The 144,179-nt window shown below is 41.5% G+C and overlaps 3 protein-coding genes and 3 long non-coding RNA genes across 7 annotated transcripts; 5 read left to right on the forward strand and 1 right to left on the reverse strand.

The window, feature by feature from the left end:
• The first annotated feature begins 41,855 nt into the window (after positions 1–41,855).
• On the forward strand, positions 41,856–64,401 carry LOC119721927 (carnitine O-palmitoyltransferase 2, mitochondrial-like). Its single transcript, XM_038191882.1, has 14 exons — positions 41,856–41,928; positions 45,682–45,829; positions 46,339–46,376; positions 47,913–48,121; positions 49,469–49,528; positions 50,762–50,865; positions 52,085–52,218; positions 53,215–53,417; positions 55,004–55,162; positions 57,076–57,196; positions 59,134–59,332; positions 60,978–61,151; positions 61,513–61,738; positions 63,498–64,401. Exons 2-14 carry the CDS (start codon positions 45,698–45,700, stop codon positions 63,824–63,826), a joined length of 2,088 nt encoding a protein of 695 aa, XP_038047810.1. The 5' UTR covers positions 41,856–41,928; positions 45,682–45,697; the 3' UTR covers positions 63,827–64,401.
• Positions 64,402–67,830: 3,429 nt separating this feature from the next.
• On the reverse strand, positions 67,831–70,654 carry LOC119721928 (PRA1 family protein 3-like). The gene is made up of 3 exons (XM_038191884.1): positions 70,438–70,654; positions 68,398–68,615; positions 67,831–68,090 (listed from the first exon to the last, which is right to left on the reverse strand). Exons 1-3 carry the CDS (start codon positions 70,614–70,616, stop codon positions 67,951–67,953), a joined length of 537 nt encoding a protein of 178 aa, XP_038047812.1. The 5' UTR covers positions 70,617–70,654; the 3' UTR covers positions 67,831–67,950.
• A 1,786-nt stretch (positions 70,655–72,440) lies between these two features.
• LOC119721930 lies at positions 72,441–78,657 on the forward strand. The gene is made up of 2 exons (XR_005270348.1): positions 72,441–72,704; positions 78,599–78,657. It is a non-coding gene; the product is annotated as an uncharacterized LOC119721930 (long non-coding RNA).
• Positions 78,658–80,963: 2,306 nt separating this feature from the next.
• LOC119721931 lies at positions 80,964–82,625 on the forward strand. Its single transcript, XR_005270349.1, has 2 exons — positions 80,964–81,069; positions 81,221–82,625. It is a non-coding gene; the product is annotated as an uncharacterized LOC119721931 (long non-coding RNA).
• Positions 82,626–83,234: 609 nt separating this feature from the next.
• LOC119721929 lies at positions 83,235–85,329 on the forward strand. The gene is made up of 3 exons (XR_005270347.1): positions 83,235–83,481; positions 83,677–83,811; positions 83,967–85,329. It is a non-coding gene; the product is annotated as an uncharacterized LOC119721929 (long non-coding RNA).
• A 681-nt stretch (positions 85,330–86,010) lies between these two features.
• Positions 86,011–107,447, forward strand: LOC119721932 (peroxisomal acyl-coenzyme A oxidase 1-like). 2 transcript variants are annotated; one of them, XM_038191885.1, is made up of 15 exons: positions 86,011–86,146; positions 90,306–90,526; positions 92,034–92,193; positions 92,895–93,049; positions 93,636–93,743; positions 95,325–95,444; positions 95,617–95,732; positions 97,216–97,385; positions 98,385–98,547; positions 99,307–99,497; positions 100,006–100,170; positions 101,776–101,881; positions 103,348–103,565; positions 105,462–105,597; positions 106,765–107,447. In XM_038191885.1, the coding sequence occupies exons 2-15, from the start codon at positions 90,340–90,342 to the stop codon at positions 106,825–106,827; spliced, it is 2,058 nt and encodes a 685-aa protein (XP_038047813.1). In that variant the 5' UTR covers positions 86,011–86,146; positions 90,306–90,339; the 3' UTR covers positions 106,828–107,447. The 2 variants fall into 2 exon arrangements, with proteins under 2 accessions (XP_038047813.1, XP_038047814.1); XM_038191886.1 differs by having other exon boundaries at positions 86,140–86,215.
• Positions 107,448–144,179: the final 36,732 nt, after the last annotated feature.

Here is a 144,179-nt window from a genome sequence, read left to right on the forward strand (position 1 = left end):
TTGTTGGATAGCGGATGAATAGGAATAGGCCAAAAGCTGACAAAGTTTCAAGGCTTCAGACTTGAAACTTTGGAGTGAGCTCCAGACGTAGGTACATGATGCCCCAGTTTCGTTTTTGTGCAGTAAGTCCCATAGCAAGGGCTGTCAGCTCCAGCCGACATGGCTCTCATGTGTCGAAGTCTAAAGGTACCTTAACATGGATGGATTTTGACAAACTCTAGCTTGTTGGATAGCGGATGAATAGGCCAACAAGCTGACAAAGTTTCAAGGCTTCAGACTTGAAACTTTTGGAGTGAGCCCCAGACGTAGGTACATGATGCCCCCAGTTTCGTTTTTGTGCAGTAAGTCCCATAGCAAGGGCTGTCAGCTCCCCGACATGGCTCTCATGTGTCGAAGTCTAAAGGTACCTTAACATGGATGGATTTTGACAAACTCTAGCTTGTTGGATAGCGGATGAATAGGCCAACAAGTGACTGAAAAATTTCAAGGCTTCAGACTTGAAACTTTGAGTAGCCCCAGACGTAGGTACATGATGCCCCCAGTTTCGTTTTTGTGCAGTAAGTCCCATAGCAAGGGCTGTCAGCTCCAGCCGACATGGCTCTCATGTGTCGAAGTCTAAAGGTACCTTAACATGGATGGATTTTGACAAACTCTAGCTTGTTGGATAGCGGATGAATAGGCCAACAAGCTGACAAATTTCAAGGCTTCAGACTTGAAACTTTTGGAGTAAGCCCCAGACGTAGGTACATGATGCCCCCAGTTTCGTTTTTGTGCAGTAAGTCCCATAGCAAGGGCTGTCAGCTCCAGCCGACATGGCTCTCATGTGTCGAAGTCTAAAGGTACCTTAACATGGATGGATTTTGACAAACTCTAGCTTGTTGGATAGCGGATGAATAGGCCAACAAGCTGACAAAGTTTCAAGGCTTCAGACTTGAAACTTTTGGAGTGAGCCCCAGACGTAGGTACATGATGCCCCCAGTTTCGTTTTTGTGCAGTAAGTCCCATAGCAAGGGCTGTCAGCTCCAGCCGACATGGCTCTCATGTGTCGAAGTCTAAAGGTACCTTAACATGGATGGATTTTGACAAACTCTAGCTTGTTGGATAGCGGATGAATAGGCCAACAAGCTGACAAAGTTTTCAAGGCTTCAGACTTGAAACTTTTGGAGTGAGCCCAGAGACGTAGGTACATGATGCCCCAGTTTCGTTTTTGTGCAGTAAGTCCCATAGCAAGGGCTGTCAGCTCCAGCCGACATGGCTCTCATGTGTCGAAGTCTAAAGGTACCTTAACATGGATGGATTTTGACAAACTCTAGCTTGTTGGATAGCGGATGAATAGGCCAACAAGCTGACAAAGTTTCAAGGCTTCAGACTTGAAACTTTTGGAGTGAGCTCCAGACGTAGGTACATGATGCCCCCAGTTTCGTTTTTGTGCAGTAAGTCCCATAGCAAGGGCTGTCAGCTCCAGCCGACATGGCTCTCATGTGTCGAAGTCTAAAGGTACCTTAACATGGATGGATTTTGACAAACTCTAGCTTGTTGGATAGCGGATGAATAGGCCAACAAGCTGACAAAGTTTCAAGGCTTCAGACTTGAAACTTTTGGAGTGAGCCCCAGACGTAGGTACATGATGCCCCCAGTTTCGTTTTTGTGCAGTAAGTCCCATAGCAAGGGCTGTCAGCTCCAGCCGACATGGCTCTCATGTGTCGAAGTCTAAAGGTACCTTAACATGGATGGATTTTGACAAACTCTAGCTTGTTGGATAGCGGATGAATAGGCCAACAAGCTGACAAAGTTTCAAGGCTTCAGACTTGAAACTTTTGGAGTGTGAGCCCCAGACGTAGGTACATGATGCCCCAGTTTCGTTTTTGTGCAGTAAGTCCCATAGCAAGGGCTGTCAGCTCCAGCCGACATGGCTCTCATGTGTCGAAGTCTAAAGGTACCTTAACATGGATGGATTTTGACAAACTCTAGCTTGTTGGATAGCGGATGAATAGGCCAACAAGCTGACAAAGTTCAAGGCTTCAGACTTGAAACTTTTGGAGTGAGCCCCAGACGTAGGTACATGATGCCCCAGTTTCGTTTTTGTGCAGTAAGTCCCATAGCAAGGGCTGTCAGCTCCAGCCGACATGGCTCTCATGTGTGAAGTCTAAAGGTACCTTAACATGGATGGATTTTGACAAACTCTAGCTTGTTGGATAGCGGATGAATAGGCCAACAAGCTGACAAAGTTTCAAGGCTTCAGACTTGAAACTTTTGGAGTGAGCTCCAGACGTAGGTACATGATGCCCCCAGTTTCGTTTTTGTGCAGTAAGTCCCATAGCAAGGGCTGTCAGCTCCAGCCGACATGGCTCTCATGTGTCGAAGTCTAAAGGTACCTTAACATGGATGGATTTTGACAAACTCTAGCTTGTTGGATAGCGGATGAATAGGCCAACAAGCTGACAAAGTTTCAAGGCTTCAGACTTGAAACTTTTGGAGTGAGCCCCAGACGTAGGTACATGATGCCCCCAGTTTCGTTTTTGTGCAGTAAGTCCCATAGCAAGGGCTGTCAGCTCCAGCCGACATGGCTCTCATGTGTCGAAGTCTAAAGGTACCTTAACATGGATGGATTTTGACAAACTCTAGCTTGTTGGATAGCGGATGAATAGGCCAACAAGCTGACAAAGTTTCAAGGCTTCAGACTTGAAACTTTTGGAGTGAGCCCCAGACGTAGGTACATGATGCCCCCAGTTTCGTTTTTGTGCAGTAAGTCCCATAGCAAGGGCTGTCAGCTCCAGCCGACATGGCTCTCATGTGTCGAAGTCTAAAGGTACCTTAACATGGATGGATTTTGACAAACTCTAGCTTGTTGGATAGCGGATGAATAGGCCAACAAGCTGACAAAAGTTTCAAGGCTTCAGACTTGAAACTTTTGGAGTGAGCTCCAGACGTAGGTACATGATGCCCCCAGTTTCGTTTTTGTGCAGTAAGTCCCATAGCAAGGGCTGTCAGCTCCAGCCGACATGGCTCTCATGTGTCGAAGTCTAAAGGTACCTTAACATGGATGGATTTTGACAAACTCTAGCTTGTTGGATAGCGGATGAATAGGCCAACAAGCTGACAAAGTTTCAAGGCTTCAGACTTGAAACTTTTGGAGTGAGCTCCAGACGTAGGTACATGATGCCCCCAGTTTCGTTTTTGTGCAGTAAGTCCCATAGCAAGGGCTGTCAGCTCCAGCCGACATGGCTCTCATGTGTCGAAGTCTAAAGGTACCTTAACATGGATGGATTTTGACAAACTCTAGCTTGTTGGATAGCGGATGAATAGGCCAACAAGCTGACAAAGTTTCAAGGCTTCAGACTTGAAACTTTTGGAGTGAGCCCCAGACGTAGGTACATGATGCCCCCAGTTTCGTTTTTGTGCAGTAAGTCCCATAGCAAGGGCTGTCAGCTCCAGCCGACATGGCTCTCATGTGTCGAAGTCTAAAGGTACCTTAACATGGATGGATTTTGACAAACTCTAGCTTGTTGGATAGCGGATGAATAGGCCAACAAGCTGACAAAGTTTCAAGGCTTCAGACTTGAAACTTTTGGAGTGAGCCCCAGACGTAGGTACATGATGCCCCCAGTTTCGTTTTTGTGCAGTAAGTCCCATAGCAAGGGCTGTCAGCTCCAGCCGACATGGCTCTCATGTGTCGAAGTCTAAAGGTACCTTAACATGGATGGATTTTGACAAACTCTAGCTTGTTGGATAGCGGATGAATAGGCCAACAAGCTGACAAAGTTTCAAGGCTTCAGACTTGAAACTTTTGGAGTGAGCTCCAGACGTAGGTACATGATGCCCCCAGTTTCGTTTTTGTGCAGTAAGTCCCATAGCAAGGGCTGTCAGCTCCAGCCGACATGGCTCTCATGTGTCGAAGTCTAAAGGTACCTTAACATGGATGGATTTTGACAAACTCTAGCTTGTTGGATAGCGGATGAATAGGCCAACAAGCTGACAAAGTTTCAAGGCTTCAGACTTGAAACTTTTGGAGTGAGCCCCAGACGTAGGTACATGATGCCCCCAGTTTCGTTTTTGTGCAGTAAGTCCCATAGCAAGGGCTGTCAGCTCCAGCCGACATGGCTCTCATGTGTCGAAGTCTAAAGGTACCTTAACATGGATGGATTTTGACAAACTCTAGCTTGTTGGATAGCGGATGAATAGGCCAACAAGCTGACAAAGTTTCAAGGCTTCAGACTTGAAACTTTTGGAGTGAGCTCCAGACGTAGGTACATGATGCCCCCAGTTTCGTTTTTGTGCAGTAAGTCCCATAGCAAGGGCTGTCAGCTCCAGCCGACATGGCTCTCATGTGTCGAAGTCTAAAGGTACCTTAACATGGATGGATTTTGACAAACTCTAGCTTGTTGGATAGCGGATGAATAGGCCAACAAGCTGACAAAGTTTCAAGGCTTCAGACTTGAAACTTTTGGAGTGAGCTCCAGACGTAGGTACATGATGCCCCAGTTTCGTTTTTGTGCAGTAAGTCCCATAGCAAGGGCTGTCAGCTCCAGCCGACATGGCTCTCATGTGTCGAAGTCTAAAGGTACCTTAACATGGATGGATTTTGACAAACTCTAGCTTGTTGGATAGCGGATGAATAGGCCAACAAGCTGACAAAGTTTCAAGGCTTCAGACTTGAAACTTTTGGAGTGAGCCCCAGACGTAGGTACATGATGCCCCCAGTTTCGTTTTTGTGCAGTAAGTCCCATAGCAAGGGCTGTCAGCTCCAGCCGACATGGCTCTCATGTGTCGAAGTCTAAAGGTACCTTAACATGGATGGATTTTGACAAACTCTAGCTTGTTGGATAGCGGATGAATAGGCCAACAAGCTGACAAAGTTTCAAGGCTTCAGACTTGAAACTTTTGGAGTGAGCCCAGACGTAGGTACATGATGCCCCCAGTTTCGTTTTTGTGCAGTAAGTCCCATAGCAAGGGCTGTCAGCTCCAGCCGACATGGCTCTCATGTGTCGAAGTCTAAAGGTACCTTAACATGGATGGATTTTGACAAACTCTAGCTTGTTGGATAGCGGATGAATAGGCCAACAAGCTGACAAAGTTTCAAGGCTTCAGACTTGAAACTTTTGGAGTGAGCCCAGACGTAGGTACATGATGCCCCAGTTTCGTTTTTGTGCAGTAAGTCCCATAGCAAGGGCTGTCAGCTCCAGCCGACATGGCTCTCATGTGTCGAAGTCTAAAGGTACCTTAACATGGATGGATTTTGACAAACTCTAGCTTGTTGGATAGCGGATGAATAGGCCAACAAGCTGACAAAGTTTCAAGGCTTCAGACTTGAAACTTTTGGAGTGAGCTCCAGACGTAGGTACATGATGCCCCCAGTTTCGTTTTTGTGCAGTAAGTCCCATAGCAAGGGCTGTCAGCTCCAGCCGACATGGCTCTCATGTGTCGAAGTCTAAAGGTACCTTAACATGGATGGATTTTGACAAACTCTAGCTTGTTGGATAGCGGATGAATAGGCCAACAAGCTGACAAAGTTTCAAGGCTTCAGACTTGAAACTTTTGGAGTGAGCCCAGACGTAGGTACATGATGCCCCAGTTTCGTTTTTGTGCAGTAAGTCCCATAGCAAGGGCTGTCAGCTCCAGCCGACATGGCTCTCATGTGTCGAAGTCTAAAGGTACCTTAACATGGATGGATTTTGACAAACTCTAGCTTGTTGGATAGCGGATGAATAGGCCAACAAGCTGACAAAGTTTCAAGGCTTCAGACTTGAAACTTTTGGAGTGAGCCCCAGACGTAGGTACATGATGCCCCCAGTTTCGTTTTTGTGCAGTAAGTCCCATAGCAAGGGCTGTCAGCTCCAGCCGACATGGCTCTCATGTGTCGAAGTCTAAAGGTACCTTAACATGGATGGATTTTGACAAACTCTAGCTTGTTGGATAGCGGATGAATAGGCCAACAAGCTGACAAAGTTTCAAGGCTTCAGACTTGAAACTTTGGAGTGAGCCCCAGACGTAGGTACATGATGCCCCCAGTTTCGTTTTTGTGCAGTAAGTCCCATAGCAAGGGCTGTCAGCTCCAGCCGACATGGCTCTCATGTGTCGAAGTCTAAAGGTACCTTAACATGGATGGATTTTGACAAACTCTAGCTTGTTGGATAGCGGATGAATAGGCCAACAAGCTGACAAAGTTTCAAGGCTTCAGACTTGAAACTTTTGGAGTGAGCTCCAGACGTAGGTACATGATGCCCCCAGTTTCGTTTTTGTGCAGTAAGTCCCATAGCAAGGGCTGTCAGCTCCAGCCGACATGGCTCTCATGTGTCGAAGTCTAAAGGTACCTTAACATGGATGGATTTTGACAAACTCTAGCTTGTTGGATAGCGGATGAATAGGCCAACAAGCTGACAAAGTTTCAAGGCTTCAGACTTGAAACTTTTGGAGTGAGCTCCAGACGTAGGTACATGATGCCCCCAGTTTCGTTTTTGTGCAGTAAGTCCCATAGCAAGGGCTGTCAGCTCCAGCCGACATGGCTCTCATGTGTCGAAGTCTAAAGGTACCTTAACATGGATGGATTTTGACAAACTCTAGCTTGTTGGATAGCGGATGAATAGGCCAACAAGCTGACAAAGTTTCAAGGCTTCAGACTTGAAACTTTTGGAGTGAGCTCCAGACGTAGGTACATGATGCCCCCAGTTTCGTTTTTGTGCAGTAAGTCCCATAGCAAGGGCTGTCAGCTCCAGCCGACATGGCTCTCATGTGTCGAAGTCTAAAGGTACCTTAACATGGATGGATTTTGACAAACTCTAGCTTGTGGATAGCGGATAGCATGAATAGGCCAACAAGCTGACAAAGTTTCAAGGCTTCAGACTTGAAACTTTTGGAGTGAGCCCCAGACGTAGGTACATGATGCCCCCAGTTTCGTTTTTGTGCAGTAAGTCCCATAGCAAGGGCTGTCAGCTCCAGCCGACATGGCTCTCATGTGTCGAAGTCTAAAGGTACCTTAACATGGATGGATTTTGACAAACTCTAGCTTGTTGGATAGCGGATGAATAGGCCAACAAGCTGACAAAGTTTCAAGGCTTCAGACTTGAAACTTTTGGAGTGAGCTCCAGACGTAGGTACATGATGCCCCCAGTTTCGTTTTTGTGCAGTAAGTCCCATAGCAAGGGCTGTCAGCTCCAGCCGACATGGCTCTCATGTGTCGAAGTCTAAAGGTACCTTAACATGGATGGATTTTGACAAACTCTAGCTTGTTGGATAGCGGATGAATAGGCCAACAAGCTGACAAAGTTTCAAGGCTTCAGACTTGAAACTTTTGGAGTGAGCCCAGACGTAGGTACATGATGCCCCCAGTTTCGTTTTTGTGCAGTAAGTCCCATAGCAAGGGCTGTCAGCTCCAGCCGACATGGCTCTCATGTGTCGAAGTCTAAAGGTACCTTAACATGGATGGATTTTGACAAACTCTAGCTTGTTGGATAGCGGATGAATAGGCCAACAAGCTGACAAAGTTTCAAGGCTTCAGACTTGAAACTTTTGGAGTGAGCTCCAGACGTAGGTACATGATGCCCCCAGTTTCGTTTTTGTGCAGTAAGTCCCATAGCAAGGGCTGTCAGCTCCAGCCGACATGGCTCTCATGTGTCGAAGTCTAAAGGTACCTTAACATGGATGGATTTTGACAAACTCTAGCTTGTTGGATAGCGGATGAATAGGCCAACAAGCTGACAAAGTTTCAAGGCTTCAGACTTGAAACTTTTGGAGTGAGCCCCAGACGTAGGTACATGATGCCCCAGTTTCGTTTTTGTGCAGTAAGTCCCATAGCAAGGGCTGTCAGCTCCAGCCGACATGGCTCTCATGTGTCGAAGTCTAAAGGTACCTTAACATGGATGGATTTTGACAAACTCTAGCTTGTTGGATAGCGGATGAATAGGCCAACAAGCTGACAAAGTTTCAAGGCTTCAGACTTGAAACTTTTGGAGTGAGCTCCAGACGTAGGTACATGATGCCCCCAGTTTCGTTTTTGTGCAGTAAGTCCCATAGCAAGGGCTGTCAGCTCCAGCCGACATGGCTCTCATGTGTCGAAGTCTAAAGGTACCTTAACATGGATGGATTTTGACAAACTCTAGCTTGTTGGATAGCGGATGAATAGGCCAACAAGCTGACAAAGTTTCAAGGCTTCAGACTTGAAACTTTTGGAGTGAGCTCCAGACGTAGGTACATGATGCCCCCAGTTTCGTTTTTGTGCAGTAAGTCCCATAGCAAGGGCTGTCAGCTCCAGCCGACATGGCTCTCATGTGTCGAAGTCTAAAGGTACCTTAACATGGATGGATTTTGACAAACTCTAGCTTGTTGGATAGCGGATGAATAGGCCAACAAGCTGACAAAGTTTCAAGGCTTCAGACTTGAAACTTTTGGAGTGAGCTCCAGACGTAGGTACATGATGCCCCCAGTTTCGTTTTTGTGCAGTAAGTCCCATAGCAAGGGCTGTCAGCTCCAGCCGACATGGCTCTCATGTGTCGAAGTCTAAAGGTACCTTAACATGGATGGATTTTGACAAACTCTAGCTTGTTGGATAGCGGATGAATAGGCCAACAAGCTGACAAAGTTTCAAGGCTTCAGACTTGAAACTTTTGGAGTGAGCTCCAGACGTAGGTACATGATGCCCCCAGTTTCGTTTTTGTGCAGTAAGTCCCATAGCAAGGGCTGTCAGCTCCAGCCGACATGGCTCTCATGTGTCGAAGTCTAAAGGTACCTTAACATGGATGGATTTTGACAAACTCTAGCTTGTTGGATAGCGGATGAATAGGCCAACAAGCTGACAAAGTTTCAAGGCTTCAGACTTGAAACTTTTGGAGTGAGCTCCAGACGTAGGTACATGATGCCCCCAGTTTCGTTTTTGTGCAGTAAGTCCCATAGCAAGGGCTGTCAGCTCCAGCCGACATGGCTCTCATGTGTCGAAGTCTAAAGGTACCTTAACATGGATGGATTTTGACAAACTCTAGCTTGTTGGATAGCGGATGAATAGGCCAACAAGCTGACAAAGTTTCAAGGCTTCAGACTTGAAACTTTTGGAGTGAGCTCCAGACGTAGGTACATGATGCCCCAGTTTCGTTTTTGTGCAGTAAGTCCCATAGCAAGGGCTGTCAGCTCCAGCCGACATGGCTCTCATGTGTCGAAGTCTAAAGGTACCTTAACATGGATGGATTTTGACAAACTCTAGCTTGTTGGATAGCGGATGAATAGGCCAACAAGCTGACAAAGTTTCAAGGCTTCAGACTTGAAACTTTTGGAGTGAGCCCCAGACGTAGGTACATGATGCCCCCAGTTTCGTTTTTGTGCAGTAAGTCCCATAGCAAGGGCTGTCAGCTCCAGCCGACATGGCTCTCATGTGTCGAAGTCTAAAGGTACCTTAACATGGATGGATTTTGACAAACTCTAGCTTGTTGGATAGCGGATGAATAGGCCAACAAGCTGACAAAGTTTCAAGGCTTCAGACTTGAAACTTTTGGAGTGAGCCCCAGACGTAGGTACATGATGCCCCCAGTTTCGTTTTTGTGCAGTAAGTCCCATAGCAAGGGCTGTCAGCTCCAGCCGACATGGCTCTCATGTGTCGAAGTCTAAAGGTACCTTAACATGGATGGATTTTGACAAACTCTAGCTTGTTGGATAGCGGATGAATAGGCCAACAAGCTGACAAAGTTTCAAGGCTTCAGACTTGAAACTTTTGGAGTGAGCCCCAGACGTAGGTACATGATGCCCCCAGTTTCGTTTTTGTGCAGTAAGTCCCATAGCAAGGGCTGTCAGCTCCAGCCGACATGGCTCTCATGTGTCGAAGTCTAAAGGTACCTTAACATGGATGGATTTTGACAAACTCTAGCTTGTTGGATAGCGGATGAATAGGCCAACAAGCTGACAAAGTTTCAAGGCTTCAGACTTGAAACTTTTGGAGTGAGCTCCAGACGTAGGTACATGATGCCCCCAGTTTCGTTTTTGTGCAGTAAGTCCCATAGCAAGGGCTGTCAGCTCCAGCCGACATGGCTCTCATGTGTCGAAGTCTAAAGGTACCTTAACATGGATGGATTTTGACAAACTCTAGCTTGTTGGATAGCGGATGAATAGGCCAACAAGCTGACAAAGTTTCAAGGCTTCAGACTTGAAACTTTTGGAGTGAGCCCCAGACGTAGGTACATGATGCCCCCTTTCGTTTTTGTGCAGTAAGTCCCATAGCAAGGGCTGTCAGCTCCAGCCGACATGGCTCTCATGTGTCGAAGTCTAAAGGTACCTTAACATGGATGGATTTTGACAAACTCTAGCTTGTTGGATAGCGGATGAATAGGCCAACAAGCTGACAAAGTTTCAAGGCTTCAGACTTGAAACTTTTGGAGTGAGCTCCAGACGTAGGTACATGATGCCCCCAGTTTCGTTTTTGTGCAGTAAGTCCCATAGCAAGGGCTGTCAGCTCCAGCCGACATGGCTCTCATGTGTCGAAGTCTAAAGGTACCTTAACATGGATGGATTTTGACAAACTCTAGCTTGTTGGATAGCGGATGAATAGGCCAACAAGCTGACAAAGTTTCAAGGCTTCAGACTTGAAACTTTTGGAGTGAGCTCCAGACGTAGGTACATGATGCCCCCAGTTTCGTTTTGTGCAGTAAGTCCCATAGCAAGGGCTGTCAGCTCCAGCCGACATGGCTCTCATGTGTCGAAGTCTAAAGGTACCTTAACATGGATGGATTTTGACAAACTCTAGCTTGTTGGATAGCGGATGAATAGGCCAACAAGCTGACAAATCGACAAGGCTTCAGACTTGAAACTTTTGGAGTGAGCTCCAGACGTAGGTACATGATGCCCCAGTTTCGTTTTTGTGCAGTAAGTCCCATAGCAAGGGCTGTCAGCTCCAGCCGACATGGCTCTCATGTGTCGAAGTCTAAAGGTACCTTAACATGGATGGATTTTGACAAACTCTAGCTTGTTGGATAGCGGATGAATAGGCCAACAAGCTGACAAAGTTTCAAGGCTTCAGACTTGAAACTTTTGGAGTGAGCTCCAGACGTAGGTACATGATGCCCCCAGTTTCGTTTTTGTGCAGTAAGTCCCATAGCAAGGGCTGTCAGCTCCAGCCGACATGGCTCTCATGTGTCGAAGTCTAAAGGTACCTTAACATGGATGGATTTTGACAAACTCTAGCTTGTTGGATAGCGGATGAATAGGCCAACAAGCTGACAAAGTTTCAAGGCTTCAGACTTGAAACTTTTGGAGTGAGCTCCAGACGTAGGTACATGATGCCCCCAGTTTCGTTTTTGTGCAGTAAGTCCCATAGCAAGGGCTGTCAGCTCCAGCCGACATGGCTCTCATGTGTCGAAGTCTAAAGGTACCTTAACATGGATGGATTTTGACAAACTCTAGCTTGTTGGATAGCGGATGAATAGGCCAACAAGCTGACAAAGTTTCAAGGCTTCAGACTTGAAACTTTTGGAGTGAGCTCCAGACGTAGGTACATGATGCCCCCAGTTTCGTTTTTGTGCAGTAAGTCCCATAGCAAGGGCTGTCAGCTCCAGCCGACATGGCTCTCATGTGTCGAAGTCTAAAGGTACCTTAACATGGATGGATTTTGACAAACTCTAGCTTGTTGGATAGCGGATGAATAGGCCAACAAGCTGACAAAGTTTCAAGGCTTCAGACTTGAAACTTTTGGAGTGAGCTCCAGACGTAGGTACATGATGCCCCCAGTTTCGTTTTTGTGCAGTAAGTCCCATAGCAAGGGCTGTCAGCTCCAGCCGACATGGCTCTCATGTGTCGAAGTCTAAAGGTACCTTAACATGGATGGATTTTGACAAACTCTAGCTTGTTGGATAGCGGATGAATAGGCCAACAAGCTGACAAAGTTTCAAGGCTTCAGACTTGAAACTTTTGGAGTGAGCCCCAGACGTAGGTACATGATGCCCCAGTTTCGTTTTTGTGCAGTAAGTCCCATAGCAAGGGCTGTCAGCTCCAGCCGACATGGCTCTCATGTGTCGAAGTCTAAAGGTACCTTAACATGGATGGATTTTGACAAACTCTAGCTTGTTGGATAGCGGATGAATAGGCCAACAAGCTGACAAAGTTTCAAGGCTTCAGACTTGAAACTTTTGGAGTGAGCTCCAGACGTAGGTACATGATGCCCCCAGTTTCGTTTTTGTGCAGTAAGTCCCATAGCAAGGGCTGTCAGCTCCAGCCGACATGGCTCTCATGTGTCGAAGTCTAAAGGTACCTTAACATGGATGGATTTTGACAAACTCTAGCTTGTTGGATAGCGGATGAATAGGCCAACAAGCTGACAAAGTTTCAAGGCTTCAGACTTGAAACTTTTGGAGTGAGCTCCAGACGTAGGTACATGATGCCCCCAGTTTCGTTTTTGTGCAGTAAGTCCCATAGCAAGGGCTGTCAGCTCCAGCCGACATGGCTCTCATGTGTCGAAGTCTAAAGGTACCTTAACATGGATGGATTTTGACAAACTCTAGCTTGTTGGATAGCGGATGAATAGGCCAACAAGCTGACAAAGTTTCAAGGCTTCAGACTTGAAACTTTTGGAGTGAGCTCCAGACGTAGGTACATGATGCCCCCAGTTTCGTTTTTGTGCAGTAAGTCCCATAGCAAGGGCTGTCAGCTCCAGCCGACATGGCTCTCATGTGTCGAAGTCTAAAGGTACCTTAACATGGATGGATTTTGACAAACTCTAGCTTGTTGGATAGCGGATGAATAGGCCAACAAGCTGACAAAGTTTCAAGGCTTCAGACTTGAAACTTTTGGAGTGAGCTCCAGACGTAGGTACATGATGCCCCCAGTTTCGTTTTTGTGCAGTAAGTCCCATAGCAAGGGCTGTCAGCTCCAGCCGACATGGCTCTCATGTGTCGAAGTCTAAAGGTACCTTAACATGGATGGATTTTGACAAACTCTAGCTTGTTGGATAGCGGATGAATAGGCCAACAAGCTGACAAAGTTTCAAGGCTTCAGACTTGAAACTTTTGGAGTGAGCCCCAGACGTAGGTACATGATGCCCCCAGTTTCGTTTTTGTGCAGTAAGTCCCATAGCAAGGGCTGTCAGCTCCAGCCGACATGGCTCTCATGTGTCGAAGTCTAAAGGTACCTTAACATGGATGGATTTTGACAAACTCTAGCTTGTTGGATAGCGGATGAATAGGCCAACAAGCTGACAAAGTTTCAAGGCTTCAGACTTGAAACTTTTGGAGTGAGCTCCAGACGTAGGTACATGATGCCCCAGTTTCGTTTTTGTGCAGTAAGTCCCATAGCAAGGGCTGTCAGCTCCAGCCGACATGGCTCTCATGTGTCGAAGTCTAAAGGTACCTTAACATGGATGGATTTTGACAAACTCTAGCTTGTTGGATAGCGGATGAATAGGCCAACAAGCTGACAAAGTTTCAAGGCTTCAGACTTGAAACTTTTGGAGTGAGCTCCAGACGTAGGTACATGATGCCCCCAGTTTCGTTTTTGTGCAGTAAGTCCCATAGCAAGGGCTGTCAGCTCCAGCCGACATGGCTCTCATGTGTCGAAGTCTAAAGGTACCTTAACATGGATGGATTTTGACAAACTCTAGCTTGTTGGATAGCGGATGAATAGGCCAACAAGCTGACAAAGTTTCAAGGCTTCAGACTTGAAACTTTTGGAGTGAGCCCAGACGTAGGTACATGATGCCCCCAGTTTCGTTTTTGTGCAGTAAGTCCCATAGCAAGGGCTGTCAGCTCCAGCCGACATGGCTCTCATGTGTCGAAGTCTAAAGGTACCTTAACATGGATGGATTTTGACAAACTCTAGCTTGTTGGATAGCGGATGAATAGGCCAACAAGCTGACAAAGTTTCAAGGCTTCAGACTTGAAACTTTTGGAGTGAGCTCCAGACGTAGGTACATGATGCCCCCAGTTTCGTTTTTGTGCAGTAAGTCCCATAGCAAGGGCTGTCAGCTCCAGCCGACATGGCTCTCATGTGTCGAAGTCTAAAGGTACCTTAACATGGATGGATTTTGACAAACTCTAGCTTGTTGGATAGCGGATGAATAGGCCAACAAGCTGACAAAGTTTCAAGGCTTCAGACTTGAAACTTTTGGAGTGAGCCCCAGACGTAGGTACATGATGCCCCCAGTTTCGTTTTTGTGCAGTAAGTCCCATAGCAAGGGCTGTCAGCTCCAGCCGACATGGCTCTCATGTGTCGAAGTCTAAAGGTACCTTAACATGGATGGATTTTGACAAACTCTAGCTTGTTGGATAGCGGATGAATAGGCCAACAAGCTGACAAAGTTTCAAGGCTTCAGACTTGAAACTTTTGGAGTGAGCTCCAGACGTAGGTACATGATGCCCCCAGTTTCGTTTTTGTGCAGTAAGTCCCATAGCAAGGGCTGTCAGCTCCAGCCGACATGGCTCTCATGTGTCGAAGTCTAAAGGTACCTTAACATGGATGGATTTTGACAAACTCTAGCTTGTTGGATAGCGGATGAATAGGCCAACAAGCTGACAAAGTTTCAAGGCTTCAGACTTGAAACTTTTGGAGTGAGCCCAGACGTAGGTACATGATGCCCCCAGTTTCGTTTTTGTGCAGTAAGTCCCATAGCAAGGGCTGTCAGCTCCAGCCGACATGGCTCTCATGTGTCGAAGTCTAAAGGTACCTTAACATGGATGGATTTTGACAAACTCTAGCTTGTTGGATAGCGGATGAATAGGCCAACAAGCTGACAAAGTTTCAAGGCTTCAGACTTGAAACTTTTGGAGTGAGCTCCAGACGTAGGTACATGATGCCCCCAGTTTCGTTTTTGTGCAGTAAGTCCCATAGCAAGGGCTGTCAGCTCCAGCCGACATGGCTCTCATGTGTCGAAGTCTAAAGGTACCTTAACATGGATGGATTTTGACAAACTCTAGCTTGTTGGATAGCGGATGAATAGGCCAACAAGCTGACAAAGTTTCAAGGCTTCAGACTTGAAACTTTTGGAGTGAGCTCCAGACGTAGGTACATGATGCCCCCAGTTTCGTTTTTGTGCAGTAAGTCCCATAGCAAGGGCTGTCAGCTCCAGCCGACATGGCTCTCATGTGTCGAAGTCTAAAGGTACCTTAACATGGATGGATTTTGACAAACTCTAGCTTGTTGGATAGCGGATGAATAGGCCAACAAGCTGACAAAGTTTCAAGGCTTCAGACTTGAAACTTTTGGAGTGAGCCCAGACGTAGGTACATGATGCCCCCAGTTTCGTTTTTGTGCAGTAAGTCCCATAGCAAGGGCTGTCAGCTCCAGCCGACATGGCTCTCATGTGTCGAAGTCTAAAGGTACCTTAACATGGATGGATTTTGACAAACTCTAGCTTGTTGGATAGCGGATGAATAGGCCAACAAGCTGACAAAGTTTCAAGGCTTCAGACTTGAAACTTTTGGAGTGAGCTCCAGACGTAGGTACATGATGCCCCCAGTTTCGTTTTTGTGCAGTAAGTCCCATAGCAAGGGCTGTCAGCTCCAGCCGACATGGCTCTCATGTGTCGAAGTCTAAAGGTACCTTAACATGGATGGATTTTGACAAACTCTAGCTTGTTGGATAGCGGATGAATAGGCCAACAAGCTGACAAAGTTTCAAGGCTTCAGACTTGAAACTTTTGGAGTGAGCCCCAGACGTAGGTACATGATGCCCCCAGTTTCGTTTTTGTGCAGTAAGTCCCATAGCAAGGGCTGTCAGCTCCAGCCGACATGGCTCTCATGTGTCGAAGTCTAAAGGTACCTTAACATGGATGGATTTTGACAAACTCTAGCTTGTTGGATAGCGGATGAATAGGCCAACAAGCTGACAAAGTTTCAAGGCTTCAGACTTGAAACTTTTGGAGTGAGCTCCAGACGTAGGTACATGATGCCCCCAGTTTCGTTTTTGTGCAGTAAGTCCCATAGCAAGGGCTGTCAGCTCCAGCCGACATGGCTCTCATGTGTCGAAGTCTAAAGGTACCTTAACATGGATGGATTTTGACAAACTCTAGCTTGTTGGATAGCGGATGAATAGGCCAACAAGCTGACAAAGTTTCAAGGCTTCAGACTTGAAACTTTTGGAGTGAGCTCCAGACGTAGGTACATGATGCCCCCAGTTTCGTTTTTGTGCAGTAAGTCCCATAGCAAGGGCTGTCAGCTCCAGCCGACATGGCTCTCATGTGTCGAAGTCTAAAGGTACCTTAACATGGATGGATTTTGACAAACTCTAGCTTGTTGGATAGCGGATGAATAGGCCAACAAGCTGACAAAGTTTCAAGGCTTCAGACTTGAAACTTTTGGAGTGAGCCCCAGACGTAGGTACATGATGCCCCCAGTTTCGTTTTTGTGCAGTAAGTCCCATAGCAAGGGCTGTCAGCTCCAGCCGACATGGCTCTCATGTGTCGAAGTCTAAAGGTACCTTAACATGGATGGATTTTGACAAACTCTAGCTTGTTGGATAGCGGATGAATAGGCCAACAAGCTGACAAAGTTTCAAGGCTTCAGACTTGAAACTTTTGGAGTGAGCTCCAGACGTAGGTACATGATGCCCCCAGTTTCGTTTTTGTGCAGTAAGTCCCATAGCAAGGGCTGTCAGCTCCAGCCGACATGGCTCTCATGTGTCGAAGTCTAAAGGTACCTTAACATGGATGGATTTTGACAAACTCTAGCTTGTTGGATAGCGGATGAATAGGCCAACAAGCTGACAAAGTTTCAAGGCTTCAGACTTGAAACTTTTGGAGTGAGCCCCAGACGTAGGTACATGATGCCCCCAGTTTCGTTTTTGTGCAGTAAGTCCCATAGCAAGGGCTGTCAGCTCCAGCCGACATGGCTCTCATGTGTCGAAGTCTAAAGGTACCTTAACATGGATGGATTTTGACAAACTCTAGCTTGTTGGATAGCGGATGAATAGGCCAACAAGCTGACAAAGTTTCAAGGCTTCAGACTTGAAACTTTTGGAGTGAGCTCCAGACGTAGGTACATGATGCCCCCAGTTTCGTTTTTGTGCAGTAAGTCCCATAGCAAGGGCTGTCAGCTCCAGCCGACATGGCTCTCATGTGTCGAAGTCTAAAGGTACCTTAACATGGATGGATTTTGACAAACTCTAGCTTGTTGGATAGCGGATGAATAGGCCAACAAGCTGACAAAGTTTCAAGGCTTCAGACTTGAAACTTTTGGAGTGAGCCCCAGACGTAGGTACATGATGCCCCCAGTTTCGTTTTTGTGCAGTAAGTCCCATAGCAAGGGCTGTCAGCTCCAGCCGACATGGCTCTCATGTGTCGAAGTCTAAAGGTACCTTAACATGGATGGATTTTGACAAACTCTAGCTTGTTGGATAGCGGATGAATAGGCCAACAAGCTGACAAAGTTTCAAGGCTTCAGACTTGAAACTTTTGGAGTGAGCTCCAGACGTAGGTACATGATGCCCCCAGTTTCGTTTTTGTGCAGTAAGTCCCATAGCAAGGGCTGTCAGCTCCAGCCGACATGGCTCTCATGTGTCGAAGTCTAAAGGTACCTTAACATGGATGGATTTTGACAAACTCTAGCTTGTTGGATAGCGGATGAATAGGCCAACAAGCTGACAAAGTTTCAAGGCTTCAGACTTGAAACTTTTGGAGTGAGCCCCAGACGTAGGTACATGATGCCCCCAGTTTCGTTTTTGTGCAGTAAGTCCCATAGCAAGGGCTGTCAGCTCCAGCCGACATGGCTCTCATGTGTCGAAGTCTAAAGGTACCTTAACATGGATGGATTTTGACAAACTCTAGCTTGTTGGATAGCGGATGAATAGGCCAACAAGCTGACAAAGTTTCAAGGCTTCAGACTTGAAACTTTTGGAGTGAGCTCCAGACGTAGGTACATGATGCCCCCAGTTTCGTTTTTGTGCAGTAAGTCCCATAGCAAGGGCTGTCAGCTCCAGCCGACATGGCTCTCATGTGTCGAAGTCTAAAGGTACCTTAACATGGATGGATTTTGACAAACTCTAGCTTGTTGGATAGCGGATGAATAGGCCAACAAGCTGACAAAGTTTCAAGGCTTCAGACTTGAAACTTTTGGAGTGAGCCCCAGACGTAGGTACATGATGCCCCCAGTTTCGTTTTTGTGCAGTAAGTCCCATAGCAAGGGCTGTCAGCTCCAGCCGACATGGCTCTCATGTGTCGAAGTCTAAAGGTACCTTAACATGGATGGATTTTGACAAACTCTAGCTTGTTGGATAGCGGATGAATAGGCCAACAAGCTGACAAAGTTTCAAGGCTTCAGACTTGAAACTTTTGGAGTGAGCTCCAGACGTAGGTACATGATGCCCCCAGTTTCGTTTTTGTGCAGTAAGTCCCATAGCAAGGGCTGTCAGCTCCAGCCGACATGGCTCTCATGTGTCGAAGTCTAAAGGTACCTTAACATGGATGGATTTTGACAAACTCTAGCTTGTTGGATAGCGGATGAATAGGCCAACAAGCTGACAAAGTTTCAAGGCTTCAGACTTGAAACTTTTGGAGTGAGCCCCAGACGTAGGTACATGATGCCCCCAGTTTCGTTTTTGTGCAGTAAGTCCCATAGCAAGGGCTGTCAGCTCCAGCCGACATGGCTCTCATGTGTCGAAGTCTAAAGGTACCTTAACATGGATGGATTTTGACAAACTCTAGCTTGTTGGATAGCGGATGAATAGGCCAACAAGCTGACAAAGTTTCAAGGCTTCAGACTTGAAACTTTTGGAGTGAGCTCCAGACGTAGGTACATGATGCCCCCAGTTTCGTTTTTGTGCAGTAAGTCCCATAGCAAGGGCTGTCAGCTCCAGCCGACATGGCTCTCATGTGTCGAAGTCTAAAGGTACCTTAACATGGATGGATTTTGACAAACTCTAGCTTGTTGGATAGCGGATGAATAGGCCAACAAGCTGACAAAGTTTCAAGGCTTCAGACTTGAAACTTTTGGAGTGAGCCCCAGACGTAGGTACATGATGCCCCCAGTTTCGTTTTTGTGCAGTAAGTCCCATAGCAAGGGCTGTCAGCTCCAGCCGACATGGCTCTCATGTGTCGAAGTCTAAAGGTACCTTAACATGGATGGATTTTGACAAACTCTAGCTTGTTGGATAGCGGATGAATAGGCCAACAAGCTGACAAAGTTTCAAGGCTTCAGACTTGAAACTTTTGGAGTGAGCTCCAGACGTAGGTACATGATGCCCCCAGTTTCGTTTTTGTGCAGTAAGTCCCATAGCAAGGGCTGTCAGCTCCAGCCGACATGGCTCTCATGTGTCGAAGTCTAAAGGTACCTTAACATGGATGGATTTTGACAAACTCTAGCTTGTTGGATAGCGGATGAATAGGCCAACAAGCTGACAAAGTTTCAAGGCTTCAGACTTGAAACTTTTGGAGTGAGCCCCAGACGTAGGTACATGATGCCCCCAGTTTCGTTTTTGTGCAGTAAGTCCCATAGCAAGGGCTGTCAGCTCCAGCCGACATGGCTCTCATGTGTCGAAGTCTAAAGGTACCTTAACATGGATGGATTTTGACAAACTCTAGCTTGTTGGATAGCGGATGAATAGGCCAACAAGCTGACAAAGTTTCAAGGCTTCAGACTTGAAACTTTTGGAGTGAGCCCCAGACGTAGGTACATGATGCCCCCAGTTTCGTTTTTGTGCAGTAAGTCCCATAGCAAGGGCTGTCAGCTCCAGCCGACATGGCTCTCATGTGTCGAAGTCTAAAGGTACCTTAACATGGATGGATTTTGACAAACTCTAGCTTGTTGGATAGCGGATGAATAGGCCAACAAGCTGACAAAGTTTCAAGGCTTCAGACTTGAAACTTTTGGAGTGAGCTCCAGACGTAGGTACATGATGCCCCCAGTTTCGTTTTTGTGCAGTAAGTCCCATAGCAAGGGCTGTCAGCTCCAGCCGACATGGCTCTCATGTGTCGAAGTCTAAAGGTACCTTAACATGGATGGATTTTGACAAACTCTAGCTTGTTGGATAGCGGATGAATAGGCCAACAAGCTGACAAAGTTTCAAGGCTTCAGACTTGAAACTTTTGGAGTGAGCTCCAGACGTAGGTACATGATGCCCCCAGTTTCGTTTTTGTGCAGTAAGTCCCATAGCAAGGGCTGTCAGCTCCAGCCGACATGGCTCTCATGTGTCGAAGTCTAAAGGTACCTTAACATGGATGGATTTTGACAAACTCTAGCTTGTTGGATAGCGGATGAATAGGCCAACAAGCTGACAAAGTTTCAAGGCTTCAGACTTGAAACTTTTGGAGTGAGCCCCAGACGTAGGTACATGATGCCCCCAGTTTCGTTTTTGTGCAGTAAGTCCCATAGCAAGGGCTGTCAGCTCCAGCCGACATGGCTCTCATGTGTCGAAGTCTAAAGGTACCTTAACATGGATGGATTTTGACAAACTCTAGCTTGTTGGATAGCGGATGAATAGGCCAACAAGCTGACAAAGTTTCAAGGCTTCAGACTTGAAACTTTTGGAGTGAGCTCCAGACGTAGGTACATGATGCCCCCAGTTTCGTTTTTGTGCAGTAAGTCCCATAGCAAGGGCTGTCAGCTCCAGCCGACATGGCTCTCATGTGTCGAAGTCTAAAGGTACCTTAACATGGATGGATTTTGACAAACTCTAGCTTGTTGGATAGCGGATGAATAGGCCAACAAGCTGAAAAGTTTCAAGGCTTCAGACTTGAAACTTTTGGAGTGAGCTCCAGACGTAGGTACATGATGCCCCCAGTTTCGTTTTTGTGCAGTAAGTCCCATAGCAAGGGCTGTCAGCTCCAGCCGACATGGCTCTCATGTGTCGAAGTCTAAAGGTACCTTAACATGGATGGATTTTGACAAACTCTAGCTTGTTGGATAGCGGATGAATAGGCCAACAAGCTGACAAAGTTTCAAGGCTTCAGACTTGAAACTTTTGGAGTGAGCTCCAGACGTAGGTACATGATGCCCCCAGTTTCGTTTTTGTGCAGTAAGTCCCATAGCAAGGGCTGTCAGCTCCAGCCGACATGGCTCTCATGTGTCGAAGTCTAAAGGTACCTTAACATGGATGGATTTTGACAAACTCTAGCTTGTTGGATAGCGGATGAATAGGCCAACAAGCTGACAAAGTTTCAAGGCTTCAGACTTGAAACTTTTGGAGTGAGCCCCAGACGTAGGTACATGATGCCCCCAGTTTCGTTTTTGTGCAGTAAGTCCCATAGCAAGGGCTGTCAGCTCCAGCCGACATGGCTCTCATGTGTCGAAGTCTAAAGGTACCTTAACATGGATGGATTTTGACAAACTCTAGCTTGTTGGATAGCGGATGAATAGGCCAACAAGCTGACAAAGTTTCAAGGCTTCAGACTTGAAACTTTTGGAGTGAGTCCCAGACGTAGGTACATGATGCCCCCAGTTTCGTTTTTGTGCAGTAAGTCCCATAGCAAGGGCTGTCAGCTCCAGCCGACATGGCTCTCATGTGTCGAAGTCTAAAGGTACCTTAACATGGATGGATTTTGACAAACTCTAGCTTGTTGGATAGCGGATGAATAGGCCAACAAGCTGACAAAGTTTCAAGGCTTCAGACTTGAAACTTTTGGAGTGAGCCCCAGACGTAGGTACATGATGCCCCCAGTTTCGTTTTTGTGCAGTAAGTCCCATAGCAAGGGCTGTCAGCTCCAGCCGACATGGCTCTCATGTGTCGAAGTCTAAAGGTACCTTAACATGGATGGATTTTGACAAACTCTAGCTTGTTGGATAGCGGATGAATAGGCCAACAAGCTGACAAAGTTTCAAGGCTTCAGACTTGAAACTTTTGGAGTGAGCTCCAGACGTAGGTACATGATGCCCCCAGTTTCGTTTTTGTGCAGTAAGTCCCATAGCAAGGGCTGTCAGCTCCAGCCGACATGGCTCTCATGTGTCGAAGTCTAAAGGTACCTTAACATGGATGGATTTTGACAAACTCTAGCTTGTTGGATAGCGGATGAATAGGCCAACAAGCTGACAAAGTTTCAAGGCTTCAGACTTGAAACTTTTGGAGTGAGCCCCAGACGTAGGTACATGATGCCCCCAGTTTCGTTTTTGTGCAGTAAGTCCCATAGCAAGGGCTGTCAGCTCCAGCCGACATGGCTCTCATGTGTCGAAGTCTAAAGGTACCTTAACATGGATGGATTTTGACAAACTCTAGCTTGTTGGATAGCGGATGAATAGGCCAACAAGCTGACAAAGTTTCAAGGCTTCAGACTTGAAACTTTTGGAGTGAGCCCCAGACGTAGGTACATGATGCCCCCAGTTTCGTTTTTGTGCAGTAAGTCCCATAGCAAGGGCTGTCAGCTCCAGCCGACATGGCTCTCATGTGTCGAAGTCTAAAGGTACCTTAACATGGATGGATTTTGACAAACTCTAGCTTGTTGGATAGCGGATGAATAGGCCAACAAGCTGACAAAGTTTCAAGGCTTCAGACTTGAAACTTTTGGAGTGAGCCCCAGACGTAGGTACATGATGCCCCCAGTTTCGTTTTTGTGCAGTAAGTCCCATAGCAAGGGCTGTCAGCTCCAGCCGACATGGCTCTCATGTGTCGAAGTCTAAAGGTACCTTAACATGGATGGATTTTGACAAACTCTAGCTTGTTGGATAGCGGATGAATAGGCCAACAAGCTGACAAAGTTTCAAGGCTTCAGACTTGAAACTTTTGGAGTAAGCTCCAGACGTAGGTACATGATGCCCCCAGTTTCGTTTTTGTGCAGTAAGTCCCATAGCAAGGGCTGTCAGCTCCAGCCGACATGGCTCTCATGTGTCGAAGTCTAAAGGTACCTTAACATGGATGGATTTTGACAAACTCTAGCTTGTTGGATAGCGGATGAATAGGCCAACAAGCTGACAAAGTTTCAAGGCTTCAGACTTGAAACTTTTGGAGTAAGTCCCAGACGTAGGTACATGATGCCCCCAGTTTCGTTTTTGTGCAGTAAGTCCCATAGCAAGGGCTGTCAGCTCCAGCCGACATGGCTCTCATGTGTCGAAGTCTAAAGGTACCTTAACATGGATGGATTTTGACAAACTCTAGCTTGTTGGATAGCGGATGAATAGGCCAACAAGCTGACAAAGTTTCAAGGCTTCAGACTTGAAACTTTTGGAGTGAGCCCCAGACGTAGGTACATGATGCCCCCAGTTTCGTTTTTGTGCAGTAAGTCCCATAGCAAGGGCTGTCAGCTCCAGCCGACATGGCTCTCATGTGTCGAAGTCTAAAGGTACCTTAACATGGATGGATTTTGACAAACTCTAGCTTGTTGGATAGCGGATGAATAGGCCAACAAGCTGACAAAGTTTCAAGGCTTCAGACTTGAAACTTTTGGAGTGAGCTCCAGACGTAGGTACATGATGCCCCCAGTTTCGTTTTTGTGCAGTAAGTCCCATAGCAAGGGCTGTCAGCTCCAGCCGACATGGCTCTCATGTGTCGAAGTCTAAAGGTACCTTAACATGGATGGATTTTGACAAACTCTAGCTTGTTGGATAGCGGATGAATAGGCCAACAAGCTGACAAAGTTTCAAGGCTTCAGACTTGAAACTTTTGGAGTGAGCCCCAGACGTAGGTACATGATGCCCCCAGTTTCGTTTTTGTGCAGTAAGTCCCATAGCAAGGGCTGTCAGCTCCAGCCGACATGGCTCTCATGTGTCGAAGTCTAAAGGTACCTTAACATGGATGGATTTTGACAAACTCTAGCTTGTTGGATAGCGGATGAATAGGCCAACAAGCTGACAAAGTTTCAAGGCTTCAGACTTGAAACTTTTGGAGTGAGCCCCAGACGTAGGTACATGATGCCCCCAGTTTCGTTTTTGTGCAGTAAGTCCCATAGCAAGGGCTGTCAGCTCCAGCCGACATGGCTCTCATGTGTCGAAGTCTAAGGGTACCTTAACATGGATGGATTTTGACAAACTCTAGCTTGTTGGATAGCGGATGAATAGGCCAACAAGCTGACAAAGTTTCAAGGCTTCAGACTTGAAACTTTTGGAGTAAGTCCCAGACGTAGGTACATGATGCCCCCAGTTTCGTTTTTGTGCAGTAAGTCCCATAGCAAGGGCTGTCAGCTCCAGCCGACATGGCTCTCATGTGTCGAAGTCTAAAGGTACCTTAACATGGATGGATTTTGACAAACTCTAGCTTGTTGGATAGCGGATGAATAGGCCAACAAGCTGACAAAGTTTCAAGGCTTCAGACTTGAAACTTTTGGAGTGAGCCCCAGACGTAGGTACATGATGCCCCCAGTTTCGTTTTTGTGCAGTAAGTCCCATAGCAAGGGCTGTCAGCTCCAGCCGACATGGCTCTCATGTGTCGAAGTCTAAAGGTACCTTAACATGGATGGATTTTGACAAACTCTAGCTTGTTGGATAGCGGATGAATAGGCCAACAAGCTGACAAAGTTTCAAGGCTTCAGACTTGAAACTTTTGGAGTGAGCTCCAGACGTAGGTACATGATGCCCCCAGTTTCGTTTTTGTGCAGTAAGTCCCATAGCAAGGGCTGTCAGCTCCAGCCGACATGGCTCTCATGTGTCGAAGTCTAAAGGTACCTTAACATGGATGGATTTTGACAAACTCTAGCTTGTTGGATAGCGGATGAATAGGCCAACAAGCTGACAAAGTTTCAAGGCTTCAGACTTGAAACTTTTGGAGTGAGCCCCAGACGTAGGTACATGATGCCCCCAGTTTCGTTTTTGTGCAGTAAGTCCCATAGCAAGGGCTGTCAGCTCCAGCCGACATGGCTCTCATGTGTCGAAGTCTAAAGGTACCTTAACATGGATGGATTTTGACAAACTCTAGCTTGTTGGATAGCGGATGAATAGGCCAACAAGCTGACAAAGTTTCAAGGCTTCAGACTTGAAACTTTTGGAGTGAGCCCCAGACGTAGGTACATGATGCCCCCAGTTTCGTTTTTGTGCAGTAAGTCCCATAGCAAGGGCTGTCAGCTCCAGCCGACATGGCTCTCATGTGTCGAAGTCTAAAGGTACCTTAACATGGATGGATTTTGACAAACTCTAGCTTGTTGGATAGCGGATGAATAGGCCAACAAGCTGACAAAGTTTCAAGGCTTCAGACTTGAAACTTTTGGAGTGAGCCCCAGACGTAGGTACATGATGCCCCCAGTTTCGTTTTTGTGCAGTAAGTCCCATAGCAAGGGCTGTCAGCTCCAGCCGACATGGCTCTCATGTGTCGAAGTCTAAAGGTACCTTAACATGGATGGATTTTGACAAACTCTAGCTTGTTGGATAGCGGATGAATAGGCCAACAAGCTGACAAAGTTTCAAGGCTTCAGACTTGAAACTTTTGGAGTAAGCTCCAGACGTAGGTACATGATGCCCCCAGTTTCGTTTTTGTGCAGTAAGTCCCATAGCAAGGGCTGTCAGCTCCAGCCGACATGGCTCTCATGTGTCGAAGTCTAAAGGTACCTTAACATCGATGGATTTTGACAAACTCTAGCTTGTTGGATAGCGGATGAATAGGCCAACAAGCTGACAAAGTTTCAAGGCTTCAGACTTGAAACTTTTGGAGTGAGTCCCAGACGTAGGTACATGATGCCCCCAGTTTCGTTTTTGTGCAGTAAGTCCCATAGCAAGGGCTGTCAGCTCCAGCCGACATGGCTCTCATGTGTCGAAGTCTAAAGGTACCTTAACATGGATGGATTTTGACAAACTCTAGCTTGTTGGATAGCGGATGAATAGGCCAACAAGCTGACAAAGTTTCAAGGCTTCAGACTTGAAACTTTTGGAGTGAGCCCCAGACGTAGGTACATGATGCCCCCAGTTTCGTTTTTGTGCAGTAAGTCCCATAGCAAGGGCTGTCAGCTCCAGCCGACATGGCTCTCATGTGTCGAAGTCTAAAGGTACCTTAACATAGATGGATTTTGACAAACTCTAGCTTGTTGGATAGCGGATGAATAGGCCAACAAGCTGACAAAGTTTCAAGGCTTCAGACTTGAAACTTTTGGAGTGAGCTCCAGACGTAGGTACATGATGCCCCCAGTTTCGTTTTTGTGCAGTAAGTCCCATAGCAAGGGCTGTCAGCTCCAGCCGACATGGCTCTCATGTGTCGAAGTCTAAAGGTACCTTAACATGGATGGATTTTGACAAACTCTAGCTTGTTGGATAGCGGATGAATAGGCCAACAAGCTGACAAAGTTTCAAGGCTTCAGACTTGAAACTTTTGGAGTGAGCCCCAGACGTAGGTACATGATGCCCCCAGTTTCGTTTTTGTGCAGTAAGTCCCATAGCAAGGGCTGTCAGCTCCAGCCGACATGGCTCTCATGTGTCGAAGTCTAAAGGTACCTTAACATGGATGGATTTTGACAAACTCTAGCTTGTTGGATAGCGGATGAATAGGCCAACAAGCTGACAAAGTTTCAAGGCTTCAGACTTGAAACTTTTGGAGTAAGCTCCAGACGTAGGTACATGATGCCCCCAGTTTCGTTTTTGTGCAGTAAGTCCCATAGCAAGGGCTGTCAGCTCCAGCCGACATGGCTCTCATGTGTCGAAGTCTAAAGGTACCTTAACATCGATGGATTTTGACAAACTCTAGCTTGTTGGATAGCGGATGAATAGGCCAACAAGCTGAAAAAGTTTCAAGGCTTCAGACTTGAAACTTTTGGAGTAAGTTCCAGACGTAGGTACATGATGCCCCCAGTTTCGTTTTTGTGCAGTAAGTCCCATAGCAAGGTCTGTCAGCTCCAGCCGACATGGCTCTCATGTGTCGAAGTCTAAAGGTACCTTAACATGGATGGATTTTGACAAACTCTAGCTTGTTGGAGAGCGGATGAATAGGCCAACAAGCTGACAAAGTTTCAAGGCTTCAGACTTGAAACTTTTGGAGTGAGCTCCAGACGTAGGTACATGATGCCTCCAGTTTCGTTTTTGTGCAGTAAGTCCCATAGCAAGGGCTGTCAGCTCCAGCCGACATGGCTCTCATGTGTCGAAGTCTAAAGGTACCTTAACATGGATGGATTTTGACAAACTCTAGCTTGTTGGATAGCGGATGAATAGGCCAACAAGCTGACAAAGTTTCAAGGCTTCAGACTGGATACTTTTGGAGTAAGCTCCAGACGTAGGTACATGATGCCCCCAGTTTCGTTTTTGTGCAGTAAGTCCCATAGCAAGCTCTGTCAGCTCCAGCCGACATGGCTCTCATGTGTCGAAGTCTAAAGGTACCTTAACATGGATGGATTTTGACAAACTCTAGCTTGTTGGATAGCGGATGAATAGGCCAACAAGCTGACAAAGTTTCAAGGCTTCAGACTTGAAACTTTTGGAGTGAGCCCCAGACGTAGGTACATGATGCCCCCAGTTTCGTTTTTGTGCAGTAAGTCCCATAGCAAGGGCTGTCAGCTCCAGCCGACATGGCTCTCATGTGTCGAAGTCTAAAGGTACCTTAACATGGATGGATTTTGACAAACTCTAGCTTGTTGGATAGCGGATGAATAGGCCAACAAGCTGACAAAGTTTCAAGGCTTCAGACTTGAAACTTTTGGAGTGAGCCCCAGACGTAGGTACATGATGCCCCCAGTTTCGTTTTTGTGCAGTAAGTCCCATAGCAAGGGCTGTCAGCTCCAGCCGACATGGCTCTCATGTGTCGAAGTCTAAAGGTACCTTAACATGGATGGATTTTGACAAACTCTAGCTTGTTGGATAGCGGATGAATAGGCCAACAAGCTGACAAAGTTTCAAGGCTTCAGACTTGAAACTTTTGGAGTAAGCTCCAGACGTAGGTACATGATGCCCCCAGTTTCGTTTTTGTGCAGTAAGTCCCATAGCAAGGGCTGTCAGCTCCAGCCGACATGGCTCTCATGTGTCGAAGTCTAAAGGTACCTTAACATCGATGGATTTTGACAAACTCTAGCTTGTTGGATAGCGGATGAATAGGCCAACAAGCTGAAAAAGTTTCAAGGCTTCAGACTTGAAACTTTTGGAGTGAGCTCCAGACGTAGGTACATGATGCCCCCAGTTTCGTTTTTGTGCAGTAAGTCCCATAGCAAGGGCTGTCAGCTCCAGCCGACATGGCTCTCATGTGTCGAAGTCTAAAGGTACCTTAACATGGATGGATTTTGACAAACTCTAGCTTGTTGGATAGCGGATGAATAGGCCAACAAGCTGACAAAGTTTCAAGGCTTCAGACTTGAAACTTTTGGAGTGAGCCCCAGACGTATGTACATGATGCCCCCAGTTTCGTTTTTGTGCAGTAAGTCCCATAGCAAGGGCTGTCAGCTCCAGCCGACATGGCTCTCATGTGTCGAAGTCTAAAGGTACCTTAACATGGATGGATTTTGACAAACTCTAGCTTGTTGGATAGCGGATGAAAAGGCCAACAAGCTGACAAAGTTTCAAGGCTTCAGACTTGAAACTTTTGGAGTGAGCTCCAGACGTAGGTACATTATGCCCCCAGTTTCGTTTTTGTGCAGTAAGTCCCATAGCAAGGGCTGTCAGCTCCAGCCGACATGGCTCTCATGTGTCGAAGTCTAAAGGTACCTTAACATGGATGGATTTTGACAAACTCTAGCTTGTTGGATAGCGGATGAATAGGCCAACAAGCTGACAAAGTTTCAAGGCTTCAGACTTGAAACTTTTGGAGTGAGCTCCAGACGTAGGTACATGAAACCAAATAATTGCAGTTTTAATGCTGCCTCTCAACGCTTCCAAATAGGGGAACATGAATTTAGTTTCTCTGAAAAACAGTTTGCAAACAGAAAGTGGGTCCTTCAATTTGATGAGACTTTGACATGTGTAATCGGTCTGCGATGTATAGGTGCTCATAAAGCTCGTTTTGTCAGTTGAAAATGAACAAGATATGCTCATTCAGGACAGATTGTACAAACTTAAGCAATCTAAATGACATTCTTCTTGTGTGGGTGACAACTGTGCAGGTTTAAATTGTCCCTCACCCTCCCTGCAAAAAAAAATTAATAAATGAGATTTTGCCTATACATGCATAAAACACCATGTACAAAGAGCGTCTCAAACGCCACAGGTTGATTTAGCCTAAACATGCCTATAAACTATGTACAAAAACCATCTCAAACGCTACATCAGGTAGATTTAGCCTGGACATGCATATAAACCATGTACAAAACCATCTCAAACGCCACAGGTCGATTTTGCCTGTACATGCATTAAAACATGTACAAAAAACCATCTCAAACGCCACTGGTCGATGAGCCTGAACATGCCTAAACCAAGTACAAAAACCATCTCAAACGCCACAGGTCGATTTTGCCTGTACATGCATTAAAACATGTACAAAAACCATCTCAAACTTGCATGAAATATTGATAATAATTTATGCACTTAATTCAGACGTAACTAATAATACAAATTAGAGCACGATAAATTTGGACACGTAAAACATTCCAAAATTGAAATCAGCCTGTACATAATAAAGAAAAACACACAACAAACTTTTTTTAACGAAACACCTCCAGGCTAAATTATCAACGCTAAGCCAGTGAATGACTTGATCAAGTCTAAACCAGCCTCGCACGGCGCTCTCGTGTGGGTCCACTGTACTAATTCAAGCCCCATTGAAAACAGTGTAAAATCAACAAAGTTCAGGGCCAAGTAACATGCAAGCCAACATCACTGGGGTTTCTGAAACAAAAATTAAATTATTTCTTGTCTTTCATCTTTTCATTTCTTTTCAATTTTACGTACATTAGCCAATTACATTTTTAATTATTCACACCCAAATAAAATCACCTCCCGAAAAGTGATAGTTCCCGAGCCTGCATGTAGCCATTTTACAAGTGGCACCCTTCCACTTTCACAGGCAAATAGGACCCATTTTTTCATCCGTGATTTTATCAAGCCTGCCCTCAGATGGAAGCCCCAAAACCAGGGAGTTGATCCTTGGGTATATTTAAACAATTCCACCGTTTTTAAAGCCAAACGGTCTCCGTTTTCAAAAGAAATTGTGGGGGCACTTTTTATGCTAATCAGCTGGCGTAGAAATTCTCGCTTGAATTAGTTCAGTGCACCCTATGTGGTACGAAACCCATTTTCTTTCGGATCTTTCTGCTGATGCAGCGTTCGACCGGCCTGTGGCGTTTGAGAAACCAGGCTGATCTTGGCACGAAAATCGGGCCGGATTTTCGGCTGGCCGGATTATCGGCTAGGCACTATTTTTACGGCGGCGCGCCGCCGTGAAGATTACCACTACGGTGGCCCTAAACAGTCATTGCAAATAAACCTTAGAAGAAAAAGATTTATAAAGGAAGTTCAACTTCTTATCACGGTGAATTACGTTAAATAACTGAAACTGTTGTTTATTCGACTCTAAAGTAAATCGTAATGAAAACTGTGGCAATTTATTTTCAGAATTGGGAATGTTAATGTTATAAATTTTAACGTTACTGAATAAAGGTTCTGCCTTATAGCCGATGAGAGGGCGCTATATCCGCCAGACTGCCACTTAAGTAGTGGTGCGTTGCGGGAAGGACCGGGTCCTAGGCATGAGAATCCTGTTTAAAAACAGGAATTCCTATTTTTTTTTTGCCAAAATGTCCCGGGGGTGCCTCATTTCACATTTTTCTTTCCTTTTTTTCATAAAAATTAATGCTCATACGGCCCGGCCGCGAAATTTCTTTTCCCAAACTACCTGGTTGTTTAGCGCCCTCTACGATACTTTTATGACACGTACGTACGCAGGTATTATTAAATGTAAAATGATTCTGTACCCTCCTAAATGCCAGAAATGTCCCGTTCCAATTGCATATACGGGTTAAGGGACATCCAAAGTGTATTCTATTCGCGCCCCGAATAAATCGGTAGTGAAACAGAGTCAGCCCAATTAAATTAATCCGACAATTGATAATTACGATACAAAAGACCGGTTTTTGCAAACAAAATACGGATATCCCATTTTGAAATGATTTTGTACCATCCTTAATATCCGAAATGTCCCGTTTCAATTGCATACACGGGTTGAGGGACATCCAAAGTGTATTCTATTCGCGCCCCGAATAAATCGATATTGAAACAGAGTCAGCCCAATTAAATTAATGAGACTATTGATAATTAACGTACAAAACAGCCGTTTTCCGCAAAGAATATACGGATATCCCATTTTGAAATGATTTTGTACCATCCTAAATGTCCGAAATGTCCCGTTCCAATTGCATACACGGGTTAAGGGACATCCAAAGTGTATTCTATTCGCGCCCCGAATAAATCGGTAGTGAAACAGAGTCAGCCCAATTAAATTAATCCGACAATTGATAATTACGATACAAAAGACCGGTTTTTGCAAACAAAATACGGATATCCCATTTTGAAATGATTTTGTACCATCCTTAATATCCGAAATGTCCCGTTCCAATTGCATACACGGGTTGAGGGACATCCAAGGTGTATTCTATTCGGGCCCCGAATAAATCGGTATTGAAACAGAGTCAGCCCAATTAAATTAATCCAACGATTGATAATTACGATACAAAAGACCGGTTTTTGCAAAGAAAATACGGATATCCCATTTTGAAATGATTTTGTACCATCCTAAATGTCCGAAATGTCCCGTTCCAATTGCATACACGGGTTGAGCGACATCAAAAGTGTATTCTATTCGCGCCCCGAATAAATCGGTATTGAAACAGAGTCAGCCCAATTAAATTAATCCAACGATTGATACTTAACGTACAAAACAGCCGTTTTACAACGAAAATACGGATATCCCATTTTGAAATGATTTTGTACCATCCTAAATGTCCGAAATGTCCCGTTCCAATTGCATACACGGGTTAAGGGACTCTCAAAGTGTATTCTATTCGCGCCCCGAATAAATCGGTATTGAAACAGAGTCAGCCCAATTAAATTAATCAGATAGTTGATAATAAGGATACAAAAGACCAGTTTTTGAAAAGAAAATACAGATATCCCATTTTGAAATGATTTTGTACCATCCTAAATGTCCGAAATGTCCCGTTCCAATTGCATACACGGGTTAGGGGACATCCAAAGTGTATTCTATTCGCGCCCCGAATAAATCGGTATTGAAACAGAGTCAGCCCAATTAAATTAATCCAACGATTGATAATTAACGTACAAAACAGCTGTTTTCCAAAGAAAATACAGATATCCCATTTTGAAATGATTTTGTACCATCCTTATTGTCCGAAATGTCCCGTTCCAATTGTATACACGGGTTAAGGGACTCTCAAAGTGTATTCTATTCGCGCCCCGAATAAATCGATATTGAAACATAGTCAGCCCAATTAAATTAATCCGACGATTGATAATTTACGATACAACTTGTAAGACCGGTTTTTCCAAAGAAAATACGGATATCCCATTCTGAAATGATTTTGTACCATCCTAAATGTCCGAAATGTCCCGTTCCAAAAGCCCAGCCCAATTAAATTATGAGACGGAGAGCAGGCTTTTTGCCCAAAACTCGTTGTTTGTAGTGCGGTGAAGGGAAGACCGAGTACGGCGGCCAAGGGTCCCAGGGACAGCCCAGCCGGCGCTTGCAGGCGCGGACTGCTGCGCGCCGGCCGACCGTTGAGCCCTGTCTCCCCGTGATCTATAAGGCGGACGCGGCCCACCATTGGGATAAAGTATTGACGGAAACCATATATTCAAACGATTTTGTTCCATCGTAAATGTCATAAATTTCCAGATCTAATTCGATACATCGGTTAAGTGACTTCCAAAGTCTATTTTATAAGCGACCCGAATTAGTTGGTGATGAATTAGTCTCAGCCCAATTAATTTCATACATAGGCCAAAATTCAGGCAAAAAAAACCCCACATTTTTCATCAGAAATACCGATTTCCGGCTTTGGAAGGAATTTGTTCCATCGTTAATGACAGAAATTCTATTTTTTTTAAACAATCCTTCAAAGAAATGATCAACAAAGATTTTATAAGCGCACCGAGAAAATCTGTTCGTTAAAAAGCACATGCAGCCCAATTAATTTATTTATAAGACGGAGATCAGGCTTTTTGCCATCCATTGACATTGATTGAAACGGAAAGACGTATTTTCAAACGATTTTGTTCCATCGTTAAGTACAAAAGAATTCAGATCTGAATGGATAGGAGGGTGAAATGACTTTCAAAGTTTATTTTATAAGCGCCCGAATAAATTGGTATTGAAACAGTCTCAGCCCAATTAATTTCATACCGAGGCTAAAATTCGGCTTTGGATTTAATTGGAATGAATTTGTTCCATTGTTATTTACAAAAAATCCTCTTCTGTCACCCTTTTACTTTTACCGTTTTTGCTATCCATTGTTTTAAAAATATGTAAGGGTTGGATGACCTTGAATTTATTAATCCAAGAAGCACCAGTATGGGCTCCGTGCGCGACGCAAAGAGGGCGCGTTTTTACCTCTTTTGAGAGCTCCGTGGACGGGGACACAGCGTGCGCGTACTTGTATGTACTGGTTCGTGCGCAAAGTACGCACGACTTCCTGAGTGTGCAAAAGCTATGGCTACCGTGTCTTCGCATGAGCGTCAGGCGTCGTCGGCGCGCAAATACATTCAAATTCGACTTGCAAGGGTCTCTGAGACTAATCTCCGCCTCCAATAACTTTGGAGACATTCGAAATGCGCAGTGGATGGATCGGGAACCAGTCTAGATCACCCCCAACTCTCCTTTTCTGGCCGTTAATGGGGGTACTTGTGCACGGAGCGGATAGCAAATGAAAGATACCAAATGTAATGATTAACGTGAAAGTTCCGTCATTCATCAATCGGCCTCGACCATTTGATTTTTTATAAGCTGCATCAGAAGTCAGTCGAAATATATATACCCCAGTCCAATTTCCCATCTTGTTTATCAGAACAACAAAATGCATCCCCTGCACTTTTAATAGTTGAAGAGGTTGCGCATAGTCGATAGAAATAGGGTTTGACTTCATTACAGTGTGGTTAAATCATGGACATGGACAAATTCACTCTGTGGGTAAATCCCAATAGCGGTGTATATTAGATTTCGTATTTCAATCTTACCCATAAGATCAATGAAATTACAATTATATGCCAACTTTAAAAATTGCATGTTGCTCAATATGGAAAATAAAATCACTTACATTACAGAAACATACATGTATACGCTTTTCATTATCTTGTATGTGAAATGGCATTCATCACACCATACCAAATAAACCTGACACTTTGATGAGCGTGCAGATAAAATTATCGTGCTGAAATATGTCTGAACAGTAGGGAACATTTTGGTGAATTTGCCCTTGCCTTGTTCAGCATGATTTATTAAAACATAATCAGGGACAGTTTGTGGATTTGTGTGGTATACCCTATGAAGAAAAAAACTAATACTCCGTCTGTATTGTGTTCCAAAAAAACTGTCCACCTATATTTCAGCATATAATCGCTCCATACCAGATGGCTATGCCAGACTACTTGTATATGGATTGGCTGGTGGCTGATCTATGGGCTGTTACGTACGCCTCAGCTCGAGCAGGCCATTCACACGGGAACCATTAATTTTACGACCATGTGGCTGGCAGTGGCCAGGCTGGCCGCTGGGGACTTATTTGTGAGGTCAATTATCTTATCTGCATGTTGATTGATAGAACAGTGTTTCACGGTGTGAGGTCTGCAGTGTGTCCTTATACAAGGCTGCCTAATTCCTCCAACTGCATTAGAAAAAAAAATGGGCTGGGTTTTTCAATCAACAGATTTTCTCTGGGCGCTTTATATGAAATATTTTTCGATTATCCCTTTGAAGGCAAATCATTTTAAAATGGGATATCCGTATTTTCTTTGGAAAACCGGTGTTTTTAATATATGTTAATTTCTACAATATTGTCGGGTTAATTTAATTGGGCTGACACTGTTTCAATACTTATTTATTCTGGCCGCGAATAGAATACACTTTTTAAATGTTCTTTAACCCGTGTATGCAATTGGAACGGGACTTTTCGGCCATAATCATTTAGGAAAGTACAAAATCATTTCAAAATTGGATAGCCGTATCTTCTTTTGAAAACGGCAGTTTTGTACGTTAATTATCAATCGTTGGATTAATTTAATTGGGCTGACTCTGTTTCAATACCGATTTATTCGGGGCGCGAATAGAATACACTTTGGATGTCCCTTAACCCGTGTATGCAATTGAAACCAGCTTGAAACGGGACATTTCGGACATTTAGGATGGTACACAATCATTTAAAAAAAGGATACCCGGCCGTATTTAAATTTCTTTGGGAAACGGCAGTTTTGTACGTTAATTATCAATCGTTGGATTTATTTAATTGGGCTGACTCTGTTTGAATACCGATTTATTCGGGGCGCGAATAGAATACACTTTGGATGTCCCTTAACTCGTGTATGCAATTGGAATGGGACATTTCGGACATTTAGGATGGTACAAAATCATTTCAAAATGGGATATCCGTATTTTCTTTGGAAAACGGCTGTTTTGTACGTTAATTATCAATCGTTGGATTAATTTAATTGGGCTGACTCTGTTTCAATACCGATTTATTCGGGGCGCGAATAGAATAAACTTTGGATTTCCCTTAACCCGTGTATGCAATTGGAACGGGACATTTCGGACATTTAGGATGGTACAAAATCATTTCAAAATGGGATATCTGTATTTTCTTTGGAAAACGGCTGTTTTGCACGTTAATTATCAATCGTTGGATTACTTTTATTGGGCTGACTCTGTTTCAATACCGATTTATTAGGGGCGCGAATAGAATACACTTTGGATGTCCCTTAACCTGTGTATGCAATTGGAACGGGACATTACGGACATTTAGGATGGTACAAATCATTTCAAAATGGGATATCCGTATTTTCTTTGCAAAACGGCTGTTAAGTACGTTAATTATCAATCGTTGGATTAATTTAATTGGGCTGACTCTGTTTCAATATCGATTTATTCGGGGCGCGAATAGAATACACTTTGGATGTCCCTCAACCCGTGTATGCAATTGGAACGGGACATTTCGGACATTTAGGATGGTACAAAATCATTTCAAAATGGGATCTCTGTATTTTCTTTGCTAAAACCGGTCTTTTGTATCGTAATTATCAATTGTCGGATTACTTTAATTGGGCTGACTCTGTTTCAATATCGATTTATTCGGGGCGCGAATACAATACACTTTGGATGTCCCTCAACCCATGTATGCAATTGGAACAGGACATTTCTGACATTTAGGATTGTACAAAATCATTTCAAAATGGGATATCCGTATTTTCTTTGGAAAACGGCTGTTTTGTACGTTAATTATCAATCGTTGGATTAATTTAATGGGGCTGACTCTGTTTCAATACCGATTTATTCGGGGCGCAAATAGAATACACTTTGGATGTCCCTTAACCCGTGTATGCAATTGGAACGGGACATTTCGGACATTTAGGATGGTACAAAATCATTTCAAAATGGGATATCCGTATTTTCTTTGGAAAACGGCTGTTTTGTACGTTAATTATCAATCGTTGGATTACTTTAATTGGGCTGACTCTGTTTCAATACCGATTTATTCGGGGCGCGAATAGAATACACTTTGGATGTCCTTTAACCCGTGTATGCAATTGAAACAGGACATTTCGGACATTTAGGATGGTACAAAATCATTTCAAAATGGGATATCCGTATTTTCTTTGGAAAACGGCTGTTTTGTACGTTAATTATCAATCGTTGGATTACTTTAATTGGGCTGACTCTGTTTCAATATCGATTTATTCGGGGCGCGAATAGAATACACTTTGGATGTCCCTAACCCGTGTATGCAATTGGAACGGGACATTTCGGACATTTAGGATGGTACAAAATCATTTCAAAATGGGATATCCGTATTTTCTTTGCAAAAACTGGTCTTTTGTATCCTTATTATTATTAATATATTTGTTTAATCATTTTAAAATGGTAACCGTATTTTCTTTGGCCGGTGTTTTTCAATATATCCGTAATTTCTCAATTCGGGTTAATTTAATTGGGCTGACTCTGTTTCAATACCGATTTATTAGGGGCGCGAATAGAATACACTTTGGATGTCCCTTAACCTGTGTATCCAATTGGAACAGGACATTTCGGATATTTAGGATGGTACAAAATCATTTCAAAATGGGATATCCGTATTTTCTTTGCGGAAAATGGCTGTTTTGTACGTTAATTATCAATCGTTGGATTAATTTAATTGGGCTGACTCTGTTTCAATACCGATTTATTAGGGGCGCGAATAGAATACACTTTGGATGTCCCTTAACCTGTGTATCCAATTGGAACAGGACCTTTCGGACATTTAGGATGGTACAAAATCATTTCAAAATGGGATATCCGTATTTTCTTTGCAAAAACCGGTTTTTGTACGTTAATTATCAATCGTTGGATAAATTTAATTGGGCTGACTCTGTTTCAATACCGATTTATTCGGGGCGCGAATAGAATACACTTTGGATGTCCCTTAACCCGTGTATGCAATTGGAACGGGACATTTCGGACATTTAGGATGGTACAAAATCATTTCAAAATGGGATATCCGTATTTTCTTTGCGGAAAATGGCTGTTTTGTACGTTAATTATCAATCGTTGGATTAATTTAATTGGGCTGACTCTGTTTCAATACCGATTTATTCGGGGCGCGAATAGAATAAACTTTGGATTTCCCTTAACCCGTGTATGCAATTGGAACGGGACATTTCGGACATTTAGGATGGTACAAAATCATTTCAAAATGGGATATCTGTATTTTCTTTGGAAAACGGCTGTTTTGCACGTTAATTATCAATCGTTGGATTACTTTTATTGGGCTGACTCTGTTTCAATACCGATTTATTAGGGGCGCGAATAGAATACACTTTGGATGTCCCTTAACCTGTGTATGCAATTGGAACGGGACATTACGGACATTTAGGATGGTACAAATCATTTCAAAATGGGATATCCGTATTTTCTTTGCAAAACGGCTGTTGTACGTTAATTATCAATCGTTGGATTAATTTAATTGGGCTGACCTGTTTCAATACCGATTTATTCGGGGCGCGAATAGAATACACTTTGGATGTCCCTCAACCCGTGTATGCAATTGGAACGGGACATTTCGGACATTTAGGATGGTACAAAATCATTTCAAAATGGGATCTCTGTATTTTCTTTGCTAAAACCGGTCTTTTGTATCGTAATTATCAATTGTCGGATTACTTTAATTGGGCTGACTCTGTTTCAATCGATTTATTCGGGGCGCGAATAGAATACACTTTGGATGTCCCTCAACCCATGTATGCAATTGGAACAGGACATTTCGGACATTTAGGATTGTACAAAATCATTTCAAAATGGGATATCCGTATTTTCTTTGGAAAACGGCTGTTTTGTACGTTAATTATCAATCGTTGGATTAATTTAATGGGGCTGACTCTGTTTCAATACCGATTTATTCGGGGCGCAAATAGAATACACTTTGGATGTCCCTTAACCCGTGTATGCAATTGGAACGGGACATTTCGGACATTTAGGATGGTACAAAATCATTTCAAAATGGGATATCCGTATTTTCTTTGGAAAACGGCTGTTTTGTACGTTAATTATCAATCGTTGATTACTTTAATTGGGCTGACTCTGTTTCAATACCGATTTATTCGGGGCGCGAATAGAATACACTTTGGATGTCCTTTAACCCGTGTATGCAATTGAAACAGGACATTTCGGACATTTAGGATGGTACAAAATCATTTCAAAATGGGATATCCGTATTTTCTTTGGAAAACGGCTGTTTTGTACGTTAATTATCAATCGTTGGATTACTTTAATTGGGCTGACTCTGTTTCAATATCGATTTATTCGGGGCGCGAATAGAATACACTTTGGATGTCCCCTAACCCGTGTATGCAATTGGAACGGGACATTTCGGACATTTAGGATGGTACAAAATCATTTCAAAAGGGATATCCGTATTTTCTTTGCAAAACTGGTCTTTTGTATCCTTATTATCAACTATCTGATTAATATAATTGGTCTGGCTCTGTTTCAATACCGATTTATTCGGGGCGCGAATAGAATACACTTTGAGAGTCCCTTAACCCGTGTTTGCAATTGGAACGGGACATTTCGGACATTTAGGATGGTACAAAATCATTTCAAAATGGGATATCCGTATTTTCTTTGCAAAAACCGGTCTTTTGTATCGTAATTATCAATCGTTAGATTAATTTAATTGGGCTGACTCTGTTTCAATACCGATTTATTGGGGCGCGAATAGAATACACTTTGGATGTCCCTTAACCTGTGTATCCAATTGGAACAGGACATTTCGGATATTTAGGATGGTACAAAATCATTTCAAAATGGGATATCCGTATTTTCTTTGCGGAAAATGGCTGTTTTGTACGTTAATTATCAATCGTTGGATTAATTTAATTGGGCTGACTCTATTTCAATACCGATTTATTAGGGGCGCGAATAGAATACACTTTGGATGTCCCTTAACCTGTGTATCCAATTGGAACAGGACCTTTCGGACATTTAGGATGGTACAAAATCATTTCAAAATGGGATATCCGTATTTTCTTTGCAAAAACCGGTCTTTTGTATCGTAATTATCAATCGTTAGATAAATTTAATTGGGCTGACTCTGTTTCAATACCGATATATTCGGGGCGCGAATAGAATTTACTTTGGATGTCCCTCAACCCGTGTATGCAATTGGAACGGGACATTTCGGATATTTAGGATGGTACAAAATCATTTCAAAATGGGATATCCGTATTTTCTTTGCGGAAAATGGCTGTTTTGTACGTTAATTATCAATCGTTGGATTAATTTATTTGGGCTGACTCTGTTTCAATATCGATTTATTCGGGGCGCGAATAGAATACACTTTGGATGTCCCTTAACCCGTGTATGCAATTGGAACGGGACATTTTGGACATTTAGGATGGTACAAAATCATTTCAAAATGGGATCTCTGTATTTTCTTTGGAAAACGGCTGTTTTGTACGTTAATTATCAATCGTTGGATTAATTTAATTAGGCTGACTCTGTCTCAATACCGATTTATTCGGGGCGCGAATAGAATACACTTTGGATGTCCCTCAACCCGTGTATGCAATTGGAACGGGACATTTCGGACATTTAGGATGGTACAAAATCATTTCAAAATGGGATATCCGTATTTTCTTTGCAAAAACCGGTCTTTTGTATCGTAATTATCAATCGTTAGATTAATTTAATTGGGCTGACTCTGTTTCAATACCGATTTATTCGGGGCGCGAATAGAATACATTTGGATGTCCCTTAACCCGTGTATCCAATTGGAACGGGACATTTCGGACATTTAGAATGGTACAAAATCAAATCAAAATGGGATATCCGTATTTTCTTTGCAAAAACCGGTCTTTTGTATCGTAATTATCAATCGTTAGATAAATTTAATTGGGCTGACTCTGTTTCAATACCGATTTATTCGGGGCGCGAATAGAATACACTTTGGATGTCCCTCAACTCGTGTATGCAATTGGAACGGGACATTTCGGACATTTAGGATGGTACAAAATCATTTCAAAATGGGATATCCGTATTTTCTTTGCAAAAACCGGTCTTTTGTATCGTAATTATCAATCGTTAGATTAATTTAATTGGGCTGACTCTGTTTCAATACCGATTTATTCGGGGCGCGAATAGAAATACACTTTGGATGTCCCTTAACCCGTGTATGCAATTGAAACGGGACATTTCGGACATCTAGGATGGTACAAAATCATTTCAAAATGGGATATCAGTATTTTCTTTGGAAAACGGCTGTTTTTTACGTTAATTATCAATTGTCTCATTAATTTAATTGGGCTGACTCTGTTTCAATACCGATTTATTCGGGGCGCGAATAGAATACACTTTGGATGTCCCTTAACCCGTGTATGCAATTGAAACGGGACATTTCGGACATCTAGGATAGTACAAAATCATTTCAAAATGGGATATCAGTATTTTCTTTGGAAAACGGCTTTTTTGTACGTTAATTATCAATCGTTTGATTAATTTAATTGGGCTGACTCTATTTCAATATCGATTTATTCGGGGCGCGAATAGAATACACTTTGGATGTCCCTCAACCGGTGTATGCAATTGAAACGGGACATTTCGGACATTTAGGATGGTACAAAATCATTTCAAAATGGGATATCCGTATTTTCTTTGGAAAACGGCTGTTTTGTACGTTAATTATCAATCGTTTGATTAATTTAATTGGGCTGACTCTGTTTCAATATCGATTTATTCGGGGCGCGAATAGAATACACTTTGGATGTCCCTCAACCCGTGTATGCAATTGGAACGGGACATTTCGGATATTAAGGATGGTACAAAATCATTTCAAAATGGGATATCCGTATTTTCTTTGCAAAAACTGGTCTTTTGTATCCTTATTATCAACTATCTGATTAATTTAATTTAGTTTGGGAAAAGAAAATCGCGCCCCGGCCGTATGAGCATTAATTTTTATGAAAAAAAGGAAAGAAAAATGTGAAATGAGGCACCCCCGGGACATTTTGGTAAAAAACAAATAGGAATTCCTGTTTTTAAACAGGATTCTCATGCCTAGGACCCGGTCCTTCCCGCAACGCACCACTACTTAAGTGGCAGTCTGGCGGATATAGCACCCTCTCATCGGCTATAAGGCAGAACCTTTATTCAGTAACGTTAAAATGTATAACATTAACATTCCCAATTCTGAAAATAAATTGCCACAGTTTTCATTACGATTTACTTTAGAGTCGAATAAACAACAGTTTCAGTTATTTAAGGTAATTCACCGTGATAAGAAGTTGAACTTCCTTTATAAATCTTTTTCTTCTAAGGTTTATTTGCAATGACTGTTTAGGGCCACCGTAGTGGTTATCTTCACGGCGGCGCGCCACCGTAAAAATAGTGCCTAGCCGAAAATCCGGCCAGCCGAAAATCCGGCCCAATTTTCGTGCCAAGATCAGCCTGGTTTTGAGAAATAACAAGATCAACCGAGTGGACGTGCTTCTGTCGAGTGTCATGCCTGTGATTCTGGTGGACGAAATTCTGGTAAATTTTACATTTTTGTTTGACATTTGAGCAATTTCGACCTATCCTAGAGGTACCTATCCACATCAAGATACTTGCGAAATATTGAGGCCAAAAATTTCGTGACAGGAGAGTTTGGAGGTTTGAAAAAAATGAGAATTTTCTGCTAGGGCAATGTATGTAGGGTGTAAGTAGCCCCATAAATGTGGGCTATTTATTTAGGCAGTGTAGGCCCTATATTTTGCCGGAGACGGCAAACCTTTAGTGGAGTAATTGCAGAATACCCCGCCACTCGGAAATACACCCCTAAAATCACTGGCTACGAGGTTGGAATCACTCATTTCACTGCAAAAGAAACAATTCAAGTCCATTGCCAGCTACGCGGATACTGAGTGGGGGTCCATTATTTGAGAACGAAGCAACACAAATGAATGGGAGTTGCTGAAAAAGTCCAAACCAACCACCCTGTTGGCGGCTACGAGGCTACAGAGTGGGAGTCCCCTTGAATATGCTTGAGAACGAAGCAACACAAAAGGAATGGGAGTTGCTGAAAAAAATTCTAAGTCCAAACCAACCACCCTGTTGGCGGCTACGAGGCTACCGAGTGGGAGTCCCCTTGAATATGCTTGAGAACGAAGCAACACAAAAGGAATGGGAGTTGCTGAAAAAATTCTAAGTCCAAACCAACTACCCTGTTGGCGGCTACGCGGTCACGAAGTGGGAGTGCAATGGAGCATGACGCATAGTACATACAAGTTAATCTGAGAATGTTTATTGAGGTCAATCAGCCGTGACCTCGTAGCCGGCTACGAGGTGGATAGATCGAGTGGCGGGGTATTCTGCAATTGTGCCCCTTTAGTAAACGTTAGTTTGCCGGATATGCACTGAACATGCGCAGTTACTGTTTTTTTGTACTTGCACATTTTCCGGTGACAAGTTTTAGTCTGGCTCCATGCCAAAATTATCGTTGTTACCTCGTATTCACAAGCATGACAAGATGGGATTCAGACCATTTTATAATTTCGGACTTTATTTCCCTTTTTAAAAAAATCCTCCAGAGCCACAAATCTGAAAAAGAAAATGTAATCTGCAAAAAATGTTTGAGACATGTTAAAATAATAAAAGAAGAATATTCTTATTTATTTGGGGATGAGAAAAAAAAAATTTAAAATGTGGTGCGGTCGGAATCGAATGCGAGTTGTCCCGCTTACTAGAGCCTTTGCTTAACTACTACACCGAACGTGCTCCACAACTTTTGGTGGGAATTTAATACATCTTATAATTCAGCCCTATTTTAAAGAGTACAGCGCCCTCTGTTGATATGGATTGCCGCCGGCAAACCTTTAGTAATCGGCAAAATAGGCACTATCATTTATTTACTGGACTGCCTCCGTAAACATAGGCCACACGTCCACATGTATTGTTGATGTACCCTAACGTGGCGCGGCCCCTACTTTGATTTTTCGCCTGTAGCGCCTAGCTAGAGCAAAAGTTTTAACTGAAATTTCACAGAAAGTGAACTTTCATCAAGTTATAAACACTCCCGTTCATAAATCGCGAGTTTATTTACCCGCTACAAAGTTAAAAGAAAAAATTATTTTGACGTGATTTTCCGACTTTATTTTCAAGTGCAAAGTGAACCCTTTGAAAATGCCCCGAAAAATAAGAAAATAATTTTGTGACAAACATCTGGCTGGGTATGTAAGTAGAGATAATAATGATTTATCAGAATTTATCAAGTTTTCAGAAATTCTTAAATGTTAATTTGGAATTTTCCGAGATATATTTAAGTGCGCCACGTTAGGGAACACTCCGCCAAATTGTGCCCAATTTCCGGACGCCACCGTTTTTTAATTTCGGCTTAAATTTTATGAAACTGAAATTGTTCACAGAGGTTAAACAGCAAGCATTAATAAGGTAAAAGTACCAGTATTTCACTGCATGAATTTGAGGTTTGTCAACAAAGAGGTTTGGCAACACTACACGAGGAAATTTGGGTAAGCTTCGAAGTGCGCCACGTTAGGGAACACGACTATATACATATACATAACGGGAAATTTCACTTTTCATCCGACTCGTCAGCGAACCTTAGTACATAATGTACCTCGATTTTAATCATCGATCTCTCCTTGTACTTCAGGTGGCGTATCTAGTACATGTAGTAATTTGGAGGCCTTTTTGAGGTAAATCTGATGTTTTTGTTGGCCAATGTTGTAATTGTTTTGGTCAACTGCAGTCGGCAGGATAGTGTCGCGCGACGGTTTTCTCATGGTTTCTGTAGAATCGCCGCCAAAATCATCGAAAAATTTCATATTTTTGATTTCTTTGTTCTGTTTGAAGTCGATTATTAGCTTCATGAATGTCTGCTGCATCGTATGAGGTATGAATTATGGAATCTGGGTCGGGATAATATAGGGAAAATGGACCATTTTTGTAATGCACTTGGGATACACAGTCCGGAATTTTGGGACTCTTACGACCTGGTGATTGTAACGTAGTTGTGACTCCAGCTCTAATTCGATATGCATTAGAGCTGGAGTAATTCAAGCTAGTCTTGAAACTGCCTTATGCGCCCCTGTAGGCTCTAGTGGGAATTGGAAATACAAATGGAGGTGGTTAGGTTCACATACATGTACCTTAGAGAAGAAAAAAGAAATTTCACCTTCAATTCGGAAACCGAGCCTCACCGAGCTGTCGTGCCGGTAAAAGCTATCTTGAATGTAGTCCGAGTAACTTGGACCCAACTTATCGCCTTTTTAACATTCGGACATGGTCTGGCGATAGTGGGGTCCAAGCTAAAAGTTATATGCCGAGCAACACAATTCTGTCATTGACCCAAAAACCCAACAAAAACATCAGATTTCACCATCAACGGTCTCCAAATTACTAAATACGCCACCTGAGGTACAAAGAGACATCGATAATTAAGATGGTTGTACTGAAGTTTACTTACGATCCGGATGAAAAGTGAAATTTCCCGTTCAATTCCGAGAGCTCCCCTCGTGATCGTGAACACGTTAAATTTCCGACTCGTGTTAATGTTTGAACGACACGATTTAGTCTTCATGCCCAGCGTACATTCGATGGTCCCCGTATCCCGAGTGCGATTCCGACAACCCAACGATAAAATATGAGGCTGAGGTAATTCCAGCTAGCCTGAGTTAATTCCAGCTAGCCTGAGTTAGGTGTCGCTTGTGTACCCCACAAATTGCCTTTGTTGGAGGTGGTGTGCGACATCTGATTAGGTGGTTTGTTATTGTTGAACTCCCTTGGCCCCTTTGCAGGGATTATTGTGTCGTATTGCCAAAGCTGGCTGAAGGAAAATAGGGTAGGGAACTTCTTTGTACTTCATTACATATTGGAGGGGCAACGTTAACATATTTTTTTCTGGAGGTATCCTGTATTTGATTCTGTAGTCTTTATTGGTGCATAGCTTATTGAGTGAACTTGTTAAGAAGGACATCAAATAGTTCAGGTGTTAATAAATTATTATTCTCTCTTGTTCTGAACACTTGGTGTTCTTGGCCCCCTTATTCATACTGGTATGTCTTCCCCTTAATTTGGAGTGTACATTCAACCAGTACTGGGATGGATATTTCCTTCCCAATGGATATGTTCCTTACCCCTCATGAATCTTCAGGTAGTGCCGTCCGCACGGCATGGCAACTCTTTTATAGTGATTTTGACCCTAATGGCCTTTGCACAAACATTCTATCCTTCTGATTATAGAAACAAGGTTTGGGGAATAAAATAAAGTTTGTTTCCTTTTTGTAGAGAGTCTAAAAACTGTATGGCTCGTTGGTTGACCCACTGCCATCAGGTACATGTACGTGACGTAGGCAGAAAAGCATTGGACTTATTGACTGAGGGATTGGGCAGCCGTCCTGGCGTCGCCAATACAATGCGAACTCCTTGCAACATGGTAAGTAATGACTAACTCTAGTGGATGGAGCGCAAGAACTGCGGTGTGCTCCGTACTAGCGTTTCAGTGAGGACAGTGTACTAATACAGCATTTACATGTACATTGTATAAGAAAAGTGACCTTCCCTGAAGAATATTTCCTCCAAAAATGGTTAAGAGATAGGCTTGTCAGAACATTTTAGATGTTCTGACAAGCCTATGGATCTCTTGATCTGGTCCTGCTTGCACCCAGTGTGTCCCTACAACTTGACCTTTCGAAAGTGGTCACGATTCAGCACCATGCTACATACATGTACATTGATATGATTCTAGACTTGAAACATACCAATAATACCACGCTTTTGTTTACACGTGGGCTTTCCTATGGAGCTTGGTGGCCCTTGTCTTCCACAAGAAATTGTATGCACCGTATGTAAACAAAGTCTGAATTAAATCAAACTGAAAACAATTAAAATTAAATGCTCTGATAATTCAGTGATTAAAGTACATGTACTCTGATTTCTCCCTAGAGACTTGTGAACAGACTAAGGACAAGATGGTGTTCAAGGTTAGTCAATGGATTTATTTTGTAAGCAGTGTGTTTAAAAATTGACATAAGCAGTCCAGCATGTCCAGGGAGCGTACCGCTATGTACATGTACTTAGTCACATTGGAATGACAAGAGGAAAAGTTACAGTATATGGAATCTGATATTTTGGATGACGTTTGCATTCCTACTTTTTCCTACTTTTTTCCTTGCTCCTACTTTTCACACTCTTTTCTTGACCTACTTTTTCCTAATGTTTTGTCACACGACTCGAAAAATGAAATCTCATGAAATATTTTTCATAAGAGTGATACATTTGAAATACCGGTACGCAGCGGATGGATCGGCAACCATTCTTGGTCACCCCCAACTCTCCTTTTCTGTCCGTTGATGGGGTACTTGTCATGCTTGTGCACGGAGTCCATAGATGGATTGGGCTCATAGGAAAACAGAAGTGAAAGTTGATTTGTATACTGCGTATTTCAAATGTATCCTAAGTTATTGGAGGCGGGGATTGGTCTCGGAGACCATCTCGCCGACGCGTGACGCTCACACGAAGATGCGGTGGCTATAGCTTTTGCACATTCAGGAAGTTGTGCGTACCTCGCACGCAAACCAGTACAGTACAGTACGCGCACGCTGTGTTACCCATCCACGGAGATCTCAAAAGAGGTAAAAACAAGCCCTCTTTTGTTGGCGTACGGAGCCCATACTGTGGCAGAGAGGAGACCTTGCAGAAAATGTTCAGTTTGAGTTTTGATGGTGGATAAATGGATATTAAGGCGAGAATGCGAAATTAATCAGGCAGCAACTTCAGGTTTTCATCCAGGTTTTAAGAGGGTACATTGTATCTCATACTGTCATATCATATCTTGTCTATTTTGCATGTGTCCCTAACCGCACAATCTGTGGTGTAGCGCGAAATTCATACATGTACCAGTACTTGTTCTGCCATGCTCCGCCTTATGCTTTGCCAACTGCCAATTATCAGGCCCCGTATCCCCAATTAAACATTTTTTTGTTCAAGGGCGCTAGTCAGAAGCCATAAACCTGTAGTCAGGGTTCACACCAATAAATGAATCAATGGAAATATCTGTGCACTTCCACGTACGGTATGTAACAGCGATCATGTAGTGTAGGGCCAAAAATCCACTTTTAGGTTATTGGACTTACCAAACTACTGGTAGTTAGCGACATTATAAACCAACATGTATGTCTTTAGATACAGGGCAGGTTTTAAAAATTTCATTGGAGATTTTGGGGTACTGCGACAATGAAGACGACAAAATGCATCACGAAAAAAAAGATGGCGATTAACACAACGCACAGTTAACACACAAAACCGCATTGATTAGCATGGCACCAACTGTGTAAGTGTTAAACATCGCATTTTCTACTGCAAGAAACTGTTCAAAATTACATACATGATGTAATTAGAATTAAGAGAGGTCTGTTTTAGTTTGACAAAAGTCATTTTGATAAAAAAAAAACACCTTGACTCTAAGTTGATCACAACTAAAGAGGGTCCCTACATCTATGCCTTTATTTCTCCAACAGTTCATCTGCCGCCTCAACGATGGACTACCTTCATGCTCTAAGCCCGGTTCCTACAATGATCTTTCAGCCAGCTATTCCCCAGGTGCCCATTCCATCTCTGCAGGACACTTGCCAGCGTTACCTGGCTAGCCAGTGGGCATTTCTCAACCCCAGAGAATTTGCCGAGACGAAAACCCTCGTCGGGGAATTCGAGAAGGGGGCAGGCGTTGGTGAGTTGGTAACTATAGTTTATATTTGCATCAATGATTGGGGATGAAGGTCGTTTTTGACTGATATTTCATGTACTTGCCTTTTCTCTCTCTACCCAGCGTTGACTTTAATTCAGTTTGTGAATGTGTGTACAAATGAAGTAACATTTTTATATTTTAAAGTTGAACAAAACAAATTGACTGGTATTGGGTGTGAACATATCGCTATACCCTACTTCAATCAATTTCTTTGTTCAATTATAATAATGGACCTAGTCAGTTTCCCTTTGTGGTTTATTTGAAAATTATTTTTAAACTTGTTTTCTTAATTAGATAACAATAAATCATAGCAAAGTTACATTTTTACATAGGTGACAAATCCACAGGTACCGTATTGGTGTTCAAGGTGCTACAGTATTCCAGAGTTGTAACGAGTCACTGATTTTTGTGACTCAAGTCGAGTCAAGTCATTTTAAAGAAGAGACTCGAGTCGAGCCGCGTCATTAGATCAGTTAAGAAAGTCAATTCGAGTCAAATTTTTAGCTGGAGTCAAAGTCAAATATTTAGCTCCAGTCGAGTCAAATATTTAGCTCGCTCGAGTAAATTCAAGTCACGAATATTTGAACACTATATAACAATAACAAATTGTATCACCAACAGTTTACAAGAAGTGAAACTTCGATCTTATATAGTTTACCTGGTTTGGCTTTGGGTCTAGAATTTTTTTCGTTGAGTGCTGACAACATCAAAACCAATTTGTATTATAAAAACTGTTTCTGTTTATTTAAAAGTGGGCATACATGTACATGTATATCTATTTAATTTCTAAAAGAAGGACATAAATTTAGCTGGCGTTTGAATCTGAGAGCTTTATAAGAAATAGCCCAAAGCCACTCATGAAACAACGAATTGGAAATGTGTTTAAAATCCAGTTCCTGGATAGTATTTTGTGCGTTCCAGAACCATGAGATGGGAGTCTGTGACACATTGTATGTTTGTACATGGCAAGCAGCCGCTGTGTACTGTATTCGCAAAGTGACGCACCGTGAGTTTTGCTTGGGAGGGCTCGGGGGAGGGGGGGGATCGAGTCTTATTAGCTTTTGTTCCAGTCGAGTCGAGACTTATGATGAGGAACTCGAGCAAAGTCAAGTTATTTGCTCGCAGTGACTCAAATCAGGTTAAGTAATTTACCCTTAGGGACTCAAGTCGAGCCACCAAAAATTGTGACTCTACATATACATGTACATGTAGTTGGACTTGAGTTGAGTCATTGACTCGAGTCATTACAACTCTGCAGTATTCAAAAATCTATCATGACACATTTTTCATATTTACCGATGCAATCCACATTTATACAATCTTTTCTAGATCTCAACAATGAATTGCTAGAACTGAACAAGAAAAACAGCCACACGAGCTACATTACAGGTAAGTTTATGTTCCGTTTCTCAGTCCAGTCGATCATTGTTCATCCTTGATGCTCCTGAGGTTTAATTCTTTCAATTTTTTTCATATTTATGTTTTGTGCCATAGATATGTGAGGCACTCTGGCAAAAAACCAAATGGGGTTTTATTTTTGATTTTCAGATTTATTGATATCTATAATTTTTGTGTTCCCTTAAGTTTTGGGAGACACTTAGGCTTACCAGTCCTAAATTCTGACCTTATGTCTGTACATGCATGTAAAGTTTTGAAAGAAATATATATCTGCTTCATTCTTTCATGGATGTTGGATGTAGTGACCCTTGGGTGGGAAGACACAATTGGCATGCTGATACCATCTTTATTTCAAAAATTATGGAAGTTGGAACACCAAGAGATGCAGGAAGTGATGTGATGAAGTGGCCCTATTTTGGTCTGAAGAGTCTTCAAATAAAAATTCCTGACAAAAACTCATTTAACTTGATCGCATCGCATATGCTTTCATGGATTTTGATGAAATTTGGATGCAGTTACTCTTGGGTGGGGGTTCATCGCAACTCTTCTAATATTGGAGGTCAAAGGTCATGTAGGGGTCAGTTCAGGTCGCTGCTTAAAAAGGAACAAAATTATAGGGGTCGACAATATAGGGGTCGACCGCGGAAAAAGGCGTCACATGCGGTCGTGGACCACTTGTTGATACTTCTACTAAAGAAATAGCATAAAATTGTGGAAAAAAAGTGTGTTTAAGGAAAAGTAGTTGGCATTCTTCATTTTTACGACTACAAAACTAAAAACTTGAAAGGCAATGTATTCAGTATTTCACTTTTTGACATGTTGGTAAATGTGAACTTTAAACAGCCATAACTCATCAGTGGAATGTCCGATGCAAGTGCAACAAACAGTATTGGAAGGCGAATTTTATTGTCTTCTCTAATACCCACATACCCTCATTTTGGCGATCTCAGCCCATTTCTGTCTCATTTTGCCAGAACGCCTCACAGGATGTACCATAGGCCTTCAACCTTTAAACATATCTGCATGTACCAGGTATTTTTTAATCTGGCGTACTGTACGTACAGTTAACACAAAGATGTTCCCCAGCTGTGCAGTGAACTTGGAAAAGGTTTCGGAAAGTTGAAAACTTTTAAAAAGTAAAAAGTGTTTAAAATGTTCACCAAAGGTTTGCCAAATTATGCGTGGATTCCCTTCTAACTGTGAATGCTTTTGTTTTGGATACAGATTTCTGGATGGATGTCTACCTCAGGTATAGGGACTCGGTGATTCTGAAAACCAGCCCTATGACATTTATCACCAACGATCACAGACCAGAGTATATGGATCAGGTAAAGGCCGCTTGAATTTGGCAGTAGAACAGTAACTTACATTAGAGCTAATGCTCTATATTGTTGATGTACCCTAACGTGGCGCGGCCCCCAACGTGGCGCACTTCGATTTTTCACCTGTAGCGCCTAGCTAGAGCAAAAGTTTGAACTGAAATTTCACAGAAAGTGAAATTTCATCAAGTTCTAAACACTCCCATACATAAATCGCGAGTTTATTTACCCGTTACAAAGTTAAAAGAAAAAGTTATTTTGGCTTGATTTTCCGATTTTATTTTCAAGTGCAAAGTGAACCCTTTGAAAATGCTCCGAAAAATAAGGAAAAAAAATTCTGACAAACATCTGGCTGGGCTAGAGATAATAATTGTTTATCAGAATTTATCAAGTTTACAGTAATTCTTAAATGTTAATTTGGAATTTTGCGAGATTTATTTAAGTGCGCCACGTTAGGGAACACCCCGCCAATTTGTGCCCCTCAGATTCTGCATCTTGATTGGCTGAGAGCGAGTCACATGGTATTCGCTATTTTTGCTATCTTGCTGCGCACGGGCAAAAAGACTACATGCCTAGCAACCAAAGTACTACATGGATATGCATAGCAGACAAAGTACAGTACTATATGCATGGCAACTAAAGTACATGTACTCATCGCATTGTGTGCATATGCATACGGGTGTGCGCATTGCACATATTGTTCCCAAGCTCTAGCGCTATAGTGCTTGGTTCAAACACTTTGTAAAGGAGTGGTTTTGATAAGTTCCTGTAAATTTTAAACTAATTTCGTATTGAAATAGAAGTGCAGTTTAATTGTATATTAGTCAGATGTCTCTTTAAAGAGAAGCAGAATCTGTCATGGGCAGAGAAGTCATAGGCATCGCCAGAATTTTTTCTAAGCAGGGGAGGGGGGGGGGAGCAATTGCCACTCCCCCTTACCCCATCCTAGCGGTGCCCATGGGAGAAGTGTTATAAAACAAATATTGACTGCATTAACTCGTTATGTAGTAAAAATAGCCTCCCTTGGTGATACATGGAGCATTATATATATCCTCAGCTTCGCCTGGGGAAAATAAAATGCTGATCCAAGGATCACCTCGGGATGCTAGTTTTACTACACCACCCGCAGCAGTCTATATGTGTATACTACTCGACAACAAATCCTGCTTTGATTGGCTGGATGGTTCAAATCTGATGAATTGTAATTGTTCCTCCTTGTCCTGTCTAGACGATAAGAGCAACCAATGTCATTGTTTCCTTGCTGAGATTCTTGAAGACCTTGAGAGAAGACAAACTCTTCCCGGACGTCGTTCACAAGAACCCCGCCGTCACTGATACCGAGGGTTTCTGGAGGTCGTTCAGGTGAGTCATGATCATTATATTGGGGTTCAGTACCATGTAGGTGTCTTTGTGACCATTTATGAGAGGAACTACTGTGGGACAAGTGCATCCTGGTTTGTTGACGATCACACAACTTAAACCTTACCTGCATGTTGCACAATCAGTTGCCATACCGGTACATGTAGATGTGCTTCCTGGGCAAGTGAGTTTGTCACCATTTATCATGTTTATGGTGCCCAGAGTCTAATAATCTTAGTGGAACTCATTGTGTAGTCTGAGTATCACTCGTTATCCACGGAGCCATCTCCTGTCTAACGTCTGATATGTCAAAGCATGCAGATTTATTCAAGCCACGCGCCAGCCAATCGGAGTCGACTTAACTAAATCGTGGCGTCATTTCATCCCCAAATCAGGACTAACGCCGTGATTGGCCAATTCGTATGCAACGTTTTGTAATACAACAACAGCCGGGAGCGCATTCGCGTAACATGATACCGAGCGCCGCGCGCCGTGATTGGTCAATTCGAATGCAGTGTTTTGTAATACGACAACAGCCGGGAGCACATTTGCATAACATGATACCGAGCGCCGCGCGCCGTGACATTTTTTTTTTTAATCCATGTCTATGACGTGCAACGGGTGAATGACCGAAGACCCGATAGACCTATAGAAAGCGCCTGCTGATTTGTGAAAATCTAGGAAGTCAAGTGGCAGGGGGTCTTGCCTAATTAATCAGCAAATCAGTTCGCGCATAATAGACCACGGCATTCGCCGTGGTCTATTACATAGACTACTCATTGTGAGGCATTCTGGCAAAATGAGACGGAACTGGGCACCTGCAGTAGTGGAGAAACATGCAAAAATAAACTGAATGGGGGTGAATTAAGATGACCGCAAAATGATAATGGGCTATTATTCCGTAGCTTAATGTTGCTGGATTTTTCCTTTGACATGCCATGCAAAAGTGAATATAATTTTGTTCAAAATGGATAGTAAATATTATCATTTGCACAAAAGGTCACTGTCAGCAGAAGATGCTTACCGGCATGCAGTGGACAGCAGTGTGCAGCCCTTGGACATGAGTCAGTTTACCAGGATCTTTAATGCTACACGGATACCCAGGAACAACAGGGATGAGCTGTACAAAGATGACACCAAGCGCCACTTGCTGGTGATAGCCAACAGCCACATGTATGTCCTTGATGTCTTGGACAGTGATGGTTAGTACATGTTCATTTGCCTCAATTTTTGTTTTCATTCGTTTCTGTATTATGTACAGGCCATTATCAAAAGGCTATTGTTTGACTACAATGTAGGTCATTGATTGCTGACCGATATTTTGTTAAACATTGTTTAACCCAATTTTCCTGGTACCGCTCCCCAAAGCACACTACCTATTACTTCTTACATGTATATCGCCCCAAACCATCCCGGCACTCTATGATAAAATGGATCAAGGAATGGTATTGCACGCTTGGTATTGCACGTTTAGAAATATCCTATATTAACCCTAACTCCCTTGCGTCTTTTATCAGGAATTGGACCAAGTCCATCAAAATCCATCAATCCCTGTGCGTCTAATTCAAAACTGTACATGACATAATGGAATCCACTGCTAGCACTGGTTGACATTCATGGACTTGCTACACATGGCTTAAATCACAATAGCAGTACAGCAAGCTAGGCAAAATCATTCGGACACCCCTAGCACTGCTTCAGGCCATTAGGCCCAAGTCCGACATACTCAATCAATATATACACGCTAGGCCTTCTGGACCTTCTGGATTTTGATAGAGTTGGGGTGGTTAGGGTTAAAAGATCCTACGGTCTCTGTCTGTCTGATGTCTGTGTGTCATGGAAGTAGTGGTCGCACATCCAATTTTTGTTAATTTTTTTTATGTTTTCATTTCTTGTTCCCACTGACAACTTGTTAAAACCTGCAAACGATACAAACTTACAAACTTTATGACTGCACCTTGCAGGCAGGCTAGTAAAATTTCCTCTGGAATTTCTTTTCAAGAGAAGTTAAATATTTCAGACAGTTTGCTCTCAGACTTTTTAAGAACTCTCTACAGTTCTACAAAATGTGTTCACTGTGATACAGACCTGTGAAACAGTGGAACAGATATTAGGGGGAACTTGTTTACAGAGTCTGTACATGTAGGTCACACGTACCATGCCTTTTAAAGATATAGTCCATCATTTGTAATTTGTGCATTTTGTTCGTTTGAAGCAACAAAAGTGTTCAAAATCTAATGAAGGATACTGAACAACTAACCTGATGAAGTTTCAGCTCAGCTTCAGCTGTATATTCCGAGAAAAACAGCATTCTAGGATCTCAATTTCAAATCAAAAGTTGCTGAATCATGTTTTGAATTGGGCCTGAATTCAGCGTCCGAGACGCGTTCTCACTAAGCCGATTGCAGCTGTACGTGATGTCGCGCACTGATCAGACGAATTATAGCAATCGCGCACGCGTGTGCGTCATGCCGATGCTTGCGCGTGCTTCGTCGAATAACAAAACGAACTACTAATTTAAATTTTCCTACGGTGCGTCTTAAGACGCACCGTTGGAAAGGTCTTCTTTCGTTGATTACTTCAAAATGACAGCTTGCCAGAAAGAATAATTTCACAGGGAGTTTAGTCCCCTTACTATCTTTCAACCAAGTATGTTTTTCAACAGTAATTACGCCAGTTACTTTTCGGATGGCTGCAAATGATGGACTGTAGCTTTAAATTGCTGGCACAGTCCATAGCCAAATATCCCACCATTCGAATTGTTGCTGCTTGCTGTCGTCCTCTGCAGGTAGTCTGGTTCCGTTACAAGACATCAGGGCTAATCTTCAGTACATTCTCAACCATTCCAGCTCCTTACCGCCACCAGAACACCCTGTCGGGTACTTGACCACAGATCACCGTGACACGTGGACGCGACTCCGTGAAAAGCTACTTGCAGCATGCCCAGGTCTGTATTGCAACAAAAGACATTGGAAGACATTTTGTCAAATTGCAAAGTTCTCATAAATTCTTGCTTAAAATACTCGCATAATACATGTGAATGTTAAAACCAGATTAGAAGGTCAAAATGGCGGGAAAATTGATAGATACGAGCAAGTTTGACAGGACCAAGGGTTTGACTGGAGGCTGATTCACCATTGATGCATCGATTGATGCCGCGCCCCCAATCTGCATGATGGGTGTTCCTCCATATAAACCCCCATCTCTGTAAACACAGCAAACATTTGCAACGTTTGCACAAGCAGGACCGACGGTTTGCCGCCAAAGTCGGCAACAAAGGAAAACGATCACAAAGCATTTGCTGTTATTCGCTGAATTTGCGTGGGGGTGATACGAATTCAGTATTGGGTTTTGCTCTTAACCGACGTATTTTTCAAACACTAGGCGATATGTTCAGTGTTGCTGCCGTGTGATTGTGAGAAAAACACTTTGGTGGGACATGAACCCGTAACCTCCTGCTTACTAGCGCAGACACCTCACAGCTCCGTCGACCACTGAGCTTGCTGCCTGGGTCGGCTGACTGGTTCAAATCAGAGTGTAGCAGCGGGTACTGCAAATAACTGAGACGTCTTAGTTTAGTGGGAAGAAGGGGGTATCGTGCACCCTCGGAAATCAACTTCTAATCAAGGTCTCTAGATCAGAAAAAAATGCATAGAAAATTATTTGCTATGTTAAAAAAATTCAAAAAAGGTCACACGTATTGTCTTTATGCAAAATAGTGCTGCCAATAAAAATCTATTGTTCACTATATCTCAGCCAATATTGCAGATAACTGAACGAATTAGGTGTCTTAACCCATGTTTTCAAGGTCAGATATCACAATAAAACTATTCTGGAAGTGACCACATGTGTCTTGCAAATTAGTGCCGCAAATACCGGAAAATCATGTTTTTGGCATATCTCGGCCAATGTAGCACATAACTACACAAGTAAGGTGTCAAAAACCAATGTTATGAGGGTCAAGTATGACTAGAAGACCATTCACGAAGTAACTGTGTGTCCTAGGCAGGTAAATATGTAAATTCTAAAGTGCTGATTTATCACAAATTTGAATTTTAGCCAATATCTCGGCCAATATTGAACATTACTACACAAGTAAGGTGTCTAAACCCATGTTTTGAGGGTCAGGTATCATTAGAAGACCATTCAGGAAGTAACTATATGTGTCCTTGGCATGAAAATATGCACCATACCCCCTTCTTCCCACCCAACTATCTGCGCTAGTAAGCAGGAGGTCGTGGGTTCAATTCCCACCCGAGTGATTTTTCATACAATCACTCGGGACAACACTGAGTATACAGTGTTTGTAAAATACTTCGATGAATGGCCAAACCCAATATTGAATTAATTCGCTGTTGGGCAGTTATGGTTGATTCACACACAAAACACCATGCTTCCTTTGGGCTGAAAATTGACCAATTGTACATCAAGATTAAGAGTGATTTTGTATACAACTGCCAAAATATCCACTGCTAGTCACAATTTTTGGGAAGATTTTAAAAAGCTGCTTTCCAGACATTGTCTCTCATGGCACTAGAGCGGCTTTTTGAAAACTGTTTTTTGATGACATTATAATTCCACCTGGAGTGCCACGTTCACATGGGCCTAGCTACCAATAGCAGTAAGTTTTTTGGTGACTGGAGCACGACGTTGTAGGTTTGTGCACGTTTAGATAAAAATTACATGCAGGCCACTGAGCGCACACAATTTGTCAGTTACATGTATACACCGGCTCGCGTGAGTACCGGTAGGTACATTGTAATTAAGTCTGTTGTTCCTACACAGAGTCAATACAGTTTGGTTAACATCACAACATGTATGGAATACTTGAAAATGACCGTAATAATTTATTTGTTGCAGATAATGAGGAAACTGTGAGGCTGATTGACTCTGCATTATTCTGCGTGTGTCTGGAGGATGACACAGATGATAGTAAGGAGCAGCTGGCCAGGAAAGGATTGTATGGAAATGCAGGAAACAGGTAGGATGCAGAAGGAGTGGGGGGTGGTAGGGGTTAAGGCCAAGTGTGTACGATGGCCTGAGCGCCTTTTACTCTTGAAAAAGGAATGTGCAAAATTGTGACAAAAGAAACACAAACGTCATTAAAACTTCTTTTTTTTCTCCAAATGCGTACATTATAGTCCAGTATCGAAAGACAGTTCCAGTAAAAATGTGTATTTGCTTGGTTTTTCGTGCAGTGAATCCAGCATGCAACCACGTGCTCCCTTAAAGCTAGAGTCCATCATTTGCAGCTATCCAAAAAAGTAACTGGCGTAATTATTGTTGAAAAACATACTGGTTGAAAGATAGTAAGGGGACTAAACTCCCTGTGAAATTATCCTTTCTGGCAAGCTCTCATTTTGAAGAAATCAACGAAAGAAGGCATTTCCAACGGTGCTTCTTAAGAAGCACCGTAGGAAAATTTAAATTAGTTGTTCATTTTGTTATTTGGCGCAGCGCGCACAAGCATTGGAACGACGCACAGGAGGGCGCGGTTGCTATAATTCGTCGGATCAGTGCGCGACATCGCGTAAAGCTGAATTCGAAACATGATTTAGCAACCTTTGATTTTAAATTGAGATCCTAGAATGCTGTTTTTCTCGGAATATGAAGCTGAAGCTGAGCTAAAACTTCATCAAGTAACTTGTTCAGTATCCTTCATTAGATTTTGAACACTTTTGTTGCTTCAAACGAACAAAATGCACTAATTACAAATGATGGACTATAGCTTTAATGACGCCCCTGTAAAAAAAAATGATTTGTTTTGAGAAAAACCCTATTTCAAAACATTTAATTTTTATTAATTGAATTCAAAGTCAAAGGTCTCACCATTACTCCAAAGTCATTTAAAGGAAATTTGTCAGTTAAACACAATTGTTTCAATTTTTTGACAAATTCGTGAAAGCAATTGCTTTATCCTAAAAGAATTTTTGGTAGTATCATAGGAAGGTGCCATGCGCAGAGAGTGGGCTGCAACGTCGTTCTTAATGAGGAACTTGACAGGCTAGCTCGGCGTGGCACATGGCACAGTCAACCATTGATTTAAGTATGATCTGAATAAGTACATGTAGCATTGCGGGTTGTGTTTTGTGTACATATGTGTACCATCCATGTACACATAGCATTGTTAATTACCGCTTGCACGTGATATGTACGCGCAGCAGTCCACACAGGGAATGCGATACAGTGAAATCTCGATTAGTCAAATCTCAAGGGAATACATGTAGATACAAATTTCGAGAAATTGGAAGTTTGAGTTACACAAATTTCCCAATTTTTCTATGATCACATACGTACATCTTATGCACATGAATGGCTATTACCATAACTCACTATGCCTTATTTATATTATTAACATTATTGATGTTAATGGGCTTATTTTTCAATTACAAATCATCACTTTGCTCAGATTTTATATTTTTCTTACCTAAAAGTGTCTGCTCTATGGATAAATACATGTATAATAATAAACCACTCACATTGTGTAACTTGGTGTAGCAAATCTTTGTTTCATGTTGTTTGCCGATGTCTAGTCTCTAGCGATCGTGCAATTCGTGAGCACTACACTCAGGGTTTTCCAAATGTGTGGTCAAGTAACCGGTCCTATTTCATTGATACATGTAGAAGGATTTGTTGCTGTTACTGGCTGGAGTCATCGTGTAGGCTGCAACCCAAAATAAAAAAACGAAGTGCGTTCGGCAATAATGACTCATGAACAAAGTTTTGCGATCTTTTTATGCTGTACTGGGAGGGCAGTCATGGGCGTACTTCTTGCAGCCACCATTGCGGCTGCTTTGCATCTTAGACTTTCCTGTGTGATTGGTCATGGTTCGCTAGGATCGTTGTCAGTTGCAACGCAGCTGCTGCTGCTTCAACGATACTACGGATGCTAATACCTTCTTTGTTTCTCTCTTCGAGGTGGTTTGACAAACCGTTCCAGCTGATTGTAACATCAGATGGCCAATTGATGACAAACGTTGAGCATTCGTGGGGGGACGGTGTCACCCTGAAGAGGTTATTCACGGATGCATATGAGGATGCTGTTAGCAGACCTGCAATCACACCGGGGGGAACTGCACATACTAGTAGCATAGACAGCTCAAAAAGTGTGAGCAAGGTACATATACCTTTGTACTTCTTACATTGGAGAATCAATTTTGTTATTTACAAAACGCGGCTCATTTTTAGACCAAAAAGCAAGAAAATGCCCCGCAACCATGCATATTTCCATGACAGAACACCACTCTATTAACATCAACTTACCTGGGTCACATGGAACATTCATTGACATCGGTACTGTTTTCTTTAGGTTATATATGTATTGATGCCTACAATGTATGATCCCATAATGAATTTTTGGTTTTTGCTTTTCTGTTGGGAAGTCATTATATGTGATTTAAGCAAACTGACTGGATATTTTCAGTCTTAAGCAAGACATTTCTCAAAGGCAAATCCTTTGAGCATAATGCTTTGAGCATAAGGCCTACCGATACATGGCGATAAGAATTTTTAAAATAAAAGACAATATAGTTATTTGCATAAGCTCGAGTTATCATCATGACATCATTTCTTTTTTTTTAATAATGAGAACAGTTGGCCTACGGGGTCCGAAAGTGACTCAAAATTATAAGAACAACCTACAGAGCTGCATATTACATGTGGGTCATTCTATAAATTTGGGGTCCACTTTTTTTCCCGTCCCTGTTACATCTGACATCTATGATTTTATAATTCTGATGCACTCCTTAATGCAGTCATCCTCCAAGAGTGATTATGAATAGCAAACTACCTACCCAACAAATAAACAATCATTTGAAGTCACTTTTTAATGATGCTTGAATGGCAAATTACAAAGTACCAAGGTAACAGGGACGGGAAAAATGTCACACTTTGGACCCCAAATTTATAGAATGACCCATGTACATGTACTACAGTGCAAGTCTGTTGAGGAAAAAAAAACTTTTTCTGTTGTTTCAATTGAAAATATGACTGTCCAAGAAAAAAGGGTGGATAAGCCACATTGATTATAAAAATGGCATAAAATACATGCACCACAGAGTCCATATTGTCGTCTTATCTACATTGCTCATCAATTGAGGAAGTATACGTACATCCATTTGACCATTTATAATAATAAGGGGGGGGAGAGGAGGGGGGGGGGCTAATAATCCATACTCGCAGCAGCAACTCAATGCGAAGGACACAGCTACAACATGGTCGAGCCGAAGGCATGTAAAGGTGTCTCAGGCTGCCGCCATATGACCCATGCATGTATGACCACGGAGCACAGCCAGATCGACAGTGTGGATTTTTGCGGAGGGAGGAAAACCGGAGAACCCGGAGAAAAACTCTTGTGGCACAGGAGGGGAATCAACGAACAACTCCATTCACATGTGACCCAAGATGGGAATCGAACCTGGGCCACAGTGGTGAGAGGCGAGTGCTGTACACGCTAAGCCACCCATGCACTTCATATGTTTGTTTTTTTTAACCAAATAAGAATAGGTGAAAATGCCCAAATGGAGTTATAGCAGAAATGCAGTATAGCAGAAATACAGTTTTATGTCATGATTAAAACCAGTGCATACATGTATCTCAAAAGCTGTACATTTTCATTGTTGGCAGCATATTACCCTAACTCCAAATTCCTGCGAGATTGACTCTTACATTTGTGCTGTGTAGCTGAATGGTTCTTTACAAGTATTTGTAGCCAACATTATATCAATAGCTCTGTTTTCCTTTTGTTTGAAATCCACATCTAGCTAGAGTTCAAGCTGGACTCAGCGCTCTGCCAAGGAATTAAAGAGGCCAAGGCTAACCACGCATTGGCTACCAGCCAGCTGAACGTACAGTGGATGCAGTATCCGAGATACGGCAGTTCCTTCATGAAGAAGTGCGGAGTGAGCCCAGATGCCGTGGCACAGCTGGCTTTACAGGTAAGCTGGGCTTGTGTCCAGCGGCAGTGTTGTAGTTGCGGTACATGTGATGGATCAACAACGAATCACAAGCGAAGTAGAAGTGAATCACAAGTGTATCACATGTGAATCACATGCGAGTCACAAGTGAATCACATGTGAGTCACAAGAGATTCGATTCCTCAAAAAAATGGAATCGCGATTCCGATTCCGAATTTGGAGTCAATTCTATTCGATTCCAGCATGGATTCACCCCAGCCTAATCAGGATGCCATTAAAAAAGACTTTTAATATACAAAAAACTCCAAAAACACGTAACACAAACAACAGTCACATTGTTTAAAACATGTATTGAGAATGGTGAGCGTTTTTCTAAAAACAGATGGCATACCATCGAGTCACTGGTGGCGTCGCAGCAACATACGAGTCCTGCAGCACTTCCATGTTCAAGCATGGCCGCACAGAGACCATCCGCTCAGCCACAGCAGAAACCAAGAGATGCACAGAGGCTTTCTACAAAAACTCCGGTGTCAACATGGATAAAAAGAGAAGTCTAGTACAGGCCTGCTCTGATAAACACCGACTTCTGTCCAAGGAAGCTATCCTAGGTAAGAGAAGAATGCAGAATTCAACAAGCGGTAACTTGGTGTGAAACCCCGAGTTACCCCATAAAAAGCTCATTAACCTTGTAGAACCTTGAGGTAAATGTAACCTAGATTTACCGCCTGTTTAATTTCGCATTCTAACTGATTAAATTGAGGGAAGGTATTCATGCACAGTGTCTTTCTTGTGTAGTATTTTAAAATGTATTAAAATTCTTGCCACGTCATAGGATTTCCAGGAGTTTGACATGAAGGACCTGTAAGCTTAACATAGCCTAAAGACCATTTGCATGCTTTGGGTCAAAATTTGTAGCTTTTCTAAAACATTCAATTTTCTGCTGATGGAACTGTTGTCCATTTCGCCGAGACTAATTTAAGCATAATGTACGCCCAGCAGAGTGTATCCTAGCTTCATGGGTAGAATTTGCTTAAAATATTAATGGACAATAATTTAAGTTTCCTTCAATTGATCAAATAGCACTTTTTGCACTCACAAGTCAACACAATTCGATCACTATACCAATCAGGTCATTGGGTTCTGTCCAAACTTGGCCCCAGACATGTACATCACCCTCCGATGGTTTGTTAAAACAGTCATGAAATAAAATAAACGTAAAGAATGTTGCATCCTGATGCCACTGTTTTCATCATATATTATCTCAATGAAGGTCAGTCATTATCACCCATCCAGACTCCCACCGGTCTTAAAACAGAGTGTTATAATACCTCTCGAATACACATTTATTCCCTTGATGAAACCATCTTAGGCCCCCAAAAAAGTCTCCGGTTTCTGGTATGGAGCTTGCCCCAAAAGTGGTGCGACAACGCGGGTTTTATTTTTTCCCCTACTTTTTTTTTTCTTCAAATGTCGGCTGATGTTGCAGATGGCGCTTCAATCCCCTTAAAACTCTCAAAATATCATCCTTCAAGGGTGGAGCTTGAGGTGACCTCAGTAAGGCCATAAGGCTTGAGAACTCTGCACCCACTTACGATCTCGACCGACACAAACATTCTTCTGAAAATTTGGATAGTCAAAAGAAATGTACAGCGCCATCGACATCGTGCATGTGTTGCCGGGCTGTTCATTAGTCTGCTACATATTGCGCTAATTTAAAAGTGTTTACAGCTTCCAGATACACGACCATCGCTCCCTCAGTCTGGCTTCCAGACGCACAATTACAAAATTACAATCACCGTCTGCAAATGGTGCCCGGCTAACTTTAGTGCAGAATATATGGGATCCCAGAGAGGCCACATAAAGCTTATACTCGATCGTAACCCCATCTAAAAATAGGTTAACATTGTGCAGTAGCAGGATTCCAGTCAAACAAGTGAGTTTGTCAGTTTTGAGACATCATCCTCCAATGAAAAAAAAATCGCTATGCGGCGATGCGCACGCAGACCAGAAACGGGAGACTTTTTTTTTTGGCCAAATGAAACCATCTATTATTTTTTTAATCGTTGAAAATTGTGCATGAAAAACAGAAATCCTGAATTGTGGGAATCTATGTCCATAGGTGCAGAGTGCATACATGGTGTATGTGTGATGTGTGTCCAGATTGTGAAGCTGGCCACCTCTGGTTTTGGACATTTGCCTGAAGAAATTAACAGATAATAGTGGGCTGGGTAATAGATAAATACAATGACATCCTGGTATGGAAAAGACACTGGTTCTGAAAAGGCAAAATTACCTCATGTGCTACCCCGTGGTTGAACAAAAAAGACATTGACTGTATCACAACAAACGATATTCTTTTTTGTACAGGCCAAGGCTGGGACCGCCATCTCTTTGCCCTGCGCTGCCTGGCTTCGGTCACAGGCAGACCCATGCCGGCAGTGTTCCAGGACCCGGCCTACGCCAACATCAACACCATCACGCTGTCAACAAGTACCACAGGCGTCTCCAAGAGTTCAGCCGGGGCGGCTTTCGCGCCGGTATCCCCTGGCGGGCTCGGTGTGGCTTACACTGTGACGGGAGATGGTGTGAGTTGGATGGGGACCAGCTACTCTGCCTCGCCGAGTCTGTCAGACTTTGCCAGGAGCGTCCATGAAGCATACGATGACCTGTACGAGGTTATGAGTTACAAAACGTAATTGTTTCAATCTGGGTACATTTGTACATTATGACTAACTAGAGGACCACATGTATAAGTCATTAGAGAGGATTCGCATGCAAACGGATACGTTTAGTGCGACGGATACGTCATCAGTTATGATGTCATACGCCGCTCACTTTCCGCTAAACGTGCAGACGACACGCATACATCTCTCTCGCTACACTTACGTAAAAAAACGGATACGGATAGCTAAACGTAAGTGTTAAGCGTATCCGTTCGCTTGCGAAACCTCCCTATTACTGATGGTGTTACGTACCACATTTGCACACAGGTAGTATGCACACACTCAGTGATCTTTCAACCAATAGTGTTTTCAAATCACACACATGCCTGAAATTAAAAACAGCATGTCCAACATCCATGTATCCATCATGCGTGAAACATAATGCGCATTGTGTGTGCTTTAACATCACGCTTACATACATGTACACATGGATTTTAAGAGTGCGCATCACGGATAGGCAACTGGCAAACGTACAACTCACTGCGCAAACAGACACACGGATTTTAGGCCTTAGTCTGTATTGTATTAAAGGCACATTTTTCACTGTCAACTTGTTGTGACGCTGTAAATACGACGGTTTATGGAAAAGATTTCCATATACGAAGTTCACTCAACACCCTGTGTACAAACCCTATGAGACTGGAATGGAAACATTTTAAGTGTTTTCTAAGAAAATGCTTGTATTTTCTCACTGCTCAAATTGACTTTGATGACATGAAATTGCTATCTGGGGGCTTGTTAGTCAATACAGAGGAAAATTAGTGAACTTCGTATATGGAAATCTTTCCCAGTTTATTACCATTTTTGACAACAAATAACCCTATCATGTCTTCACGTAAAACCATTGAAAGTTCTGATTGAACAATTTGTATGAAAGTTTTGATACCTCATGTTTACCAAAAAAAACCACCAATATTTGCATGATATTTTTGCAAGATTTATATATATTATTAAACTTAAATTCCTTCGGCATTAATTTTGGAATTTTTTTTTTTTTTGTGTATATTTTTTCATCAGCTATCATGTATGGATTCATAAGGTGGAATTTTGCGTTGGGGTAATGTAAATCAAATTAGGCTTTGCCCTTCACCGACGTATAAACACTGTATACTCAGTGTGTTACCTCCCGAATGAACATTGGAAAAAATCACTCAGGTGGGACTCGAACCCACGACCTCCTGCTTTCTAGTGCAGATGTCTTACCATTTGACCACCGAGCTAACGGGATCCGCTGGCTGGTTGGAATCTGATGTAAATAGCAGCGGGTACTGCATTAATTATTCATAAGGTGGAATTTTGCGTCGGGGTAATGTAAATCATGTCCATGTATGTACACAATTTGTAGTAGAATCATTACAGCAGGCAATTACAAATGGGCAATAAATCAAAACAATGTTTACATTAACAACAATGTTGTCTTTATGTAGGATTGAGAAACAGTTTATTGCAGGTTTTTGTAATTTTTTTCTTTCTTTCTACATTTAAATAAAGACAGTTAACATTGTATCTTATACATTGTTACTGTTGGTGTAAAAACTGATATTTAGATGCACATACATGTAGCAAGTAGGAATACTAAACAACTATTTTACTACTGAAATATGCCAGAAAATACATTTAAATGTACAGCTGATTTGTACTGAACTTTCTATGAATTTTATAATTAAAGTTGCCTTTTATTTAGAAATAAGCTTTGTTTTGTACATTTTCAGGCAGTTTCATATGGTGCATTTCCCTCGTATACAAACATACATTGTGCAAAGTTGTCAGTCAAAATCAATCAAGCTGGATTGACTTACTGTGACTGTTTATGTAACTTGATACAACTATGTGTTGACAGTGATTGACGAGCCAGCTGTACCTACCACTTGCCTGCTTTTGCCTGTTGACTTAATTTGACTAGTCAAAGTGCTTGCTTGAAATATGATCCGACTGTTGGTGATTAGGCCAAAAAAAAAATATTCGGTCTCTGGTCAGACCAAAGTTCCGGAATTGACACGGGGACGCGGCTTTTTTTTTTTTATTCAAGCTTGGATTGTACAGACATGGTGGGGTATTTTTTTGCTTTTTTGGTGTCCTCATGTACAGTGGTGTCCTCCATAATTTGCCTTGGTGCTCTCGATCATTTGCCTTGGTAAAATTTCCCATTCCTTGGTGCTCTTTGGTAAAAAAAAATTGAGGAGGTGCGGCAATAGAGGGCGCTGTTGGAGCTACCGCGGAACATTTTGGAAAAAAAAAAGATTGACGTGCATGATTAAAATCGACGCGCACGCTGACCAGAGACCGACTTATTTTTTTTTTTGCCCTTAGCCTGAGTAAACGGCATGGCATGTGGAAGAGGATTTTTTTTTTTTACTGTCTGTGGCTGGTCAAACAGCAGGAGGGTTAATGAAGTTATGATCACAGGATATCACTACACTTTTGCCACAAGTGTTTAACCCTTTAGTCACTGTAGCGCCCCAAAACTGCCCTGCCTTGCCTAACTAATACTTGTAGTGACTAAAACACCGTACAGTACTCTATGATTTTACTGACTCTTCAGTAAATAAACACAATGTAATACAATATAGTACAGAGGACCAATGGGTTAAATACTTGGCATAAATACATGTACAACCATGGCAATGATGACTTTTAATACATCGCAGTACTGTTACGTTTCTTCTAATTTGATTGAAAGAACCAAAAGTTTCATTTGCGAAATTTCCCTCTCAATTATAAAAAGAAATGGAAAGAATGTTGCAACCTGACGCTGCTATTTTCTTCATATATCATCTCAATGAAGGTCAGTCGTTGCAAAAATGATGATTAGACATGAATCTGGGACTGAGAAACATTTCCAATTTTGTTAGGAAATACTTAGAAAATGTTCTTGACTCTCCATAGACTTTGTACACAACTGCTGAAGTAGCGTCAGGTTGCAACATTCTTTCCAAGTAAATACATAAACAAGTAAATACTAAAAAAGTAAATACATAAACAAGAAAAATAAACAAGTAACCAAAAGACCCACTTATACTGTAAATGAAAGTTTGAAACTTAAATGTGAATATTATGCAAAGACAAAATAAATACCAAATTATTTCAGACAACACAATAAGTTAACCGATGACGCTTACAGGTTGGGCAAGACACTTGCGAAAAGGCAAGTTATGAATAATAGAAACCTACATTTAACTCGCTACTGTCCTAAAGGCAATGCACGCTTCTTTTTGATATTCATTAACATCCAGTTAGTATTCAGTAACATTCATATTCGCTTAAACGTTAAAGCCACTGACAAACCAGAGATGACCCCAAATTAGTGAAAACTTACAAAAAGAAAAACCAAATCTGAAAATAACCATGCTGTACACAAATTATACAAAACAAACAAGAGTAATGAAAGAAAATCAATATAAAATCTGGACTTGGGGAACAAAAATATGTTTACACGTACATGCACAAAGACAGGCGTAATAATCTACATGTACAAATGTACTTGAAGTTCTTTGTACATGATTTATTGTGGAAGTGTAGGACAATCGGTTGCACAATGCAACAGAAAATGCAATTGGTTGCATTTAGCAGGGCAATTGCTTGGTGCCAAGGCTGGTATGCACTGGGTTCACTGCACAATGCAAAAGAATCCACTGTTGCAATTTGTTGCATTTAGCATGGTTTCTAATTTAGCCAAGTTGCATTTTGTTGCATTTGGCAGGGTGCCTAGAGAAAACCTGTTGGGGGTTAGGGTTAAATGACTGATTAACAATCATTTCAGCAATTTTGCTACAAAACATTTATTTGAAAATGAAATGTGTCCAATTAAGCTAAAAATATTACAGAATGTTTGTACTGAATATTTGTTAAATTGGAAGGAACACAATTAGTCTATGTCCTGCTGAAGCATAAGAATCATTGGCCCTACGTAGGCAAACAGTAAGACAGTAGTGGTAACTACGTGTACAGTCTACAAGAAGTTCCAGGTTGGCACCGGGATTGCTTTAAAGTACTTTCAAACAGCCAGTAACTAATCGGCCAAGACCCTTTTGGAAATTTTGCCGCAATTTGCAGATGGGGCTTTCCTTTCTTTGGTGTGCTTTCTTTAGTTTGCCTAGTCAGGAGCGTGCTTGCTCCTCCAACCCTAGTTGGAAGAGGAGGATACCCATGGGCGTCCGCTTCAGGCCCAGCGATTCCAGCTTCTTGCCCATCTTGTTCTTGAGGTTGCGCATCCTCAGCGAGGCGTGGATGAAGATCACTGAAATCAAGATGAAAAGGAAAGCCTTGGAATGAAACAAAAATTGTCAGGATAAAAACCTCAACCTCAAAACCCTCCCAACTGATATGTACTACATAGCAGGGCCTATATGGGAAACCTTCAATGATCAACTACAGTAAACTCCGGCTAGACTCTTTAAGAAAGCACATAAGTAAACAAAGTGTGACGCCATCAGTCCAGAGGCTTATTGACAGGTGCATGGCAGACTTGCCACTGAATGAGGTTGGCTTCTGAATGATGTGGCCAGCTACTTAACAATGTTGCCAGTTCTGAAGCAACCACTCACTTGCTAGTGGGAGGGCGATGCCCCACATGAACACCAGCAGCCCACCAAACACCTTGAGCAACAAGAAGCAGCACAGCAGGATCAGGAGGAAGCAGACAAAGGGATGGCTCCGCTTGAATCTGTGCATCTCCACCCGGTTACTGGTGGTGTAGACGAAGATGGCAAAGATGACGACCATAGTGAGGAGGCCCATCAGCATGGCTTTGGGGTTCATAGTCCTGGATTGGGAGTAGAAATTTGTAATCATTGAGAAATCTTCTTTATCACACGTACATGTATGCATGATAGATTGAGGACTTGATAAATTTGGGTAAAACAGACAGATGCACACATCAGCATGTGCAATCACGCTGTTCTAGTAAAATAGGTGAAATACTCAAGCCAAGTAAAAAAAAATGTTCTTCATCTGGGCTTAAAAAAGAAGTAGGCAGCCCCTTTTTGTCTTTTTTAACCAAAATGATGGATCAATTCTTCCATTTTCTCGACTATTTTGCCGATACTTCTGCGTCCAGAAAAAAACACCACCCTTCCTACCAGTTGTTGATCTTGCATATTTTTGTCGGCAATCAATAAAAAGTGTCACCAACCAAATTCAAAATTGGAAGAAAAAAATTCTAGTGCCCCAGTTACCGAGTCTAGCAGACCGGCCCTTTTTTTCTCTCCCTCCCCCCCCCCCCCCCCCCCCCTCTGCCCTCAAGATTGTGGATTTTCCAAGACAGTGGTCTGCGTGAATGGATTCTTCAGTTCAATTTTCTCGACTATTTTGCTCATACAGAATTGAGTCCAAAGGAGCCATTTGCCTTCTCTACATAGGCTCATAGCTATACTCTTGTTGGAAACAAATAAAAAGACAAAATAGTGACCATTGATATATATGTGAGCAATAAAAACATTTTGACTCAAATTTGATCAAAACAAAACAGGGGTGATCGTGTAGTGTAGGGCTCAGTTCCTTTAAGGCCGAGGGAATGAAATTCATAGAATACCATACAAAAAAATCATTATTTACCAAGAATAATCTGCCACTACAGTTTACTTCTAATTTTATCAGAATCTGCTCCACACAATTTTTTTAACGCAGAATAGTCGTATTCTGTGTACCACATTGGCGCAAAACCCAATCTGCCCACGCGTACAGAGTACAGTGAACACGCGGTACATATATACAATACGTGCATACAATGTAAAGCGCACGGTTACCAGCACTAGCGCTGCATGATACCAACAACATTATACCTATTACCTATCAGTATGATTTTACATGATTCTGGTTAGTGCTTCAGCATAATGAATAATGACAAAAAGCCTCATTGTTTTTCAAAATCAGCAGGACGGTATTCTATGACTTTCATTCCCTCAGCCTAAGGGAATAAAAATTTTATTAAAATCCACTTTAAAATGACCGACCAAACTAGTTGGCGACATGTTTGTCATAGATATTAGAGGGCAGGGTTTTGATTTTTTTAGGGAAATTTTGGGGTAAAATGACGATGACAGCGCGGCGACAACACGCAACCTGAAAATAAAGACGGCGATCACCGCACAACCAATGCGCTGAATAACAAGGCACAAACTGCGCAGGAAACATGGGGAAATTGTGATTTCTACCCCAAATTTGTGAGTCTAATTTGATCAAAACAAAACAGGGGCCCTACACTACACAATCACCCTTGGATCCTCGAGTCACCATAATCGGCGCAGATAACGCTTGCAACGCGCGCGCCTTGACCAACGCAAATTGAATGTGAGTGCGTCGAAAACGATCCTCATCGGTTTAGATGGACGTGCAATCTTCGAAATGCACGCAGTACGCTGGTCGCTGTGAATAGCCAATCAGCGTCATTTACGTCATCATCACGGCCACGGGTTAGTGTAAGGAAAGTGCACGCGCCCATGGAGTCGAGGCTGACTGACGATAATACTAATTATAGTATAAGACTAAGACTAGAGGCTAGCTATAGGCTAGGCCAAGGCTATTTGTATTTGCTATATTTTGACATTGGACATGTCTGACAGAAATTACTTGATTGTGACACCCACCCAACTATCAGAAATACCAGTACTGCAGTCAAAAAGTAGTTGGTTTGATAGTACAAAAGGTTGTCTATAACACGGTTGGCCCATCTTGAAGGGTCGTTTATAGCAGGCGTAGAGAACCGAGCCGATTCTAGGAGAAAATCGCTGAGAGAGCGAAGAGACGGAACCTCCAAATCGTCCATTTTGTGTACGTGTGTCAATATCGACTGGTGCCATCCGCCTTTTGCGCTATTTTCTAATACCTGCAGAAGGTTTTGAGACCGGTCATTTTTCCCCCATTGCGGTGCTATTAAACTTGTACAAGTCTGTCTTCATTTTAATTTATTCTGGTTGAAACTTTATTTAAACTTTAATTTAAAGCAAGTTTCTTGGTAAACATAAAAATCGATAAAAGTGTCTACTTTTATACGAAAACCAAAAAGAAGTTGTGTATTCATTCGAACATTAAACTTTAGTCAAAGTGACATTTCTGATAATTTAATTTAGCACATGAAACACAAATATTGAGCGCTAGACTTGTGTGCAACTTTAGTTTAGTATAAAATAAACAAAAATCAGATTGCAGGTCAACTCGCCCCCTGGCCGACTCGACCCTTACCGACTCGCCCCTGACTGACTCGCCCCCTGGCCGACTCGCCCCCTGACTGACTCGCCCCTTACCGACTCGCCCCCTGGCCGACTTGCCTCCTCGCGGACTCGGCCCCTGACCTACTCGCCCCCCGACCGACTTGCCCCCTGGATCACATTGCATGCCCGGTCGTGTCGTGAATCTCAATGGAGCCAAATTATTCAAACGCCATTTCAAATGACTTCTGGGTACAATAACAATAATTATTATAATAAATGGTAATATTAACCAATAATAAAAAGGTCACACATTAAAATAAAAAATCCCTTTCCGCAAGAGAAGAGGGTAAATCACGTTCAATTTACTCAAATAAGCTTCGTTATCTGAGTTTCGGTTTTGATTCTCAAAGTTGAGCCTCAGCTCCTCCTATAACACCAAACAAAAAACTGTTTTTTTTATTTTCACAATATACATCTTTAATTCTTAAAATACTTTTTAATGAAATGCGGACTTAAAGTTGAGATTTACAAACGATGAACGCGGTACATGCCGCGCACCCGCAGTCACCATGAACGGACCGCGAATTAGACCGGCTGCTACGCGCGATAGGCCCCGGGCACTCCGCGAATACCGGTACAGCTGTGCTAATGTGTTTCCAACCCAAATTCTTCATAAAAGATCAATAGTTTCTTGCATTTGTACCGGAAATCCTTCAAAATTGGCGTTTGAATAATTTGGCTTCATTGGGTTTCATGCTACGATCGGGCAATATGTTCCCGCACTGTCATTATTATTTTTTTTTCAAGATATCCTTGTGATGAGATTATGCATGCAGTATATTCCACCAGATACAGAACCAGAATAAAATGTCCGGTTTCGAAGAGCGCTCCATTGTTTGTAAATTTGGTACCAGCCCGGCCCTCTCCCCCCATTTAATTTTACGGAGGCCAATATGTCCGGTGAAAAAAAACATGTCGACATCAAGTTCAGCACGGACGTGCCCCCCCCCAAAAAAAAACAAGCTGGATACGCTGCTACACCAACGGACGATGCCTTTTATTGAGCAAGTGCCCCGGTGATGCGACTGTAACTGGTCAGTCCAAAAATTCAACCCCAAAAGTGGGTGCAGCCCCCCAAAACCACTTTTCATTTGCATGTTTTTTAATAAGAAACATTTCGTTTTCGTCCTTCACAAATGTATTTAAACAGGCAACTGTTTTCAACTCATTAAGTTGATCAGTATGAAACTGTGCCACCCCTCTAAGTAAGTCTCGTGACCAAAATGTAATCGCCCATCGGGATTACGTCATTAGCATTCTATCCGACTCTCATTTATAACCCAGGCTTGTGCTGAATGACATTATGCAAATAATGTTTAGAAGATTTCCACTCAGACTCCAGCCCTATTGTTACATTCATGCCTCGCTGATCACCATGGTACAGCGACCAAGCGTGCACGGGCTTTATCTTAAGCTGTTGTTTCGGTGCTGGGCTAGGCCTTCATTACTGTCGTTGTGCTCCTCACGCTCACTGCATGCAACTCATTACACTGTTCAAAATTATCATTTTGGCTCGGTATAAAATTGTTTATTCTAATTGAACGTGCACATTGTGTCCAATTTATATGTATTAACAAAGACATCGTTACCATTTACTCCAAGATCAACATAAAGAGGGGCAATGTCTTCAAGAGTAGAAAGAGGTACGTTACATGTCTCTGATTAATGTACATGTGTATAAATAGCCTAAGGTTCTCCTACCAAAATCTAGGGCCACTTTAAAGCTATAGTCCATCATTTGCAGCCATCCGAAAAGTAACTGGCGTAATTACTGTTGAAAAACAAACTTGGTTGAAAGATAGTAAGGGAACTAAACTCCCTGTGAAATTATTCTTTCTGGGAAGCTGTCATTTTGAAGTAATCAACGAAAGAAGGCCTTTCCAACGGTGCTTCTTAAGAAGCACCGTAGGAAAATTTAAATTAGTAGTTCGTTTTGTTTTTCAGCGCAGCGCGCACAAGTATTGAAACCACGCACACGCGCGCGCAGTTGTTATAATTCGTCGGATCAGTGCGCGACGCCGCGTATAGCTGCAATTCAAAACATGATTCAGTAACTTTTGATTTGAAATTGAGATCTTAGAATGCTGCTTTTCTCGGAATATACAGCTGAAGCTGAGCTGAAACTTCATCAGGTTAGTTGCTCAGTATCCGTCTGAACACTTTTGTTGCTTCAAACAAAAAAAATGCACTAATTACAAATGATGGACTATGGCTTTAAGTAAGTGTAAGGCCTTTATTTGTGTATAAATTATAACTTGGGGACGCGCTGCCGATCTAGTCTTTTTATTCTATATCTATGCATAGAAATTCGAAAGACGCGTGTAGTAATTGCGTTCGCACGTTTGTAAATACAATGGGGCGTGGCTATAGGCTCCGTTAATCCGAAGCAGTTTAGATATAAAGTTTGAGACTGCAAGAAGCCACTGGCCGGCCAGGAATTGTTTTCTGGCTGAGCGGATAAATTACTTCATTTCAAGGCAGTAAAATGCTTTAATTTGTTTAGGAAGCTCTGGTAAAAGTAGAGAGTTTTGTCACCTGAAACAGAGAACTCCTTAGAAGGGAAAATACAACTTTTCAAACGTCGAAAAATAAAACTACCACGTTTTTTACGAAATACCTTACTAGAATGTTGGTAAATGACAGTCTAAAGCATCCTGTAAAATTATGGCACCTGGTGTCAAATTATTTTCAAGAAAATGGTATTTTTGTATAGATTTCCAACGGTGGTCGGCCGACCACCGTTGGAAAAACCTTACTATTTTTCAACTACTGCTCCAATTTTCCTTTTTTTGTGTCCAAATTTTGTTTGCTATTGGTTACATGTTTATGGACGGGTGCAGGCCAGCCTTACAATTTTCCGACATCTATAAATTGATCCATTTTATCTTTAGTGGAGTCAAGGAACCAGACAACTTAAACATTTTTGTTTTTCTTGGTTTTTACCACTTTCGAACCCAAAACCTCAAACATGTCAGATAAACAATACTTGAGCTATAATACTAACCCCTCAAATAGTTCAGTTCTGAAAATTACAGCAAAAGCCAATGATGTACATTCCCTTTAAATTTCATTGGATGTTAAAAAAAAGTTTACATGGGAAGATAAATTACAGCAGAATTAAGGTTGAACGAAAATGATTATTTTATTCAATAATAATGCAATGCCAATAGGAATTCGTCACGTGCATTGACATTGTGTTCCCACGTGTGTTAATTTGCATATAGGAATTCATAAAATACGTGCAGTGACATTGCGTTCGCACGTTGAGTATAACATTTGCATAGAAATTCGTCTGAAATTTGCAGTGACATTGTGTTCGCACGTGGGGAGAAAATACAATTTCGAAAGAATTCGTCAGACACGTGCAGTGACATTGTGTTCGCACGTGGAACAGTTGAAGGGTAGCATTCCAGTGGATTGTTTTTTTTTTTTCAAATGGTTGTCTCTGAATAATTTAACTCGCTCATTTACACCAGTATTTTCAATGATAAACCTGTGACAGTGTCTCCTTCATTGTCACATTGACTTGCAGGTCTTATGTAACTCCCTTTCTGGAGAAGGTTAAAAGACGTTCTCCACCTCAGTCTCAGAAACTAAAAAATAAATTGAAACAATATAAAACCTAATCAACATTCTAGGCAAAACGTTGGTGCAAGTGATGCAAACAATTAATTAGTTTTTTTGTAGGTCAAGTTGGGAGGAGTGTAGACGCTGCAGGCGTGCATTATGCAGCATCCGCAAAGCAAAGCAGCTGCTGGATCTGTTGGAGTGTTAATGTTATGTTATAGACCGCTTGCAGACGCGTTCGATAATTGACGCGCTAAGGTGAGCGACGCCATGTTATGGGACAAAATGTGCGTGAATTGATATACGCCTGTCCCACAACATGGCGTCGCGCGCCTTCGCGCGTCGATTATCGAACGCGTCTGCAAGCGGTCTATAGGCATTTAGATAATGTTCAAGGCATTTAGATTCGGCGAAATATTCTCATACGCGTTTAGAAACCTCCGCACCGCGTTCTGTCGCTTTTCCGTGCGACAATAAGGCATATTCATACGTAATGTTCGGCAAACTCGTGTTTTTGTTTTTTGGTTTTTTTGGCTAGACCGGAGACGGTTTGGTACGAAGACCGTGAAGGGACATGGGAGTTATTTTGCTTTTCATTTTCACAATACTATTACGTATGTGTTATTGTCACGTACGTACGTAACTCACTCACGTACTTGAATATTATCACGTACGTAGGTAATATTATCACGTAGGGCCCACGTGATAATTATTACGTACGTAGGGCCCACGTGATAATTATTAAGTACGTATACACAACGTATACTCGTTTAAGGATACACGTTATCACTTACATATGCAATACATGTACGCACGTAATATGTACTTATTTATCAGGTATGTACGCAATGATAATACTAATATTACGATAGTACGTAATATTATATTATCACAGGTACGTATGTGATTAATTAAATGTATCACGTACGTACGTTGTGATTGTCATATGTATAGTAGTAGGCCCTAAATAAGAACAATATGTTCATCTCCTCTTGGTCTTCGTACCCACGTACCCGCGTATCCGCATATCCGCGTACCTGCGTAATCGCGCGATTTCGTGTACCATACTTCGGAATGTTATAAAACTTAGGAACTGTTTAGCAAAGTGCAATGAACAGTGTTAGGGAAAATGAAGAAAACAAAAATTAGGGAGCAAGCATAGCCTGCTGCGAGCATGCGCACATTGAGCCTGCAGGCAGTGCAATGGGGAGTTTTAGAAGTTTTCTAAAAAAATAAATTAAATAAAATAACACTAACTTAATGCAAACGAAAATCAGTCTAATGAATAACACTGTCCCTATAAACTTGAAAGTACTGGTGTATTTTATTTTAGCTATTAAGGAACTTCACTCGCAAATTTAAAGTCGATTTTGTAATTGATTGAGAGTCATTTTGTGATGTTTTATCGATCCACTGGAATGCTGCCCTCTATACGGACATTGGCTGGTACTTTGCCCAACTCAGAACAATAATTAAACAAAGTTAGTAAAACAACTACAGAAAGTGGCAGGCCTGGTGCGTTGTCCACCAACGACGATATAATTTCTTTATGATTGTATAAAATGTTTAAAGGGAATATACAACATTTGCAAACATCGAAAAATAAAACTACCAAGTTTGTACGAAATACCTTACTAGGATGTTGGTAAATTACAGTCTAAAGCATCCTGTAAAATTATGGCATCTGGTGTCGAGTCATTTTCAAGAAAATGGTATTTTTGTATACATTTCCAACGGTGGTCGGCCGACCACCGTTGGAAAACCTAACTATTTTTCAACTACTTCTCCAAACTTACAATTTTTTTCAGTCCAAATTCTGTTTGCTATTGGTTACATGTTCATGAACAGGTGCAGGCCAGCTAGACTGGTTCCCTTATCTTACAATTTTCCGACATCTATAATTGATCCATTTTATCTTTAGTGGAGTCAGGGAACCAGACTACATAAACAGTTGTGTTTTTCTTGGTTGTTCAAGCATTTTCGAACACAAAACTTCAAACATGTCAGTTAAACAATATTTGATCTATTATACTAACCCCTCAAATAGTCCATTTCTGAAAATTACAGCAAAAGCCAATGATGTACATTCCCTTTAAGAGCAAACAAGATTCATAAAATCTAGGCCATCGGCAACTGACAGTGACCATGCCTGGTGCAGTGTCACTGGTAAGGGACACCCTCTTCGGTGCATATTAGTAGCGCCGATTTCCAAGAGGCCCCTTCCTTCAGAAGAACTTGAACATTAAAACTTAGACCACTTAACAAAAACACGGAAGGACGTTACTACTTCAATAGCCATACAGAAAAAAAACTGTTGGTTAATAATTAACGCTAATTCCTAAATGAGCTCCCTGTTAAGGTGACATATACGCTCTTATAGTAACACTGAAAAGTAAAACAAATCTGGGATTAACAGCGTCTGTAAAAGCGCCGCATTGTCTATACTTCGCTAGTCTGTGAGCAGTGAGGGCACAGTTGACAGTTGACCATATTTAATCAAAAGTCATAACGTTGGTTAATTATACTTTGCATAAATTTATATAAAAGACATTTTTATTCTGTGAAGACCTTTTAAGCTCGGTTCATTATTAAGTATTTAAAGATAAACTTATCTGTGAGTAAATAATGCTTACAGAGAGAATGACTTTTGGGGGAAAAAACTCAAAAGTAGATTGTATTTTGTTTCATTGTAAATGTTGCATGTTTGATTTTTTGCCTTAGTGTGCATTGCTCTCTGTGTGGTGTGATTTGTTTTTAATGGTATCCGTCTGTTGTCTCTGACAATAGACACAATTAAATGTTTTTAAATCATATAAATCGTTGGCTACGAAAATGTCAAATCGTTAAGCAAAATCGAAGCAGACGTCGAAAGGAATAATACTTGAAATCAGTGTTATTTTTTTCTCAACTGCAATACGTCGGGCAAAAAATGTTACGGTTTTGAAGCGACAAGCCTCAAATTGACGAAAATACGAAATCAACTTTAAAATGTTAGGCAGTATTGGAATAAATAATACCTGAGTTCGGTGTTATTTTTTACCTTTTACTGCAATACCTACCCGGATATTTACTTGACTACGCGTATGACGAAAACTGAATACAAGATTCAAATCGGTCCAAAATAAATTGTAGCGAAAATCACATCGTAAGCGAATTTTTTTCCGAAAAAAAAAAATCACTCCGCTTTCTACGTGCACTGTAGGCCTACACGCTAGGAAAATGATGAAAATAACGCGAGGAAAACATCACAGCGTTAATGAGAGTAAAAATACCTGAAAGTAAACAAAATGGGTTATGGAAATAACAAATCAAAATGACGAAAATAACGGCATAGAAATTAATCATCTGCAACGAGAGAAGTAAATACATGTACATGTACTTGCAAATTGGTGCTAATTTCTAAACTTCGATCCCTTTCCAAATTTGGCCACAGAAAAAAAGACCGAAATTAAGATTGAAAAAAAGTATGAAATTATTCCGAGCAGTGAATACCGGTTCTACATTGCCAAAATTCGCTTTCCGATTGTTTGAGGCAAACGGTGGGAAAATGACGGCAGCAAAAGAAAATGAAATTGACGAAATTACGAGAAAACAATCACACCATAATGAACAAAATATCTGTTTAGAAAATGACTGAATTTCAGTTATATACAGCGGCATTTCAAAAACATCAAAATTGTTTGCATTGTCGAGAAGTGCCTTCAAAACGACCTTATTGCCTCCCCCCCCCCCCCCCACACACACACACACACCGAAAAAGGTACATTGTGAAAGGTACAACTTATTGGCAACCCGCCATTATCGGCGTCGGCACATGTTCATGTGCATTATGACAAAAAAGATCATATCTGTTCTTAAAAGTAAATAGTGGAAACATGGGTAGAATCGTTTAGTTTCCATTTGGTAACAAGTGGCCTCATTACAGGTAGGCTTGCTTTGAAATGTTTCACTTCAGTAACAAATGGGCTAGGCCCAGTGTTTTCGTAACCCTGTTCACTTAGGAAAGAGTTGCAGCTTTCATCAAAGAAACTGATGATCTAAAAGTTGAGACTGCATCACATGGATGAGCAAGGCTGCTTTGTCTGGACGAAAATGAACCCTCCAAGGCTCCAACAGCCTCATCACACAGAAACTCGAGGAACTGGAAGCAGGGAGGAGGACCGACAGATAAACGGATGACCTGCTTGCTGGGCTACCCATTACTGATTCTCGAGGTTAGTTTACATGTTGGCCTCCTTTTTGCAGGATCAATCAAGTCACAGAACTCATCAAAATGGGCGATCTGACTCTGTTATAATGTTCTAACACAAAGAACGAGTTCTTGGTAGCGGGCTTTGCTTTGTGGGGTTAATTCAATGTTTTCTTTCCCCTTTCTAGCCCTGGCACGAATACAGCTCACTAATTCCCCGGAAGCAGGGAGGAGGACCGACAGATGAACGGATGACCTGCTTGCTGGGCTTCCCATTACTGACTATCAGGTTTGTGTACATGTAGCCTGCTTAAACAGAAACAATTAAGAACTAATCAAAATGGGCGATCTGGCGCTCTTCTTTGTTCGTCCACAAACAACGAGTTCTGGTAGCGGGGCTTTGCTTTGTGGGGTTATTCAATGTTGTCTTTACCCTTTCTAGCCCTGGCACGATTACAGCTCAATAAATCAAATGTTTCCTTTCGTCATTTGAATCCTTTTAGAAAAATGAGGACCACTGACTGATGAGGGAATTGCTCTACTGGGATTGATGAGCCTGCCTCAAGACTCGTTAGGGCTCCAACAGCCTCATCAAACAGAAACTCGAGGAACCGGAAGCAGGGAGGAGGACCGACAGATGAACGGATGACCTGCTTGTTGGGCTTCCCATTCCCGATTATTAGGTTAGTTTACATGTAGGCCTTCTCTTAACAGGAACAATCAAGTCACAGAACCATTTAAATGGGCGATCTGACTCTGTTATTATGTTCGTCCACAAACGAGTTCTGGTAGCAGGGCTTTGCTTTGTGGGGTTAATTCAATGTTTTCTTTCCCTTTTCGAGCCCTGGCACGAATACAGCTCAATAATTCAAATGTTTCCTTTCGTTATTTGAATCCTTTCAGCAAAGCGAGGACCACTGACTGATGAGGGAATTGCTCTACTGAGATGAGGATGAGCCTGCCTCAAGACATCGTCAGGGCTCCGATAGCCTCATCAAACAGAAACTCGAGGAACCGGAAGCAGGGAGGAGGACCGACAGATGAACGGATGACCTGCTTGCTGGGCTTCCCATTACTAATCCTTGAGGTTAGTTTTTAGTTACATGTACCTAAAGAATAAGCAGAAACAAGTAATCAAAATGGGTGATCTGGCGCTCTTTTATGTTCTCCCACAAATAAAGAGTGCTGGTAGTGGGACACTGCTTTGTTCGGTTAATTCGAACATTTCTCCCCCCCCCCCCCCCCCCTCTTGCTCTACCTTTTAGATATTTTCTAATAATAATTTGGATATTTTCTTTCGTCATTTGAATCTTTTTACAGACATGAGGACCACTGACTGATGAGGGAATTGCTCTACTGGGATTGATGAGCCTGCCTCAAGACTCGTTAGGGCTCCAACAGCCTCATCAAACAGAAACTCGAGGAACCGGAAGCAGGGAGGAGGACCGACAGATGAACGGATGACCTGCTTGTTGGGCTTCCCATTCCTGATTATTAGGTTAGTTTACATGTAGCCTTCTCTTAACAGGAACAATCAAGTCACAGAACCATTTAAATGGGCTATCTGACTCCGTTATTATGTTCGTCCACAAACGAGTTCTGGTAGCAGGGCTCAGTTGCTTTGTGGGGTTAATTCAATGTTTTCTTTCCCTTTTCTTTCCCTGGCACGAATACAGCTCAATAATTCAAATGTTTCCTTTCGTTATTTGAATCCTTTCAGCAAAGCGAGGACCACTGACTGATGAGGGAATTGCTCTACTGAGATGAGGATGAGCCTGCCTCAAGACATCGTCAGGGCTCCGATAGCCTCATCAAACAGAAACTCGAGGAACCGGAAGCAGGGAGGAGGACCGACAGATGAACGGATGACCTGCTTGCTGGGCTTCCCATTACTAATTCTTGAGGTTAGTTTTTAGTTACATGTACCTAAAGAATAAGCAGAAACAAGTAATCAAAATGGGTGATCTGGCGCTCTTTTATGTTCTCCCACAAATAAAGAGTGCTGGTAGTGGGACACTGCTTTGTTGGGTTAATTCGAACATTCCCCCCCCCCCCTCTTGCTCTACCTTTTAGATATTTTCTAATAATAATTTGGATATTTTCTTTCGTCATTTGAATCTTTTTACAGACATGAGGACCACTGGTGAGGGAATTGTCCTATGATGGATGAGCCTGCCTCAAGCTGCCATAAGCTGGGAGGACCAACGGTTGACTGACACTGCCTGCTTGGTTGGCCATTACCGATTCTTGAGGTATGTTTACTTGAAAAGAGACCAGGGATATGTAGGCCTACACTTAAATTTGTTATTCCTTTAATACTATGTCACCTCTTACAATGCTTGATTTCCTCTTTAAATATTAATTCTAATTTTGTTCTAGTTTACTCTTTTTGTAATGTTTTAGAAGATGAGGACCGCCAAGCTTGGATGACACTGGAAAATTACGAAGCTGCTCTATCTGGACAACGATGCCCTCATCAGACACTTTCCGATTTGCGGAATATTGGATCAAAAATCAGACTGCATATTATTTTGCAATATTATAAAACATCAAAACGACTAAAATACGAATTCTTACGCCAAAGATACCGCTATAATTGGAAGAAATAATAGCTTAAATCACTGTTACTTGTTAACTTTACTGAGATACCTATACCTGAAATATTTGACAATGAATATGACGAAAATTGAAGAAAAATAGTCAAATGTGTGTTACAAGTACATTGCAGTAAAAATCAAATCATGAGCGGATTTTCTTCTCACAGAAATGCTTCTCTGCTTCCAACAAGTGGCTGAGAAAATGATGAAATTTACGCCGAAAATAACTGAAATCAGTGTTGTTTTTGAAATATTTGACTAAACGCGTGTGACGAAACATGGAAACAAAAATCAAATCGGTCCAAATTAAATTACAACGAAAACCACATAGTATATACGTGGAGATTCTTCTCGAAGCATGGCACTCTGTTTCTACAGGTAGCTACAGGAAAATTACGAAAGTTACACCGAAAATCAACGCGACATATAAGTGAAGTGACGAAACATAGTTTACACGGCTAAAAATATCACAGCTTTAGTGAGAGAAATAATACTTGATATCAGTGTTATTTGTCTTACCTACAAAGTGAGAAAAAAAATCGATAGCGGAAGAACCAAATTAAAGAGACGAAAATTACGGTAAAAAGATTAACAGCGGCAGCGAAAGAAATAAATATTTCAAAATCGGTAATTTTCTAAACTTCTAGGCCCTATGCCATGCAAAAATTTGCTAAAGAAAATGACCGAAATAATGTTAACAAAAAAAAATTCAAATTATAATCGGCAGCCACTTCCGGTACGGTACTACACTGCTTAAAAAAGTCGGAAACCGAATTCGGTAAACGGTGCACCGCGGTGGGGAAAATGACGGCAGAAAAAAGTTTTTAAAAATGACGGAAATTAAGGAAAAACTCCATTATGTCGATGTAAAGAAATTGACTGAATTTCAATTAAAGCAGCATGTTAAAGGCATTCCCCCCAAGTTCTAGGCCTACACCGCTTCTTTTAAGTATTATTCGTCAGCTAAAATAACTGCAATTTTTGACATTGTCAAGAAGTTTGCCTTCAAAAAGGCCAGAAATAGCCAGGTTATGCATGTGAAAGGGTACAACTTAAGTGTAATCAACAAAGCGGCGATAGGGAAAATGGCTGTACAGTAAATAAGACATGCGACATATTTACCAACGCATGCGACATTTCTTCGTGTTTTTGTAAAGGTTTAAACTTAATCTACATCATTTTTGTGAGTCCGATTTGGAAAGATCGGCAGGCCGGGATTCATGTTTTCATCAAGTTTATATTTCTCCTTTGAGTTACTCATTTGGTTGTCTTACTCTGACCTTTGATAACGCATAAGGTCGACAGTGCTGTTTTATTGAAGGGAGAACACGAAAACCATAACGGAAAAAGGCGTTGCAGTAGTTAGAGATCGGTCTAATATAGACTTTCACGATCAAATCTTTGTGGGCTACGAGTACACCTTACTTAACGTAAATTTCAAAAGAAAGCATTTCAAGATATGCGACAGGTTTAGAGTTCATAGAAAACTACTATTTCCTTGTTGATTTTAGCCTACGTGTAACCTTCCCTCCGTAGAGTACTATATATGTTCAATGTAAGTCTGATTTGGAAGGGATCGGCAAGGATTAAGATGGCATTTTGTCATCTTAATGTCACGTGATTTTTTTTTAATGGTTGTTTATATAGTGTGCGAGGTATATACAGTTTCCAAAGCAACCTGCCATTATCAGCGTCGGCACATTATGACAAAGTAATCGTGTCTGTTTTAAAAAGGAAATAATGGAAACATGGGTAGAATCGTTTGGTTTCCATTGGGTCCTACCCATGACCTGGTTATAGGTAGGCTTAGACAAATGGGCTAGGCCTAGTGTTTTAGTACCCCTGTCCACTGAGGAAAGAGTTGCAGCTTTCATCAAAGAAACTGATGATCTAAAAGTTGAGACTGCATCACATGGATGAGCAAGGCTGCTTTGTCTGGACAAAAATGAACCCTCCAAGGCTCCAACAGCCTCATCACACAGAAACTCGAGGAACCGGAAGCAGGAAGGGGGACCGACAGATGAACGGATGACCTACTTGCTGGGCTTCCAATTACTGATTCTTGAAGTTAGTTTACATGAAGGCTTCGTCTTAGTCACAGAACTCAAAATTGGTGATTAGCACTTTTCTGTGTTCTTCCACAACGAGTGCTGGTATAGAGTTGTGTTGCTTTGTGGGGTAAAAGTCGAAGTTTTCTTTCTCCTTGCACATATTTCTTAATAATATTTCAGATATTTTTTTTCGTCATTTGAATCCTTGTAGAGAAATGAGGACCACTGACTGATGAGGGCATTGTCTTACTGAGATGAGGATGAGCCTGCCTCAAGCCATCGTAAGCTGGGAGGACCGACGATTGACTGACACCGCCTGCTGGCCTGGCCATTTCTGATTCTTGAGGTGAGTTTACTTTGAAAACGAAAAAAGACCAGGGTATGAGGATTATAATTTGTTATTCCTCTGATTGTAGTTTGTCCCTCCTACAAAATCCACAGTGCTTGATTTCCTAATATATGTATTTTTTTTAATTTGCTTGCTTATTTTGTCATGTTTAGGACATGAGGATCACCAAGCTTGGACGAGTCTGGATAATGACGAAGCTGCTCTACTGGACAAGGATGCCCTCATCGGAAATTTGAGTTGAAAAAAACTAGCTTGCACAATATGAAATAATAAATCGACTGCATAATGCAACGTCATTAATGTTATACACTAAGGCAACAACACTAAAATAAAATGAAAAGTAATTTTGATTTCATTAAATTATTTATGCCTCTAAAATAATCTTAAACCGGATACTGCAACAGACAGTTAACAATGGACAATAATGGAAACTTGCTGGAAAATTATTGTAAGGGTAATGATTTGTCACTGGCTTTTCAGCAGTGACATGTCTGGGAAAAGGGATGTTCCTTTGATCTGTCCTGGGTCATCCAAAATTATTGCATCAATAAGTTAATAATTTCATACTCCTTACCTTTAGTGCATCCAATTGGATCTTCTCGGTAAATTATAAACGAGGTCTCCCCTAACGCTTTCTATTTGCTTTTTGTTCAGTTGACAATGAGAATTTTGCTCTATAAATTTAATTTGATATTGAAAGTGCAATTTTAAGAAAACCAATTTAAGTTTTAAGAGTTTTGAAAGATTTCAAAAATGATTGATTTATTGTTTAAAAACTGAAGAAATGTAACACACTTTATTTAAATTTAACGTCTTTAACAAGACGTCGGTTTAACTAAAACGTGACTTTCTTTCCATTGTATATTTATTAGAAAACACAAGAACGTTTAATGTTTAGGAAAATTTAAAGAATAAACTGTTCAGGAACTTCTATCCATCGAAATGCATTGCAACAGGTATGAGTGACACTCAAATTACATTTGTGTTTATCCTTTTGTGATTTATTTCATTGCACTTTTTTTATTTGTTATATTTTTACTTCGTATGCACAATTGTTTTTCTTGGTGGTTTTGCATGTCTTTTCATTTTCTTATTAATAACTAACCTCACAAAAGGATAAACGCAATATATATCGAGTGTTGAACTTGCCTGGCATCAAATAGCTAAATTAGACAAAATATAGTCCTGAAATGTTTCAAAATAATCTAGGAATTTTTTTTGGAGGGGGGCATTCTCAAGTTTTATCTTCCCTTTTAAAAATCTTATTCACAAAATGGCGAAATACAAAAACCTGGATTTACCGTGTACAGTCATGTAGTCGTTGCTTATGTAATAATCATCTATGATATTATAAAGTGATTATTAATTTCTCAAATTTATTGGCCTTCTGCCCAACTTTTCCCCTCATTTGGAATCTTTTGTATTTGTTTGTATGAATTGGTTAAATATTTGTATGTCAATAAGACTAAGGAATTAAACAAAATAAATAAAACTTGAAAGATGTGAGACACTTGATCATGATCCTTGGAAGGTTGTCGTTATTTTGCCTATTTTTGTTTTAGTTGTTGGCGGGGGAGGAGTCAAGCTACTACACAAGTAACAAAACCCAGCTGAAATGACGTTTTATTATTTATGGGTGATTGGGGGCGGGGTGTGCACATAAAGGCACGTCAGGGAATATAAAATAATAAGGTGTTTTTGTAAGGGAAATCTTTACTCTTAAACGGAAATAAAAAAAATCTCCTAGGTTCTACCTTTTAAAATTTTCCGATGAAAAGACCCGAACTTGCATACGCACAATTTGCATGCCCCCATCCATGGGCTTTTAAAAAGAACTTTTGCAAATGGGAAAGACACTTTGGAAACGACCGATCAGTTTGAATATGCTTCATGAATTTCTGAATAAACGAGCACATTTTTAAACAGTATTTAATTACTATTATTTTTCGATGTGGTGGTGGGGGGGGGGGGGGGGGGGGCGGGGCGGGGTGGCGGGGGGGGGGGGTAGACAGAAGAGTGGCGCAATAAAACCGACAGCGGGCGCAATAATTTTGATTAGGAATAATTTAACCGGACCCTGTTTTTTTCCAAAAGAGCATGAAGAGTGTGTCTAAATGTGTAGGTGCATAATTTTCCGGGGGCGAGTAGGTTAGGGGGCGAGTTGGCGAGTCGGCTAGGAGCGAGTCGGTTAGGGGGCGAGTCGGTCAGGGGGCGAGTCGGTCAGGGGGCGAGTCGGTCAAGGGGCGAGTCGGTAAGAGGCGAGTCGGCCAGGGGCGAGTTGACCTGACACCAAACCATGCATGTGACGTCGGTGAGTGTGAAGGGGTTGCAGGTGAGGACGAGTTTCAATGTTTTCCTTGACTGACTGTTTTCATTTGATCAGCCTCAATATTGCTTATTGGTAACAATACAATAAACATTTACCAAACATGCCAAATAAATTGTTTGTGTTACCTTGCAGTGTAATAGTGGATCAATTGGTCATGTTCATAGAGGCTCTGGAGCTAATGACAAGTTTGTTGCAACCTGACGCCATTTCACCGGTCATGCCGGTGACCGGTTGTGTACAATTTAGTCTAACTTTGTGCGCTTTCTTGCAATTTGCGCAATCTTAAGAATGAGCGCGCATTCTTAAACACGAGCGCGCATTCTTAAAAACGAGCGTGCATTCTTAAGAATGAGCACGCAATCTGAAGAATGAGCGCTCATTCTTAAGATTGCGTGGGAATATTATTACTAATATTGTTGATGTACCCTAACGTGGCGCGGCCCCTAACATGGCGCACTTGGATTTTTCGCCGGTAGCGCCTACCTAGAGCAAAATTTAAAACTGAAATTTCACAGAAAGTGAAATTTCATCAAGTTCTAAACGGTCCTGTTCATAAATCGCGAGTTTATTTACCCGTAACAAAGTTAGAAGGAAAAGCTATTTTGGCGTGATTTTCCGATTTTATTTTCAAGTGCAAAGTGAACCCTTTGAAAATGCCCTAAAAAATAAAAAAATAATTTTCTGACAAACATTTGGCTGGGTATGTAAGTAAAGATATTAATTATTTATCAGAATTTATCAAGTTTACAGGAATTCGTAAGTGTTAATTTGGAATTTTCCAAGATTTATTCAAGTGCGCCACGTTAGGGAACACTCCGCCACTTTGTGCCCAATTTCCGGACACCACCATTTTTGAATTTCGGATTAAATTTTATGAAACTGAAATTGTTCACAGAGGTAAAATAGCAAGCATTGATAAGGTAAAAGTACTAGTATTTCATTGCATGAATTTGAGGTTTGTCAACAAAGAGGTTTGGCAACACTACACGAGGAAAGTCGGGTAAGCTTCGAAGTGCGCCACGTTAGGGTACACGACTATACTAGGCCTACTTGTGCAATTTTTGAATTTTGCGCAATCTTAACAAACACTGCACGGCATTATTATTAAAATTTTAATTTATTATTTTTAATTAGAGGTTAAAGGGGAAATAATCATATGATGAGACAAGCAAATGATCTATGCATCTGTACCTGTCGAACTACGATAATTTGAATTCAATTAAACAGTTAAAGCTGTTTTGTAATAACGGAGGACTGGAAACTAGTCTGGGAAGTGCTTTGATTAGTCTAGACAAGTTACAAGTCCCTCACCATACTTGTACGCATGCTGAGTGATCATGAGGAACACGTTAGGCCTATACATTTTTGCTATCAGAATTCTTTCCACCAATGTTCCTTATTATTTTCCCCAATACGCATAATACTTTCATATCTACCTTACATTGTTATATCTTTTCCCTAGTGAATTTGCGATGCCACAGTATAATTATTTAAAGGGAATATACATCATTTGCTTTTGCTGTAAGTTTTAGAAATGGATGGAATTGGGGGGTTGGAAATATATAGCAAATATAGTTACACTGACTTTTTTGAGGTTTTAGGTTCGAAAATGCTATAAAAACTAAGAAAAACAATCATTTTCCTGTAGTCTGGTTCCCTGACTCCATTTAAGAAGAAACAGAGCAGTTTACATATATTGGGGAATTTTAAGGTCAGGGAACCAGTCTAGCTGGCTTGTACCCGTTCATAGTGTGTAATCGATTGCAAACAAGTGTGATGGTCAACTGGGGCCAGTATTTGAAAAAAAGCCAGTTTTTTTCCAACGCTGATCGGCCGATCAGCGTTGGAAATTGATACAAAAATACCACTTTTCTTGAAAATGACAGTATACCAGGTGCCATGATTTTACAGGATGCTTTACACTGTCATTCACTAACAGTCCAGCAAGGTATTTCAAAATGATTTGGTAGTTTTATTTTTTGATGTTTGCAAATGTTGTATTTTCCCTTTAAGTACAGCCCAAGAATTAATCAGTGAACGAGGATGCAGCTTAACTCGCCAAGCGCAGCCGGTTCTCAGCATTGAAAAGATCGCTTCTCTTGTTGTGCATTCTTAAGAATGTGCGCTCAATCTGGAAGTGGAAGATTTTTTTTTTTCGAAGATTGCGCACGGATCCAGTTCAGAGCACGGTGCTGTTTATATACATATCGTACGTACATTGACTGAAAAAGAAAACCATATTCGTACTCCGTCGTGTCCGATGTAAACAACCAAGGTTTTTTTGTCTTTTCTCAGGAACGGTAAGACATTAGGTTGGTTTCCTTTGAACCAGATGTTTAAAATAGGCTAAGTAAACGATCCAAAACATGAAATTCTCGGAGAGTTCAGGACCTGGTGCCCCTTTATAATTAAGTCAAGTGCATTTACATACAATTTTGTATGTAGCCTTTGTTTTCTGTACTTTTAATTGTATGTTGACTGAATAAAAATATTGTTTTGTACAAACAGTGTACATTGTACCATACTCTATTATGACACACACGTTTCATACACATTTTGAGTTCAGCTCATTCATAAAATTCATAAAGTTTGTTGACCCACTTGTTTACACAGCAAATTCGTTCATGCAGATGAAATAGTGTACAGAAACATATGAAAAAGGTTACGGCCATTACGCATAAACTTAAAACCAGCACATTTCAAAATTTCCGTCAATTTGCCAGTGAACATGGTGAATTCATCAAGTCTTTACATACACAAAACATCTAGTGTTTTGTCTAGATGAGATGTATTGTTTACAGTAGGCGTTGCCTGTAGATGTTCAAAGTCCACGGTGTGCAGGAATATTCATCAATTTGGATGCTCCGTGCATTTAAACACTTTTGCAAGCATGATAGAGCAATGTACATTTATTTATTTATTTCCAATTTTTATTTATTTATTTCCATTTAAATATCCCAAAAATGACAACATTTAGGTGTAATGTACACGAAGCATGTTCAAATGTAGATGTGGATTTTATAAGGTCTAAATTAAAATGTCTTGACTTACATTGTACTGACCGAAAAGTTATGAATAGGAATAAATATGTGCTTGGCTGGTTTTAAACAAGTCCATTTAAGACCCAAGCCAAATGTCCATTCCCCAAACCAATCTTAAACATGCTTGTTTAAAACTGGCCAAGCACTTATTAACCCTTACCCTACTTGACCCTCCAACGCATGCCAATTGTGCCTCAAGAAAATCTATGTTTTTTGCATGGCCCTCCAATATCTGCCATGTCATTTCAAGGGTAACTGGACAGGCACTCCAATACATGCCACAGAGAACAATGAGAGTCCTCTGATAACAAAGTGAGTGCCCCCAGCTGGTCAGTATCAGGCACCCTCCAGGGCCTCCAACTCCTGCCAATTGGAGCCTTCACTGCTACATCAAAGTATCCTCCAATAAACTGCAGCTGGAGGGCATTGGCATAACCAACTGACATGCAGTAAACTACCCTCAGAGAGTAAGGGTTAATTCACTTATCGAATATCGACTGTCCACCCGAAATAAACCATGTTATATTTGTTTTACTATACCTCATACATATTCAGTTGCCGAATTTTGTTTTATTATTATGCACCTAAAACAAAATTCGGGGAAACTTGTACAGCTCACCAAAAAATTCAACTTCAATTACTAGTTCGGTTCGTTTGCAATATAATACAGTTATTACAGTTGTAAATACAACTGTTTGCAGTGTACAACTTTCTTTTGTACAGGAGACATCTTTACACGGTCTATAAATTTTCTCCACTACGGCATCATTGAGCTCTGGAAATTAACATTTACGCGAACCATGCAACCATGCATCTCTCCTGGGCGATGTTCGCGCGTGCGTACTGCACCCGTGCGACAGTTCCTCGATTGCTCTGTAAAGCGCATGCGTAGTAGACTGTCGCACGGGTAACCCATGTGACAGTCTACTACGCATGCGTATTTACAATGTGCGTGAATCCTCGCGCGCGCGTTTGGTAAACAGCAAGAATAACATCTGGCACGTAATGGTGAATTGACCAGTGAACGTTTGGCTCTCGATCATGAATATGTATGAGGTATAGTAATACCACATGATCAATATTAATTTATTATTATTACATTTGTCTTGTCACCCACACAGGTTTTCAAGACTCCAGCTGCATGTCTAATTCGTCATGACCCACCAGGCACAGCATGATACTATGATTTCAGGTGCAGTCGGGGCTGACATCATCCCACCGACCGTCAACCCTCTCCTACAGCGAGAGAGAGACAGGGCCACGCTGACCAAGGACCTGGTCACTCAGATGACCTATATGATTGATGATGGGAAGGACAAGACGGCACGCAGACGCCATATTGGTAAGTCTATTATCTGGCCAGGTGTATGCCCCAATTTTTCTTTTTTTTATGTACATGAGTATATCAGAAAGTAATTTTATCGTAAGAGAAAATTTGTGTCTCATGCCCAAAAAGATTATCTAAGGAGTGAGACAAAGACGTTTTTTTTTTTAAATAATGCTATTTTTGGTGATTTAGAGGGCATTGTTTTAAAAAGTTTTTTCCGTGGCAGTTTTGGAAATGTTCGGAATACCAGTGCCACTTTTGTGTTTACATGCACAATTACTCATGAACAAAAAAGTGGTGATCTTTTATTTGATTTGCAATTAAACACAAATAATGAATGTTTATGAGTGCGATGGTAAGAATAATTTCATGAGGTGACAGCGGACTGTTCAATCGAATGGAACATTCTATTTGTCACAGAATGAATTTGTTCTTTCCATTGAACTTATGTGAAAAACACATTATTTGTTTTATACAAAACCTGAATTAAATCCTCGTCATCTGATTGGTCAGATCCACCCTGCAATGGAACTTCTATTTACCATGGAAAGTAACTGCCATTTTGCAGTGCTGCCGGGCCGTGCGTTTGAATAATCCAATGGGCAATTCCACGGTTACTCACGTTACATTGTTGATGTACTTTTGAGTTTCCTTGGGCTGTAATTACCTTACTGAAAAGGTTAAATAGCAGTTATCCCCATGGTAGATAGAGTAGACCTAGACCTACCTAAGCACCAAAGATGACATCCAGAAAAATGTTTTATATACATGATAAACAAGACGTACAAAATCAGTTACTCACTTTACGGTAATGTAACGTGTGTAACCGATTTTGTGCATCTTGTTTATCATACATAACACATTTTCTGGATGTCATCTTTGGTGCTTAGGTAGGTCTAGGTCTACTCTATCTACCATGGGGATAACAGTTATTAAACCTTTTCAGTAAGGTAATTGCAACCCAAGGAAACTCAAAAGGACATCAAAAATGTAACGTGAGTAACCTTGGAATTGCCCCAATGACACAATGAATGATGTAATCGACAATCTACCAATCAGATGATGGGGATTTATACAGGCTTTGTATAACAACAAATACAGAAATTATAGCTCATGTCGACTAGTTGCTACCCAAGGGACTGGCCACTGTGAAAAGGTGGCCACACTCAGTGCTAAGATTTAACATGTGTTCAATTTAATACTGTGAGTGACCCAAACTGACTAGGACAGGTGGCCGCACTATGAGATTGACAAAGAAGCACATCGGGCAGATAGCTAGAAATAGTGCTGATACTGTTACATGTATGCAGAATTTACAGTGTATAGTTTTAGTACAACAAAAACCTGCACAGTATCAAAACTGCTGATAGAGCTGTTCAAGAATGGTCATGATTCTTAATTTTTGTTGGCACTTTTTTATAATTTTCTTACAATCTTATCTCAAATTCAGTTCAGTGATCACCCTCTTTTTTCAATTATCATGTTTATTAACATTGTTTTTATCTTTCTGCCCTTTTGCCAGAATCCAGTCTGTTTTCAGACCCTCTCTTCAGTGAGCGAGACCGCTACATCCGGACCTCAGCGGAGACCTTCGACATTGGTGTCAAGCGTTCCATCCGACTGATTGACTTCAAGAAGGTTCACAACATCACGTTCTCAGAGACATGGGATTATGTCTACAGGTACAAATGATTTATTCAAGGGATCTTCATGCCTGTCAATCAAGCAGTGCACATTGACCGATTCTTGTAAATATTTATTATTTTTGTTATTTCTGGTAATGAAACCAAGGGTTCCTCAAATGCGCCCCAGGCACTGTAGCTCACAAGCCTGAAGAAACCTGTAGAGAGAAGACAATGAGTAGAAATTACAGCTTTAGAGGTGGAAAGAAGGCCCCAGAAGAATATTCTGGGGAAAGCCCACGGAATCAGGCAGGGACTGAAAACCCAATCCACATGTTGGTGCAGGCGAGATTCGAACCCGGGTCACAGCGGTGGAAAGCGAGGAAAGTACCGCTGCACCAATCTGAAATTGTATATGTCCCTTAAAGGGGACATTTGGTGCTTGTGTTCTTGGGCAAGGCACTTTACTATCATTGCCTCGTTTTTTACCAGGGAGTATAAATGGGTGCATGTGACAGTAGAGACCACATTACGCCTATCATAAGCTGCTGCAGTGTTTCATTCCTGATGAAAAAGGATAAAAATTCTGACCATATTTTGTTCACATTCTTATGGAATTTGCTCAGTCATGTCAGTGTAAGTGTACAAATTATAACAATTATTAAGAGGGGTATTGTGAGTCCCAAAATTCTCTCACAAATATATTTGGAATAACCTCACAATTGATACGTTTCCAATTTAGTTGCCTTAATTTTCCCCAGAGCGTTGACCAACGACTTGACTTTTGGGGTTCATGACCTGATGTTTGTGACCTTCATTGACCAACAAGGCACCGAAGAGCAGAAGGCGCGATGGTTGGGCAAAGCTAGGAACATGCAGATCATGGGAACGTATGCGCAGACAGAGTTAGGCCATGGTGAGTTTAACAAGAGTGATACCGAGGAGTTGACTTTGATGACTCTTGCTTCGGGGGTCCATCCGCAGCCGATTTCACAAATCTGTATCATGTAACACAACAATGAGGTTATGTCACATTTTCATGAAAATTTCACATTGTATAATAATTCTGCATAAAACTACCTCATAACTTTCAAAGTCTTAAGGGGGAGTAAGTTACAGCACATGATTGAAAAAGTACAGGATTCTGGTGGCTAAACTTGGTAGTCATTGAGCCTGTCAAGGTTACTACATGTATGTACAAAAAATTTACAGCTAGTTGTGTTAAATTTTTACAGCTTTGCGATTTATGAAGTGCTGTTTCATCTGTGACAGAATTGTTGAGAGTTGCCGCCTTTTTTCAAAGAAATTCGGACAGTAACCAGTCACAAGTAACAGGGAAAACAGTTCATTTGAAGTGCTTTTGACTTGACTTAAGAGACTTGAAGACTTGTGATTGACTTGTGAGGAATTTTGATAGACTCAACTACAAACATTGTAGGATATTAATAGTGAATATTACAAATGTTAAAACATTTTTCTTGTGCTCATTTCTTGTCAAATAGGCACCTATATCCCGGGATTGGAGACCACCGCGACATACATTCCATCCACTGAGGACTTTGTCCTCAACTCTCCCACGCTGACATCAATGAAGTGGTGGCCGGGAGCAAGTAGGTTTATAACACCATGAAACCCTTAAGTTATTTGATCGAGGGAGTATTCTTTTTTCCCTTGGCTTTGCCTCATATAATAGTATTGGCCTAAGACAGGTTTTGGATGTTGTTTCCCTTATATCGTGTCGGCCCAAATCCCTGGCAAGCACTGGCGAGCTTTATTGGTGGAGGGTGATATCAATCAGCTGAATCAAATTTAGTCTTAGCAGCTATAGCACTTATACCTGTGAAATTCTGAATATACATGTACCTCATGCGTGCTATGGTCTCTGTGTGCGAATAAGAGACAGCTCCTTTTGACCACTTGACCAGATGGGACACACCACATGTGCGTACTGGAATGAGCACGGATAGTGCGAAGTACGCAACTAATTTTATGCTGAAAGTGCACAAAGGCATAGTGTCTTCGCGAGAGCGTCAGGCGTCGCCAACAACGAGTTCGACTGTATCTTTCAGTGGTCTCCCCCAAATCTTACAGTTGAGGGGGTACTTGTGCATGGAGCCAAATATCAAGCAAATGCTTACCTTTGAGGTATGCTAATAATTTTTCTGGTCGGTCCGCGAGCAAAAGTTTCAAAAGCTGGATTTGATTCATCTTGTTAATATCTAGACTTGGACCAAGACTGTGCCTTAGGAATATAGACTAATTCACCGACAACAATTTCTGAGGTGGTACCAGGCTAGCGCAAGTCACGCTCTGGTGTTACGCACACACTCCGGGCTCCTTTGACCAACAGGCTACCAAAGCATTCCCTTCTTGTCTTTAGGTAAGCGTGCCGCGTGTGCACGAGCATGGCGACTTAAAAAATGGCGTCTAAGTTTGTTCAGCGAGAGGCTAGTCTACAAAACAAACGTACATGTAGTCCATAAAAAGGGGACTTCCAACTGATTTGTTCATAAACCATACATGTAGAAATAAAATTTACTTATAAACTGAAGAGTGTGTAAAAAAGAAACAAAGATTCTGGGACACAAAAAATGCCACTGCAATGTATCTTGTATGTACAGGAAAACTATTCTACGTCACAGAGTCAATTCACAACTGTGAAGTTGTTTCCCACAAGAGAACAAAAACAGCATGAATAACAAAAATATCATAATATGTGTAATGCTCGGTCGAAACAATTTTAAAAAATCAATGTGTTTTTATGGGGTGCTGTGGTCCAATGGTTATGGTGTTCGACTCGTGTGCCGTGGTGCTTGGGTTCGAATCCTGACTGTGGGAACATGGTGCTTGCGCTCCTGAGCAAGGCGCTTTACCATTATTGCTTCGTCCTTCGGATGGGACGTGAAGCCGTAGGTCCCGTGTGCTGTGTAATGCACGTTAAAGAACCCAGTGACACTTATCGCTAAGAGAAGGGGTTTGCCCCGGTGTTTCTGGCAGTGGCTGCTTAATGCGCCGCAGCACCTTGTAAACCATTATAAAGGTGCTACATAATGGTTCTCATATTTCCCATGTACTTCATTTACCTGTCTCTACGAATAGACATAATTTCCAGCGCCTTGAGTACCTAATTGTTGGTAGATACGTGCGCTATATAAGACTTCGGTATTATTATTATTATTTATCCATTTCAGTGGGCAAAACATCCACCCATGTCATCCTGATTGCGCAGCTGATAATTGGAGGCAAGAATTACGGCCCGCATGCCTTCATGGTGCAGCTGAGAAGTCTGAAGGATCACAGTGTGCTCCCAGGTAAAATGTATTTCTGTTCTTTTCTAAGATGTGAGGCGTTTTGGCAAAATGAGATGGAACTGGGCACAGGTCGTAGTGGAGCAAAATGCAAAAAAACTGAATGGGATGATTTTTCTTCCAAAAAGTTTTCCCTAACTAGTTTTGACAATATTTTTGTTGTTACATTTTTTAGGCAGATCTGTTGGAGCCATCGGAGACAAGTGGAACTTTGGTGGAGTTGACAATGGCTACTTGTCTCTGGAGAATGTACGCATCCCCAGGAAGGATATGTTCATGAAATACTCCCAGGTATGTGGAAATATTCATTAACCCTAACCGCCCTGAATCCTTCAAAATCCTCTTTGCCAAAGTGGAGGAATTTGGAGGATTGAGGTTACATGGCAAATTTACAGTCACTGCCGCAGATTTTGCAGGATTCAGGCAGTGGTCACCCTTCCACAGACCATATTCAAGAAATAATGGAGGAATTTGCAGGATTGAGGCTAAAATGTATTTTTCCATGATGCCAGTTGGAGGATTTTGCAGGATTGACTGAGGCTACATACATCCTAGCAAAAAGGCGTAGGGGGTTAGGGTTAGAAATAGAAATGCATACATTGTACAGTGTTTGTGGAAACAGGAAAAATTCTTCCTTTTTTTTGGTTTCTTTTTTGGTAAATTTTACCAGTTACAAGAATTTGATGTAGTCATGTCAGCATGTTGAGTTTGTCACAGACATTGTTGACATACAGCGACACCAAACCGTCCTGTTCTTGTATGTTCAGGCCTGTATCTGTTTCAAGGTGGCATTCAGCGTTGTGCTAAGAAAAAAGAGGATTTGTTCAGGTCTACCCAAATGGACTTTTTGGTTTCAGACAGGCAGGCTTTTTGGATTAATTCTCTATTCATCAGGCATGCAACTTTTCCTCGGATCAGCTGATTTCCTCTGTTTTCACTTCCAATGTGTGCCATTGAAAATAGAAAAATACTGTACAAAGTCTTGGAAAGATTTGACTTCCCAGTTGCATGCCTGATTCATGAATATTTGAGACAGTTGACCAATCCCTTTTGGTTGAAAGCCCATCAGGTGGTGGGTTTAAACTGTTGGTAAAACACCGCTGTGTTCTGGGCCACTTTGCGCAGTGTGCACCGCACGCGCACCTTGAAATGCCCATAAAGTTTGAGCACTACGCATGCGAGGCACGTACCATAGACATGGCCAGAGGGGTGTCTCACAAAACGTTAAGGACAATTGTTGAAAAAAACTGGTTGGATTTTTTTACCAAAAGGTATTTTATGAATTGAAATAAATATCAGCAGGGGTCGTTATCCGTGTCCACGCCCCTAGCCGGTTTTAAATGAACTTCATTCTGGGCCCAATTTCACGGCGCTGCTTAACAGTTAGCAGAAAAGTTGTGCTTGGCATAGCAGACAAATTTGCTAACCTTAAGCACTATTTCATGTGCCATGTAATAGACGGAGGATCTGTTAGCAGAAAATCGTGTGCTTAGCACTGCTGTGAAATTGGGCCCAGGCCCCTTGTCGGTTTTAAACGTACTTGCTTAACACCGGCCAAGCATATTTGTATTCACTTATTTAACTATATTTTTCTCTACAACTATGGTGCAGTCCATCTTTTTTGTAGTCACTCCGAATGGTTTCCAACATCAAACTTTCCATGTATACCTAATAATTCGGACATTAAGAATAATTAAATTTGCCCAACGCTGTATTGCCAGTCTGCCACTGGTATTTCAGTCACGTTTTCTGGCCTCATCTGTACGTATCTCAGGTGGCACCAGACGGTACTTACAGCAAGAAGGGTAACCCCAAGGTCATGTACACTACCATGATGGTGGTCAGACTCAAGATAGCCCAGGAGTGTTGGCAGTCCCTGGGCCGTGTCCTAACCACGGCGATCCGCTACAGCGCTGTCCGCAAGCAGGGCCCCATAGATCAAGGGTGAGTTACAAAGTTTTGTGGGCCATCTCTGTCAGAAATATTCATTTCTGAAATGAAGTCTCGCTGTGGTACAGTGTGTTTACTTAATCAAATTTGTCTTTTACTATGTAAAAAATAATTGATTTTGAACCAACAGAATTGAATTCTAAAAGCAGGTTTGTCTAGACTGCACCATTTGGGCTGTAAAGTACGTTTCACACAAAGTGATATTTGATTGCACAGTTCATTAAAAAGTAGTAAATAAAATTGAGCACAAGTACATTTCAAGGCATTTCAGTTTGTGTATTTACATGTATCTTGCAAACTCGACGTTCAAGCCATTCAGGTTCTAGTCTTGATAAAGTCACACATATATTGTTTTTGTCCAAAACATTACTTCAAATACATGTACATTTGCTCTCATTGTTGTGGGACCTGGTTTTCCACTTTTCCAGTTTGGGGGAAATTCTCACTGCTATTGTCATGCTTGGTCACAAGTAAATACATGTAGATCAGTCACTTATGACCCAACTCACTACATACACAACATATAATCACAGGGCTAGTTGTAAGAAGTATGGCTTATTAACAAGTCTTGCACAATAAAACTGAACAGTCAACATTTCATCCATGAAAAGTCTGGATTTACACATGTATATATGTATAACTGATATGGGCTCCTTGCACAAGTACCCCCTCAATGGCAAGAAAAGGAGAGTTGGGGGAGACCACTGGAAGAGACATTTCGAACGCATAGCCGACAACGCCTGATGCACACGTTAAGACGCTATGGCTTTGTGTACATTCAAAACAAATAAGTCGTGCATACTTCGAGCTATACACACGTCAACCAGTACACTTCGCCCTCTTTTGATCATATATATAGTGTGCACATATATAGCCTATAAAGACCTGAGTATGCTCCTCTGACTGCATATATGAAAAGTTGTCAAAAAAAATATATTGTTAAGATTCACTTTGTAGGATCACAATTAAGGTTGTACTTTAATTTTGTTTCAGGGGCCGCGAGGTAGTGATTCTGGACTATCAGACGCAACAAGAGAAGCTCTTCCCAGGTCTGGCCACGGCCTACGCCTTCAATGCCGTCGGCAAACGGCTCCAGGAAGTCTTCAACAAAGTCCAGGCAGACATTGAGAAAGAGGACTTCAGCAGTTTGCCTGAGGTAGGCAATAGCTGACAATATAGTTGCAACTTATCTCAGCAGTGCATAGTCAGTGTTCAAACAATTTTCTAGGAGAAAAAAAAATCTCACAAATTAACATGCTAGGGATGGACTCTAACCTATGTCTTTCTGCTTAAATGCAGTTGTCCTAACAACTCAACCACTGAAGTCGCCTTAGTGGATGAGCCGGTTTGAAACTGACATAGCAGCTGGTATCGCTATCACGATCATGTTTGATCAAATTATCATGTCACAGAAACTTTCCGGTTCAATTTGATACCTCACTCATGTCACTTGGGAACACTGTGTAAAAAACATAACAAGAGTGCAAGCACTGAAGCTCCTGAAACCCCAAAACTAAAAGTTGCACTTAATAATTAGCAAGACTTACAATGGGCATTGCAACACACAATTGAATGCAATGATGCAGGCCCCGCATTCAATTGCGTGTTGCAATGCCCATTGAAAATCTCGCTTAGTGCAACTTTTAGTTTTGAGGAATCAGGAACTTTAGTGCTTGCGCTCTTGTTATTTTTTTTACACAGCTGTTCCCAAGTGAAGTGATGGAAAGAGTATTTCAGATTTTTTGTTCGCTGAGAAGTGTCCAAATAAGGACGATTATAAAAACTGCTCAATTTCTTTTTGTACCAGGTGTATTCTGGACAGCTCTAATTAGGCTCATTAATTAGTTGAGGCTGTTCTCTCGCTAGCCAAGAGTTAACAATCTTTACTTTCACTCTACAAATGTTGACCTCACAGCTTCATGCCCTGACCTGCGGCCTGAAGGCTTTCACCACCGACACCGCTGTGCGCTTCGTTGACATGGCCCGCTTTGCTTGCGGTGGGCACGGCTTTCTGCTCAGTTCCGGTCTGCCATACAGCTATTCGCGACTGTCGGCTGGCTGCACCTACGAGGGGGAAAATACCGTCATGATGCTTCAAGTGGCAAGGTATTCCTGTCCCACACTGCCTTATGCCTCATGAATATTTATGGACCAATCTAATAATGTCATTGGTCGATATTGGTCACAGAGTTGCTGTTATTTGTCGGTTCAGTGCGCGACATCGCGTAGCTGCAATCTGCTGAATGAGAACGTGTCCCGGATGCTGATTTTGGGCGCAATTCAAAACATATTGAAACTTTCAGATGAAATTGAGACCCTGGAACACTGTTTTCTGGGAATGTACAGCATTCACTGAGCTAAAATTTCATCAGGTTTAATAGCTGTTAAGCTCTCGTCTTTAGATTTTGAGCACTTTTGTTGCTTCAAACAAAACAAATGCACAAATGACAAATGTTCTACCCTACCTTTAGTCAGGTGTGTGCTACAATATAAATATAGCAATTCAGTTTGGGTTTCCACAACCCAAAATTCAGACCAACTGTGTTTAAACGTCGAGCAAAGAAACTTCTATTGAGTGACAATTTATCTCTTTCCCCTCTGTGCATTGTCATAGGTACTTGCTCAAGAGTGCCTACGCTGCCCAGAATGGAGGCACTTTAGCGTCGTCAGTAGCCTACCTGGCTGAGGATACCAGCGGGCAAACATGGCCAGCACAGACAGAGACAGATGTGGTAGACAGCGGTCTGCTCTACAAGGCTTACCAGCACCGAGCCTATCGGTAATTGTTGGACCTTGCTTTGGCATCAGTATTTCATTGTATTACATTGTGTTTATTCCTCGATATATCCTTGAAATTCACATAGTGCTGGGTATGGGTGTGCATCAGAACCAGGGACCCGAGTACACGACTGCTGAGGTCAGGAACCTGTTCCAGATTATGGGCATTGGGTACCCATAACCACCTTTACAAATATGAGTAACTTTTCAGACAATTCATTTTTTTTTTTAAATGCTTCTTGTTAGGAATTATCAAATTGAAACCAGGCTTGATTGAAGTTTTTGATTGAACTTGACTTTATTTCATCTCATAATTTACATGAGTACAAGGTGATAGGCAGATAATAAATACAATTAATAGAGATGCGGAATCCATAAGAAGCTTAGCTTGTGGGTATGGACCCCGATAATCAGCATGATTATACATACAAATGGATTATAAACACAACAAACATGAAATAAACAAGACAATGGGGATGGAAGGCAAAAACCGGAATAAATGGAAATAAATTACAATAATGTGTAGGTAAAAATGATGATAGAACAAAATCATTTACATAATCAAGAAGAACACCTCTGATCAGTAGCTAAACGTTAATAGTGAAAAGACTCAAAGTTGAATCAAACAAGAGAAAATCGATTCCATTATAAAGTGAAAATAAAGAATACGTACATGTCGAAAAGTATCATTAGAATGAAATATAATGGAAAACAAAAACAGACTTCATGTTTATAAATATTTTAACAAGTGACGGGCGACCCTCGCAAAAGTTGCAGTTTACAGGGTAAAGCTATGAAGCCCTTCAGACAATTTTTTGGATTTGAATATTGGGGTTTTCTGGTTCCTTTTAGGGGTGCCTTTGTTTTACTTCAATCTGGTGTCCCGTTGTTGCACACCACAGTGCTGGGGAGGTTTAGGGTGGTAGAGGGAGTGAGTGGCAGGGTGGTGTTGGTTTGGACAGGGACTATAACTGTTAACTGTCAGTGATTGGTTTTTCATCATATAAAACTATCCTTATTCAGTTTTGCAAGGTTTTGTGGTTTAAGCTGATTCCCCTATTTCCAACATGTCCAAATTCTTATCGATGACAACGTTGTTGGAAAAGCTCAGTATTAGCTGTATACTACTGCCAAACCTGGTTCACCACAGCGTGGAGCCAAGACTCGTAGTCAATTAAACAGGCATGCCACTTTTCCTCAGAACCGCTGATTTCCTCATTTTTTCCTTTTTTTACTCATGAATGCCATTACAAATTGAAAAACACTGTACAAAGTCTTGTGTGGTTTGGAATGTTCTCGTTTTTCCTAAATTCCCAGTTGCATGCCTGTTAAAGGAGAGAGTGACGCAGTAGAAAGGAGTACGGTGCAGGATAATTCTTGTTGCCACTAGTAGTTTGCTTTTTGCGTTGCATAACTTCAGCTGCCAATAATAATAATAATAAAAGGAATGCCAGGCTAGTACAAATAAAGTAATCGACTACAGAGCTGATACGACAGCGTCCTGACATGAAACAGAGATGATACATGTATTTGAGACAATAAACCAGCTAATCTTCTTGTTTCTCCTTTAAATCTCCCCACATTATTCTCCTCCCTTTGTGTACAGTCTAGTCAACCAAGTTGGTCAGCGCATGGCACAGCTGATGGGCCAGGGGCAGTCGCAGGGTGTGGCATGGAACAACTCCACAGTAGACTTGGTGCGCGCTGCCAAGGTAAAGACCACTTTGTTTTTTGCATGGTTGAGAGACTTTGAGAGTTTGTAACTGTCCAACTAAACGTGGCTGTTTGCACAGTTAAGGCTGTGCGTTTTCGAATAACTTAATATTACATTCGGGCTTTCACAATGCAGTGCGCAGTTTGCCACAGAGAGTTCATTTTTCCCAGTGTATTGTGGGAGATGGTCCACAAATTCGCAGGACAGGACATTTGAAATTGTTTTTTTTTTTTCGGTCAGTCGTTTCGTAAGCTCATGATTAGAGTGTATGTTTGCCCTTTTCTTTGCCAGTGCAAAAAGCGACCACAAAAGAATGTTATGATTCTCCATTGCGATGCATTCATGACTTGACGAAACCATTGAGCTTTAGCTAACAATAGTTTGTGAATCTCATGCCTTGCAAGTTTGAATAAAAGTTATGCTTCAAATTCCCAAATAGCTTTTAAAGAGAAAAAAAAATGTTATGTGATGGCAGCACAGGATCCAGTTGGAGGAAGAAAGATAAAGAACCAGCCAAGTTCAGTAATCAATTGTAAATGCCAGCCAAAAATAAAGCAAATTGGAACTCAATTGTGTATAATGACCCAGCCAAAATTGCAAAGTATCAACATACATACATAGATAGGTCTTCAATCCTTCGGATTTCTGTGCTCCCTTTGAAAACACAATTATAAAATTATGCTATAAATGGTTTCTTGGATTAAGAAACATTTTCACAAAGTGAAAATGTCATTTATGTTTTTAAAGATTCAATAACCATGCCAAGCATGTGCCATGATGAATGGCAACATGCACATGGGTATTGTCATGTCTTACTGGTGTACATTTACATGTGAATATCAGGTGAATTTCTGGCCAGACTAGAAGTCTCGGCTTCAGGCACATACCGGTACTTTGTGCAAAATATATTAGAAAATGCCCCTTGACTCAACTTAATTTGTTCTAGGGCAATGACAATACAGTTTTCAAGACGGAGGTACAAATGTATAACAATATTATTTATATCAGGCTGACTTGATTCACAAGAAATAAATTTTATGACACCATCTTAATTTCTCTTTCGTCAAATTATTCTTCGCTTCCATTGTGGTTATTGACAACAGTGCGCGTATACCCTGTTGCGCACTGTGTAATCGTGTGACGGTACTGCGCGCTACGCTCTGTGACAACTTTGAGTTTCTACACTCTTGATTGTGCAAAAACCAATAAAATTTGTTTAAATGCCCAGATGAGCACAATATCAAAAACAATAATTGTCCTCGTCCGGGTACTTTTACTGACCTACTACTACAGTTGTCCAAGTACTTTTTATGAAAGCATGCAATACGCTGATTTATTTTTACTACCGGGAGCCTGAAATAAATAATAATGTTATACTTGGTGTCAGTCTTTGTCTGAATGCTCTTTCTTCAGAACCCACTGTGGTCTCACAATGTATATTTTTGCTTTTGCCTCTATCTCCAGGCCCACATGCAGTTCTACACCATGGCCACCGTCTTTGATGTCATCAAGCCCTTAGCCTTAGACCCAGCCATCCAGTCCATACTGCAGACCCTGAGCTGCCTGTATGCTATCTACATGATGGATCAGAGCATTGGAGACTTCCTAGAGGATGGGTACATGAACACTGACCAGGCACAGATGGTACATGGGCAGTACCTGGCACTTCTAAATGCTGTCAGGTAAGGCAGGAAACGTAGCATTGTTTTGTATAATTTTATTAGGTGGCATGGCTGGCTAGTGCGTAAAGGGCTCGTCTCTTGCCACTGTGACCCTGGTTCGTTCCCAGCTAGGACCACATGTGAGTAGAGTTGTGCTTTGGTTCCCTCCTGTGCTACAAGGCTTTTTCTCCGGGCCCTCTGGTTTTTCTCCCTCCGAAAAAGTCAAACACCTTCGATCTCTGGCTGTGCTCTGTGGTCATATATGGGTTGTATGGCTAGCTGCCTAAGGCGCCTTTACATGCCTTCAGCCCGACCACGTTGTAGACGCGTCCTTAGCAATTCAGCTTCTCAGCTGCGGGTAAGGGAGCGTCTCATAAGTTGGAACGCTCGGAACGTTCTCACACGAACGGCGTGTTCCCAAACTGGAACGCTCCGGCGTTCCATTTGGAACACGGGACCGTTCCGTTGGAACGGCAAAATCCCTTTGCGAGAACGGTCCAGCGGAACGGTCGGGAACACGCGTTCTATTGCGCGTTCCAGCGGAGCGTTCCCAGCATATCGCGTATACGATGGCCCAGTTTCGAATATTTGCCCAAATTGCGTCTGGAAAAATGGCGTCGCGATCTCGGGCAAACCGTGTGTCACTGAACAGGTTTTGCCTGTTTTTGAGGATTTATATATAATATTTGGACGTGATTGTGAAATTTCTGTGATGGTTTGGGTAAATAGTTCAACACAAGGTACGAGTGAGCAGTAATGCAGATGGATTCTTGGTAAATCTAACGATGTAAATATCGTTTCTGTGGTGAAATGTCGGTAGCCCCGAACCTCACATCACATGTAATCGCTACGCTATGGTGAGTGTGTATTCACATCAAAGTATGCTTGTGCAAGAACAATTTGTTTTTTAATAATACTTTATACGCAGTGGCTATTGTTACAGCAGATGTGAAGTTCTCTGTTGAAATTTCGCCCTGAACTTTTACATCGCTACGGTGATTGTGTATTCACGTTTACAATTAATACAGAGCGCATGTTTGTTATATGCAAAAAGTTTGCTGAAATCACCCGACAAAATAACGAAGAAGAAATGAGGATAAAAGCGGAATTTACTATTGACGATGTTCTTTTTGTCAGACAAAATCTACGTTTGAACATATAAAACTCTGACTCCGCGTCCTGCTGCACGGACGGACTCACGTATACCCGAGCGCGAATACCCATCCGTGCAGCGTTCCGCCGGGAACACTGTGTTCCCTCCCCGTTCTAGCTGGACCGCAGCTCGGTGCGTTCCCTTCAAGCCGCGGAACGCACCCGTGTTCCATTGGAAACACGGCACGTTCCCGTTGGAACGCCTGGCGTTCCTACGGAACATTCCATTGGACCGCGAATGTTCCCGACTTATGAGACGCTCCCTAAGGATGATTAGCCTCCCAAATTATTAATATTATCTCACGGTCACATAAGGTGCTCTTCAGTTCTGTCCATTTCTTGTGTTACCTACATGTACTCTATCGTATATTCCTTTCCTACTGCATGACATTACAACTTAAAACCAGTTAGGGGCTGGTCGCCGATAATTATTCAAGCCTTCCCCTTATTGGCGGTTAGGCCCCTAACTGGTGTTAAACCTTAACTTTATAACTGCTCTGCCACACTGTCATCCAATAATAATTCTGCTTTGTACAAGTTATACATGCATCCTCAGGCCCAAGTGGTTCCTCAGTAGCCATTTGTCTCTTTGTGATGGACCACTTGTGGGCAATTGTAAATAAAACTTGATGCACTGTAGGGAGCAATGATGGGCATTACGGTACTGTAATGTGTGTCGCCAAGTAGATCCCCTGCCTGCCTGGTCGCGATATTTTTTTGTTTACACTTTTTGAATCAAGTGTATTGGGTAACTGTTTTTCTCAGGCCTGAAGCTGTGCCTTTGGTGGATGCCTTTGACTTCTCTGACCTGACTGTACACTCAGTGCTGGGATGCTATGATGGTAACGTGTATGAGAGACTGTATGAGCATGCCCTGAGAGACCCCAAGAATAAGACAGAGGTAAGTCCAAGATGTGCACTTTAAAGGTAGAATGGACCTTTTTGTCAGTTAAGAATTGCTTTTTCTTCATTTAAAGCAACAAAGGTGCTCAGAATGTAAAGGCGGGTGCTTAACAACTAACTTGATGAAGGTTTAGGTCTGTGAACGCTGTACATTTTGAGAAAACACAATTTTCTGGATCCCAGTTTCAATTCACAAGTTGCCCAGTCATATTTTGAATTGAGCCTTCTCGTGACAAAGTCCTGATTGTAGTTAAGTGATGTCATACACTGAACTGACAAATAAAACCGTGTGCATGTGCATCATGTCAACGCTTGCACCCATTCACAGATTTACCCAACTACAAACGGAAATTTTCAAAAATGTGTCAATTGACACATATTTGGAAATTAGCTTCTTTTAATGTTTTCTTTGAAATGACAGCATGCCAGAAGGAATAATTTCACAGGGAGTTTTAATAATGTCATTACTATCTTTAAACCAAGTACATTGAGTGAGCTTTTTAAGAATAATTTGGTGGGTTACTTTTTGGATAGCTGCAAATGGTCCACTCTACCTTAGTAATGAGGCTGGCTGGTTGGCTAGCTACCTTGCTGTGGAATGAGCCTTTGTTGATCCGAGAGAGATGGATTTGTTGTCATTTTTTTCTTCAAAGCGTTCCTTAACCGGCCTTTGCAAACGTACTCTGTGCCAAGTTGTCCTTTCAGTCAAAATCAATCAAGTGGTTGTTTTCAACAGTTAAGAGCTCCCAGCGTATAGAGCAAGATTGACTGGCTGTGACTTTTTATGTAACTTGATATAGCTTTGCTTTGATTGGGGTTGACTGATAAGACAGCTGTGTGCACCAGTTGCCTGCTTTTGTCTGTTGACTGAATTTGACGAGTCAGAGTGCTTCCCTGAAATATGATGTGATTGTTGGTGATTAGCCTGTGTAAAAGGCATGGCAGGGAACAGGATTGATTTTTTGACTGTCTGTGACTGTTCAAACACCAGGAGGGTTAAAGATCTTTCTTTTCCAAGACCCTCATTGAACAACCCGATTACTTTGGTTATATTGTCGCATGGTGATCGCTGCCATCATTATTTGCGAGATAACTAGGCCATTTGTATACCATACACTCCCATCTGTGCACTAGGTAATCATACCTTTTTGCCTTTATCGTCTAGATTCACGAGACCTACTACAAGTACCTGAGGCCATTGCTGACTGAGCACCAGTCTAAACTGTAACAGGAATCGGCGGGCAGACAACCAGCGTAAAATTGGAAGGTCCACAGTAAACCCTTTAGCCCTTGTACTGCCCCAAACCGCCCTGCCTGTTACTCCTCATTACCGCCCAAAACCGCCCCATGAATTCACGGAGGAGTAATTACAATGTTATACATTTCATACAAGTGCTAAGGGTTCAATAAACTGACTACCAAAGTTTCATAAATGATGCATATCACTCCAGTTTAGTTAAAACAACATCCAAATTGCACCAAATTTTACAACAAAGTTTTGTTTTTATTTATGAACAAATTATATTTTTGAATAAGTACCTTAAATTTGCACTTACTAATTATTTATTATTTTTTATTATAATTCCAATGAATGGCATATAAAGAAGTTGGTAATCAGAATTTATTTTGTAAGGACTACCTCAAATCATTGGGAATTCAAATTGGTTTTGTTTTAATATGATCTTGAGATGGTATTGCATTTGTTGAATTGACCGATTCTAATTATTTTGGGAGCTTACACAATGAAGGATATGGAAAGTCTGATCAAGGAAAATAATTTATTTCAAGTTAGGCCAAAAAAAAAAAATATTTGGTCTCTGGTCAGACCAAAGTTCCGGAATTGACGCGGCCACGCGGCTTTTTTTTTTTTTTTTCTTGAAGCTTGGATTGTACAGACAAGGTGGGTACTATTTTGCTTTTTTGGTGTCCTCATGTACATTGGTGTCCTCCATAATTTGCCTTGGTGTTTTCGATCATTTGCCTTTGTGCAATTTCCCATTCCTTGGTGCTCTTTGGTAAAAAAAATTGAGGTGTTGGAGCTACCGCGGAACATTTTGGAGAAAAAAAAGATTGACGCGCATGATTAAAATCGACGCGTGCGCTGACCAGAGACCGACTTATTTTTTTTTTGGCCTTACATATAAATTGTTACCATTTCATGCTTATCACAGAATTGCATTCTTACAGCAGCCACTTAAAATTTATGAAGAGAAAAAGTTCAGGGTACACCTCTTTAACGTAAACCATCACTCAGGCACAGAGAATGCAAACTAGGAATAAATGAAGTTAAGTCCAGGGGCATATTCTAATATATTTTGCACAAAGTATTCACCTGAACCTGAGACATCCAGTCTGGCAAGAAATTCACCTGATATTCGCATGTAAATGTACACCAGTAAGACATGACAATACCCATGTGCATGTCGCCATTCATCATGGCACATGCTTGTCATGGTTATTTGATCTTTAGAATATAACTGATATCACTTTGGAAAAATGTTTCTTAATCCAAGAAATCATTTCTGGTTTTTAATTAAAGCAGAATTATTCAGAGGGTACATAAACGTCTGAAAGATTGAAGATCTACATATATGTACATTGTATGTATGTACATGTATGTTGATACCATGCTATTTTGGCTGGGTCATGATGTACATGTATATTTACAATTGGGTTTCAAAAAAAGGGAGGGAGGAATGTAGATGGAATGGCTTGTTTCTGGTTGGCATTTACAATTGATTTACTGAACTTGGCTGGTTCATTAATTTTTCTTCCCCCAGCTGGATCCTGTGCTGCCATCCCATAACATATTTTTCTCTGCAAGTTATTTGGGAATTTGAACAATAAGCTTTATTCAAACTTGCAATGCATGAGATTCACAAACTATTGTTAGCTCAAGCTGAATGGTTTTGTCAAGTCATGAATGCATCGCAAGGGAGATCATAAGATTTGTTTGGCCCTACCACATTAACAGTTTTTTTTGTTTTAATACTGCAACAGCGTAATCATTCGTAACCTAAAGTTAAACAAGATGTGCTTGTACGTGTAGCATGCGTAGGTATATTTTGGTCTAATCAAATATGTAGTGCACATAAATTGAGACATTTCATTATCCTTAGGATCACATAAATGTATTCGTACGATGTATTCTTTCACCAGCACTGCCGACTTTGAAACCTATTTGTCAGAGAATGAGGTGTGTTGGTTTGACAAGAATATTATTTGCTTTTTAGCTTAAAAGGTGTTTGGAGCTGTTTGGAAAAGCCTGACCTGGATGGACAATCTGTCGAGGAATGAAGGAATTCAGTCAGTTTCAAGTGACAAAATGACCAAGTGCTTTAAGTGGTTTTATGTATCACTGTACTTGTGATTGTTACAATTTATATGCATGCATACTTTAATACACCTGTGTAGCTTACGTCACTGTCGGCAGGTATTTTTGTTCCCGTTATACCCATGGGTATAGACAAGGTCTTTCGATTGTCGATGAATTTATATGACAAAACCTGTCCCCAGGGCGTACTTGTGCAGTTAGATGTAGAGGATACATTCAAGGATCGGAAAATCCTGTTACATGTAGCTTTCGGATAGTTCAGTGTATCTATGAGTGTTAAACTTATATTGATATAAATTGTACAGAAATTGATTATGCAAATGAAATAGAAAAATAGATTTGTATTTTATTTCCAATTATTTTATTGGTTTTTAAACAATCTGGAGTCTTCAGATGATATCGTACTCGTATTGTAGCATGGGATTTGGACTCCTATGAAATTCTTTGTTGGCCACCCACCATCACACTGAACCATGTACTGGTATGTTGTCAGTGAGGTCAAAGGGTCTATTTCTTTTTGGAGTCTGAATTTCACGGCAAAAAAGAAGGGACTGTACGTACTCTGGTTGTAGGACTGAAATAAGCGTTAAGTTTAATTTGATTGATTTAAGTTGATTTTCAAGAAAAATGTCCCCTGAAAATGAAACAAGTGCTTAATAAACTGTAGGTACATGTCTCATGAAAAAAGAACAAGTGTCATGTCTTGATCCAAACTTTCATGTCATTTTCTTTGTCGGGTTTTAGTCTTTGTTACAGACATTGTGATAGCAATTTGTGGGCGATAGCCGTTGGTTATAATGCTATCCTGATGTGGCGCATGATAGCGTATACAATATTGTTGATGCGCATGTACTATCATGCACCCACATCAAGATAACATTTATCGTAACGAACTATCTCCCACAAATCGCTATAGCAATGCCTTGGGAATCTGGTAATGTCATGAGCGCGCACCTGTTTTGCCTTAGAACATGTAGAATGTACATGTACATGTATGCATTGTAATTTTCTAATGACATGAACCTGCAAACAGCTATAGCACTGAACTTTCAGAGATTCCCAAAAATATTGTGATAACGGTTCGTGGATGATAGCAGTTCAGTGTAAATTAATACTAGCTAATAGTGCCCCTTGCGGCCTGGATCATTAAACCACTATCAACTACGCCTTGACCGATTGTTGTACCATATGTATATTCCTATGGATAGCCAACATGACCAAGGACTTATGAAGTCTTGAAAAAGGACCAGACAGTGTCAAGGGTATACACTGTGTCGGGTCTACTGAATGTTTCAGACATATTTTGACATCCGAAATGAATTGCAACACAACAAGGGTATCTGTTGATACTTTTAATTGTGTTTGTGAATACCATCAACTTCATAAATTTCAATATTAACTGCATGAGCTATAAATACATTGTACAAGGCTTCGTTGTTAAAAGAAACATGTAAAGTAAAATTCATTCCAAAATCGGTTGATTTTCAGTGTGACACATTTGGCATTATCTTAACAAGTTTGCTTCAGCAAAAAGGATTAGTTGAAAATCTCCGAAATTAAAAGAATTATCACAAAAGGCACTGAAAAAACTTTCAAACTATTAGTACAATCTATTTGTAAAGAACGCAAATAGTAGTGATTTACAAATACATGTACTGGAAGCACAATGTGAAAATCATACTAAGCACAACTCTTGAAAACAAAAAGCAAAGGACACTTCAGACTATCATCTGGTTGACTAAATTTATGTGAATACAATTAAATAATGCAAAAAAATTTAAACTGAACTTCAAGGTGTTACTTGAATCATCTAAGGCAATCTACTTTTTAATGGTACAATTCGTCTTGTGCACCAAATTGACGTATCGTCTATGGACTTTGTGCAGACGATACATCACTTTGTGGTGCGACCATGGCAAATGACATTGTGGAATTTTGGAAATGTGAACAATTTTCATGCAAATACATGTACAACGTAAAATGTATGTGAACCATTTTCTTCTATTTCGGTTACTTAACAGTTCAAAAATAAATATAAAGAAGATGACAAAATGAGACTTCCTTAAGGGTTTGCATGGTGGACATGATCAATGATTGGGGTTTGCGGTAACACCATGTGAATGATATCTCTTAGTGAGTTGTGTATTTCTGAGAAGAACCAGTTGGTCTAATGTAACTCAACAATTTGAGCAGTATGCTGTGTTTGTCATCAGGAGACTGCCGGACTCTTGCTGGTGTACAAATATAGTAGTTGATACCATAGTCTGTTCCAGAATCTCCCGCCTCAATGGTCCACTGAAAAGCATCCGCTACTAAAACTACATTGTACTTCACCAGCAAGAGTCCGGCAATCTCCAGATGATGAACAGAGCATACGGTTTGAAACGTTAAACCAAATGTTTCTTCTCAGAACCACACAACTAACTAAGAAATATCATTCACATGGTGTTTCGGCAAATCTCCCATTCAATGAACATGACAAAACTTACCCCCCCAAAAAAAATCCACGGAAATGAAAGGCATACACATATTTTTGAAGCTCAAAAAATAAAAGCATGACAGGTTGTAACCATACCACCCCGTCTATTACACCATGTATATCACCCGAAACTGTCCTAGCACTCAGTGAATAAGCATAAAGTAATACAATGTACTACAGTGCTATTGGGTCAAATGATATTGGTCATTTTACCAGACATGCCAGATGTTGAGTGGATCGAGTATTAACAATAATCCACAAACATGCTTCACAAGCGATAATTAACGATAAAAAAACGATAATTAAGTACATATGAAATGTAATATCAAAATTCTGAGTTTAGTCAGTTGTATGAAACACAATTCCTCTTACATGTACTTTTCTTAAAGGGAATATACATCATTTGCTTTTGCTGTAATTTTCAGAAATGGATGGAATTGGGGGGTTGGAAATATATAGCAAATATAGTTACACTGACTTTTTTGAGGTTTTGGGTTCGAAAATGCTATAAAAACCAAGAAAAACAATCATTTTCCTGTAGTCTGGTTCCCTGACTCCATATAAGAAGAAACAGAGCAGTTTACATACATTGGGGAATTGTAAGGTCAGGGAACCAGTCTAGCTGGCTCGTACCCGTTCATAGGTTTGTAATCGATTGCAAACAAGTGCGATGGTCAATTGGGGCCAGTATTTGAAAAAAAGCCAGTTTTTTCCAACGCTGATCGGCCGATCAGTGTTGGAAATTGATACAAAAATACCACTTTTCTTGAAAATGACAGTAAACCAGGTGCCATGATTTTACAGGATGCTTTACACTGTCATTCACTAACAGTCCAGCAAGGTATTTCAAAATGATTTGGTAGTTTAATTTTTTGATGTTTGCAAATGTTGTATTTTCCCTTTAATGAAGAAAGTAATGGAATATGGTATTTCAAATATCTTTGAGCATATTTCAATATTTCAATTATAAGACACAGTTGAAAAGTATGAAAAAATAGTAAGTACACATGTATGCAAATCATTGTCACAGTGCCAAAAATAGCATGGATATTGCAAATTGTGAAAAACAAAAAATCAGTTACAAGTAATTTTAAGTCAAGTACTACTTTTAAAGAAAAACGCCAACTAATTAATATATTAAGGCACTTATAACATTGATCAGGCACCACAACATACATACATGTATTAACAGTCTTCACTATCTACAAATGTAGTCGAAACACATGGGAATATTACACAAAACTAAATATCTAATAAAATTGAACGTAACAAAACTAAATGCAGCGAAAAAAAACCCCAAAACCAAAAATATAACTTTCCTAAGGAATACAAAAATAAACTTTTGCTTGTGAACTTCAATGAGATACCGTAACTATGGGAACATTACAATAATACATCACAGTGTACATTGTAGTTTGGCTGGAAAATTGCAAAATATACGTTTATGAGTTTAAAAATGAAAACTTATAGAAATCACATTGGGAAGACATCTTACAAGTCAAGTACATGTGAGTATGAACATTAAACAACAGAACAGACAAGCTGATCAAATGCAATCATTGAGCTGTATACATTGTACTCCCCACAGAGCTGAGATGGTCTTTGAAATGCTTCATTGGCCCAATGATTTCCGTGTAATAAATAATTAGGGCCTTGAGCGCCAATACTGTAACAAACTACCGGTAAGTTAATTGGTTCTTGGTTCTTGGTTGGTTCTTCTCCTAAATACTCCACGTGGGAGTTTACGACAGGAGGCCAGAAACACCGGGGCAAACCCCTTCTCTTAGCGATAAGTGTTTACTGGGTTCTTTTATGTGCATTTATACAACACACGGGACCTACGGCTTGACGTCCCATCCGAAGGACGAAGCAATAATGGTGAAGTGCCTTGCTTAAGAGCACAAGTGTCCGCCGGCGTGCTCTAACCCACGTCACTGTTGCCTCTGAAACCCCAGAACGTGAGTCCGGTGTTCTTAACCGCTAGGCTATGACACTCCACTTAATGCAATTATTGTTTGACTACCAGTACGCGCCCTATTCTGGGAGAGACCTACATTGCATTTTGATGCTAGACTCTTCTATCCAGGCACTTACAATGGCCTTTAGTTCACTCATCCTCCAACCACTGGAATTGGTAGTCTTTTGTTTAAAGGGACACTGGGTCCTGGAACAGCCCAATTGGGCTACAAAACGCGCTTTAAATAAAATGATGTTAATCGGAAAGAACATTTAAAAGTAAGATATAAACATCCATGCAACTATCCTTTAAAAAGTGGGCGTTTTTGTGCTATTCCTGTATTATGCGTGCGAGAACAAATTTCGGGATCCACTTTTGCGACCCAAAAAAGTGGAGCTGTTTGTGTGCTAGTTGTGATTCCAGCCGTAAGTTGTTCGCCTTTTGCGGACGTCGAAGAAAATATAATTTGTGCATTGGTGATTGCTGTTCCCGAGACACACAACGTGCTTATCGTACACTGAGAATGACAGAAAAAACGTATTCGTACTCCATCGTGTCTGATGTAGGCCTAAACAACTGGTTTTTTTTCTTTTCTCGGTAACAGTAAGACATAGGTTGGTTTCCTTTCAACCACATGTTTGAAACAGGATAAAGCCCGGTTCATACTCGGCACGAAAGCGAAAGCGAATCTGTGACGTCATGGCAAGTATTCGCGCTGCGAATTCGCAAAAGTTGAACATACATGTATTTTCAACTCGGGCGAATTTCGCGGCGAATGTTTCATGACGTCAAATTGTATACATGTGGTCTGAATGATTGATCTAGATATGTATGCCTTGTCCATCAGCATGTCTAGCCATTCAATCTGAGAACTTAACAAAAAGGATCTGGGAAACATTACTACCATGGTCAGTTCTCGGTAGAGTACAAAACCAATGGGGACTTCATTAATTAAAGAAAACTAAGTCCAGAAATGGGCTCAAGGACATATAATTTCATTTTGCCTCAAAGAATGACAGGACATGTCAAATGCACTGTATGACATCCACAAATTTCTCTTTATCATTTTAGGCCACATGAAGCAAAACAGGTCATACAACAAATCAAAACACACCTGCAAATATTGAAAATGGAACACATAACTGAAGAGGCTGAAGCACCATGCACACATCTCAGGATTCGCCGCAATGCCATATGGCAGGACACTCTCCGAGTCTTTAAGAAGGGGAGCTTCGATCCAAGTAAGCCACTCAAAGTGACCTTCCTGGGCGAGCCAGCCGTCGATCAAGGAGGGCCACTCAGAGAATTTTTCTCAGAGATTTTGCGTTATATTTTTTCGAGTAGTTCCATGTTCACAGGAGATCAGTGCAACCCTTACAAAAAAGGGCCAATGGTATTCAGTGGCATTGTGTGGTATGTCAGTGGTATATAATGGTACGTAATGGTAAAGCAATGGTGTCGTGTGCATGGTAGCCGTGCAATGATCAATGGTAATTCAGCCATTGCAAATGGTGGCATATGGTACTCTTAATGGTGATATAATGACGAGTGGTAAACTGGCAATTGTGAATGGTAATCTGTGGTAAAGTAAATGGTAATCTGTGGTAAAGTAAATGGTAATGGAACTATGAATGGCAAATAAGTTGTTTTGAATGGTGTGTAATTCTACATCAGAATGGTGATGGCAATTTCAATGAAATGATGAATGGTAATTCAGACAGTTTGGATGGTGGCAAGTGGTAAGTTACTGGTATTTGTATGGTAGTCTTAATGGTCAGATAATGACAAGTGGTAAATTGCTGATGTGAATGGTGTGCTATGGTATATGTCATGGTGACCTAAATGGTATATGGTTGACTAAATGGTAAGTTAATGGTATCTGTGTGGTAGTCTTAATGGTCAGATAACGACAAGTGGTAAACTGCTGATGTGAATGGTGTGCTATGGTATGTCATGCTGACCTAAATGGTATATGGTTGACTAAATGGTAAGTTAATGGTAGTCTTAATGGTCAGATAATGACAAGTGGTAAACTGCTGATGTGAATGGTGTGCTAAGGTATGTCATGGTGACCTAAATGGTATATGGTTGACTAAATGGTAAGTTAATGGTATCTGTATGGTAGTGTGAATGGTAATAAAATGACCAGAGATAAACTTGTTGGTGTGAGTGGTGTACTACGATATGTTAATGGTAATTTGTAGTGGGCTAAATGGTAATAGAACTATGAATGGTAAATGAGTTGTTTCAAATGGTGTGTCAGTATGGTTTTCTATGGTGATGGCAAATGGTGATGTAATGACAAGTGGTAAACCTGCTGGTGTAAATCATTGCTATGATATGTCAATGGCATTCTGTGGTGGCCTAAATAGTAATGGAACAATGAATGGTAAATAAGTTGTTTTAGGTAGTGTGAAATATGCTTCATCATAATGATATACAGTAATACAGACAGCATGAATGGTGGTAAGCAGTAATTTAATGGTATGTGTATGGTGGTATATATGGTCGAGTGGTGTACTATAGTATGTTAATGGTATTTTGTGGTGGAGTAAATACGTTGATTTCAGTGGTGTGTCAGAATGGTTTTCTATGGTAATGGCACATGGTGATATAATGACAAGTGATAGACCTGCTGGTGTGGAAGATGTGCTGTGGTATGTTGATTGTATTCTGTGGTGGACTAGGTGGTAAGGGAACTATACCTGGAAATTCAGTTGCAATTTTAACAGTGTGAAATGCCACATCGAATATAATGGTTTTGTATGGTGATGGCAATGGTAACGGAAGATGAATGGCAGCATGAATGGTGGCTAGTGGTAAGTTAATGGTATTGCTGGTATGAATGGTATATGGTATGGTATTTCAGTGGTATTCTGTGGTGGATTAAATGGTAATTCAACTGTGAATGGTAAATTAGTTGTTTTGTTTGGTGTGTAATGCTACATCAGAATGGTTTTCTATGGTGATGGCAATGTAATGATGAATGGTATGGTAAGTTGATGGTACTTGTAAGGTAATCACAATGGTGACATTTTATAATCGAGTTGTTGACAGGCTTGTGTGAATGGTATGCCAATGGTATTCTGTGGTGGAGTAAATGGTGACAAACTGTGAATGGTAAATTAGTTGTTAATTTGAATAGAAATGCTACATCATAACGGTTTAATATGATAATTGCAATGGTAATGTAAAGATGAATGGTAACAGCCTGGATTAGTAACAAATACGTAAATGGTTCTTGAATGACAGTCTTAACGGTAATATGAGTTTCTATTCATTTTCATTTTTTTATTCATTACTTGAGTAAATGGTAATGTGGTGAACTGAATGGTAATAGCACGGATAGAATGGTAGTCTGAATGGTAATAAATACCCCCAAAAAGAAAGTCCACACTCACTGAAGGCAATAAAGAAAATATAAATCTGATCGTCTCATGAGGACGTCATTTAAAAATTGTCGATTCTCCATAATCTTTTCTGGAAACGCACAGCTAAGTGCACGTTGCCAACGCAAATTAATAGTGGGCACGTAGAAATATGATCGAGTATTTAATCAGCTACATGTTGATACCTCATTTTCCTGCAAGACTGTAATTTGGCCAAGAGTGACAAGGGTTTTCAAGAAAATTTAAGCTTAACTGAGTATCAGTTTCCATTTGTTAACATGGTTAAGACACAACAATCAGTTGGCAGCTTCATATGCATCATCTTGACAAACATTCTTCCATGAGTTTCCACAATGGCGGGCAGCCATTGCACATAGTGATGTATGCATTTACTCGGGCACGCGCTTGTGTTGTGTTGGGCGCGAGGCACAACACATGTCATGAGGAACATGTTGGTCAGAAGTATCCACAAGTAACTGGAGCGAATCTGTGACGTCATGGCAAGTATTCGCGCTGCGAATTCGCAAAAGTTGAACATACATGTATTTTCAACTCGGGCGAATTTCGCAGCGAATGTTTCATGACGTCAAATTCGCTTCGCATTCGCATTCGCATAAAGTATGAACCGGGCTTTAACGTAAACGATCCAAAGCATGGATTTTTGGGGGATTTCAGGACCTGGTGCCCCTTTAACAGTTGTGAACTACCACTATCATATTGTTGTCACATAGTTGTTACATATAGTTCCTACTGGGAACCGGTCGGGCAGAGTGGGTATTGGGTATAAAAGTCAGGAGTGGTAGGTTTAGGTGTATATCCAACTGGTAACGGGTCGGAGGAGATCAACATGGGGGTCCTTGGTTTTATTCCATTTGTGCAGATAAGTCTCTATTAAATTTGTTTTCCCTGCCCCATTTTGGTTTGGCTTAATAATTTTTTTGGGGTTCATGCATGTTTGTGCCTTTTAACTCCAGCTCCCTTGCACCATTTCACTGTACTGATATCTACTCTGCTCAGCCATTGGTACAAACCTGTTACATGTATATATCGAGCCACGCCCTATTTCATGTATGACATTTTTTTAATAACCACAGACTCTATTCATTTTTGTAATTAGTAATTACGAGCTGCGTCACGCGGCCTGGCGCGATGCGCAAATTATCATGTTGCTTTGATTTACGCGCATACTTTATACGTATCCCACGAATGTTCAGGCCAGCGCTAATGCACTTGTGCACCACTAAATTTTTTTGTTTCCCGCATGGCGTATGGGACCAAATGATTCCAAATAACGCGCGCAGTGAGACCGCTTTCTTGCCGACGCGTCACGCCTGTGGTGAGTGTTAGCATGATATGCGCAGCATTTTGCTCACAGGCGCAAAGCAAATGTCGTGTCTACATGTAGGTTTTATTATACATGTCTATGGCGCCAACTGATACATGTAGATCCAAATTTCTCGTGTTCACTGAATCAACTTTATAGTAAAGCATTCACACTGTACATGTAGTTATAATAGTTTTAAAATATATTGCATTTATAATATTTGCTTAACACATATGCATTATTTAAATAATGTTTTATCTCACTGTATCAAATTTTATTGTATTTGTAATGTATTGTATAATTATACATGTTTGTAGTCATTATTTATTGTATGCAGGGCCCCAATGGAGACCAGTTTTAAACTGTTTGGGCATACCCTGGGTAAAGAAAGGGAAGAAATATAAATAAATAAAGCCGGTCGTTTTCAAACATGGCTGATGCTCAGGTGAACAGAGCAAAGTTTCTTAAGTTTTGTGAAGAAAAGTTCCCGTTGACTAATTCAACGAGCAAAACAATCCACAAGGACAAGGGTAGGAAAGTTATAGACTACCTCATCAATGGTACAAAGGGCAACAATGCAATGCCCTACTGGGTAAAGAGAAGGAAGCTCAGCGTTCAGCAGTTCCCAAGCCTGGCAAAGTTATAGACTACCTCATCAATGGTACAAAGGGCAGCAACAATGCCCTACTGGGTAAAGAGAAGGAAGCTCAGCATTCAGCAGTTCCCAAGCCTGGCAAAGTTATAGACTACCTCATCAATGGTACAAAAGGCAGCAATGCAATGCCCTACTGGGTAAAGAGAAGGAAGCTCAGCGTTCAGCAGTTCCCAAGCCTGGCAAAGTTATAGACTACCTCATCAATGGTACAAAGGGCAGCAATGCAATGCCCTACTGGGTAAAGAGAAGGAAGCTCAGCGTTCAGCAGTTCCCAAGCCTGGCAAAGTTATAGACTACCTCATCAATGGTACAAAAGGCAGCAATGCAATGCCCTACTGGGTAAAGAGAAGGAAGCTCAGCGTTCAGCAGTTCCCAAGCCTGGCAAAGTTATAGACTACCTCATCAATGGTACAAAGGGCAGCAATGCAATGCCCTACTGGGTAAAGAGAAGGAAGCTCAGCGTTCAGCAGTTCCCAAGCCTGGCAAAGTTATAGACTACCTCATCAATGGCACAAAGGGCAGCAATGCAATGCCCTACTGGGTAAAGAGAAGGAAGCTCAGCGTTCAGCAGTTCCCAAGCCTGGCAAAGTTATAGACTACCTTATCAATGGTGCAAAGGGCAGCAATGCAATGCCCTACTGGGTAAAGAGAAGGAAGCTCAGCGTTCAGCAGTTCCCAAGCCTGGGACTGCACGCTGTGCTCTGTCAGGAAATCAATGAGGTAAGAAAAACAAACGATGGGGTTTTATTATATGTTTATGGCACCAACTTAAAGCCGGTCATTTTCAAACATGGCTGATGCTCAAGTGAACAGAGCAAAGTTTCTTAAGATTAGTGAAGAAAAGTTCCCATCGACTAATTCAACGAGCAAAACAATCCACAGGGACAAGGGTAGGAAAGTTATAGACTACCTCATCAATGGTACAAAGGGCAGCAATGCAATGCCCTACTGGGTAAAGAGAGGAAGCTCAGCATTCAGCAGTTCCCAAGCCTGGCAAAGTTATAGACTACCTCATCAGTGGTACAAAGGGCAGCAATGCAATGCCCTACTGGGTAAAGAGAAGGAGACTCAGCGTTCAGCAGTTCCCAAGCCTGGCAAAGTTATAGACTACCTCATCAATGGTACAAAGGGCAGCAATGTAATGCCTTACTGGGTAAAGAGAAGGAAGCTCAGCGTTCAGCAGTTCCCAAGCCTGGCAAAGTTATAGACTACCTCATCAGTGGTACAAAGGGCAGCAATGCAATGCCCTACTGGGTAAAGAGAAGGAAGCTCAGCGTTCAGCAGTTCCCAAGCCTGGGACTGCACGCTGTGCTCTGTCAGGAAATCAATGAGGAAAGAAAAACAAACGATGGGGTTTTATTATATGTCTATGGTGCCAACTTAAAGCTGGTCGTTTTCAAACATGGCTGATGCTCAAGTGAACAGAGCAAAGTTTCTTAAGATTTGTGAAGAAAAGTTCCCGTTGACTAAATCAACGAGCAAAACAATCCACAGGGACAAGGGTAGGAAAGTTATAGACTACCTCATCAATGGTACAAAGGGCAGCAATTATGCAATGTCCTACTGGGTAAAGAGAAGGAAGCTCAGCGTTCAGCAGTTCCCAAGCCATGGCAAAGTTATAGACTACCTCATCAGTGGTACAAAGGGCAGCAATGCAATGCCCTACTGGGTAAAGAGAAGGAGACTCAGTGTTCAGCAGTTCCCAATCCTGGGACTGCACGCTGTGCTCTGTCAGGAAATCAATGAGGTAAGAAAAACAAACGATGGGGTTTTATTATATGTTTATGGCACCAACTTAAAGCCGGTCATTTTCAAACATGGCTGATGCTCAAGTGAACAGAGCAAAGTTTCTTAAGATTAGTGAAGAAAAGTTCCCATTGACTAATTCAACGAGCAAAACAATCCACAGGGACAAGGGTAGGAAAGTTATAGACTACCTCATCAATGGTACAAAGGGCAGCAATGCAATGCCCTACTGGGTAAAGAGAAGGAAGCTCAGCGTTCAGCAGTTCCCAAGCCTGGCAAAGTTATAGACTACCTCATCAATGGTACAAAGGGCAGCAATGCAATGCCCTACTGGGTAAAGAGAAGGAGACTCAGCGTTCAGCAGTTCCCAATCCTGGCAAAGTTATAGACTACCTCATCAATGGTACAAAGGGCAGCAATGCAATGCCCTACTGGGTAAAGAGAAGGAAGCTCAGCGTTCAGCAGTTCCCAAGCCTGGCAAAGTTATAGACTACCTCATCAATGGTACAAAGGGCAGCAATGCAATGCCCTACTGGGTAAAGAGAAGGAAGCTCAGCGTTCAGCAGTTCCCAAGCCTGGCAAAGTTATAGACTACCTCATCAATGGTACAAAGGGCAGCAATGCAATGCCCTATACTGGGTAAAGAGAAGGAAGCTCAGCGTTCAGCAGTTCCCAAGCCTGGCAAAGTTATAGACTACCTCATCAATGGTACAAAGGGCAGCAATGCAATGCCCTACTGGGTAAAGAGAAGGAAGCTCAGCGTTCAGCAGTTCCCAATCCTGGGATTGCACGCTGTGCTCTGTCAGGAAATCAATGAGGAAAGAAAAACAGAACTGAAAAATGTAGGCCAAGTTTTAGTACATGTGTAGTAAGTGGCCTTTTTGGAGGTGTTTTATGGTAACACCTCAGTCGTGTGTCTCCCTTGATACAAAGTTACAACTTACACAGTCATTAGTGATTGCCAAAGTATTGTATAACTCCACTACGCTGACCTTCAAGGCAGCTGACCTGAAGCGCTACGATGCTTTTGGCAGGACGATATGGCGAACCCTGCTGGGCATGAAGTGGTCAGACTTTATCTCAAACGAAAGACTGGCAGAGATGATTGGCAGACGCTGGTGTCTTACAGGTGATGAGGTGTTAGAGCGGAAGTCTATGTGGTGCGCTCATGTGATGAGACAAGGAGGTCTGCCCTGCGCAGTTATAGACGGTTTGCCTACGGGTACGAGGTGTGGCAGAGGTCGCCCTAAGCTGCGCTAGGTAGACAATGTGACGAAGTGGAGTGGCAGAAGTGTAGAAGAGCTGAGAATAGCGGTGATTGAAAGAGAACAGGTGATGGCAGCGACCCAAGGGATACACCCCCATTACAATCTGAGGACGAGGCGGCCACGGACGCAAGTCTATGCCGAATGATGATGACCTCGGTCATGTCGGTGGTCGGGTTTTAGTGACGTGACCACGTGGGCGTTTGTAATGTATTGTATCTGCATATATATTTTTTTTCTGAAAAAGTAAGTCCTTCTTTTACTTTAGCTTTAACTAGTGCAGGGCCCGTCGAAAATGTGCCTGTTCGGAAGGGCCATATGATTCAATGGTGTTGTTTTCACATGTTGAACGCACAGGTTTAAGTATCCATTGTTGATAATGGAATAGTCTCCCAGTGGAGGTCAGCTATCTCTATATCTCTAGTTGAAAATTTGCCTGTTCGGGAGCTGGTATTGCTGTTGGTATTGGTTGCATGCTTGCAGAGTTTTTAAGAACTGCTCGTGCCAAGTTTGAAGTTGTTTGGGCGATTGGTTCTCAAAAAAGTTGCAAAACAGCGCAGATATTCACCCCTACTTGACAATGGTATTGCCCTGCAGTAAGGTTGCTCAGTTGGTCGACCGCCTACAATGGTCGCAGTCGACTGCAAAAATAATGTGCCCGTGTAGCCACCACGTACGTGTACATTACATGCAGTGCTATTCACCCATGCTGGACAATGGTATCGCCGTACAATGCACGTGCGCACGCCCATCCCTTTTCCATTGTTGCGTGATATTGAGCACGCGCGCTTTAGCTTTACATGACGTAAACAGGCGGGGTTTCCACCCATGTGTTTGTAAATTGCAACTACCTTAGGCCATTAGCATGGGGGTTTGGCGGGTATCAAATCAGGGAATAAATTATTACAGTGCTCATGTGTAAGTATACTGCCCCTAGAGTGGTAACAAGCATTTTGGTTAAAAAACATACGTACATGTAAAGCTACTTGAATACTCAGGGGATGACAAAACTAGCTGGAAGAGGTGGGAGAGACAGAAACTATACACAGAAGAAAACATTACCAGAAGATGGGAAGTCATCTTACAAAGACCAAGAGGTTGTCCGAAGAGTTCTGATCAATAAATCTGGATCCATACCTAGGAGATGTGTGATGAACTGATTGAAGATGTGGTCCATCCAGTTCTTGGGGTAAACATTTACCAGCATTTTTTTTACAGCTCAGTAGAAACATGACCAGTTCAGAAACCTGAAAGAACATTTTGATGCACTGGACTTGGGGGAAATGTTTCCACCCAATTCCGAGACGAGATCAAGAGTAAGAGACAAATATCTGTACACCCAATTGTGGCATACTACAAACAAGGGTCAGGTGTTGTACGGGATGCAATGATCATGTTATCTGATAATTAACCTCCAGCATGACCACAATGCTGTGCAAACATTTCTGGGAAAAAAACTAATCAATATCTGACGCACGATAAACAACTCCCATTACTGAGAGAGATTCATTTCACTGATGGTGCAGCATCTCCATACAAAGGGAGGGACCGTAGCTAGTTGTCTATAGAGGCTTTCAAATCTATACCTTCCGAATCCAGCAGAAGCAGGGAGGACCTATGAAAGTGGTTCATTCTGGCAGACTTAAACAGTATCAGGGAAAAGTTGATGCCCCGGCTGTACACTCCCAAAAACTGAGTGGTGTAGAGCCAAATCCTCAGGTGAGGGATTCCAGGGAGTTGGAGAGGATGAAAGGAATCTAGCTCACACAGACATGACAGAGAGGAGAGAATAGGTGCAGGACAAAGAATGTGTCCCTGAAAGAGAAAACAATGATGCAGAGTTGCATGAGCCACCAGAGCTTCATGATGAGAATAAAAATCACGATTGTAGTACAGTCCAAACCATCAGAGTCACCTCTGAGGAATAACCTGTGGAAAAAGCAAGCCTGTGTCTCTTCTGGCCCCTTTAGCCTTTAGTCAAGGCCCACATGACCCCACACGTGACACGTCCTGGACGCTGGCACGTAAAATAGTCTAACCCATGAGTGGCGCTTATGTTTTTTCTTCATATTTGTCTACCAATTTGATAGACAAATTTCATGCATGATGCATTGCAGTGACCAATGAAAACGAAGAATTACTTACAGCTGTTTAGATGATGTGACATAACACAGGCTCTCAAAAAAATCTGACCAAAGCAAGATGGCGACTTCCAGCAATATACTGTCAGTAGCGATACCATCAATGACAATTCATTCCAGGAAAGTTTCAATTTCGCTGCCTCCAAACTGAACATTTCGGGGAAATTCAAACCTCAACAACGGCATGCGTACAAGTGTGTTGGAAGGTAGAGATCTGTTCACAAACATGCCTACAGGTTTTGGAAAAAGCTTAATTTTTCAAGTTGTGCCGTTGTGTCACAATTTTGTTCGGCAGCAGCACAGTACTGACGAAGAACCACCGGGGACAGGTACATGTAGGCCTGCTGGAGCATGTCATTCGGCTGTGAGTGTTGTGATATCTCCACCATGAAGGCTAGGCCCCTCAGACATGAATTTTAGTGGTTGCCCAGAAGGGGCACTGAATGTATGTGCTACTGATACATGTTTCAATTCAAGATATTACACGTATTAATGGAAAGCACTCATAGGAGAGGGACATCTGTTGTGGGGACGATCTATGCCCTCTCTGAACTCCCACCCTCTTTGCCTCCATTGCATAACTCAAAATGTTATAGAATCACAGGTCGAGAATCAAGACAAAAACATGTTAATGACAGCAGTCAATGGCCTCGGAGTCACTGGGAACTGAGTTGTAAAGTTGACAGACCTTCACATGTAGGGATCAGAATTACTGCGTGTACACAGACAGGTTTTACACCTCAGTAAAACTGACAGAATTCTTGCTAACGCATGGAATACGACTGTGTGGCACAGCCATGACAAATAGAGTGTCTTTTCCTAAAATTCTAAAACAACGCAGTCAGGAACTAACGGAAGGGGAATCAGTGCTATTATTCAATGGAAAGGTAGCAGCTCTTGTCTGGAAGGATAAGAAGCCAGTGTATTTCGTCACGTCAATTTATGTGGATTCTCCAGGGACAACAGTGCAAAGGTACATGTATGATGCCAAAGAACACAGAAAGATCCCAGTCAACTGTCCCAAAGCTGTGAAGTCGTATAATGCAAACATGGGTGGAGCACTTGAATGGTCAAATGACAAGGCTGCACAAGTGCCGTCGCCATATTACAAATGGCCAAGAAGACTGCTCATGAAATTCTTCATGTGGGCAGCCTACAACAGCTACATCCTGATGGACTATTACAAGCCACACTACACACATCACCACAGAGTTTACACTTTCCACTTCTTTCTGGAAAAACTCTGTCTGGAACTGGTAAAGAAATGGAAGAAATATAAATAAATAAAGCCGGTCGTTTTCAAACATGGCTGATGCTCAGGTGAACAGAGCAAAGTTTCTTAAGTTTTGTGAAGAAAAGTTCCCGTTGACTAATTCAACGAGCAAAACAATCCGCAGGGACAAGGGTAGGAAAGTTATAGACTACCTCATCAATGGTACAAAGGGCAGCAATTATGCAATGCCCTACTGGGTAAAGAGAAGGAAGCTCAGCGTTCAGCAGTTCCCAAGCTCGGGACTGCACGATGTGCTCTGTCAGGAAATCAATGAGGTAAGAAAAACAAACGATGGGGTAGCCTATGCCTAAAACAGAACTGAAACTGTAGGCCAAGTATTAGTACGTGTAGTATAATGTGGCCCTTTTGGAGGTGTTTTATGGCAACACCTCGGTCATGTTGGTGGTGGGTTTTAGTGACGTGACAACGTGCGCATTTGTAATGTATCGTATCTGCATACATGTATATTTTTTTTTCTGAAAAAAAGTAAGTCCTCCTGTTACTTTTGCAGTAACTAGGGCAGGGCCCGTCGAAAATGTGCCTGTTTGGAAGGGGCACACGATTCAATGGTGTTGTTTTCACATGTTGAAAGCACAGGTTTAAGTATCCAGGAGGTCAGGAGGTCAACGCTAATGCATATATAATTCAGGGTTCAAAGGGTTAAGGGCTCAAGGCTAGATGGCACATCTGTCACGGTTGGTGATCTCAACCGACTGAGAGACGTCAAAGATGTATCCGGTGAATGTATGGATTTCTTTATGAGGTTAGTTTTAGGTTCACAAATTGCACAGATGTGCAAGCTGTGGTCAAGGCTTTGCCCAATGCTACTCTGTAGCTCTGGATGAAATGAACTTTATGGAATGCATGTGGGTTTTGGATCAAGGCTTATGGTTTACAAGTGCAACACAAAAATAGGTTTAATCTGACAACACAAGCATATATCTATTGATTTTCTCAATGATTGTCTTTTAAAAAGTTATGAGCACCTGAAACCAAAGAACAAGACACTACTCTGGCACCCAGTTCAAAGGCACGTGTGGGGAGGGATGCAGATTGCAAAGGGAGGGAAATCATAAAGTAAAATTAGGACAGTACAAATGGGAAACAGAATGAAAATTCATTTTTATAATTGGCTATATATGTACCTGGCTATATATGAACCTGCCAACCTGCAGCCTATAGAAAGAACATACTGTATGTGTTGTTGACATCATAAGTGTGCATGTTTGGATTTTTTTGCCTTGCACAGTACAGTGTACATGTACCAATACTTTTTGTCTCTTTATAGACATTTGATGATCACCCTGGAGCCTGACAAGTTGCCATACTTTGTTGGACAAGTACATGTACCCGGTAGCTGGATGAACGCTCTAAGAGAGAGCAATGAGCTACAGCAACGTATGTCACAACATTCGCGGCATGGTTTAGGCATGTCCGCCTCTTGCGCGGATGGCAAAACTTGTATACCCGGTACTTATACCTGTTTGCATTCAGTAAGTCTGTGCCAAATATGCATAATTCTTCAAAATTGTAGAAAATACATGTAAACTATTGGAAATTATGCTATTGGAAATCATACTAAAGAATAACAAGTTCAGCTTGAACAGTGATGAAGCGATGAGCGATAACCTCCACAAGGTGCTGTGTGTTCTTGTTAGTTTCTATTGCCCAAATTCTCACAAGATAAAGTCCTAGGTGCTGATCAAGTACCTAGGCAGCCTGATGGCTGGAGAGGAGAGAGAGAATGCAGAGAGTGTCTTTGGCAGACTGCTTGAGACTGAGACATACAGGGATAAGACACCAACGTCTGCTCTCCTATAGCAATTTCATGGCAGGAGTCAAGCTTCAGGTGAGACTTGAGGGAGTTCTCCCTCACTCTTCAAGAAATCCTGGCAAGGTTCAGATCCCGATATCCCAAGGCCGTTATCCATCCAGACAGACTCCTGCGAGATCGTTTTGTCACAGGCCTCATTGAATATGACATCCAGAAGCCTCTTCCGCAACCCACACAAGAAGGATTCAGTTAATCCAATTTCAGATCAAGTCATTTCCTGGAGGCAAGACTTAAGAACACATAAACTCACACTCGAGGATTACAAGGAGGAATTGAGCAGTCACCTCGTCGGTGATAAACAAGATAAATTTATTTCGAGAATATTGGAAGGTAAAAAAAATACATGTAATTGAAAACACAAATCATGAAGACACAAAACACGATCTACTTTTATGAGTGTGAAAATATCATCATGTGTGTGACATTTTGCGATTTAACTTGTACTTGTTCTCATTTATAATTCAAGGTGAAGCTTTGTTCCACATAGTGAAGCGTGTGAGCTTTTCAAAGCTATGGGCACAGTACTGCCCCTTTGTCCTAACCACTCGTCCCAAGACTGACCTTTGCTGGGTATGTCAGCGTAACAACAGCCTGGTCTACCAAAGTGCCAATCAGCTTGTGGAGGAGAAACTGCAGCAGCTACATGTACAGCGACAAGAGGAACACCTGAGGGTTGTGAACATGGAGCGCACCCTGTACCGCTCAATGGTAGCAGACTGCAAGGAAACCGCAACAGGTGAACACCTCGGCCCTTACGAAGCAGCATCGCGTCCAGGAATAGTGCACTATTCATTTGACTTTGCTCAACAAGTTCATTTTCCCCACAATCCCAACCAGCCAGGGCCAATGTACTTCCCTCGCAAGTGTGGCATTTTTGGAGCTTGTTGTGAGGGCATACCAGAACAGGTACATGTAAGTTACCTTGTAGATGTGTGTATGTCATCATCAAGGGGTTCGAATGCCGTCATCAGCTATTTGAACCACTTCTTCAAGAACTATGCACTTGGCAAGGAACATGTCCAAAAACACTGCGATAATTGTTCTGGAACAAAATTAAGACATTTTCTGGACAAAATAAAGAAAACTATGTCATGTGGTATTTGGCGAACAGTTCATGGCTACCATCACAAGGTTTCGGTAAACTTTCTCATAGCCGGTCACACCAAGTTTGCACTGGATGGGTGTTTTGGGCTGCGAAAACAACGATCGCAAAATGTGTGGCCAGTTGCCTGAAAGCCCTTGACAGTGTGGTCAGAACAAGCATGACCAGTATCCCAAAGCATGTTGGAGAGGAAGGCGGCAAGTCTTACGTGCCGATTGTATGACTGGCAGTCTTTCTTGAAACTGTACATCCGTACTCTGCCTGCCATCAAAGGATACCATCACATTAGGTGATTTTTCTCTGATGATATTTGAGTGTGCAAATCTTTATCTGTAGTATTAAACGTTAAATTTAGGCAACCCCCAACTGTTTTGCTGAGTAATGCTTGGTCTTTCAACACTCTTTGGTTTAGGGAAGTGGAGTCTTCTTACTACAGCCAGTGCTGAACCGATGCAACAAGTCTGATTTTAAACGTCTTACACGGGATCTCATGTGCGCACTATTTTCTCAAGAGGAGATGAGTGTGTGCAGTGTGTTTGGAAGGAAAGGGGTTGGAGCTGCTAGAGAGCTGCAACAACCTCTTGATAGTGACAAGGTCAAGGGTATTATGGGTAAGTTGCTCTTGAAATGTAGACGGTGCATATTTGTCATACGTGTAATACAATATAATATAATGCAACTACAGCATTGATAAAGCGCTTAATTGTAACAAAACTTCCACTATATCAAAAGAATCACTTTGTATGAGTGCCCAAATCCACTCTCTGGGCAATTTCTACTGCAGTCAACTTGGGAGTAGCTACAACAGGTCCTCGATCAAAATGTTTGATCCAAAATAAAACTGCACTGTATACATGTTCATGTTGCATCATTTCAATCTGTTGACATTGATCTACATGTATGTACAATCACTCTGGAACTGAGTTGTCATTAACACAGGTCAAAAACTTCAATACATATAAGCCTTGCCTTCATTGACCCTTCATGTAAGACATCCAGCTTCCATAAATTTTGTGACCAAAAAAAGTTTTATTTTTATCTATGATGGAACCCTTTTCTACCATTTTTATTTAACTTTACCCTTTTCTACATTTTGCTCCCAGAATATGTGAGGATGACCTTTCCCTCCACTGAGAAGAGCCAGATCACTCAGACAATGGCATACAAGCTGAAAGATGTGAGGACTGCTAGTGGAAAAACAATGTAAATTTCAAGGTTGTATAATAAGCGCTGTCGATTACAATAATCAAAGTATCGAAAAACCAATATCAAGAATATTCGATCAGTAAACTCCGGCCAAAGATGAGTGTGGACTTCACCGCATTTGTTCTACCAGACAACAAGCCTTCAATGTTGTATTAGCACAGCTCAGTGCTTTTGAGTGGTTATTAAAAAGACAGGCTGGCTCATGGATTGGAAAGTGTGCCAAGCAGAGTGTTTGAACTGCCACTTTAGCTCATAACATTTTAACCTACCGTTTGCTTGCTGCCTTTACAAACTATATTACTGAACCAGTTACGGTTTCTGTATTTTAATATACTGCTTACTACTAGTACATGTACAAAGTATGTATACTGACTTCAACCTAACTTGATGCTTTATTTACCTGCATGTACATGTAGAATCAAGCAACTGACTCGCAGGAGATTGTGTCTCTTAAGCGACGAGTAAGAGAGTTGGACAGCCAATTGCATGACAAAGAACAAATTATTATGCAGCTGAAGTCGGATCAAGCGACTGCTCATTCTGGGCATGCATCCTTTCAGCATTGGTAAGATTTCTAAGTTTTTAATTTTTTTTGTGCTTGTATAACCAACAGTTGGTCATACATACGAAAGTACATAAATGAAATTGCACATTCTTAATTGTGGACACGGTTGTATGCCACAGCCCAAGGTAGTCGATCACGTTTTATATCATTTGTTATTTCTTCAATGCTACGTATTAAGAAAATATACGGAAATTAATTAAAGTTTTACAATTACAATCAGTTATTGTCTTCTGTATTTTGTTGTGCAGACATCACTCCTAAGAAAATAAGACTGATGAAAGAGTTGACCAGTATGGTTGAAGGAACAGCAGCACCGCCACTGACAAAGACATCACCGCTGCCACCACAAACAGTGCCGCCACCACAAACAGTGCCGCCACCAAAAACAGCACCGCCACCACAAACAGCGCCGCCACCACAAACAGCGCCGCCACCACAAACAGCACTGCCACCACAAACAGCACTGCCATCCACAAGGACATCACCGCTGCCATGCACCGCCGCCACCGGCACCACGGACTGCTTCAGCAACCCCAGTGGTAGCTGCACAGCCACCGCCAGTGTCTACCAGCCCAAGTTCCCCTGCCTTGTCCACTACGGTATTACCCTTTGTAAAGTCTTTTTTATGCTGATTGAAAATTGATTTGATTGTATAAAGAATACATAAGGCTTTCCTATCAGCATTTTAGATGGAAATTGTTGGAAATTGTCACCTTATTCATTTACACACCCAACAACATATCACCAAATTAAATCTTGCCAAAGTCATAATTTCAATGTAAAGTGTAGCTAGTATAATAAATTGTACAAAATACTCTGTGGTTTACATATCCACACAATGTACTACTAAATCACATTTGTAAGATTTCATTGGATTGGACCCCACATTGGAAATGTATAAGCTACATGTAGTGAGTAAAAAATAATTTTAAAAAATGAACACATAGCAATATATATGTTTTAACAATGTATGCATACTAATCATCATATTCCCAAGTTGATGTTTTTGAGTTTTACTCACAGCTTTCACCACTCTACACTGGAGGGATCCCGGTGATAACCGAGAGGGCCAAGAGGCTAGCATTTAACAAGGGCAAGTGGAAGGAGAGTTTGCTGTACAGCCTATTGGTCGACGTCTTTGGAGAAGAACGGCTTGCCTGAGGAAATGCCTGTGGGTCTCGGCAAGCTGTCAACCGCAAGGACACTGAAGAGTACCACCCGCTGGACCCAGAGAAACTTCACGAAATAAAAGGTACTTCATAATCTTTTTTTTTTAATTCCCCCACCCTCCCCCCAAAAATTTGTCCAATAAAATAATAAACATTGTTTCTCATGTATGTAACTCATTTGAAAGCAATATCATGTTCAATTACATCTTTTTAAAGGTAGAGTCCATCATTTGCAGCCATCCGAAAAGTAACTGGCGTAATTATTGTTGAAAAACTAACTTGGTTGAAAGATAGTAAGGAGACTAAACTCCCTGTGAAATTATTCTTTCTGGGAAGCTGTCATTTTGAAGTAATCAACGAAAGAAGGCATTTCCAACGGTGATTCTTAAGAAGCACCGTAGGAAAATTTAAATTAGTAGTTCGTTTTGTTATTCAGCGCAACGCGCACAAGTATTCGAACGACGCACACGCGCGCGCGGTTGTTATAATTCGTCGGATCAGTGCGCGACGTCGCGTATAGTTGCAATTAAAAACAATTCAAAAACATGATTCAGCAACTTTTGATTTGAAATTGAGATCTTAGAATGCTGTTTTCTCAGAATGTACAGCTGAAGCTTAGCTGAAACTTCATCAGGTTAGTTGCTCAGTATCCTTCATTAGATTTTGACCTCTTTTGTTGCTTCAAACGAACAAAATGCACAAATTACAAATGATGGACTCTACCTTTAATGGGAGCCCTTTTTAAAGGCCATTTATAATACGTACATGAACCCCATTTTTTTAAAGCTGTACTAACACTACTTCAAGTTTCATGCCAAGTAAAAGTTTTTAAAATGAGGCATCACAAAAACAAGATACGAAAAGATATCCGAAATGGCTTTTATGACATGGTTCGATCTGTTATCGTTCATTTTATGCAGCTTTGTTGAAGAAATATGGGTGATGTGACATGTTCTGCATAATACGCGGTGCCTCCCTTCATTTTAAATTGATCCCTATCTTGACATAATGAAGGGGTATTTGTGATGCAATCAAGATAAATGAGTCATTTGTCGACCCTGTTCATTTTTTTTTTTTTAACAGATGTGAAAAGAGCACAATCTTAGCATTATTGCTGTGAAAACTGCATGCGGGTATCATCTTTAGTTCAAAAATTATGGAAGGGGTGTGGAATCTCAGCTTTAAAGCTGATTTCAGCTTTTTTTGGTTTGGATTTCAGGTTTTTTTCAGCTTTTTCTCTCACTTGCCGTGTGCAAAAGTATAGATTTCCAAAATTCAGCTTTTTTTTTAACACCTTTTTCCGCCGTTTTCAGTTATTTTTATCAGTGATCACTCACACCCCTGAAGTCGGAACACCAAGAAATGTGATGAAGTGATGTGATGAAGTGGTCCTATTTTGGCCTAAATCTCCAAATGGAAATTCCCGACAAACGACTCATGTAGCCTGATAGCATCACATTTATTGTTACATGTATTGAAGTTTGTGTATCATGACATGGCATTTCTTTTCTTCATTTTTCGTTTTGTTTTCAGAGTGTGTTCTACAACGTTTCAGACTACCAACAGGCCAACCATGTTTGTCTCCTAAGGAATTCAACGAAAAAATCAATCAAAAGTGCGCTACTGTCAGACGGGCACTGAAGAAAAGAAATAAGTAGTGATTAAACTGTATGCTATGAAGCCCAGGAAGGGACAGGGTAGAATTTTTTTGTAATTTGCTAATTCGTTCCCACGAATTGCTAATTCGTTCGCACGAATTAGCAATTCGTTCGCACGAATTAGCAATTCGTTCGCACGAATTAGCAATTCGTTCCCACGAATTACCAACACGTTCCCAGATGCACGAGTTAGCAATTGGTTCCCACGTATTAGGAAATCATGCGAACGAAATAGCAATTCATGCGAACAAAATTGCGATTCGTGCGAACGAAAAAGCGATTCGTGCGAACGAGTTAGCAATTCGTGCGAACGAATTAGTAATTCGTGGGAACGAATTAGGAATTCGTGGGAACGAAATAAGAATTCGTGCGAATGAATTAGGAATTCGTGCGAACGAATTAGCAAATTCCAAGAAAAAAATTCCACCCTGTCCCTTCCCGGGCTTCATAGTATGCCGTCATAGTAAACATCTCAAAATTAAACAATATGTTTGAGTTTACCTTCTCAAATTCAAGAAGTTTGTTAATTCCCTGTAGCATTTGATTCTGTGTTCTAATAGTTTTTAGTTCGATATTTGTATTATTCCATTTACTCTATTTTATGTTTCTTGTATTTTTCACTAACTTATTTTTTTCATCACAAATAACACAATGTCTTATTTTCTCATTTTAATAATTTTGATTCAGGAAAATGCAAAAGTATAATTTGTGTCATATTGGTACATGGGATGAATTTTGATCACTTTTGAGTTAAGACATTTTGGCACTGATAAACCAGCAGACTTATATTGATTTTTTTTTATATGGATCTATTTTTTTTTTTATTTTTTTTTTTTTAAACGCCCTCAAATTTCCATTTAAAATCAAAAGAAAACATAACCATTTGTTGTTTTTACAGACATTTAACATGAAGAACAATTAATGTATGTGTATGTTTTAATCACTGGACAAACCTGCCCAACCCATTCACTAACTGACCCTCCATGTGTTTGAGAATGCGCATGCAATGGCACATTTTTGTTGGCCTTAATCTAGCCTACCGTTTTTTTACTTTCAATTTAAAATAATAATTATAGTAAAATCAACAATTCAAAAACATTAAAGTAAAGTTTTATTTTGTACAATTTTCCTCTCATACATAGAAGTTATATTTCTGGAATATATAACAGACTTTAGTTTTTACTTTTTGCAAAGGTTATTGTTGTTTCTGTTATTATAGTTAGTAAAGTTACACTTCAAAAGCAGTTATTAAAGCTTTATGTTCAGCACGTACATGTTATCAAGTGTCACAAATATGTACTGCCCCATTAACTGCAACCTAATTGTCCGCAAGCTTACTGCAACTTCCAGCAAGCTTGTCTGCAAGCTTGCTGCAATCTTGTCTGCAAGCTTGTCATTGCTGCATATAGCCTGCAAGCTTGTCGTTACTGCATTTTAGCCTGCAAGCTTTCCGCAATCTAGTCTGCAAGCTTGCAGTGCCTCATTTGCATTTTTGGAACCCGGCAAGGTTGCTGCAATCTAGTCTGCAAGCTTGCCGCAATCTCGTCCACAAGCTTGCTGCAGTCTAGTCTGCAAGCTTGCCGCAATCTCGTCCGCAAGCTTGCTGCAGTCTAGTCTGCAAGCTTGCAGTAGTCTAGTCTGCAAGCTTGCAGTGCCTCATTTGCATTTTTGGAACCTCGCAAGCTTGCCTGCAAGCTTGCGAGTCACAGCAGCTGTTGTAGTTAATTACCCATTCAAGAAAACAGTACAAGCAGTAATTCCCAGCAGTGAATAACTGATTGTGGTAAAATATTTCATTTTATTGCATACACAATCAAATGCATTATTCTCAGTAACCACACAGATGGGCTACAGCCCAAAGGCCTGGGGCCCTTGATTTGCATAGGCTCCAGGAACTTGCATTCCGATCTACTGACCAACAGACAGCATCTGCTGACCAATGGACAGCACAGGCGCATATAGCTGAGATTCCTGGTACAGGAATTTGGGCGGCAAACCTTCACTTTGGTTCAGCTGACCACAGAGTCAACATTGTTTTTTTCAGTTTGCTCTTATAACGCGGGTCCTTGTGGATTATACATGCACTTCAGAAACACATGTGGGAATTAAATTTGGAACGGCTACTTGCTTTGGGAAAAGTTTTCTTCGCCACCTGTGTGTACTTTTCGCGGCAGTTTTGATCATTTCGGCTTGTAGACCGCAGGATGATCTCACGAATTTGTTATTTTAGTGACCCCCCTCAAGAAGCTATTTAATTTTGGTCTTAAAATTCGTGTAAATTCTGTCTTTAATTACCATAAACCTCGCCAAGCATGAAACTTTCGCATTTTCAAGTAATAGTGATTTTTTGTTGGGAAAATGTTCAAGAAATAAAGCGATGATTTTCCCGAACCGTCTTAAAATAAAAAGATGATTTTTACTGCTGTCCAAAATAGGGCTAAGGTGTCATTGAAATTGAACGAGTACGAGTTGGCTCACGCACGGGTTGACCTATTTCCCTAGATGAATACCCCTTTTAGAGCCTTTTGGGGAATTAATTTTTTTTTAATGTGGTGGCGGAGTATGAAAGTATTTCCAGTCATGCCAGTATTTGGTGTTTTACTGTAACGTTGCACATTTAGGCAATTTTGCACAATGCAAAAACCATGTTTCAAATATTGGTTTACAGAAAACACCATGGCAATCAGGGGTATCATATTGAGCGCTGTCGTCACTTCTGCAACACCACTAAAATCAAACGGCCTGAAGAAAGACAGGAAAAGGCAGACCAGAGAGAAGAAAAAGAACGAGGTAGGAAAATCCATTGCGTAAATAAACATGATACAAAGTAACTGGCCAGCGCCCCGCCAGCGCAAACTAAAATTAATGCTTAATGTCATTTTTATGTAAACATCAATATCAAATATAGGACTTAATCAATTCATACAACTGTTTGTGTTAAATGAGCTGATTACATGTAGTTATAAAGAAATTGGCTACACTCTTTTTGAAAGAAAATTAATTGGGAATGTAACTGGATAGAAAGCAAAATACTTTGTACTTCAAGGCTCAAAATTAACACCTGACCATTTGCATATGTGGAACCTTGCGGTAAGCTTGCAGGCAAGCTTGCAGACCAGCTTGCCGCCAGCTTGCATAGATTTTTGTGAGGGCTGATTTCCTTGTTTTTTAAGTTCTCATGAATGCCATTACAAATTGAAAAATACTCATGATAATACTTTTCAAGGTAAAATTCTTGCTGCGTGCGCATTCAGCAAAAGCATGTAATATTTTCACAGACAGTTTAAAGTAGTGGATAAATGTCTGTATTATTGTTTTCAAATGTATTATTGGTTTTTGTTATTATCTGTTTGGTTTAGGGAAGTGGAGTCTTCTTACCACAGTCAGTGCTGAACCGATGCAACAAGTCTGATTTTAAACGTCTTACACGGGATCTCATGTGCGCACTATTTTCTCAAGAAGAAATGAGTGTGTGCAGTGTATTTGGAAGGAAAGGGGTTGGAGCTGCTAGAGAGCTGCAACAACCTCTTGATAGTGACAAGGTCAAGGGTATTATGGGTAAGTTGCTCTTGAAATGTTGACGGTGCATATTTGTCATACGTGTAATGTGATATAATTTAACTAGAGCATTCATAAAGTGCTTGTAACAAAGATCAAAGTGCTGTACAAAACTTCCACTATATCAAAAAATCACTTTTTATGGGTGCCCAAAATCCACTCTCTGGGCACTTTCTACTGCAGTCAACTTGGGAGTAACTACAACAGGTCCTCAATCAAAATGTTGATCCAAAATAAAACTGCACTGTATACATGTACATGTTGCATCATTTCAATCTGTTGACATTGATCTACATGTATGTACAATCACTCTGGAACTGAGTTGTCATTAACACAGGTCAAAAACTTCAATGTACAAATAAGCCTTGCCTTCATTGCCCCTTCATGTAAGACATCCAGCTTCCATATATTTGGTGACCCAAAAAAGTTGTATTTTTATTTATGATGTGAAACCCTTTTCTACCATTTTTATTTAACTTTACCCTTTTCTACTTTTTGCTCCAAGAATATGTGAGGATGACCTTTCCCTCCATGGAGACGAGCCAGATCACTCAGACAATGGCATACAAGCTGGAAGATGTGAGGACTGCTAGTGGAAAAACAATGTAAATTTCAAGGTTGTATAATAAGCGCTGTCGATTACAATAATCAAGGTATCGATAAACCAATATCAAGAATATTCGATCAGTAAACTCCGGCCAAGTCATCGTACAACTCACCCAATCGCTCGCCAGTCTCTAATGCATTTCCATTGACATTTTTCAGAATCAGCGACCAGGCCCCTACTCGATTTTAGACCAGACATTTTAATACTGCGTAACAAACTATTTTTCCCATTCATAAATATCTTTTTGTCAGCACCTTAGTTTTAGAAACTACATGTAGAATAGATTGAAACGTCCACCATGCAGCAAGTTCTCATTTTCAGTCCACCAGTAAGCCCGCAGTATTAAACACTCTATACTTGTACTTAATTGTCCACACTTTCATGGATTTCTTTCTTTTCACTCCTCCTAACAAATGCATCACAGATATTACCATTTGCTTTCCATTTTGACTCCATACATCAGGTAATCGATGAGATGCTGCAGCTTGTCCTGGACAAGTCAAACTACTAGTACAACCAACAACTGCCAACATCACATCAACTATTCTCTTATGTTCTGGCCGAGCAATCACCTACAGAGCCATCTCCTCAGTCCCGAGAAACATTTTGAAGCATCACATTCCAAGAATCCCTCAATGCCACATCACAGCTCACCTCTTACGGCAAGACAACCACAGTCAAGATTCCCCGCTGAGGTCTTCCTCAAGAAATCTCCTACAACCACAGCCGAGTTCACCACCGTCAGCCAAGACACATACCGGTACATGTACACTGCCAAGTTCAACATGCTCACTCACTTGCACATCAGTGCCAACATCTTAAACAAGGTAAAGCACCAAGAACAACTGCCTCAGAACTTTTTTGACATTTAATTCTTTGCCCATTACGATGACACTCCAATACCATACTAACGCAACTGCATGTTATTCCATTATACATGTTATAGTCCCAAGGAGTGGTACTGTTATTTTTGTGATTGTTTTGTTCAATGTCATGATAACATCATGTACGAAGTGAGGCTGTTTTTTTTTTTTACATTGGCAAAACCAAGCGCCGTCTAGCCAATCGCTTCACGGAGCATCTCCGTAGCGTTCGGCTTAAACAACCTGGCCTGGCTGTTGCGCAACACTTCAGTGTTCCACCACACTCTACCAAGGACACAGGCATGTGCGTCGTTACCATGGCATCGTCAGACACGCAGCGCCGATCCTTGGAACAGCGTGTGATGTTCCAACTGGGCACTAAGCTCCAACCTGACAGGATGAGTGTGGACTTCACTGCATTTGTTCTACCAGACAACAAGCCTCCGATGTTGTATTAGCACAGCTCAGTGCTTTTGAGTGGTTATTAAAAAGACAGGCTGGCTCATGGATTGGAAAGTGTGCCAAGCAGAGTGTTTGAACTGCCACTTTAGCTCATTACATTTTAACCTACATGTACCGTTTGCTTGCTGCCTTTACAAACCATATTACTGAACCAGTTACGGTTTCTGTATTTTAATATACTGCTTACTGCTAGTACATGTATGTACATGTATACTGACTTCAACCTAACTTGATGCTTTATTTACCTGTATGTAGAATCAAGCAACTGACTTGCAGGAGATTGTGTCTCTTAAGCGACGAGTAAGAGAGTTGGAGAGCCAATTGCGTGACAAAGATCAAATTATTAAGCAGCTGAAGTCGGATCAAGCGACTGCTCATTCTGGACATCCTTTCAGCATTGGTAAGATTTCTAAGTTTTTAATTTTTTTTGTGCTTGTATAACCAACAGTTGGTCATACATACGAATGTACATAAATGAAATTGCAAATTGCACATTCTTAATTGTGGACACGGTTGTATGCCACAGCCCAAGGTAATCGATCACGTTTTATATCATTTGTTATTTCTTCAATGCTACTTGATGGTAGTGCCTGTAACCGCCGACTAACCCTCTGGTCTGATCACCTCCAGACAAGCCCACACTCTCCTTCAGCCCCAAGGAATCCCTAACAGCAGGCTCAAGTGAGAAATGGCCCACCTGGTCATGCCTTAACCGTCTGAGGACAGGGACCGGACGCTGCAAAGCCCTGATGCAGAAATGGGGATATGAGGATGGTGAAACCGTATGTGACTGTGGGGCTGAACAGTCCATGGAACACCTGCTGGTCTGCCCCCACCTGCCAGAACCCTGCACCCACGAGGACCTAGAGAAGTTCAGCCCCCGAGCGACATCCTGTGCTCAACACTGGGAGGGAGTGGTGTGATGACTCGAGAAGAAGAAGAATTCAAGTTTTACAATTACAATCAGTTATTGTCTTCTGTATTTTGTCTGGGCAAGCTGTCAACCGCAAGGACACTGAAGAGTACCACCCGCTGGACCCAGAGAATACTGACTTCAACCTAACTTGATGCTTTATTTACCTCTATGTAGAATCAAGCAACTGACTTGCAGAAGATTGTGTCTCTTAAGCGACGAGTAAGAGAGTTGGAGAGCCAACTGTGTGACAAAGAACAAATTATTATGCAGCTGAAGTCGGATCAAGCGACTGCTCATTCTGGGCATCCTTTCAGCATTGGTAAGATTTCTAAGTTTTTAATTTTTTTGTACTTGTATAACCAACAGTTGGTCATACATACGAATGTACATAAATGAAATTGCAAATCGCAAATTCTTAATTGTGGACACGGTTGTATGCCACAGCCCAAGGTAATCGATCACGTTTTATATCATTTGTTATTTCTTCAATGCTACGTATTAAGAAAATATACGGAAATTAATTAAAGTTTTACAATTACAATCAGTTATTGTCTTCTGTATTTTGTTGTGCAGACATCACTCCTAAGAAAATAAGACTGATGAAAGAGTTGACCAGTATGGTTGAAGGAACAGCAGCACCGCCACTGACAAAGACATCACCGCCGCCACCACAAACAGCGCCGCCACCAAAAACAGCACCGCCACCACAAACAGCACCGCCACCACAAACAGCACTGCCATCCACAAGGACATCACCGCCGCCATGCACCGCCGCCACCGGCACCACGGACTGCTTCAGCAACCCCAGTGGTAGCTGCACAGCCACCACCAGTGTCTACCAGCCCAAGTTTCCCTGCCTTGTCCAATACGGTATTACCCTCTGTAAAGTCTTTTTTATGCTGATTGAAAATTAATTTAATTGTATAAAGAATACATAAGGCTTTCCTATCAGCATTTTAGATGGAAATTGTTGGAAATTGTCACCTTATTCATTTACACACCCAACAACATATCACCAAATTAAATCTTGCCAAAGTCATAATTTCAATGTAAAGTGTAGCTAGTATAATAAATTGTACAAAATACTCTGTGGTTTACATATCCACACAATGTACTACTAAATCACATTTGTAAGATTTCATTGGATTGGACCCCACATTGGAAATTTATAAGCTACATGTAGTGAGTAAAAAATAAGTTAAAAAAATGAACACATAGCAATATGTTTTAACAATGTATGCATACTAATCATCATGTTCCCAAGTTGATGTTTTTGAGTTTTACTCACAGCTTTCACCACTCTACACTGGAGGGATCCCGGTGATAACCGAGAGGGCCAAGAGGCTAGCATTCAACAAGGGCAAGTGCAAGGAGAGTTTGCTGTACAGCCTATTGGTCGACGTCTTTGGAGAAGAACGGCTTGCCCGAGGAAATGCCTGTGGGTCTCGGCAAGCTGTCAACCGCAAGGACACTGAAGAGTATCACCCGCTGGACCCAGAGAAACTTCACGAAATAAAAGGTACTTCATAATAATTCCCCCCCCCCCCCCCCCCCCCCCCCCCCCCCCCCCCCCCCCCCCCCCCCTCCCCAAAAAATTTGTCCAATAAAATAATAAACATTGTTTCTCATGTATGTAACTCATTTAAAGGGAATATACAACATTTGCAAACATCGAAAAATAAAACTACCAAGTTTTTGCGAAATACCTTAATAGGATGTTGGTAAATGACAGTCTAAAGCATCCTGTAAAATTATGGCACCTGGTATACTGTCATTTTCAAGAAAAGTGTTATTTTTGTATCAATTTCCAACGCTGATCGGCCGATCAGCGTTGGAAACAACTGGCTTTTTTTTCAAATACTGGCCCCAATTGACCATCGCACTTGTTTACAATCGATTACAAACCTATGAACGGGTACGAGCCAGCTAGACTGGTTCCCTAACCTTACAATTCCCCAATGTATGTAAACTGCTCTGTTTCTTCTTATATGGAGTCAGGGAACCAGACTACAGGAAAATGATCGTTTTTCTTGGTTTTTATAGCATTTTCGAACCCAAAACCTCCAAAAAGTCAGTGTAACTATATTTGCTTTATATTTCCAACCCCCCAATTCCAACCATTTCTGAAAATTACAGCAAAAGCAAATGATGTATATTCCCTTTAAAAGCAATATCATGTTAAATTACATCTTTTTAATGGGAGCCCTTTTTAAAGGCCAGTTATAATACGTACATGAACCCCATTTTTTTTAAGCTGTACTAACACATACAACTCTGTTTAAAGTATTTAAAATTAAAGAGCTACTTCAAGTTTCATGCCAAGTAAAAGTTTTTAAAATGAGGCATCACAAAAACAAGATACGAAAAGATATCCGAAATGGCTTTCATGAAATGGTTCGATCTTTTATCGTTCATTTTATGCAGCTTTGTTGAAGAAATATGGGTGATGTGACATGTTTTGCATAATACGCGGTGCCTCCCTTCATTTCAAATTGATCCCTATCTTGACATAATGAAGGCGGTATTTGTGATGCAATCAAGATAAATGAGTCGTTTGTCGACCCTGTCCATTTTTTTTTTTTAACAGATGTGAAAAGAGCACAATCTTAGCGTTATTGCTGGGAAAACCGCATGCGGGTACCATCTTTAGTTATAAAACTATTGAAGGGGTGTGGAATCTCAGCTTAAAAGCTGATTTCAGCTTATTTTTGGTTTGGATTTCAGGTTTTTTTCAGCTTTTTCTCTCACTTGCCGTGTGCAAAAGTATAGATTTCCAAAATTTAGGGTTTTTTTTACACCTTTTTCCGCCGTTTTCAGTTATTTTTATCAGTGGTAACTCACACCCCTGAAGTCGGAACATCAAAAAATGTGATGAAGTGATGTGATGAAGTGGTCCTATTTTGGCCTAAATCTCCAAATGAAAATTCCCGACAAACGACTCATGTAGCCTGATGCATCACATTTATTGTTACATGTACATGTATTGAAGTTTGTGTATCATGACATGGCATTTCTTTTCTTCATTTTTCGTTTTGTTTTCAGAGTGTGTTCTACAACGTTTCAGACTACCAACAGGCCAACCATGTTTGTCTCCTAAGGAGTTCAACGAAAAAATCAATCAAAAGTGCGCTACTGTCAGACGGGCACTGAAGAAAAGAAATAAGTAGTGATTAAACTGTATGCTATGAAGCCCGGCGGTCCAGCGGTAACATCGACATCGGGCAGGTCTCAACCTGCAACACAGGCCGGTGTTCGGCCGGCGTATCAACAGCCACCGGGTCACCAGGAGTTTGGCCAGCACGGGAGCGCCATGGGTCAGTTTCACGCGGGAGGCGGATTCATTCAACAAGAGAATGCTCTCCTGGCCGGGGTTCAACGGGTTTCCCTCGCACAGTCCGCACCCATTTTGGGGCAATCTGCTGTGCACGCGCAGGCCGGAGGGCCGCAACAAGGACAGCCGGAGACCGGAGTCGTCGGACAGCAACCTCAGGCGTCTTCGAGCGGCATGGCTGGTGAGTTAAGTACATGTTCCAGTGCTAATTCACCATCTTGCCATGCAAATGGGGTTCAATTATCTGGTAATAGTAGCACTAAGCAGAGTCAGCCAAATGTTAGTCAGGATAGTTGCACTATTAACGCGGGGGCCGGGGATAATACATGTACCAACAGTACAGTGTCTGTTACAATGCCCATCATTGGTTCAGTCACGCCAGGTCCTTGTACCGATTTGGCGGCAATTGATAGACCCACTCCGATACCTTCCCTTCAGTCCGTCCCGCTTCTTGGGTTACATCCGAAGGAATCTACCAACACCATATCGGGAGAATCCTCATGAAAATGACGTCGAGGAGCATCTAGAGGAAGTGACACAGTTTATCCATGTAAAGACAACAGTCCCCCAAGAGTACAACTTGGCACATGTTTAAGAAACCCTGACTATTCCCCTGATGTATCGTGGATGGAGAGGTAGGTGGCTGTGGGGGCCTCCTGGTAACTGTGGGCAGGGATGTAATTCACTTCATTGAAAAACTGAAAATAGGGAACAGTGGCAATTGTGAAGCATCTGGCTATATTGTCATACGTATTGGACAAAAGAGTATGCTTCAGTGCGGAAAATTCTGCGACAACCTAAAAAGTCCATGTCATGCAGACTTTTTGCAATAAGCTCTTTATGACACAACAGGATAAAAAGTACACAGCCTGCTGCACATGAAGCACCAGTGATACACCTTGCAAGGCCGAGTATCAGAGACATCAAAGAGAGACAAGTTTGGCAGGCAAGAAGTGCCAAGTAAAGTTCACCGTGCCATATGAAAATAGGATTGATGCCTGGGAGTTTGGATTGAATGCTGGTAACAGCTTCCATACGTGGCTACGTTTTGATAACCATCCTCATTACCGTTGCCTTCATCACTGGCCTCCACACGATGATTTGCCTTCCCAACGGACACAATCAACGACCCAATGTGTATCAACTGATCATGGGTCCTCCTCAACCGGTAAAAGCAACGCCATCAAGGAGTTCGCAACAGACCTTCGCAACAGTACGACAATACTCCACTATGGAGGGATGTACTTAATGGAAGAAGAAGAAGACCCACCTCAAACCTCGTCCAAGAAAAAGATGTGCCAAACCCCTTGCTACAGAAGTGCACATGGTCCGGACTTGGCAAGAAATTGTCTGAAAATAAGAGCGGCTTCGTCGTGAGCGCAGAGATAGCTGATTCTCTTTCCAGACTACTCAAACACGAGGACTCTGACCCAGCATTTCATGTGATTTTTATTCTGGAGAAAAGGTCACTTTCTCATATGCAACAAAGGAAGACAAATCTGTCATTTCAGATCTTCCGTTTTCAATAGCTGGCTGTGTATAAATGCAGCCAGCTGCTTCACTTGTCTCCACGCTGAATAAAGGACAAGGGCTAACAGACTGATTGCTCCTTCTGGTACCTCTCTGTCTGAGACCCACAGCCGCTGCTACTACACAAGCCAAGGACACAGTCAGCAAATGGCCATTTTCATTCAACGACATCATCTCCACCAAGTATGACAGCCTCTAGACAAAAGATCACTTCAC

Source organism: Patiria miniata, unplaced genomic scaffold, assembly GCF_015706575.1.
Source record: "Patiria miniata isolate m_02_andy unplaced genomic scaffold, ASM1570657v1 HiC_scaffold_14, whole genome shotgun sequence".
Classification (NCBI taxonomy): domain Eukaryota; kingdom Metazoa; phylum Echinodermata; class Asteroidea; order Valvatida; family Asterinidae; genus Patiria; species Patiria miniata.

Bases quoted from the DNA above. Each gene is read 5' to 3' on its own strand.
- LOC119721932 (XM_038191885.1), top strand. From the start codon at position 90,340: ATGACCCACCAGGCACAGCATGATACTATGATTTCAGGTGCAGTCGGG. The intron at 99,498-100,005 runs GTATTCCTGTCC...GCATTGTCATAG, and splicing joins ATGATGCTTCAAGTGGCAAG to GTACTTGCTCAAGAGTGCCT. The intron at 100,171-101,775 runs GTAATTGTTGGA...CTTTGTGTACAG, and splicing joins TACCAGCACCGAGCCTATCG to TCTAGTCAACCAAGTTGGTC.
- LOC119721928 (XM_038191884.1), bottom strand. From the start codon at position 70,616: ATGGACGATTTGGAGGTTCCGTCTCTTCGCTCTCTCAGCGATTTTCTC. The intron at 68,616-70,437 runs GTGGGTGTCACA...CTCCCAATCCAG, and splicing joins CTGGTATTTCTGATAGTTGG to GACTATGAACCCCAAAGCCA. The intron at 68,091-68,397 runs GTGAGTGGTTGC...TCTTGATTTCAG, and splicing joins CATCGCCCTCCCACTAGCAA to TGATCTTCATCCACGCCTCG.
- LOC119721927 (XM_038191882.1), top strand. From the start codon at position 45,698: ATGGCTCGTTGGTTGACCCACTGCCATCAGGTACATGTACGTGACGTA. The intron at 49,529-50,761 runs GTAAGTTTATGT...TTTTGGATACAG, and splicing joins CCACACGAGCTACATTACAG to ATTTCTGGATGGATGTCTAC. The intron at 61,739-63,497 runs GTAAGAGAAGAA...TTTTTTGTACAG, and splicing joins GTCCAAGGAAGCTATCCTAG to GCCAAGGCTGGGACCGCCAT.